The sequence below is a fragment of the Orbicella faveolata genome, unplaced genomic scaffold, assembly GCF_042242905.1.
Source record: "Orbicella faveolata isolate gen_17 unplaced genomic scaffold, um_ofav_v1 contig_2, whole genome shotgun sequence".
NCBI classification, from domain to species: domain Eukaryota; kingdom Metazoa; phylum Cnidaria; class Anthozoa; order Scleractinia; family Merulinidae; genus Orbicella; species Orbicella faveolata.
Window position 1 is genome coordinate 15,421,946 of NW_028301547.1, and position 121,896 is coordinate 15,543,841.

At 38.7% G+C, this 121,896-nt stretch overlaps 14 protein-coding genes, 2 long non-coding RNA genes and 1 pseudogene across 26 annotated transcripts in view; 10 read left to right on the plus strand and 7 right to left on the minus strand.

The window, feature by feature from the left end:
- The window catches only part of LOC149112105 (uncharacterized), an 11,211-nt gene extending 10,674 nt beyond the window's left edge, over positions 1–537 (plus strand). For both annotated transcript variants that reach the window (XR_016207276.1, XR_016207277.1), the window contains exon 3: positions 476–537. This is a non-coding gene — a long non-coding RNA (uncharacterized LOC149112105). The remainder of the gene's footprint in view (positions 1–475) is intronic.
- Positions 1–8,570, minus strand: part of LOC110044284 (sodium-independent sulfate anion transporter-like) — a 16,570-nt gene extending 8,000 nt beyond the window's left edge. For 2 of the 3 annotated variants that reach the window (XM_089289839.1, XM_020749836.2), the window contains exon 1: positions 1–479. This exon is cut by the window's left edge and continues 1,080 nt beyond it. Coding sequence is in view for 1 of the 3 variants with exons in the window: in XM_020749821.2 (XP_020605480.1) it covers positions 7,371–8,264 (894 nt within the window). In the remaining 2 variants the exon portion in view is untranslated. Of the gene's footprint in view, positions 480–7,370 lie in introns of those variants that run through there. The other variant, XM_020749821.2, reaches the window with a different exon arrangement.
- Positions 8,571–8,646: 76 nt separating this feature from the next.
- LOC110044271 (SEC14-like protein 1) lies at positions 8,647–32,739 on the plus strand. 2 transcript variants are annotated; one of them, XM_020749801.2, is made up of 18 exons: positions 8,647–8,934; positions 9,256–9,405; positions 9,709–9,840; positions 18,604–18,732; positions 19,149–19,362; positions 21,627–21,703; positions 22,220–22,255; positions 22,380–22,439; positions 23,185–23,314; positions 23,740–23,828; positions 24,480–24,550; positions 25,216–25,274; positions 25,834–26,012; positions 26,940–27,008; positions 27,119–27,247; positions 27,740–27,973; positions 28,798–28,940; positions 29,260–32,739. In XM_020749801.2, the coding sequence occupies exons 1-18, from the start codon at positions 8,872–8,874 to the stop codon at positions 29,369–29,371; spliced, it is 2,076 nt and encodes a 691-aa protein (XP_020605460.1). In that variant the 5' UTR covers positions 8,647–8,871; the 3' UTR covers positions 29,372–32,739. The 2 variants fall into 2 exon arrangements, with proteins under 2 accessions (XP_020605460.1, XP_020605467.1); XM_020749808.2 differs by lacking the exon at positions 9,256–9,405.
- LOC149112106 (uncharacterized) lies at positions 13,662–14,465 on the plus strand. Its single transcript, XM_089289844.1, has one exon. The coding sequence runs from the start codon at positions 13,677–13,679 to the stop codon at positions 14,460–14,462; it is 786 nt and encodes a 261-aa protein (XP_089145970.1). The 5' UTR covers positions 13,662–13,676; the 3' UTR covers positions 14,463–14,465.
- LOC149112107 (uncharacterized) lies at positions 15,589–18,639 on the minus strand. Its single transcript, XR_016207278.1, has 2 exons — positions 18,530–18,639; positions 15,589–18,134 (listed from the first exon to the last, which is right to left on the minus strand). It is a non-coding gene; the product is annotated as an uncharacterized LOC149112107 (long non-coding RNA).
- Positions 32,110–39,513, minus strand: LOC110044312 (diphthine methyltransferase-like). The gene is made up of 9 exons (XM_089289840.1): positions 39,182–39,513; positions 38,006–38,056; positions 37,646–37,730; positions 37,291–37,373; positions 36,580–36,734; positions 36,083–36,155; positions 35,410–35,475; positions 33,917–34,089; positions 32,110–33,797 (listed from the first exon to the last, which is right to left on the minus strand). The coding sequence occupies exons 1-9, from the start codon at positions 39,412–39,414 to the stop codon at positions 33,553–33,555; spliced, it is 1,164 nt and encodes a 387-aa protein (XP_089145966.1). The 5' UTR covers positions 39,415–39,513; the 3' UTR covers positions 32,110–33,552.
- Positions 39,514–39,515: 2 nt separating this feature from the next.
- On the plus strand, positions 39,516–48,749 carry LOC110044323 (Golgi to ER traffic protein 4 homolog). Its single transcript, XM_020749859.2, has 9 exons — positions 39,516–39,644; positions 41,864–41,942; positions 42,700–42,857; positions 43,669–43,748; positions 45,535–45,673; positions 46,249–46,392; positions 46,581–46,659; positions 47,055–47,133; positions 47,926–48,749. The coding sequence occupies exons 1-9, from the start codon at positions 39,529–39,531 to the stop codon at positions 48,009–48,011; spliced, it is 960 nt and encodes a 319-aa protein (XP_020605518.1). The 5' UTR covers positions 39,516–39,528; the 3' UTR covers positions 48,012–48,749.
- An 841-nt stretch (positions 48,750–49,590) lies between these two features.
- Positions 49,591–52,128, plus strand: LOC110044342 (small ribosomal subunit protein uS5). The gene is made up of 6 exons (XM_020749880.2): positions 49,591–49,686; positions 50,031–50,165; positions 50,474–50,563; positions 50,685–50,966; positions 51,115–51,274; positions 51,914–52,128. Exons 2-6 carry the CDS (start codon positions 50,034–50,036, stop codon positions 52,081–52,083), a joined length of 834 nt encoding a protein of 277 aa, XP_020605539.1. The 5' UTR covers positions 49,591–49,686; positions 50,031–50,033; the 3' UTR covers positions 52,084–52,128.
- A 2,665-nt stretch (positions 52,129–54,793) lies between these two features.
- LOC110044256 (inactive rhomboid protein 1-like) lies at positions 54,794–75,959 on the plus strand. Of its 2 annotated transcripts, XM_020749782.2 has the most exons (15): positions 54,794–55,119; positions 55,411–55,557; positions 59,128–59,446; positions 59,722–59,847; positions 60,198–60,361; positions 61,804–61,980; positions 64,533–64,644; positions 70,400–70,483; positions 70,898–71,059; positions 71,213–71,286; positions 71,824–71,890; positions 72,630–72,803; positions 73,710–73,810; positions 74,301–74,454; positions 74,933–75,959. In XM_020749782.2, exons 1-15 carry the CDS (start codon positions 54,935–54,937, stop codon positions 75,359–75,361), a joined length of 2,475 nt encoding a protein of 824 aa, XP_020605441.1. In that variant the 5' UTR covers positions 54,794–54,934; the 3' UTR covers positions 75,362–75,959. The 2 variants fall into 2 exon arrangements, with proteins under 2 accessions (XP_020605441.1, XP_020605448.1); XM_020749789.2 differs by lacking the exons at positions 54,794–55,119; positions 55,411–55,557 and adding an exon at positions 55,956–56,226.
- Positions 64,516–66,483, minus strand: LOC149112108 (uncharacterized). Its single transcript, XM_089289841.1, has one exon. The coding sequence runs from the start codon at positions 66,131–66,133 to the stop codon at positions 65,348–65,350; it is 786 nt and encodes a 261-aa protein (XP_089145967.1). The 5' UTR covers positions 66,134–66,483; the 3' UTR covers positions 64,516–65,347.
- Positions 75,960–78,246: 2,287 nt separating the features above from the next.
- LOC110044541 (uncharacterized) lies at positions 78,247–84,752 on the minus strand. 3 transcript variants are annotated; one of them, XM_020750109.2, is made up of 6 exons: positions 84,567–84,752; positions 83,538–83,843; positions 82,379–82,572; positions 80,652–80,919; positions 79,149–79,291; positions 78,247–78,755 (listed from the first exon to the last, which is right to left on the minus strand). In XM_020750109.2, the coding sequence occupies exons 1-6, from the start codon at positions 84,697–84,699 to the stop codon at positions 78,732–78,734; spliced, it is 1,068 nt and encodes a 355-aa protein (XP_020605768.2). In that variant the 5' UTR covers positions 84,700–84,752; the 3' UTR covers positions 78,247–78,731. The 3 variants fall into 3 exon arrangements, with proteins under 3 accessions (XP_020605768.2, XP_020605760.2, XP_020605777.2); XM_020750101.2 differs by lacking the exon at positions 78,247–78,755 and having other exon boundaries at positions 78,766–79,291; XM_020750118.2 differs by lacking the exon at positions 78,247–78,755 and having other exon boundaries at positions 78,766–79,291; positions 83,538–83,839; positions 84,567–84,689.
- Positions 84,753–84,769: 17 nt separating this feature from the next.
- LOC110044558 (ADP-ribosylation factor 3 pseudogene) lies at positions 84,770–86,249 on the plus strand (annotated as a pseudogene).
- A 2,438-nt stretch (positions 86,250–88,687) lies between these two features.
- LOC110044419 (uncharacterized) lies at positions 88,688–97,206 on the minus strand. The gene is made up of 5 exons (XM_020749966.2): positions 96,830–97,206; positions 94,397–94,700; positions 93,829–93,966; positions 89,862–90,217; positions 88,688–89,205 (listed from the first exon to the last, which is right to left on the minus strand). The coding sequence occupies exons 1-5, from the start codon at positions 97,147–97,149 to the stop codon at positions 88,755–88,757; spliced, it is 1,569 nt and encodes a 522-aa protein (XP_020605625.1). The 5' UTR covers positions 97,150–97,206; the 3' UTR covers positions 88,688–88,754.
- On the plus strand, positions 90,914–93,817 carry LOC110044444 (androgen-induced gene 1 protein-like). Its single transcript, XM_020749996.2, has one exon. The coding sequence runs from the start codon at positions 91,145–91,147 to the stop codon at positions 91,823–91,825; it is 681 nt and encodes a 226-aa protein (XP_020605655.1). The 5' UTR covers positions 90,914–91,144; the 3' UTR covers positions 91,826–93,817.
- Positions 97,207–97,308: 102 nt separating the features above from the next.
- Positions 97,309–102,350, plus strand: LOC110044426 (uncharacterized). 4 transcript variants are annotated; one of them, XM_020749979.2, is made up of 3 exons: positions 97,377–97,448; positions 97,589–97,673; positions 101,131–102,350. In XM_020749979.2, exon 3 carries the CDS (start codon positions 101,157–101,159, stop codon positions 101,883–101,885), a length of 729 nt encoding a protein of 242 aa, XP_020605638.1. In that variant the 5' UTR covers positions 97,377–97,448; positions 97,589–97,673; positions 101,131–101,156; the 3' UTR covers positions 101,886–102,350. The 4 variants fall into 4 exon arrangements, with proteins under 4 accessions (XP_020605645.1, XP_020605638.1, XP_089145968.1 ...); XM_089289842.1 differs by having other exon boundaries at positions 97,589–97,655; XM_020749986.2 differs by lacking the exon at positions 97,589–97,673 and having other exon boundaries at positions 97,309–97,448.
- A 2,552-nt stretch (positions 102,351–104,902) lies between these two features.
- LOC110044492 (putative E3 ubiquitin-protein ligase UNKL) lies at positions 104,903–121,016 on the minus strand. Its single transcript, XM_089289837.1, has 13 exons — positions 120,872–121,016; positions 120,583–120,792; positions 120,195–120,463; positions 119,321–119,456; positions 117,470–117,587; positions 116,453–116,537; positions 116,093–116,142; positions 115,365–115,580; positions 114,738–114,815; positions 108,470–108,853; positions 107,325–107,654; positions 106,617–106,778; positions 104,903–105,456 (listed from the first exon to the last, which is right to left on the minus strand). Exons 1-13 carry the CDS (start codon positions 120,976–120,978, stop codon positions 105,280–105,282), a joined length of 2,322 nt encoding a protein of 773 aa, XP_089145963.1. The 5' UTR covers positions 120,979–121,016; the 3' UTR covers positions 104,903–105,279.
- On the plus strand, positions 113,566–114,168 carry LOC149112109 (uncharacterized). The gene has a single exon (XM_089288793.1). The coding sequence runs from the start codon at positions 113,566–113,568 to the stop codon at positions 114,166–114,168; it is 603 nt and encodes a 200-aa protein (XP_089144919.1).
- Positions 121,017–121,896: the final 880 nt, after the last annotated feature.

Consider the following 121,896-nt stretch of genomic DNA (forward strand, 5'->3'; position numbering starts at 1 on the left):
ACCAAAACAGACCACAGTTTCACCTGTTACTCAGTTCACCGTTTCTTCGCTTCACCCGATAATTACAAAAATACACCCTCGTCTTACAGGCAGAACACAATCAAAAGAAGGTTAAAGTACACAATGTTTCTGTCACTACACAGGAGGTCAAAACTCACGGCGTCGAAAACCCTTCAGCCTGTGGCATGAATTTCAGGTTACTATATAGTCAGAGCATTTTATGCACATAAATTTCAATTTAACGCATACTTCTTCCCGGCATAAGCACACGAATGAAAATTGTTTCTTCATTTTATCACGTAGCTTTTCTCTAGATGTTCACTTAAAATTTTCAACCATTCGATGCTTTAACACTTCTTACTAATTCCTTACCACAGCTGTTAACAATCTCTATTTAACGGTTTCAAAAAACTATCGTCTACCTGTAACGAGCAGAATTTAAGTTATTTGTTTCAATGATGTTTCAACTCTATAGGTGACAATAAACAGTAAGGGACTGGAGAAGGCGACTGACATCAGACACGGGACTGGAAGAAAGCGTACAGAGGAAAAGAGGGAGACAAATCGAACTGTTGCCAACTTTTGAATATATTTGAAAAGTTCAAGATGTTCAAGTAGCAATGCAACACCTTTCTTTTTATCAATGAAACACTGGCCAGCATCTCGGGTACAAAACGAGGTTGACAAAATGGCAGGTTGCTTCTGATTGGCTAGTGAAGCATGTGGACTACGAAATGGCGTAAGCATAAAGTGACCGAAATAACCTAAGGCATTGGTTTGACGAGAAGCAACGCCAATAATAGCCAGGCAACAATGACGAAGGTTTTTTGAATACTTTCAACCTGAAATGCAACACATTAGTCCCCACTAGAAGTCATACAGGTGCCCACCAATGTTCACTCCCATCTGTATTGACTTGGGCCAAATATGAATGGACAGGACAGAAAACTTGTACGCGCCACGTTGTAAAATATGTACAAGATTTCCGTGTTAAAGTCATAAACTTAGCTGTGTATGAGCGTATGGGTGTATTTTCATTTTAGGCACAAAATAACTTAGTAATACAATAATCGTTAGTCAAGACATCTTTCAATTTTTGAGTTATTTTTTTGTAAAAAAAAATAACTCTTAGTCGGCGCGTCGGGTATGTTGTGAACGGGTCAATGGATGAGTGAGTGAGTGAGTGAGAGATGTATGTATGTCACACCAATCAGATTGGATCTACTACAGACAGCCAATCAAATTTCTTGTTGTAAAGGTAAATGGTATGTGAGAAGATTTGATCCCGATAGAGTTCAGAACGGCCATATTTATTCTTCTATAAAAGAGGAGGAAGTATTCATATATTGGGTTTACTTCGACATTTTCTGTGGGTTAGGCTGAGGATTTTAGTTAAATGAACGAGATGAGCCTTGAGGTTTGAAACAGGACGTGAGTTAGTAGTACGCAAATGCAACGAGATATTTTTACTTTTAGTTACAAAGGTAACTTGAAACTTTTGTTTTTCACAAGGAGTAAATTCAATTAGAGGTCACGAATCGTCGCTTCTAGTTCTTACGACATGTTTTAGAGGGGACGAGACTTTAGATTTGAAACAGTTCTAACGTTTACAATAGTAAGTGCGGGTAACGATTGTTTTTTTCTTGTTGCATGCAAATATAACGAGATATTTTTGTTTTTTAGTTACAAAGTGTAATTTGACACTCTTGTTTTTCACAAGGGAGTAAATTCAATTAGAGCGGACGAATCGTCACCACTCTTTCCCACGAGATGTTTGCTATCTTTAGTAACAAATGGTAACTTAACACTTGTTTTTTATATGGGAGTGAATTCAATTAGACCTGACAAGTTATCGGCTATTGTTTCCAGGATTTCAGAAAAATCGACTCGATAACCACGAGGTCTTCCAACACACTGATTTATTCTATCGATCACACATTACAATGATTGAAACTCTACACCTTATACGAGCACGCGGTCTCGAAATCGCGTGATGCAATTGTCACAAATTCTTACACAGGATATTAAACAAAAAAGAAGCTTTCATTTCTGGACGGTTTTTCCGTCTCTGCGGTAGCAGTTTAATAGTTTTATTTGATGACATTCATTTCAGTCCGATATTTTTAAAGGTAAAAAGTATGAAAACTGTTCAAATGTTGTTTGAAGACTGCGCGGCACCAAGTTAAAGTGCAATTTAATTAAATCAGACTTTCAACGTGTCAGAGGTTTTTTTCTCTTTCTCTCTATTTTCGGTGAAGTTGTGTTGTGTAAAAAGGTAAATTTACGACTCGTATAAAATGCGAAAAAGTCTCTAAATTAACTTGAGAATTTTTAAGCAAACATTCCTCTTGGGGGTTGGAAGGGTTATGTGATCGGTGAGCATGTGCGCGTGTCACACCGATCACAGTGCGGGTTGTATCAAAGAACGAATCAAATTGCCTGTTAGAAAATAAGATGGTATCTACATTAATCTGGAGACGTGTCAGATTACTGTAGTTTGTTCAGTCAAACATTTTATGGCTTACTATTTAGCTATCTTACCATGACCGATGTAACATCGCAACCAAAAAACTTGTCAAATTAACCAAATCATTACTGTACCATGAATGCTCCTATCTCGGACACTTCACACAAAAAAATAACTCTTGCACGCCTTGCGTGTCTATGTTTACTGTGGCGTTTGCGTTTTTTTTCCCATTCTTTTTACGTTGAAGTAGCAAACGTGACAATATTTCTCGTACACCGTCTTTGATTAGCTACTCGTTTTTGTTTTTGTTTTTTTCGCTTTTTCTCGCAAAGGTATAGAACATGGTAGAGATAGAGATGTTCTTTTTTTCAATGCTGAAGATAAATGGAAGAAAATTAGATATCTGATGGAAAATGGAAGAGAAAAAACATGTATTGTTCCTTTTAACTGCATAATGCCAATGCAACCGATGAAATGTGATGCAAATAATCAAAGAATAAAACGTCCTTATTACTACTTGGAGTGCGCTAAACATCGATTTTGAATGTCTCTTAGTTTTAATCACTAAGCACTGAGATCAAGAGACGACGATCTCAGAGAACACATCCTCGTGCGAAATGATCATGTTTTTAAATCTATTTTGAGCTTCGCGTCACGTTGTAAAAGTTATTTTTGTGATGTTCGTTCATCGATGGAGACTGCGACTTCACTGGTTGGTTGGATGTATAAGAAGGTGGCTGATTAATCCGATCTGGGTGCGCAGCTGTCTACCGCGGTAGAGAAGCTAACAGCTCTCGCGTCCTGTGCTGCCCGTTTGCTTCTGGCCGTGGTTTAGTCTGCGAGCAGTCTCTCTGTTGCTCAAAAATCCAGGGGGAAGAACGCAAAACAAGTTCTTCTCTGCGTTCTTCCCCATGGAATTTCGAGCAAAATAGAGACTGCCCGCAGTCTAGGTCGTGGCCGTGCGACGCTGTTCAGCTCTCTTGGCTTTTCTGTTGACCAAGCTGCCACATGATGATCGGTTTGAGGCAAGATCTTCCCCTGCTTCGACAGGAATTTTTAGGGTGCTCTTGAGATTGTCTTTGAAGCGAAGCTTCGGTCTTCCAACTTGACGCTTGCCTTCTGCCAGTTTGCCATATAAAAGTCCAGCCCATTTTGCCTTCTCAACAAGGTGGGCCAGCGTTTTTGGGATATCAGTATGGTACAAAGGGGGATTTTAAATTGAGTATACAGTATTTTGACGCCAAAATTAGGCCTTTTCTGGGTATAAAGTATACCTTGTTTTTCCAAATTTTGGTATTTCGCATGAATCTGAGGGGAAATTTTGGGCATAATGGTTTTTTTCAGGTATAACACTACCCCCCATGGCCGGCCCTGTCTCAAGGAGGGTGTGTGTGCTGGGCATGTTAGCATGGGAGAGGATCTGTGTCCGGATTCGTTCCTGCCATCTGGTTCTCATAAGCTTATGGAGACCAATCAGTTAAAACACTTTTGCACACATTTTAAAATCGCAGCTTGATTTGAAATAAAGGAAACACATTTTAAATGAATCCTGGTGTTGATGTATAAGGTTATTTATAATTTTCATGCAATTGTTAAAATATTCTCCTTGTACTGAGGATCTTTGTTTTTCTCAACTTTGGGTTGTTTTTAAAATCACTAAGTGAGAGAGGGATTATGTCTTTTCAAAAAGTGCTCTCTTGTAAGTTATTTTTCCGATCTCATAATAAGAATATCTAGATTATGACACACTTCGAGTAAAAATGAAGTTAAATGTAATAATTTAATGGTTTCAAGGTAAATTTGTTCATCAAAATAAAGCAATAACAACCACTTGCTTGTGCCCTCAGCCATGTGACACCCTTTGTTACCTTGTGACACCTTGTGGCACCTGGTCACACCTTGTGACACCTTGTGACACCTTGTGATACCTTGTGATACTTCATGATGCATTATGTTACCTTGTGAAATCAATGGCACCCTTTTACAGCTCCCAAATTTAATAAACCATTTTAGGCTTGTTTCCACTAGCGCAGAAGTATAACCATAAGCAACTCAAACAGACACAATAAGATGTCCATTATTAGTGGATTTTGCTAGCAATATCTCCTAACAAAAGGTGCTACTTAGCAGCACCTCACTGAGTTTGTGTATGTTGCTTTTACACTTATGCTTATGCTTATGCTTATGTGTCAGTGGAAACCAACCATTTGAGTGCGACAACAAGAACAAGAACTTGCACATGAGGAACACACACACCTTGTAGCATTTTACCCAAAGAAGTTTCCTGTTCATTGGAGTTTCTTGTGCCATTATGAAACAAATTTAAAGTGAAAACTACCAAACTATTGTTTGCCTTTTTGTTTAATTTTGTCTTTCAAAAGATGAAACCACAAACGTTCAATTTTTAATTTCAGTCTTCTTGACTTCTTAATGAAGTTTCACCAAGGGGACCTACGTTTCGGGGATGCAGTGTGAGGTGATGAAACATAATAAGTAACAAAACCAGTTTTCAGCAATTAGCAAGCATTTAAAGAACTACCACAGCATTGAAACCATCAGCGACCTACCAACAACTTTTCCATCTTAAAAAAATGCAATGGAAAAGTAGACTTTAATTTTTGAGATGCTCTTCTCAAAGGAGGAGGTTAGCCTTACCACATAACTCCATCTGAACAAAACTATTTGTCTACCCATACATACAATGCTAAATTCATTACTTATTGTAATACCAGTATCACCTCACACTGCATATATTTTAATTAGGTCAGTTTGAATTTTTCACTCATGAAATGATGTCATGGCAACATTGAAATGTTGGGTTGAACTTGAATAAATTATAAACTTAAACAAAGAAATTTCTAGTCCATTTTCTTGGAAAAAAAGGAAATTTAAAAGCACTGATTTGAGTTTTTTCTTTGTTGAAAATCGACCTAAAAAATTTCTCATCTCAATTTTCTGAAGTTATTTCCCAAAAAAATGAGTGACCTTAAGATCCACAATGAACATGATGATCTTCATCTTATGGCTTGCACAATCCTAGGGATTGAAATAGACTTTACCCTTCACTAATACCCCGCCACTGGCAATGTGAGCTGAGCAGCAACGTAGTGAAAAAGAGCAGGCAGGATTGTATGATCTTGTCCTCCAAATAGACAAGGAAAAGATCCCATGCAGTGTTGTCACCTGAGCACCAGAGGGGAAAAGATTTGGAACCATACAGGCTAAAGGGCCATGGACATTGCACACTGAAGTGGGAAGTAAGGCTTTTGGCTGGTGCGTCCATGGCCTGTGAACAGGCTTTGTCTAAGAGCAGGCTTTTAGCCAAAATGTGTTATAGGGTCTGGGCAAATTAACCTTTTCTTTGGCAACATGTGAAAATTATAACAATTTCCTCAAAAAGTGGATGTCCACAGGATGCCTGGACACCCATCTGGCTAAAAGCCTGGCTGAAAGGAAGGACTGAGAAGGATTTGGCCATTGCTAGAAAGGCCAAGATGGAACTGAACATGTCAGAATGAAGTCCTCACTGTTGTACATGATAAAGATTGATGGTGAGAGTTGATTTCCCACCCTGTTTGCAATGTGAGGAGAATGAAGTTATTCCACTGGTGCTATTGCTGTTGCTAGCAAAGCCACTGCTTGCACACTAGGATTGGTGATTTCAGACCATGCAACTCTGTGTTATCCTAATGTAGTATTACCTTATAACAACTTATAAGCCTGTTATAAACTAAACTTAAGAAATTTGTACAAACCAATAAGTTGTTTGCATTGTGTTGTTTTTAACTGTTTTTTTTAAAATAACAATAAACTTCATTTTATATATTTAAGAAGTTCTCCCAGCCACAAAAATTTCTGAAACTTTGCCCTTCCATATATTTTCAGGTGGTCTGCTCTCTGTTTTAACAGGGTGACAACCCCATTTTTGCTGTGGAACTTAAGCGGGAACTTAAGTTAAGGGCAGTCAACATTTAACACTTAATGACTGGTCCCAAGAGAAACAGTGAATTTTGTTTCCCAAGAATCTCAATGTTTCTGGAGATGAAGTCAAGGGAAACATTGAGATTTGAGGGAAACAAAATTCACTGTTCCCCAAGGGACCAGTCGTGAAGTGATTTGTTATACAGCAAAACAAATGGATCAAACTTGTGGAAAACAAATAATCACTTTATTGACAAATGACGTGCAATGTTGTCCACTCATGGCATTTGGCGAGAAACAGTTTCATTGTTAGATGTCATGTGACCATGAACTAGACAATGAATGGGCACGCTGCAGCGGAAAAAACGCTAGCTATATAACAAGATTACTTGTTCTAAAAGGTCTAGATAGCAGCAGACATGCAAAGATTTTAAGGAAAACGACCAATTTTTTGAGTTTGAAAGACATGTTTCGACAGAACTTCTGTCATCTTCAGTTGAATGAATGATTACAAAGCAAGTTGAATAATAAGTAGGCAAAAATGCTAATTAAGACAAATAGTAACAACAGAACGTGAAAAGGTGTAAATTAAAAGGATAATTTTAGATTTACATGGTGTATCTATGTATACCATGTAAATCTAAAATTATCCTTTTAATTTACACCTTTTCACATTCTGTTGTTACTATTTGTCTTAATTAGCATTTTTGCCTACTTATTATTCAACTTGCTTTGTAATCATTCATTCAACTGAAGATGACTGAAGTTCTGTCGAAACATGTCTTTCAAACTCAAAAAATTGGTCGTTTTCCTTAAAATTACTTGTTCTCCACTTAACATTAATTGGAAATTTAGGTTTGATCCCCCCTTCTCCCCTCGTTAAAATTCCAATTTTGTTGCAAAAGAGTCACAGCACTCCAGTTGCTTCAGTTCACATTACTGTCAACATTTGAATATACCAATATAATTTATATACACCAACCTTAAAATCTGGAATTCCTTTTTCTGCTTCAGGTGTCATGGAAAATACGTCCAGGCGTCCGGTTGCTGCTTGCACTGCTTTCACGACAGCTGCAGCTAAAACGACAACTAGAGCGTTACGTCCTGTAGACACAACCCACAAAAATTTCCTGCATACTCGCTGCAAAGTGGTGTCATCTTTGTCCTCATGCCACTGGATTCTATTCAGCTTCTTTAGGATAACTAAAAGTACAATACAAACCGAGCCCAGTAAAAGGTCCCAGAGATTGGTTTTTGCAATGTTTTCAAATGTTTCGTAAACACACAAGTAGAAAGCTCTTTTTATGTTCTTCAATCCCAACACGTTCTTCACTTGGCCAAAACCAATGGTAATGGCAGCGGCAGACACAAAACCGCTAATTACTGGCAAAGAGATAAATCGTACGACGAAGCCAAGCCGCAAAAGGCCTAAAGTGAGCTGGATGATACCGCAAAATAAAGTCACAGCTACAGCAAGTAGTGTAGAACCATTAGCATAGCGGGCCACCATCAGTGACATAATCGCTGTCGGACCAAGGGTGACATCTTTACTTCCACCGAACACACAATAAACAAAACAACCGAGGTAAGCAGAGTAGAGCCCGTACTGTACGGGGAGTCTCGCAATAGTGGCATAGGCCAATCCTTGCGGAACCACCATTAAACCTACAGTCAACCCTGCGATTACGTCCCTTAGCAGGCTGGTAAAAGTGTACTTTGGAAGCCAGGACGCCATTGGAACGTGTGTGAGAAGACATTTTTTGGCTGCCTCCCCGACTCTCGTGTACCTTTCCGCATTAGAATTATCGCTGCTTTCATAACTAAGTAAGGGCGATGCTTCCGTAGCCACGCTTTGGAGCTTGTTGGATTCCCTCATGATCTTCGATGTCCTTATCTGTGCTACGTAACCGACGCAAGGTGTTCGTCACCGGTTTGGTAACCTTTTTTCGAAGTTTTATGAGGCAATCGGGTGATTTGATCACATGCGCGAGAAAATACCTTCACAGCTGAATCAAAAAGTCATCAAAGGCAGAAAGATTGACAGAAATTAGTTACGAAAACTGTCACAAGGTAGCAGCAGTTAGTTACGAGAACTGACAAAAACTATCATAACGGTGTCACGAGACTCTGTCGATCCCTCGCGCGGAACAAGACGTCCCTCCAAAGGAATCCGAGGGAGAACAAACAAAGTTAGATTGTATATTTGACCCATACATGAAGCACGAATTGTTCTTGAAAGAGACCACTGTGCAACAAGGCCTGGTAGCTGTGTTTGATGACCTCACTTCCTGCTCCCACTCGCTCCCACCTTACCCTACAAAGTATATAATGTTACGCCTTCCTGCATACAGCTCACGCACGAACACACGTCGTTGTGTTATGATGACACCGGTGTGTCTTGTAAAATCGGTTTTAATTTGAACGAACTGTTCATATTTTGCTTTTAACTTAGATCTAGTGTGTAAGTGTTTACTAGAATTACGATGGTGCAAGAATACCAGTCGCCGGTTAGGGTTTACAAGTACCCTTTCGAGATTGTTATGGCGGTAAGTAATTTCTCGCTTTATTCATTTTATTTCAGTGGCTGGTTCTTTTCATGTAGACGTGATTCCTTCACACTAATTGGTAATCATCTCGAGTATGAACGAAGAGGTTTCAAAGGTGCCAAGTAATCGTAAATCATACGTTTCATGGTATAACGTGCTGAGTCTCTTGAAGTAGAATTGTGTAATCAGGAATTGTGTCATTGGAGGCGGCTTCGATGATTTGTGATAATACCGTATCTTTATGGCCCATCTGATAACGTTTTGCCATCGAGAAATCGTTTTGTGGGTTTGAATAATCAGTGCATCGTTTTTTCCTGGCAGGCATACGAAAAGCGCTTCCCTACTTGTCATATGATTCCCGTGTTTCTTGGCAGCGAAATTTTGTCTGAATACAAGAGCGAAGATGGCGCGATACACAACATCGAGAGGAGGTGTAAACTGGATGTAGACGCGCCGTATTTGTTAAAGAAAGTAAGTCACTTTTCTAGCATGTCGAGAGGACGGATGGAACGACTGATTCTCGGGGGAAAATATGCTTGTAGCTAATAATAACTCCATAGTGATAGAGATTAGTTGTAGAAGTTGATTATGACTAAAATTTACTCAGCAGATGATTAGTGATCAGCAAATTGGACACGTCGATCGAAAATTAATCGTTGAATTCAACAGTATTTCAAGCCCAACACGGTTAAGGTTAGATGATGGGCGATACCAAACGAGTTGACGAGTTTTGGCTTGTAATGAAGATCTCTAACGATTTTGTTCTTCACACAGATCATTGGCGTTGAATATGTCTATTTCAATCAAACCAACTGCCTGGACAGGCGAGAAAGAACTTTAACCATCACTGCTCACAACGAGAGCTTTTCATCTCGTGTTGGTGTCACAGAACACTGTTATTATTCGGTAAGTGAATTAATTATTTCCCTAAAAATAAGCCGAAAAGGAAATTGAGAAAACTCCATTGCGACAAAGTCGCATTTTCCTCGTGGTGCGTGCGTCTTCCGTTTTCAGTCTACAAACTTCACAAGTGTAGTGATTTTCAACACGCATCCTTGAAATTGCGTTCGCCTGATTTGCGTCAGTGATTATGTATTTTGAGATTCTGCTAATGACTGCAAAGGCAAACACCACAAGTGTGGGCTCAAAATAAACAAAGGCATCTATATTGATGTCACATGCATATTTAATGTGGTGACTGCCGCTTATTACGTTACCAATTGTATGATGTCCCAATGAGAATATTTACATAACAATAGAACTGACCACTAAATTCCTTTTCCTAGGTTCTTGGGCATATATATATTGTTGTCATACCTGTTTATTATGCAGTTAAATGCAATTTAACGGAGTTAACAACAAAGAGCGCCAGTGTTGTCTGGAGTCAGCGGCGTTTCATACATGGGCATGCGCCAGATCCCATGTGCTCTTTGACTGAAGTGTGTTTAGCGTTACAGGCGCTAGCGTGTTATTTGCGTGGCAGTTCATGGGACCTCATCTTCAAGGCTTCCTCCCGGAGTAGCGTGTGCATTATTTGTTCTTCGTTCGTCGTTTTTCGAATCTTGCCGTTGTTTCTTTCGTTTGGTATGGCACATCGTCGTGCAACAAACAACAGTGTGGCCGCCATGTTGGATTCAAGTCAGCCTTCTTCTTCAGCCGATTCTCCCTCTTCGGTCGTACGTCCTCCCATTTCTTCGACTCCGGTGTCCACTCCGCCCTCCTTCGTCCTCTCTCAACAGGACCTCAGTCAAGCGTTTTCACAAGCCTTGGGGGATACGTTACCTCGCATTTTGGCGGCTTTGCAAAGTCACTCATCGAGTTCTTCGACAGCGGGAAACGCGGCGTCGGGCACGACGTCATCCGGTTCTGTTGTCATTAACCAACCACTGCCTTCTTCTGCAGGCCAGTCCTCAGGTAATTTGGTCGTTCCTCCCTTTATTTCAACATACTGCACGTTAGGCAATTCTTCTTTTTCTTCGCCATCGTTGTTTGGTTCTCGTGGTGCTGCGAATGGATTGCCATCTTCCAACCAGTCTTTCACGCCATTGGTCTCCTTTGGTTCTAATTCCTCCATCGCCTCTACCTCAACATCCCTGAATAGGCCGTTTGTTGTTGGCCCCGGTTATTCCCCTATCCCGGAGAAGCTGGTGACAAAAATTAGGTCTGGCCAATTTGTGGATCTTGCTGACTTGCTAGCAGAGAACTTGAAAGCCCAGGAGACAGAGCCCCAAACGTACCTTGATGGCAAACTTCTCGTGAGTTCTTCCAAGAAAAGGGTGCAAGAGATCACCGATATCGTGACATGGGTTGAAGCTTTCACTGTGTACTCGTGGATCTTCTGCTGTGCTCATTCTTCCAGATGGCAGGACATGACACAATACAAGCTGCTAATTCTCAAGACGTCGCGCCAGTTCCCTGGGAAGGCTTGGCTCCATTACGATGTTGCATTCCGCAAGGACGCAGCTGCTGCAGGTTTGGTGGACTGGTCTCACATGAATCATGATTTGTACAACTTCCATACTCTTTCGTCACCTCTTCCCCAGTCAAGCCAGCAGCCAACCACTTCGTCTTCAGCTTCAATTTCGATAGCCGGTTCATCCACCTTTTGCCGATCTTGGAATGATGGCACCTGTCGCTGGACCTTTGGTCAATGCCGGTACCTCCATCGCTGTGAGAAATGTGAAGGTGATCATCCACGTGTCAACTGTCCATTTCGGGCCTCAACCTCTTCCTACCGGCGCTCCCAGTCAACTCCCCCATCCCAAAGCAAACGTCTGCGGCGTTGAAGTGGGATCCAAACCATATGTAAATAGCGTACATTCATCTTGTTCAGTTTCCTTTTCAAATTTTTTGATTCCTGTTCCTGTTAATGTTGTTGTTCCTGCACCACAAGATGCTTTTGGTAATGACATGCCCTCCGAAGTGGCACACCATGCTTTGCCCTCGTGTTCTTTGTCCATTTTGAGCGCCCCGCAGCAAGACCTGGTCCCCCCATCCAGAGTAACCCCCATAGACGCGGAGGAACTTCGGCATGAACTGTGTTCTTACCCCGACCAAACGCAAGTGGAGTACGTGATTTCAGGTCTCACAAATGGTTTTCAGCTGGGTTTTGACCCTCGGGTGGTATCTTTAAAATCGGAGAATAAAAACATGCCTTCAGCATCCCTTCAGCCTTCAGTCATCGACCAGTATCTCCGCACGGAACTCGACAAAGGCCGTGTAGCTGGCCCCTTTGCTATAGCCCCTATCCCAAACCTCCATGTGAGTCGCTTTGGAATTATCCCGAAGAAGTACCAGCCTGGAAAATGGCGGCTTATCTTGGATCTGTCTAGTCCTTTAGGCCATAGTGTCAATGATGGCATTCCAAAAGAACCCTTTTCAGTGCAGTACATGAAGGTTGATGATATCATCGATGGGATCATGCTTCACGGCAGAGGAACGCTGTTGGCAAAGTTCGATGTGGAAAGTGCTTACCGTAATGTCCCTGTCCATTCTGATGATCGTTACCTACTTGGTATGAAGTGGCGTGGGAAATATTTTATTGATATGGCGCTTCCATTTGGACTACGCTCTGCTCCTTTCATCTTCTCGTCCATTGCAGATATGCTCGAGTGGATCCTCAAACACAATTATAATGTGAATTTTCTTTTACACTACCTGGATGACTTCCATACATTGGGCCCTCCTAACTCACCTGTTTGCCAGAACAATATTGATACTTGTGTAAAGCTATTTAAAAAGTGGGGTATTCCTCTTCACCCGAACAAATTGGAGGGGCCATCCACTTGTTTAACTGTGCTCGGTATTGAGCTCGATTCTCTCTCACTTCAGGCCCGTCTGCCGCAGGATAAGTTTGATCGTATTGCTGCACTTCTGGAAGCCTGGTCCCTCAAACAACATTGCACACGGAAGGAGCTGGAATCTCTCATTGGCAATCTCCAACACGCATGTAAAGTAGTTCCTCAGGGGCGTACCTTCTTGAGACGCATGATCAATTTATTGTCAGCCTTTCGACGTGATAGCCACCCAATTAGGATCAATCAAGACTTTCGCTTAGACCTCCGTTGGTGGCGAGAATTTTTCCATTCTTGGGGTGGTCTCAGTTTCCTGCTTTCCCCACAGTGGGCGACCTTGCCTGAATTTTACGTTTCCTCAGATGCTGCTGGTGCTCGGGGTTATGGTGCAATTTGTGATCATGAATGGTTTGTGGGTGAATGGTCAGCTGTTCAGCATCCCTTGGCAATTGCCTACAAAGAGTTGTTTCCGGTGGTTATTGCAGCTTCCCTATGGGGCCACCGATGGGCTTCTAAACGAGTTGAGTTCTGCTCCGACAACATGGCAGTCGTTAGTGTTTTGCGTTCGGGCACCACGAAGGATCCGAACATGATGGTTCTTCTCCGTCACTTGTCACTTGTGGCAGCCCGACATTCCTTTGCCTTTACTGCCTCTCATACGCCGGGTAAAGACAACTCGATTGCTGATGCCTTATCTCGTTTTGATTTTCAGCGTTTCCATCATCTTGCTCCTCATGCAGCTCCTGGGGCGACTCCAATTCCGTTAACGCTGCTGGCTCAGCTGCCCGTAATTTGACAGATAAATGCCAGTTCTATTTGACCAATGGCCTCGCACCTTCTACTCGCCAAGTTTATGCTTCAGCTCAACGTCAGTTCTTAGATTTTTGTAGTCAGGATACTCCCTTCGAGCCAAGTCAGCCTCTTTTACCAGCCAGTGAACAAACTCTGATGCGCTTCTGTACCCATTTAGCAGATCGTCTTCACCATTCTTCCATTAAAGTATATTTGTCTGCAGTCCGTTCTTTACACATTGACTATGGCTTCCCAGACCCAATTGTCAACCGTCTTCAACTTCAGCGTCTCTTACGAGGGATCAAACGTCATCAGGGCCCAAATCTCCCTCAGCGCCAACCAGTGACAGCCGACCTTATGTCTGTTTTGCACAAGTCTTTAGATTTTATCAACCCTGACAGTGTCATGCTATGGGCAGCCTGCTGTCTTGGCTTCTTTGGGTTTCTTAGAGCTGGTGAATTTACAACAAATGGTACCTTTGATCCATCTGTTCATTTGACCGCGGCAGATCTTCAAGTAGATTCCTCCACCAATCCCCAAAGCTTTCGAGTGTTAATCAAGTGTGCAAAGACTGATCCTTTCAGGCAGGGTTGTTTCATCTATCTTGGCCGTGGTTCCCTTCCTCTCTGTCCTGTGACTGCATTAACAAACTACCTTCATCTTCGTGGGTCAGGCACCGGACCTCTCTTTATTCACCAAGATGGCTCTCCTCTTTCTAGATCTCGGCTTTCCTCGTTTCTTCAAACCACTCTACAGGCAGCAGGTATTCCTGGAAAGTTCTCGGGTCATAGTTTTAGAATTGGAGCCGCTACAACTGCTGCCCAGAGAGGTGTTCCTGATCATCTCATTAAGACAATGGGTCGCTGGTCGAGTGATGCTTACTTGTTATATGTGCGCACACCTGTGGAAACCATCCTTTCAGTAGCTGAACGACTTGCCTAACAGGTATGGTTTTTGTCACTAATTTGCCAGTTACTGGGTGCCTACGGATTTGGGCATTTTTCTCGGGGCTCTGGCCTCCCCATCCATGAGCCCCTCTCTTCTCCGAGCTGGCTAGCGCGCTGCTCGGAGGTCCTCCGGCTTGGCGTGGGGGCTCATGGCTGGCTTGCCAGGATTTGCCAGCCATGGGAGCAGTCTCCATCTAGGAGCTGGCTGCCAATAGTGGAAGCTCCTGGATATCACAGGCACCCAGCCTCCATTTTGCGATGCAGTTGTTAAATGCAGTTAAATGCAATTTAACGGAGTTAACAACAAAGAGCGCCAGTGTTGTCTGGAGTCAGCGGCGTTTCATACATGGGCATGCGCCAGATCCCATGTGCTCTTTGACTGAAGTGTGTTTAGCGTTACAGGCGCTAGCGTGTTATTTGCGTGGCAGTTCATGGGACCTCATCTTCAAGGCTTCCTCCCTCCCCCCCATTTCCCTCCCTCTTTTCCACTGTTCACACAGTGTGACGGGTGCCTGCTCTCCCTTCTGCGTGGGGGCTCATGGCTGGCTTGCCAGGATTTGCCAGCCATGGGAGCAGTCTCCATCTAGGAGCTGGCTGCCAATAGTGGAAGCTCCTGGATATCACAGGCACCCAGCCTCCATTTTGCGATGCAGTTGTTAATTGGAATGGAAAACAATGAATTATTTATTCAGTTATGATTATTATTTTTCTGCCTGAAATTAATTTCAGGTCGGTTCTTGTATCATATCCGACAGGAAAGTAAAACATGATATTGAACTACAAACTGAAAAATACTGGAACCTTTATCATGTTTTTAGTAACATCAAGGACCATGTTTCCAATATCTGCATGCTTCAGAAGTTCCAGTCAAATATAGAATTTTTTTTGTGCTTAAATTGATCAGTTGAGTTTGCTGAGAGGTTTCTTAGTTCCTGCAGCATGGGATTCTTTTAATTAAAGTTGTGTAGAAACAGACATAATATTTTTTGACTACATGTAGCATAATAAATCAGAGAAAACTAAAAAGCAGGACTTTGTAAAGAAATGATATGTAGATTTGTATGTTCTAGACAAGCTTTACTTTCTAATAGATACTGCTTAGAAACACCTCTGAATGTCTGTAATGTGGCAGCATCTTTTATTCAACTCAACATAGCTGATAAATAAGTACCGTACAGGTATAAGTAGACACTACAGATAACAAACGACACAGTTTGAATGCACAGTTTGATCATTGTGCATAGAAATGCGCAAGAGTGAGTGAGTGTGTGATTCAACTGAAAATTGCGACAAAATACTTGAGTACAATAATATAACACAAAAAAAAAACAAAAACTGATAGTGGAATAAAATGAACTTACAAACTGTGGGGAGTTCAACAGGATTAAACTCTTCAGAATAATAATTCAGACGCTCACAACAAGTTAAATGCTAGCAAAAACATGATAGAAACCGGAGAAAACTGAAGTTCCAGCCGCTAAACAAGCACTGGCGAAAAATGAAGTCCAAACTATGCATAATGATGATAAGTAAAGTACTAATGAGTAGATTACATGGTCCCCAGAGGTAATGCAAACACGTGAAATAAAAACAAGGAAAATTCTATTTGCTATAAGTACCCCTACTTTACACTGACAACCTGTGTTGGACTAGCATGTTATTCAGAGTACAGTTGCAGTACTGCAAGTCGCAGTGATGGCAAAAGCTTGCATTTTAGACAGTTGTAACATCAGAAATGAAAACTTTTACTGTGTTCACACTACAGGCTGGAGCATGGTTAGCCTGAACACAAATGAAACATGTTTCATTGCGATAACTGTTCATGGTGGGAGATGAATTGTGTGAATCGAAACATTATATCCTAAGGGAAACTGAAACTACCTGGTCGAAATGTAACACCAGTTCCAAGCCCCATTTTACAGTTATTAGGCCATGCCCCTGAAACATTTCATTTTTCCATTGCCCAACCAATTCATTGCCTGCTGCCATTTTTTGGGTGATCCCAAGCTTTAAAAATACACTTCAGTTATATCTTCAGTTGTCTTTATGACTAAATCAACCCTGTTAACAACATCTTCAAACACCTTTTGAAGTGATCATGGCTCCAGTGCAAAATGGCAGTCATGGGTAAGAGATTATCCAGGCTAATTTGTCAATGAAGATTGTTTTCTTCTGGCTGCTTTAATTTTAATTTGAACCAACAGGCAGACTTATTTTTATCAGGTTGAGGGTGATGGGAAAGGAAACATTTTATCGGGGCTGTCCCAAAGCAGTATGAATAATTATTAAACCAGTTATACATATTGAACATTAAGAAAGACCGTGTTTGACCATGTTTCCTAGCACCAAGAAGAGAATTGAAAATATGATGTGTAGTGGGGTATTTTTTATCGACTTCTAGATGTCTGGAAATGTGGTCAAACACTGTCTTGAGTGCTTGATATATCTTCCTAATCAAAACTCAAGCTAATTAAGATCAGATATCCAAATACAGTCATATGCATGGTCCTGTTTTCCTTTGTTTATACTTGATGTATTTTTAATAAGTTTAAGAACTACACAATTTTAAACGATGTAATGGCAAGCATGTTGAGGAGAAACATATGGCAAGCCAAACATGACAAAAGTGGGTTTAGTTCAAAATCACGTATCAAGTTTCAGTGATCGATATGTGCAATTGGGAAATCACTATGTGAGATTGGGAAATCACTATGTGAGATTGGGAAATCACTATGCATGATTGGGAAATCACTATGCAAGATTGGGAAATCACTGCATTAGAAATGAAATCACAGTATGAGAATTAAAAACTGTCATGGCAGTTAGGTTGTAAATTATCCCATGGAGAATGAAAACCATTAATCAAGAAAACTACTGATGTAGCAAGCTATCGAGAAATCAACATCAACTGTTGAGAATGCGAAATCATTGTGCGAGAATAACAAATCACTATTCAAGATTATTGATTAGGTTTTTCTGAGCCAGTGAGCCACAATCAGTCAGTGAGTGTGTTTTGGTGGGATATTCTGATGTGGATACCCAGCGGCTGGGATTTGTTTTCAAAAACCTAGCTTATCCGGTTGTATGAAATTCTTATAGAATTTCCATGAGATATTGATCTCGTTTATTTTCTTCTTAGAATAGTAGATCTTTGTTTAGACATGTCAAGCAATTTCAAGTATTATTTTGGCTTTGTATTTGAACCATTCTTTGAGCTTAGGAATACATTAAAATTTCAATGTTTTAGATACTTGGAAAATATTTGTGCTCTAACTGACAGGGTCAACTCTCAAAGAATAATATCCACAACTACTTTGTAGATATCCAGCAGTCAGAAATCCATATATAACAAATTTCCATGACGTATAAAATGACATAGATTTGATGATGAAGAAATGATAGTCTGCTGTTAATCATCGTTGAATTTGTGCATATTGAATCAAGCCAGTCAAAACATTGAGATAAGTTTGCAAAAGAACAGTATAAAAACCCTGTAAAAAAACTACAGTCATGAAACAGACTTGGAAGACTAAAGGCCAGATTTAAACAACAGTTACTGATCTGTTTCAGCCATAGCCATGCCAGAAGAGAGCATATTCAGCAACTGTTAAATGGCAGTTTTCATCATCATAAATCATCTCCAAACCAAATTAACTAGCAGCCAGATCTAATAAAAAAGGAGATAAGAATAAAAAGCAGCAAACAGTGAACCAATGTAATACTACTGTGTCCCACTGTGACCAAGTTGTATGCAATGTGTTTGAACTCTCACAACAATGTAGCAGTTAACAGAACATTCTCCAAAAACCCTCATTTATTTAATAAAGAAATCTTGCTGCTTTATTCAATCTGGCTTTCCCTGTTTATAAGCTGTCCTGAGCACTGACTTCAATGTGATTTTCTTCGATATATTCATTATTGTGTAAGTGAGACGTGTGCTGAAGCAATGATTGCCTGGATGATAACAGCAACAGAAGCATGCAAAGAACACTAGTTGAAGGTCTTCCTTTAAACTAGCTTCTCAATCCTGAATCCAGTGTGCTAAACATTTGGTCACTGTACCTTTCATGATCATATTCTCTAAATAACTCTGGAATGTCAGTTCCATTAATCCCAACACTACTCTGCTTCTCTAGGTTCACCCAGATAATCCTGACTGGACTTGTTTTGAGCAGGATGCAACTTTGGACATCAAGTCATTCTTTGGTTTTGAGGCAGCTATAGAGAAGCTAGCAATTAAGTTGTATCTTCAGAATATCAAAAAGGTGAGCTTAGGTTCTCCACAATCACCCTTCACCTGGGTCTTAAATCCATCATACTTCTAATCACACTACAGTCATAAGAAACAGGAGGATAACTTGATATTAAGTGATAACTGATGGAAGCATCAAGGACTTCTATAATTTGGTAGAATACTTGGAGCATATGGTATATATATGCTTGTATATTGTCACTAAGGCTTGCAAGCCACTTCTCCACAACTACAATTCTTAACACTGAAAGATTACAAGAAGTCAAAATCAATCAATCCAAACAAAAATGTTCTGACTTGGAAATTAGCATTAAAAGCAGTGAAGAGTTTTTATCAATATTTTTTTATGTAGAACTGTAGCAACGCTGTGCAAGGGTAAAGCAGAAAACACCCTGACCTTGATCATTTTGTATATCTCTAATTTGACAGGGTAAAGAAGTGATCCAATACTACATTGATGAGTTGATAAGTGAAGGGGTAACATACCTAGCTCCATTTGAGAATTCCCATGGACGGTCCAGGACAAAGAGTGCAGAAGCAGTGAGCAGTGCAGACCAAATTGAGGAGGATGGCACTGACGCTCTTCCTATTGCTAGTTCTGCAATAGAAGCTGCCGATACATTACCACTTGCCTCTAGACCAGGTGAGGAGTGAGCACATGTAAATGCAAATGATACGCAAGGCCGCGTTTTTAAGTGAAACACATATAATCTAGGGATAGACCCCTTTTAGCTTAAGTCAACACCATTTTAGTAGTAGCTTGATAATAAATTATTAATAATAATATTAATCACATATATAGCAAAATTCTTGATCATGATTGGTTCTCTGGGGGCCTATTTGTAATGTAATCCGCATGCGATCACATGGGTGTCCAATTATAGGTATCCAATTACAAAAAGTTGTAATTGAATACCTGTAATATCTGCGTGATTCACACACCAATTACACATGCTTTAATGGTTTCCTTCTTAATGTTCCCTACGGTTTTTAACACTTATGGAAAGCATTACTGACTTTTTCTCTCAACAGAAGTTCTCTGAAGACTTTTTTGTTATAGATTCAATTTAATTAGTAATTGGACGCTGTGTCATACAATTCAGGCCGTTATCATGCTTGTGTGATTACTCCCTGAATTAGATTCCATTCAGTCCAATAGTAATAGTAATAATTCTGATAATAATAAAAGCCATCAATACTTATTATGATAGTATTATCAAAGGGGTCCTGTAAAACTTAAAAAGTAAAAAATGTAAAAATCTTCAAAACTACGTCAGTAAAACATATGAGGTCGATTAGGCATGCCACTTTGTATTTTGTACTTTGTACTCGTTGCCAAAGCCCTTGTTATTAGAAGCAGATGATCCCTAGATGAGCTTAGGATGACATGTTGATGACATGTTGATTTTGAATCCATGTGCTAGGTTTGAAATTTTGTAGTACCTTATTAGCAAATTCTAGTATTTGCGTGAGATTGAGAAAAGTTAGGGAATTAATTACTTTCAGTTTGCAGCCAGTTTGGATGATGAGTTCTGTTTCTGATGTACAAGTTATTTTGGTTAAAAAAATCTGAAAGACAGAAGGAGTAATAACATTTCAAAGGTCATTCCAAGTATAAAATGCAGTTAATGAAACATGAGCAACAAGCCAAAAAAGAGTATAATTATGATATTTTTATTGACCAAACTTCTATTCTTAATATAGGAAGAAAGGGAATAAGAAAACCAAAATGTCAAAGGCACAATTCAGACATCTTTTGCTAAATTACCATAAGTAGCACCTGCAGTCATTGTTGTGGACATACTGCCATAATTGAATTAAAATTTTTGATAGAAATGACCTTAATTTGGCTGATGATAAATTCTTAAGTAAACAGTTTTGACTGGGCATGACCAGGACAGACCCCATGCAGGACATAAGGCTTCCCTTTACACTTGGTCACATCCTCCTTCTGAAACAACATTTTAGTACTTGTTACATGTAAACAAATGAAGTCAGAGAATCCTATATCTCAAGGTATCATTCAGGAATCATGCATCTGAAACATTAACACTAGTAACTATTACTAACGTCGACTAAACACTAATTTTTGCTGCATCATTAGCAAAGGCTGATAATTACCATTTTAGAGATGACATGACAATATGTTTTCAAAATGTTTCTTTTTATGTAAAATAGTAGCTTTTAAGTCTTAGTTTCAAGTACACAGAGAATATTACAAGGCAGCTTAGGGATACACATGTTATCTTTGACTGTTGATGGTATCTCTCATGGGTGAGGGCAGCAAATCAGTGAGAGATGCCATCAACACAAGAAGGTAAAGTTCACGTCACCAAGCTGCGATGTAATGTTCTGTTTATTGTATGAATATTGATGAAGCATCTGAATCTAAGAGATGTTAGTTCTTTTATTCATTATAAAAGCATCTAAACAGCGGTCACCTTAACTGAGGTTGGGACTGTAATTGAAAACGTTATATGAAACGCAGAGAAAAATTACACTTTGCCTCCCACGAAAAAAACTTCTGTGTTAAAAAAGTCACACTCGACTTCAATGATGTTAAAGGAAAACTTGTGTAGCAACCTGACAAAAATGTTGAAACAGGCAGTTAATGAAATGCAAAGGTAAAATATGTTTCCTTCTCCAAGAAGTTGTTTTCTTGAGTTTTAAAAAAGTAAATTCAAGTTCAGTGATGTTCATAAAGTGGGCTAAAATAATAAAAATAACAGTACAGACATTTCTAAGAGTTGCAAAATGGCATCATGAAGGAGATACTTGGCAGCTGTCACTTTCAATGTGGAGTTGCTGATACTTGTGCATGTCAGGCCTCAATCCGGACTAACATGCACAATCTGCCCTGAAATGGCATTGTGTGTTATTGTAAAATGCTTTTGATTACTTGTTCAGATTACAAGCTTGATGATGACTACATCCAGAGGTTCCTTGGGAAACTGAGCCCAAAAGAAGAGAATCAACTCATTAAGGTTAGTGGTGAATGTTAAACAAGCTTCATTCACAATTGAAATTCCAGAATAATCTATCAACTTGAGATATTCTTCTTGTTCAGCCAAAGCCATGCTTCAGTTTTTAATTTATCAAGTTTAAACAAAGAAATCAGGACCTTGACGGTATTTGGTATCTGATCTTAATTAGCATATATTTTTACGACTCTCCCTTTTGTCATAAGTTTCAGTTTTGATTGAGAAAATATATCAAACTTTCAAGACAGTGTTTGACCACATTTCCAAACACCTTGAAGTTCGTCAAAAATACTTTTTTATACATCATATTTTTAACTCCCTTCTCAGTGTTTGGAAATGCAGTCAAGTAGGGTCTTTTGTGTTTGATATATTACCTCAAGTCACTACACAAAATCTGTCTTCATCAATTTAACAATCATGACATTTTGGCAACACAGTTCCCAGCATGTGCTGTATTAAATGCATCTTTTTTCGATTGACAAGAGTAAACAGGTTGTGTTGTTCATTATTCACCTACAGCTGCGCAAGAAACTAAGTTCTACTCATCAAGGAAAGGTAAAAATTCTTGTTTTATATTCAGGATAGCCTTGTGCATATTTTAATTAACAATTATAGTAAGTTTACATATTAAGCAATTATTATATTAAATCTTTTACTAAATGATAGCTTTTTTTTATAGATGCCAAATGACGCTCATCTTTTAAGATTTCTCAGAGCACGAGACTTCAATTTAGACAAGGTATTGTGATGTTGTGTTATAACAGTAAATATTACAGGTTCTTCTATTAAAGTTTGGCTTGGAAGCCATGAAAATTTGGAAAAAATCATATCAACACGGTTGAGCTTGAGGATGGGCAAGACTGTGAAGGATTAGCAACAACAGACTTGATGAATTTAGACGTAATGTTATCATATAAGCAGTGCCATTATGCTAGTACAAAGAGCAAAGTGCACAATCCCATTTTCTTACTTGACATATTTTTGTAAAAGAACAACTTACAGTAAAATAACTGAGTGTTCATGTCATTTTATGAATTCATAATGAAACAAAAGGGTCAACTTACATGGTTTTAGTTGGGCTTGAATTTTTATTGTCTTTACACCTTCACATACATGTTCAATTCAATTCAATTTTCAATTCTTTATTTTTTCACACTGTATGGGGAATTTAGATACATAAAGATAATTAATGAAATAGTAAAAAAAAAATTAAGACATATGAAGCTGTAAGTAAATAAAACTTTTTTAGTGAACGGTGGCCAAAGTAGCAAGAGCTTTCTGGTTGGACACCTCCATGGTCAAGTAAACGGCAGCCTAAAAAATTAATGTGTAGAGAATACTTCTCTCACTGAGAGAAAAACTGAATGTATCAAGATATAATTTGTAAATTCATATTTTAAAAAGTGAAATTTTCATTATACACTGTAGCTGGTTAAATTCCATAAGGGCTCTATTTTTGAAATGTTGTTTCTATTGTGTTTCAGGTGTATGAAATGCTGTGTGAGTCTCTAGCATGGCGACGACATCACAATATAGATAATATAAGAGAAATTTGGCACCCTCCCGGACCTCTTTTAAACTACTACTGTGGTGGCTGGCATAACACAGATAAAGGTATGTTTGTTGGTCAATGTGAAATTTTTTGATTCAGCAGCTGGAACACCCTTTCATTTTCACAACTTTTGGCAATCTATTTTAAGGTAAACATTACTACGGCCATGATAACATCTTATTTTTAGCACACTGAATGGGATACTGAGGAACTGACATCACTTTGAAATAAATTATTGTTAGTTTCAAGAGCATGTGCCAATGGGAATCAGAATGATGTATCCCCACATAGCCATAGTTTCTCAATGTATTAAAATAGCATCGAAAAAAAAAAGTCTCCCGTCATATTTGTCTCAATGCCACATAAGCAAATTTAGATTAGAGCTAAAATTGCCTTCACAATGAGGTACAATATGTGCGAGATGCAGTCCTGTACATGACCAAAGAGTTTACCTTCCATGCTGATTGCTCTTACTGTTGTACCACAGAGGGCCGACCATTGTATATACTCAGGCTGGGATCCATGGATGTTAAAGGGCTGCTGAAGGCTGTGGGGGAGGATGGCTTTTTAAAGCATGTAAGTAGTCTTCAAGAGTGCAAACTTAGGGTGGCCATTCACTGCCTTAATAGATTTTGTCAATGGACAGTGCAGTTTCCTTACCTCAGGACTTGCAGTCTAAGCTATGAGCGAAGGGTTTTCTTGCAGTGGAAAACTCGTTATAAGGATGCTGCTAAATTTTTGTAATATTCTGATGCTCACATTACAGTGTAAAGGATTCTCAAAGTCAAACTTACTTTGCTGTAAGTGGTTTTCTGGATATGATGTACCATGTTTTGCCAAAGTATGGCAGCAGTGCTTTTTCAAGGGCAGTATGTTTTAAAATTTGAGGGTGGAGCTTAACAAGGGCAACACCTACATTTGAATTAAATATAGTAAGAGTGATTATTTTGTTTCAAGAGCATCCTTGATTCTCTGTTCACTCAAAATCGAGGAGTATAGTAAGTTTACAAATTACTGCCCTGAAAAAAACAAAACAAAACAAAAGTTGTTTAAAGTTGAAGCCAGTTTAATTGTAGAGGTTAACAAAGGAAGATATTAAGAACGAACCCTAAACATGTAGTAATGTTCATAATAAATTGTCAATAAAAATTTTGAAGAGAGCTTTGACGGTGAATTTTATTCAATAATATAAGTAGAGTTTAAATCTTGGTAAATCCCTCTCTAAAGGTTGTGTCAATCAATGAAGAAGGACTTAAAATGACAGAGGAACTGACCAAAAAGACAGGACATCCAATCAGGTAATATGTCACTCCAGTTGATAATGAATGACTTATTTATTAATTGTTACTCTGATACTGTAAGTCTGTTTCAACCACTTACTGTGCCACTCATATTACTTTTTTCGCTGGTGATTTAAGATAGTCTTTTTTGGGAAATAATATCATTGTCTGAAGACCTAACTTAATTCAATGGCACTATTCCTTGAAACTGAAATAGGGGATTTTTCACTTGTCACATTGTTTTCAACATCATGTTTTGGATAAATCAAAAAGGACTGCAACCTATTGTATGTCTGTAAATAAATATATATTGTACGTTACACTAACATTAATTTGTGTAAGTGAAGAATGATCATCGCAGTAAATTTTTCCAATTTAAGCAATTGGAAAGAAGAAGCCTGAAAAAATCAGGGCGTCAACGGGATTCGAACCCGTGACCTCCGCGAATACCGGTGCGATGCTCTACCAACTGAGCTATGAAGCTACACATTGGGAGCGAGGTCAATTAATTGAGTTCATATCTTCCCGTGAGGAGTGAAATAATGTGAAATTCATATTCATATTTGCATTGCGGTTGTAGATGAAAGTGAAGATGATCATTCTTCACTTTCATCTACAACCGCAGTGCAAATATGAATTAAATTATTTCATATATACTTCACATCATTAATTTGTGTTTTCAGCTCATGGACGTGTCTTTGTGATCTGGAAGGCTTGAGCATGAGACATCTGTGGAGACCTGGTGAGTAGTTCTGAACTACATATCAATTACGATAAAGGAGAAAAGGGCTTTAATAAAAGTAGGAGTTTTTCAGTGTACAGTATAATTATGAAAGGGCGTGGTTAACTGGTTATCAACTGTATAAATGGGTACCAGCAAATTGCTAGGGAAACATGACAAAATGTGAAAATGATGGCCAGTTAGTAGTATAAGAGGGGTTAAGAATGACATTTACGGCAACCTGCAAACAGCACCAAATCCTTCTGGTTTTGTGTTCTTTTCCAAAAATCCAACACAAAAAGAGGGGAAAAATATATAAACACAATGTAAATATTCTCACTTAAGTGTACAAAAGGCAGAAAACAGACTGTCTGTTGTAAATGTCAATGTAAACCTGTCTAGCATCACTAGTTACTTACTTTTATGTTAGGTTTCAGAATTAGGAAATAAAGTAAAAGATCGATATTCAGGGCCTTCTAAAAATCAGTAAATGCAAGTCATTTCTCTGAAACCAAAGACAGAGAGGGTGAATATTGCTACATGTACTTTGTAACTTTGTAAAATAACATTTATTTTGCAGGCATCAAAGCCTTGTTAAAGGTGATTGAAGTTGTTGAATGTAACTACCCTGAAACAATGGGTCGGCTACTGATTGTACGTGCACCCAGGATCTTTGGTGTTCTATGGACACTGGTTAGTCCTTTCATTGACGAAAACACAAGGAACAAGTTTCTCATTTATGGCGGGAATGATTATCAGGTACAAATTAAGTTTACCTTGGTTTTATATTTCCAAAACTAGCAATATTAATGTGAGTCCAGAGTGAGTCAGTCTGACCAAAAAATGTACAGTAAAAATGTGCAGTGATACTTCACAGCACAATGTGACAGTCTAATGAGATATATATTTATTGTCTGTCATTTTTAATTCTATTTGATTTGTAGTTTTTACTTTTTATTTGTAGCCTAATTGTATTATATAGCGTATTTAATTCTTAGGATTTTAATTTTTAGGATTTAGGATTTTAGGTTTTTAAAGAATTAGGATTTTAATTTTAAAGTATTGTAAAGCGCCATGGACAATTAGTGGAAAATGGCGCTATATAAATGTATATTTATTTATTTATTTATTATTTTTCATTCCTGAAATCCTGACTGTCAACTGTGTTTGTCATTGTTGTATGGCCAAAACAATTAAGAGAGAGACAGAGAACGTGCTACATGTAAATCAGTCTTTAGAGTACAAATAGTATGGAATATCTCCACCCATTTCACACATTATTATTTTGTAGTCTGCTATGTGGAGCAGACTACAATGTGGAGGGGCAGTGGCCTCGTGGTTAGTGTGCTTGACTCCGGATCAAGTGGTCCAGGTACTAGGCCTGGCCGGGGACATTGTGTTGTATTTGTGGGCAGGACACTTTACTCTCACAGTGCCCCTCTCCACCCAGGTGTATAAATGGGTACTGGAGAATTTAATGCTTGGGGTAACCCTGTGATGGACCAGCATCCCATCCAGGGGGAAGTAGACACATTCCTAGTCGCTTCATGCTACAGAAACTGGAATAAGCTCTGGCTTGGTGGGCTACTTGGTTTGTATGCAGACTTAGCCTATGTTCAGATAGATAGTAGATTTTTTTATTATTGTATAGTGTTCATGTTGGTTTTTTCCTTCTCTGTGTTAAAGGATCCTGGTGGTCTGACTGATTACATTGATGCAGAATACATTCCAGACTTCCTTGGTGGTCCATATGAGGTAAGGAGTTTAGTCATAAGAAACAAGTGGAAAGAATTAATAATCATTAATTTTTAAGAATTATTAAGAGCGATTAAGAATGGAAAAATTAAATTCATTCTGTTGTGCAGTGCCAAATCAAGGATGGAGGACTTGTGCCCAAATCTCTGTATCGATCACTGGAATTTAGTGAAGGGGAAGAATCCTGGAGCAGTGAAATCTACCAAACAGCCCATGTTAGTAAAGGATCACCCCTTGAGGTAAGATGCAGAGAGCAACATTATTCATGTATGATGGATTTAATAATACTTCTATTGCCTCAGGTCACTTACACTTCATTTGCTAGAATGTCTGATTGGGTACCCATAAATTATTTGGTTAACCTGACAAACATTCTCAGGTTTATAATAATAATAACTTTATTTATCCTGGTAAAGACCGGTCAGTCGATCAAGATATAGATTGACTGATATTAATCGGTGACCAGTATAAAAAGCATCAAAAAAAGTCAATAAAGAATTACAGGCATAGAATTTACAATTACAAAATCTAAAAAGTATAAATTATATACAAAAATTTAAATTTAAATTGTACAAGTGTGTTTAATCATGATGGATTCAGATGCAACCCAGGAGAAAGTCTACATTAATATTAATGAGGCACTTTATACCATGGAAGTGTCAGCTATAGGCATAAGGGGCTCTTGACGTGCACAGATTCAAGTTCTCATTCATTAAATTAACCTTTAACAGGTCTTGGTGACAATCAAGGAATCACAGTCTGTCATTACATGGGATTTTGATGTCATGAAAGGAGATGTTCAATACACAGTTTTCCGACACAAGCGTCCTCGTGAAGCAGTCAGCAGCACTAGTTTGTCAAGTTTTGGAAGTGATGTATCGCTAAATCAGTCTGGAGTCATTGCAGGTGTGGATGCTGTGGTGGTTGAAAAGCCAAGGCACTGCTTTGATGGCGAATCCATACAGGTATATAATACAAATGACAAGTGGGATATTCCATGGAATACCATGCCATAAAAAATACATTATTAAAATACACAATTACACAATTAATGTGACATACGTGTGGTGCACGATAAGAAGGTTGGATGGAATATTGTTGAATATACAATGGCTTTTTCTGTATTCTGATTGGCTGTAATTTCTATGGCATGATATGAAATAAATATAGTTTAAATGGAAAAAAAGAGAAGAGCAACTGGCCTAGAGTAAAGATTTTGGAGTGAACTTTAACATTCCTGGTTTGATACAGTACTGTAATTATGTACCTATAGTTAAATTATCATAATAACATGGGAACTTTAAAATTATGCAGGTATAATCATAATTATTGTAATTGTACCTGTGAAATCACAATTTCCTCTGGTCTTCGCACACATCTTGTAATAAATAGATAAATAAGTTAATTGTTCTCATGGAAAATAAGTACAAATTCAGAATTTGATTTCTTTGGTTTATATTTCACATGAAATCACCTAGGTGTGTTGAGTAAACCTCCAGATTTCTTTTCTCTATGGATCCTATCTTACATTAGTTTCACATGGACCTGTCTAGAACTGTGTTCTTCTTCATTCTCAAATCTCCAAAGATGGTAGAGGGGTATTTGTTGAAACCAATCAATGTCATTCAACAAGAAAACAAACTCTTACAGCAAAATTGAATAAAAATTAAAAACATTCAAATCCAGGTTTTGGCAACTTTTCTGAGCCTGCATACTAATTTTCAAGGTGTCTCTGATCTTAATTCAACTACGTTATTTTAACTTGACTGTGATTATTTCTGTCTGTTAGGGGACCCATGTTTGTTCCATTCCTGGTGTGTATGTTCTACAGTGGAAATACAAATCAGGAGCTCCAACAGGTCAAGCTCATGGCCGGCACACCAGAGCTAAGGTCATGTATTATCATGAAGTGCTTCCCTCAGGGGATTTTAGGTAATATGAAAGGCTTCTATAAACCCTATACATGAATGTTTGTATTTTAGAATCATTTTTCAAGGTTTGACAAATTACAGGAAACTTCCATAACTATTTTCACTAATTGTAATTCAACGAGACATATAGGATCATCCAGTTCAGTTTCAATAAACTGAAGATGGCATGAGTCATTCCCAAACATCATTCAAAAGTTGCTTCCAGTTTCTTTTAAAGTGTATAATTTTACTTCTATTAACAAGATATGTGAGAAACTTGTTAAGTATTTCAGTACAGTAGAATAATTTGATACTTAATTTTCCTATGAATACTTTTTCAGGGGATCATTATCAAGTCTGGAGTCATGCCACAGTGGTTTCTCTCAGCTTAGTGTATCAACCTCTGCAAGTCACTCTTCTGGAGCAAGCAGTTCTTCCCACCCATCCAGATAGCAACGACAGTTAAGAGGGGCTCAATCACCAAGTACACCCAAATCACATGTCAGGCAAGAAAGCACCAAGGGATTACAACAAGACCTACGATGAAAGGCCCTGTGGTTCCTCCTGGTGAACCTACCAAGAGTATCATTCTTAAAATTGCCATTTTCCAAGGATTTGTGCATAATCCTCCCATCTCCAAGTCAGTGTTGGTGTAAACAGTAGAAAGTAGCATTCATGCAACTCCACCTGAAATTGTCACACAATTAAAATCTACTGTCTCAAGTACTTTTGCAATTTACTGTACCCAAATTCACCATTAGCTTATCAGAAGCCGTGCATATTGTCATGATATCCTGCAATAACAGGTCACTGACCTAATATGGCTATGATATCATGGTTACTTTGCGAAATTTGGGTACGCAAATAACTGATCGTATCTTTTTTGTACACTTTGGTGCCATACATGTATCAGGCTCGTTTGGTTATTTTTGTTTGATTACATCTCACCAAAATACAAACCACGACTCAAACAAATCTGCCTGATGTGCTGCGGAAGTGTACCAGAAAGGAACGATTAGATATAAGGATAATATTATTACAGTTTATGGTTCACATGCAAGGATAATACCTAGAATGATGAACAAGAAATTTGAATATTGCACCAGGTGTGACCTGGTTGCAGTGTAAAGATTCAAGTTCTTCCAAAACTCAGCAAAGCAGCAACTCACATTGCTTCACTGTTTTCCTTTTCCATTTGGTTTGGCAGAAACCAACAGTTTGATTGCATTGAATGTAAATCATTTGTAAAAACAAACATCTTCAGTCTTTGTTTAGTTGCATATGAAGTAGGTACCTAAAGCTTCATGTGATCATTCACTTTTGTGAAGACTGTCTTATGTGCATGATTTGCCTTGTTTTGAGTTCTGACAGAGCATTGAATTCCTGACAAAATATTTATAATTATTTTAAAGCTCAAGAGAGTCGAGATGCTTCATTCCTGAAAATGACTGGAGTAACCTGGGATCAGGCGTTCTTTTGAAGAAAAGAATGCCTGATCGCAGGTTGGGACATGAGCTATTCTCACTTTTTTATCTGCTACAAAATTTATTTGGCTTGTTCAAATGATGGAAACACCATACCCTGTATTTTGTTTTGTCTGCCGGCAGGCAAAAATGATTTGTCAATCATCCTATTGTTTGTTGTTGAAATTATTTTGACATACTGTTGAATAGGGAGTCTGCTTCCTGGTGCTAATTTTGTCAGTGTTTTTTCATAGCAGGTAGAGAAATAATAGAGCAGCTAGAAATACTAGACTTAACTTTGAACATGTACATATAAGATTTTGAAATTTGCAGTCATTTGTTTCCTTGTACCTCCAGTTCTTCCAGTACTTTAAGAACTGTGATCTTAAAATTTCCCATGTCTTGTTTCTGTACTTTCTGCTATTCTCTTGAATGATATATTTTTTAATATTTTGGGACCTGAATGTTTTTATTAATAATAATTATTAGTAATTCGCACACACACTAAAGAAAGAGGTGAGCCCCTCAATTAACAATTCACCAAGTAGAAAATTTCTACATGGAATTACCCTTTTTGAGTTGCCATTTAATGACAATTCTTTAAGGAAAATAGTAAAAAAATCCTGTATGAGGATTGAGATTATCAACTGTATGAACAACAGGCAGCTTGGTTGGGCTTGTTCCCCTGAGATTGCTCAAGGTGCTTGACTTAACAATGTTATCCAGAATTCTGGATTCATGCTCTTGTACTGTTCTCACTAGTTGTATTTTAGCCTGTATGTACAGGTTTGATTTTGTAACCATGTTATTGTTAATACCCAACTGGTAAGCCTTTAGCCAGTTCACATTCTTATCACTATTTTTGTTTCACATTATACATGGCCACAGAAGCATATAGCTTGGAAGATGACTATGTTGTAATAAATGTTTCGAGTATGGATTTTCACAACAACAACAACAACATCTAAGTTAGTTTTCAAGCAGTGCTGTTCTTGGTAATCAGTTTTGCGGAGCAAAAGAAGCAACAAACCAAAATTAAAGAAGTATTTTGAGATGGTTTAGAAGCTGATGTCATAAATTTTGTAATAGCTCAACTACTTTTACTTGGAAGCTTTTGTCTTCACATATTTTTTACAAAGATCTGATTAGTTGGAACATACAAATGAAATTCTAATGAGAAATTTCACCCCCATCTATTGCTGCTTTGTTTCATTGACCACAAAAATTTCAGAGGAATTTCCGGTAAGAGTCGTCAACTCACTTTGCACTGTGTTTCATGTACATTAGAATCAAATGGGCCTGTGTTTTAGCTTGCAAATACTCTGAGCTGTGAAACTATAGGTAGCATGTAGTCTTAATTCTAATAGTTAAGAAACATGCGTGTGTGACTGTGCAAATGTTAAAATTCCAAAACAACTTGTTAAACAAAAGATTAATATTTATAAGAACAAAAACATGTAAAACAAAGCTTTACAAACTAAGGAGTGGTTGGGAACAATTTGATGACAACACTATGGAAACTAACCATGCAATAATTATATTTGGCTTCTTTAAACGTAAAAGGTTGTATAAATAAAGCAAATTTTCAAATATGGAGGAGTACCATAAACAATTTTTCCATATTTTCAGTGGCCTACATTTTGGAAGTTTCAATTTATGGATATGCTAGGTTTTTTATAATAAATTGTAAAAAATTAATTACATCACCAACTCAAATGCAGGACTCTATTGTAATGCGATACCACCATTTTATTTATGTAATAAATACTTTTTAAGAATTTTCTTGACACTAAAAATTGTTGAGGTTCAGAATATACATAAAATAGTAGCAATGATAAAATTTAAATAATTATTTAATTATGGGAATTTTTGGCGAGGAATAATATTAGTGTTTAGTTATAATGAGTCTTTTCCATCAATAAGTTTTATTTCTATAGGAATACCCAGGTAAATCACAGCATGTAATTTGAGAAATCAAAACTTTTTGACTGGAAGTGTTAGAAAAGGCTTTTCCTGTTAGTCAAAAATCAGGGTTTGTAAAATGCCTGCTTTGTTACAGTTTCTACGGTACAGTTGTAGGTATGTTAATGTAGTAGTTATTCAAGAAGGATTAACGTAACTAAAGTAATTTGAAGATAAGAGGGGCATTGAAATGTTTCAGTTAAAATGGCTGAAGTGTTCCACTTATTTTGAGGTTACTTGTTGTCTATAAGTTAGATTAAATTTTCAAGTGTTGTAGAATAACTTGGCCATTATGATGCTACAGGTTATTTATATTATTCAAAATTGATCAATTCTGTAAATCTTAATTCTGGCAAATAAATTTGAAATAAAATGTAGTAATGTTTTTCCATTTAACTTTGCAGTGATTTTTTTGTTATTTGTTCATAGTTGTTACCATTTAAGAAGTTGGAAACATTTTCTGTAATTATTTCTTATAGAAACATGATTGAGTGGAAGTTTGGGAGAACAAGGAAAGCTCTCTAAAAAAAACTGCTTGCAAAAGAAAGGAAAATCACTTCAATTTTCAAAAATGATTGCAAACTATTTGTTTACTTGTGCAATCATTAGTTGTGTCATCAGCTTGTTCTAGTTCAGTGTTTCTCCAAACTAAGATAAAGGCATTTGACTCATGGTTACCACAGGCATAACTGTCACAGGCATCACTTTTCAAACTTCCCTGACTTTTCCCTGATAAAAATAAACTTTTCCTGACCAACTATATACAAAATGTCAGAATATCATGCTTCAATCCATATGCCAATTGCCAAAATCTACATTGTGTTATTATCTTATTTGGTGTGTTGTTCTCTTCATTTAAAATCCAATGGATGAAAGCTGAAGTTGTTTACATGGAATTGAAGCAAAAAATAATTTCATCAAGTACGTTGTTCTGTACATTTTTACAATAGTAACTTAAAACCTTTTTGGATATGTTGTATTTCTTCTCCTGAATTCCAGCCTTCCCGGCAAACAGTTGGTTCCAATTATTAGACAAGTAGAGTGGGGAGAACAACAATAAGTAGAAGATCCTGGACTATATGGTCCTGACGTCAATGACCCAGCCTTTACATCCCTTCATCTTCCACACACTTTTCATTGTTCCACACTTCATCCCATAACTAGGTTTCAATCTCCACAGCTGTCTCAAGTCTGCCTTCTCTTTGTATATTACTGTTTCACTGCCCATAAATTTAAGGCATGATCATAGAATGAACAAGTTGCTATAAGACCTGTGTAAGTTTCATCGTTTTTATCTAAATCAAAATCTTTAAGTTCCTCATTTCCTTCTGACTGTGAAATTGTCTGTCTGTGTAACTCCTTTAAACATTGGATATCTTCCCTGCACCAGTCAGCACCATAAGCCAAAGATGCTTGCTCCTCGTAAGACACCACTTTCTCTAAGCACTGCTCTCCTGATAGTAAAAAGAGAGCAATATCATTAGCTGTTGTAAACCTTAAATTCACCCTTTATATAAAAACAGATTTTTAAACTTGTCCTCAGCCTTTGCACCAGAAACATCACAGAACATACCATTGCTGTTGCTGAATTTAAGAATGTGGAAGCTCTCGTACATACAAGCTGTCAACATTGTGTTGCCATGTAGTGGATGCCACTTGATTCGCCACACCCCTCCTCCAGGGTGGGATGAACATAATGGGTGTCTCATATTTCTGGTGTCCCAGACAAGAATGTTTTCATCATAGCTGTCCATTGGATAACAAATTAAATCAGAATGGAACTCTACATATTAAAGGTTTACTATTAAAAGTACTCACTCAGATTTCATGAGATTTAGTGTGAAGTGCTAATCATTTTCTGTTGGGCTGTAAATAAATGCCTAAGCTTTATGCAACAACAACAACAACAACAACAACAACACAATAAAACTTTACTTCACCTAAGAGTTAGAAAAGGAGAAGAGTTTGCAATGTTATCCCACAGCACAAATGATATGTCTTGGACTTAATGGACTGTAGGCAACCCATTAAAGACGCTCTTAAAGTGCCTATGAAGTAAAAAAAATCCTGCTTATTTGAAAGGCTTTTCAAAGAAAAGAAGAGTGGCATTTTCATTTTTGGAATATCTTTTTTCGTTTTAGAGATATTTACGTTTTTGTATTATGCAAATAAGGAAAGTGATGACGTCATAAGTGGTTCCTCTAGAACAGCACAACACTCAATCGAGAATAACTTTAGAAATATTAAAGCAGTGTTCTTCCAGAAATGTACATCACAAAAGAAACAGAATGACACCTACTATGCTGTTGCCATGGCAACACTCTTGGCTCCAGTCTCTTTCTGTGAAAAACCAAATATCCCCATTTGCAACCTTTTAAAGTGGGACAGAGGGTCTTGCTCAGAACACACATGGTTCCCATATTGTCTTAACTCTCCCCATTAGATTGGTGGGATTGGATGATCCTTGTTTAAGATAAAATCTGGAAATTTTAGTCTTAATTAAGACAGAACCAGCCGCATAACTGTTGTCATGGCAATGAAACGACAGGTGTCATTATGTTTCTTTTGTGATGTACATTTCTGGTGCCAAGTTTAAAGAACACTGCTTTAATATTTCTAGAGTTATTCTCGATTGAGTGTTGTGCTGTTTTAGTGGAACCACCTATGACGTCATCATTTTCCTTATTTGCATAATACAAAAACGTAAATATCTCTAAAACGAAAAAAGATATTCCAAAAAGGAAAACGCCATTCTTCTTTACTTTGAAAAGCCTTTCAAATAAGCAGGATTTTTTTTTACTTCATAGGCACTTTAAAAGCTTCTTTAATGGGGTGCCTTTAAAAAGGCAATTTAAAAGTAGTGAACAAAGTCTCTTGTCTTGGTCAATGCTGATAACATTTGCTCAATAGAGTGTAGTATCCTTGCCCTATTATAGGATCCAGGTCGCACAAACTGGTCTTCGTAGCATGCCTAAACAGGGAAGGGGTAGGAGAGGTCAAATACAGCCTCCTCCCTCCTTTCCCCCTCCCCTAATGCCTGCTACTTGTCCAAACTAACCTTCTCACCTGCCAGTTGCCATAATGTGCTCATAAGAGAGATTACACTGAATACTGCTCACACCCATGTCATGCCTGGAATGTAACATCAAAGAGAACCCTAATGTGATGGTCATAAGACTGATCTTCACTAGAGCATAAGCATCTAAGCATAAGCAACATATGTAGGTGCCTTAGGAAATTTTCTAACAAAAAGAACTAATGAACATTTTTGGCGATATGGTGGCCATTTTGAATTCCACTGTTTTAAATAGCTATTATGGGATGCTCAGAGGGTAAATTAGTGTGTATTTGTACCCTAAGCATCCCATAATAGCTATTTGAAACAATAGAATTTCAAAATGGCCGCCAATTGCGGAAAAGGTCCATTATCAACATCTCATTGTGTCCATGTATGTTGCTTTTAAAAAACACAATGCACGCTTACATGTAATCTTGTTCCCAGATCTCTGAGAATGAGATTAGCTTACATGCACTAGTTTACATTAGCTTATGAGGGTGACTGGACAAACTGATCATTAGTTTTAATTAATCCATTCATTAATTAACAAATAGTAATTTAGACTTACCGGTAAATAGTACATCTAGGATAGGATAAATTAACCTGCTAATCACTTACAATTATCAGCAATAAATTATTATTATTACATGTATCTAATACACAGAACATTTTGGAACAAACCTTTTACTTGTGAATGTGGGTTTCTGACAGTCTGTTCTGGTGTCCCATCCTCTAAATAGGCAATCATCTCCACCTAGTGTGGCCAGTAAACATAAAATAAGTTATGTTACCATGTTGAGATATGGGAAAGAAGCCAACCTGACAAATAAACCACTTGACTGCTAGTGCCGTTGGGTCCCTCAACATACTCCCATAGTGACACTCACAATAGTTTTGGAGTGCACCAAAATTTTCACCTCAGGGCACAATCAGAAGGTGAACCAGCATTTTTATCACTGACAGTGGTTTCCCTCTTTACGCATGTTCAGAAACCATGTAGAACTTAGATGCAAGTGCCCAGTTTTTGATTTGGGATTATTTGTTTTTGGAATGAAGTGTACTAATCATTCAGCCAAAATGTTTCAGACATGTTGGCCAAATTACATTATTCTAATTTCAATTCATTTTTTTAAAATTTCAATTAGTAGAATATTGATCCTTTGAAGTTAGCTTCTAACCTGAGTATACAGTGGAAGAATTCCAAGCATCAAATGCCACAATCCAAGCCTCATACTGATGCCCTGTCCACTGTGAAATTTGGCAAAGCCTGGAAGTACCTTCATTAAATTTACAAAGGCCTATCTGACCAGCTGAGTCACTCACTGCAATTAAGCTACAACAGGGAGAGAACAAATATCTCTAATTAAAAATTAGCCTTTCTTTCTCAAGTTCAAAATATGTCTTCTCCTTATAATGGACTGGCATGGTAATGCTATATGGAATCAGTAGTGTTTCACCTTTAATGTCCAAATGGATAAACTGAGCATGCAACAACTGTCAGAATGACACCCTGTTTGCTTGACAGTTGACTGATATCGCAAGGAGAAAGTACAAGTTAATCAGTATTGGCAATCACAGAGTTTACCTCCCTCAAAATCAACTTTAGTTACTGCAAAAGACAAAATGATGTGCAAGGCAAGCTAAAATCTCCAATCTAGATCTCTCATAACCAAGCTTTTAAGCATCAAACAGAGTCAGGTCTGCATTCTAGATTAAGCAAGCTGTTCAAAGGCTAAATAACACTATCTACCTGATAAAATAATTGCTCTTCCAGTAAACTTCTGTTGGCAATAGAAAACAAGCCATGCTATGCAATGGATGGTGATTTATCAAACGGATAGTGTTGTCCATCCTTAACACTACCAAGGCATGACTTAAACAAGTTGTACCTGTTTCCATCTTTTGATGACCAGTCCATTGAAAGACATAGTTTTTCTGGACTTGCAGAGTAGCTTGCACTTTCAGTTAATTGCTATAAATATCAAATAAAAAATTATATTATAATAATAAGTAAGCTTAATAACTTTACCACAACACTATTCCAGTCTTTTGGATGGTGGTAGGGAGGAATTATACATATTTTGTAATGAAAGGGAAGATGAAAAGGAAGAGGAAAACATAATGGGATTCACAGTCATCAGCACTGCCAGAAACATAGCCCTTCTGTAAATCATTATCATTGCCATAATCATGACTGACAACAGTTTCTTGAATCAATCTGAACTAAAATTTTATTTGACATGCCTTTTCTTCAAGGAAAAAGATCTTCAATTCTCCAGCTGAAGTAATAGCACCAAGTACAGCATGCCCATTCAAAGACTTTGACAACCTGTAAAGATTTGTTGCCATTATTTATGAACAGGAATATATATTACAAGGACCTGATCTTGGAATAAGAACAAATAAACTAAGGGCATGCCAGCCATTGCCCAGTTGTTGATGAAAATGCTACCATCCACATTTGTAATGAAATGTTGTCATTCGGTGACCAAATGAAAAACGTTTGCTTTCACCATAACTGAGAAACATATTGCTTTTTGCATGTGTTAAAACAGACATGTTTTGTCGATACAAAAGGATCACAGTTTAGTAAATAAAGCTTACCACTTTGTATCTAAAATGCCAGCTGTTTCAAGACTTTGCAGTTTTTCTAATCTGTATATAAAGAAGTAAGTTAACAGAGTTAATGTGCACAACCATTGACAGTGCCCTGAGCCCATGAGAAAGGAGTTGAAAATTCTAGTGCCAGGGAACAGGGTGAGTAAAATAGTGAGAGTATTTTCTACATGGTGGTCACTTCCTTAATTCCCATGACCTGTTCTCTTGATATGCACTAAAATTCGTTGGTGAATATCAAAAATAATCATTCATTCTCTCAGAGGCTAACAAGGGGAATCCATAACAGAGAGATTGACCGGGAAGTCAGAGCATAAGGCTTACTGTATTTTGCGAAACAAAACGAAACAAAACAAGTAAACCCATACTGTATTTTGCGAAACGAGCCCTTTAAAGACTCTAACGATGTGTAACTTATTTATTCCAATTCTTTAACACTTTTCGTAGATACAACTTGACGCAGTGATGATTTTTGAACAAAGAGTCTAAGCCAAAATATCAGAATTGCCCCGTTTTGCAAATTACACATTTGTAAATCTGTAATTTGCGAAATGAGCTCTTCAAAGACTCTAACGATGTGTTACTTATTTCTTCCGATTCTTTAATACTTTTTGTAGATACAACTCTTTGCAGTGATGATTTTTGAACAAAGAGTTCAAGCCAAAAGGTCAGAAGTGTCCCATTTTTCAAATTACAGATTTACAAATCTGTAATTTGTAAATCATCACTGCACTGAGTTGTATCTACAAAAAGTGTTAAAGAATCGGAAGAAATAAGTTACATATCGTTAGAGTCTTCGACGAGCTCGTTTTGCAAAATACAGTACGGGTTTACTCATTTTGTTTCGTTTTGTTTCGCAAAATACAGTAAGCTGGGCATAAAGCTGGTGTGCACAGAACGATGAGAAAATGGAATGTTTAGTTACTTTTTGTCCAGCCCTACCCATTGTTTACCACATGCTTTATATTTCTCTCTTTATTCTGGGGGGGGGGGGGGGGGCTCTTTGAAAGGCTAGCATCCATCAAGGGGGAGCACTCATTATCTAGATACTCCTAGTCGATTTATGCTCCAGAAACCGGGATGTTGCTCCGGCTGCAAGGTAGATGAAGGGCATACATCCTGTATGTGCATATGTGGTACATTTGTGGTAACTCATGCACAAACCTTCCAAGCGTTTTATCGAGACAATACAGTTGTACATTGCCTAGTCGTTCGTTACCAGTGCTTGAACATTCTTCAGGACATGGCGTAGATTCGTTATCCTCGTCGTTTTTCTCGAAAAGTTGATAAGTTCCGCAAACAAGGTAGTCTTGAAAACTTTCGACAGGGCACCACTCCACAGTATCTGCGTAATAACCAGTGTCTAAAGAGCACAAAGTCTTCGTACGCGTCGCCATCGACAAAAAGCTAATTTCTCCCAGGCGTTCCTTGTTACAATCGCTTGCTATGCAACATGGTAATTCCTCTTCTCACGCGCGCAAAGGACTGTGGAGAAGGGAATTAAATTCAAGATGGCGGCCAAAACGCGAAGCGGCGGAACTCAGCGTGTTCTGCAGAAACTAAATAAGTCGATAGAGGATGGAGAATACTATGAAGCCCATCAGCTTATAAGGACGCTGTACTTTAGGTAAGTTTTTTTTCAAGTTTTCCATATGCGATTGCAAGAGACGGGAGTGAAATACTTCTTGTACCTTGTCGATGTTTACCGGTTGAAATATTGAATAACTTCTTATGTCGCTTATAAATAAGCATTTAAATTAACAATTTCCCTTGTAAATTTTGGTTTTCTCCTTTCTATTAAGTAGTGTAATTGAGTGATGATTGTCATTTTTGCTGGAGGAATTTACTTATTCCACGCTAAACGTAGAAGGATAGTTACGTGAAAAGATTTCAACTCTACATGCTTACGTTTGCATATTCCACTTTTGTAAAAACGAAAAACACATATGTTCAAGTTACTTATATTATGAAAACGTTTAGCGTACGATATGTTGTGTACAGCATGGAATCCAGCTGTTGGTTTTGTATTGCACACTTGTACATGATTGATGAAGGGAATGTAGTAACTTGTACCTTAAAATTCTGAGTGGTATTTTTGTACAGTTCAATGACTTCACACATTGAGGCCAATGTATAATTTCAGATATTGATGTACCATGCATATAACTTAGTTTTGTGTTCTGTATTTGGCTCCACTCTTGACAGGTCTTTAACCCTTACTCTTGCCACTGTCAAACCCATAGGCAGGCTCATGTTTCCACTTAAGAGCAATGCTCGATTTGGCAACAAAAAGATTGTTTTTGTAATATTTGTGACTCTCACAAGGTTTCACAGTATCACAATATTTTTGGGTAGAGCAACAATGAGCCAAAAATAAAGCTTTGTCAGCATATGGGCATCACCAGAACATCACACATTATCACAAGGTATCACACCGTATTGCACTTGGTTTTATTGTGAAAAAAATGTAAGAGTTTGTGTGGTATTTAGAAACAAAAATGTTTGCTTTAAATGATAGTGAAATTAGTGAACAAGTACACCTGGTATTGTGTTCTATCTTAACGTTATGTTTCCAAGCAACTTCTGGTCAAAATATCCTTCCATGTTATATCACAGGTGGCCCAGATGTTGAATATATCAAAGTAAAGTTAAGAAGACAGACTTTGTTCAACGTGCAACTCACTTCAAACACTTCCTTCATTTTTGCACAAAAACGGCTGTTGTTGTCATTCTTCTTCTTTGTCCACACACTGTGATAATGAAACTTTTCCCTTTGAAATCCATTTTCCAAGATGCCAACCTTAAAAAAAATGAAATGTGGTAGATTGTGAATTTTAAATTCTCAACCCTAAAAAAAAATGTGAATTAAAAATACGTGAATTTTCCAAAAATTCACCCTGAAAATGCCAAAAATTGGCCAACATAAGTGTGAAAAATGTACTTTGAGAGCTTTCTAATGTATCTTAGAGATTTGGTGACCTGTAGGAGACCAGTAGATTTGCACTGTATCCGGGAAACTCCCAAATAATCCAGGAGAGTTGACTTAGATGATCTTGTATAAGGATGCAGCAGCTTTGTAAAAGATATTGTGTGTTACCTTGTGATACATTGTATGCTGTTATAATCCTCTTTGAATTCTTGTGACCCTTGTGATATTCTATCAACCTTTGTGATACCATGAAGACCCTTGTTCTATTTTGCAATACTTAAGATTATTCCACTGAGTAGGTGCTCACATTAAAAATGTGCAGTAGTGAAGTAGTTTGAAATGTTAACCTGTTCTGATCACTGTGATTTAATTTATTTCCTCTTTGCCTTGGCAGTAACTTCGTTTGAAGTTAAACCAGAAGTGATTAGATCTGGACTGTTAACTTTAACTGTGAATTTTCCCAGGGTGGAAATGCAAAATTTGCACTGATAAGAACAAAATCACTTCTTCCCACCAGAGCAGCTGGCTTCACCTGTCGGCTCAATTTGGTCGCTTTACCGCTTGTGAGTGTAAAATCAAATGGGAGCCTGTCTGCCATCTGTAACAGAGTCAAGCCTCAAGTTGGTTTAATCAATATAAAGCAGTTATTATAAAAAGCAGATTGTAGACGTACTCTAATCCTACCAAAGCACTAGCCAAAAACCAACTTAAACCCTTGACTTGATTACCAACCCTTTTACTCTAAAAGCTAACCTTAAAGCTAAAATGAATGAATTTCAGTCCGTATTCTGCATTATACTTCAGATATCACATAACTATAGGAATTTATTGGTTTAACATTTTAACAGCTAAGCTAGCTTCAAGGTTGGGTTTTCTTGAAAGGATTAGTATCACACTTTGAATTTACCATTTTCTAGGTATATTTCCCAGAAATGCTATGATGAAGCTATTGAGATAGTTCACAATGGGGCCTGCTTATTCCTGAAACACAAACAGGTAACTATCTGGACAGATCTCTCTCCTCCACTGAGCAGAATTTTACATAATTTCACTCAGTGAACTGAGATAAGCCATGCAGAGTTCTTCTGTCTGGGCATAAAATTATTATTTTGTTATCTGGGCTTTTACTTAGTTGAAATGCAATAGTGAAGAAAATTCAAGTTAACATGTAGATGAAGTATTTTTTTGTTTTCTCTCAAAGATGCTTGGACTGATTACACTTTAAAATGCATGAAAGAGATAGTACATCATCAAAGGGTTATTGCAGTAACACATAAATTATTTTAGTACATTTAGTATTCATAAGGTCAAGTTTGAATCAGGCAGGTGTCCCACAGGTGCCAGAGCTCATCCTGATTTCTGTAGTATGAAGTGACTATAAGTATTTTTACACCCCCCTGGATAGGAAGCTAGCCCATGACAATGCTACTTTCAGTAAATTTAATGGTTCCCATTGACACATGTGGGTGGAGGATGACAGTGTGTGAACAAGTATCTTGCACAAGAACACAAAACAATGAAACCCCAACCAGGGCTTGAATGGGGACAGCTCCATCTACTGTGCCTCCCATTTTAGTGAAGTAGTTTGAAATAATTTTCAAGAACAATGTTGTCTGTCAATGAAACAAACTTGAACAAATTACCCATTGCCATGTTACTGAACAATGATGTACACGACAATCTTCAACACAGGTGAAAATGGTAGCACTTATTTACATTTTGATAACTGTATGTAAACCTTGTGCCTTTTTAGGAAGGAAGTGGCAATGATCTTGCTTTGCTGATGCTTGAATGCTTCCGCACAGCAGAGGTACCTGTTGGACACGATGCCTTGGATAAAATTAGAAGTCTATTTGAACTTTATGAGCCCGGTTCATTGGACAGATATGGTTTTATAAGAGAAGCAATTAAGTAAGTGGAATTTTATAGGAATGGCATGAATTTGATTTCTCAATCTCAAATGAATAGTGTTTTTAGCTTTGTTAGTATTAATTACATTATTGACACTGTTGCACTGTGAATTGTCATACTCCTGGCAATGATGCAAATACTGTATCTTAAACATGACAGCACACCATTTACAAATGAAATATTTTACTCAGGCTTTTAGCTGGGATTTGAAAAGAGGGCATCCAAAATGTGCCAAAGGGCTTGCTCAATGAATAATTAATAAGCAACATATGAAAAATAAAACAATTTTCTTTATTGAGTGGCCATCCACAGGACATCTGGACCCCTATCTGGCTAAAAGCTTGATTTTGCTTTTGGTTTACCGATATATTAATAGTTCAGTTGGGGCTGCATTCTTTGACAGCTATAAGCTAGTTATTTAAACGTTAAGTTCACAGTTTAAAAATGTTAAATGTAAATCTGATAATGTTACTGATTTTCTTACTGTTTACCATTCTCTGATAGCCGATGATCATGTGCACTTACACTTGAAAGGGAATATCCAAAATATCCAAAATAACTTTTTTAGGTCCATGTGCAATGTTTTTCTGCTGTCATTTTCTTAAATTTGACCCATAGTTAGCTTAGCTGCAGCTCATCAAACATTTGCTTCTATAATATAGACCATAGTGACATGACTAATGTTAACAGTTTCTCTGTGCAAATAGAGAAACTGGACTAGGCAGTAAACCGGCTTCAAATGGCCTTACTGTGATCATTCATTTACTGTATTTGCCTATTTGTTTTTTAATAATTTGTCGTGTTTTTACAGATGGACGTCTGATACAGATTCATCCCTTAAATATGGTCATCCTGATCTTCACCTTGTATGTGCACATATATTTTGGAAAGGTGAGATGGTTTGAAATATGCAAACAAACACAGCAACATAAAGGGCACATTACTAATTTGTAATGGAATCATATAACAGTATTGATAGAAAGGTGTTTTATATAGCTACTGAGTGACATGAGCGACTGAAAAATGTTGTGTTCCTGACATTCAAAAGCAAGTTCACTCCATGAGCTGAGGAGTATTTATAAATTGTGACAAATGAAGCCATCGTGTGTGATTTATTTCAATTTCTATATCCATTTCCTTTTCAATTTCCTCTTTTAATTTGTCTCCTAGTTTTAAATAAGATAAAGGTAAAGTCTGCATACAAACTAAGTGGCCCGTCAGGCCAGAGTTTATCCCAGTTTCTGTTGCATGAAGCAACTAAGAGTGTTTTTACTCCCCCCTGGATGGGATGCTAGTGCATCACAGGGTTACCCCCAGCATTAAATTCTTCGGTACCCATTTACACCTGGGTGGAGAGAGGCAATTTGAGAGTGAAGTGTCTTGACCAAGAACACAACACAATGTCCCCAGCCAGGGCATGAACCTGGACCACTCAATCTGAAGTCAAGCAGACTAACCATGAGGCCACCACACCTCTCCTAGTTTTATAGACCCTCCCGACATTCCTACAAACACTGGTGCGAAGGTGAGGTTGGAGTGGACAAAAATACAAGAAATGTAGGAAAATGTACACCCCTACCTCGGTTTGGTTCAATCCAGGCTCTTCAGAAGAATTTGAAAAGTTGGCCTCCAAAATGTGCTATAGGGTCTGCTCAAATGAACAATTTATAAATTAACTTCCAGAAAATAAAGCAATTTATTTTCTTTTAAAAGTAGGTGTCGACAGGACACCTGGATGCACATCTGGATTAAAAAAAAAACACCTGGATGCACATCTGGATAAAATTTTTATCCAGATGTGCAACCAGGTGTCCTGTGGACACCTACTTTTTAAAGAAAATAAATTGTTTTATTTTCTGGAAGTTGTTGTTTTATTTTCCAGAAGCAGGTTTTTAAAAAACCTGGTTCAATCATTCATGTATGCATTGATCAAGTGGAATGTGGGAAAGGTCTAACATAAGACTTAATTTTAGAAGCCTCCCTCCTCCCTCCCCTTTAAAGTGCTACTGGAACAAAAATCAATTCTACTTTTTCTTTGTATTTCAAAACTATATCAGTGAACCACTAAGTGACCGAAGTTTTAAGCCTTCATTTCAAAGAGACCTGTCTATTTTGACTAAAATTTTCATAATTAATGGTGCACCATTACTAACTTTAAAATCTTGAGAGAGCTGGATCGAGGGTAAGATGACGTCAAAGACTCACTAGTTTAAAAATGTAATGCGTGTGTACATGCCTAAATTAATATGCAGCACAGGAGTTTCGAATTTTCAGACTTGTAAACTCGTGTTATGCATGTACAATAAGCTGCGTTTACATGCTGCAATTTTAAGCTAGTGAGTCTTTGATGTCATCTTATCCTCAATCCAACCCTCTGAGGTTCAGTTGGTCACTGAGTCTTGAATGTGAAATGGTGGACTGTGAAATCCTTAACTTGCACTCAAAGAAATACAGCCTTTGGATAAAATTTGAAGCTCAAGACTTTGGCAGTCAGGTGTCAAACAAATGTGCTTTTAAAATCTGAAGGAAAAAGGGAAGTGAATTTTTTGAAGCTTCAGGGAATTAAGCTCAAACTTAACAGAGCTTTGGCAATAGCTTCAAAACTGTGGAAAAAGAGAGTGTTTGAGTTGTTCTGTCAAGATTCTCACATTAAGTTGGATTTTTTATCATTTAACAGAGAAAAACTTCAGTGATTCACAATATCACTTTCTGTTTACTTCGGATGGGCAACAGTGTGCAACAATGCTGGTGGAAAATGCTACGACACTTGGCTTTCCAGGAGAGGCAGATTTATTTGTCACACAAGCAGTTCTACAGTATGTCTAATTTCACTGACCCTCTGCTTAGATTATGCAGAAAGTTAAGGATGTGACATTATGAAATGTCTTGGATTTTCGTTTTTTGGGAACAGTACTTAGTATTTTGGACTGACATAGCTATAGTGCAGATATTTTGTACAAAAAGAAAGATATACTTCAAAGTATTAAATACACTCTTTATTTTATTTAAAAACATACAGGATGTGCAGTGTTGCCAGATTGACAACAATAAATCATGAGTAGCTGAGAGATGAGTACTTGACTTGAAACTTTTTCTTCAATTGCAAAAGTTTGTTATATCAACAGGACTTTTTCATCTGGAAGAGTAAGCTCACAGTGATTCAGTTACTGAATGAACAAACGAATGAACGAATGAACGAACGAACGAACGAACGAACCAACAAACCAACGAACCAACCAACCAACCAACCAACCAACAAACCAACGAACCAACGAACCAACGAACGAATGAACGAACGAACGAACAAATGAATGAACAAGCAAGCAAGAGGGCAGCCTATTTTGTTTGTACTAAGCAAGTCAATTAATTGAGACATTACTCTGTTCCACAGGTTTCTTTGCCTACAGAACCTCATGACTGCCAACTTAGTGTTCTTCAAATATACAGCACAACATCCAGATTTCTCTGGAACTGGACCACCATACCAAAAACCCCTTCTTAATTTTGTGTGGTTCTTGCTTCTAGTTATAGAAAGGTGTGTACTTCAAAGTGAAAAGATGTTTGGAATAATCATGGGATAGACTCATGGCTTTCTAACATCTTTTAAGTATGAAGAACATTGGTCACATCCAGTTGCTTTATTAGGAACATTGTCTTTTCTCGCATTACTAGACTTATTCAGGTTTAAGGAGTAAAGCTCAAGAAATATTTTTGATTTTACAGGAAAGGATCTTTAAGTCAGTTTACAGTGCTGTGTGAAAAATATCAGCCCTCCATAGAAAGAGATCCAGTATATAAAGAGGTAAGTTCTCTTTAGTTTTACAAGTAGTGAGAAGATTCCAACTTAAAAGAAAGTGATTACTATTTGTTGCATTCTTCCATCTTTTTCTGGGATGAGGATATAGTAGAACCTCACTTTTTTCAAACTCAGTTATTTAAAACTCCCCACTATCTTGAACTCAAATCATTTTCCCTTGGATTTTCTTTTTGAATCAATAATTATTGGCCATCTTGAATCCCCAACATCTCAAACCATTTTCACTGGGTTGAACTGAAGTAATATCTTTAATATTGTACCAAAATCTCTGCTACTGTGCACATTCAAGGAACTTTTTGTTACTCATTTAAATGAGATGAGAATATAATTTTTTTTATATGTCTATCTTCATGGAACTAATAATTGCATTTTCCTCTTAGTATTTAGATAGGATTGGACAGCTCTTCTTTGGTCTCACTCCAAAGCCTTCAAACAAAGGAATGATGGAGGGAATTATTGGTGAGTATTGTATGGAGTATGGTTGTGGTTTCCCAACCTGATATCAGCATTGTCGTAGAAGGCGGAATAGTAAGAGCCTTGCTTGCTGGCTGGAGGAGCGGTGAGGGGTGCGCTCTTGCAGAGAACTTGTGTGGACTAAATGATTAACAACAGACTGTAGACAGCAAAGTCACTGGCTGCTGGCACATGTTTTGATGTCTGCTTTCTGGTTACAATCTTTGTTTAAATATTTTTTCTTTTTCTTTTGGTTCCAAACTTATTGCCCACTTCTTTGGACTCCTAACTTTTTTAGAAGCACATAGCCATGTAAAGGTAGTTAACATTTGAGCTGGAGATGTAACCATAACAATACCTGGTAAATAATCTAATGGGTAGGAAAACATGCAAATTGTTAACCCTCAAAAGACATGGTAAGCATTGCTGTCACTTCCATTTTGAGAGTCATCCCCTCTGAGAAATAAAATCTAGGGATGCTTCTTTAGGATATAGCTTGAAAGGGAGCTCATCACCAGCACAAATTTCACTAGAAAACTAACTTACCATTAACATAGTCCTCTTCAGTAGTTCATAGTTCAGTTCTTCCTGGGTTCAAACCTCTTCATCCCCTCTGGGACTAGAAAACAAAGACGAGTTAATATGGAAGGTGCACAGGTCAGAGACATTGTCTGGTCTTTTAACACACCATCATAGTTTTCTTCTTAGTTACATTTCTGAGAAGAATCTTGTCGTAGCAGTGAAAAGTGTGTTGTAAACTCTACCAGAAAGTTGAAAATGTTATCTTGCTTTCCTCAGGTGACATAATGCAGACACTGATGGGTGAAGGGAACAGTGGCACATCAGCATCTAACACAACCATTGAGTCAGAAGAAGTGGACTAATAGTAACTCATGTATATCAAAGAGTTTTTTATATCAACGACCATTAACAAACATAGGCTGAGATTGGTGGTAGAAGGTCCTGGTTTATCGCTCTGTACAGTGACAAAGACTGACTGATAACGCCATCTTCCAAGCTGCTCAGTTATGCCTCAAGGCCTCGTTTTCCAGTTGGACTTGTGTTAACCTGACACAAGTGGAAAAGGAAAAGGAAATAGAAGTACAAAGACTACCAAATTTTCTCCAGTTCACTAGAAAACTGAGTTTGTTTTTCTTTCTTTTAAACATAGGAACATAGAAATTGACTGTAGCAAATAGTCTTGAAAAGATGGGCCATTTGGGTTGATCTTTACTGAATGGCTCAAATAGTTTCTGGCCCTTATTATTGAAAAAAAAAAAGAGTAATACGAGTATCCCAAAAGCCATCACACCAGCACTGTGCCGTAGGTGTACTTCATGTCACCAAGCAGCTTAAGAGCTTTAGACCACAGGCTCAATCTTCTTGAACATTGGATTTGGACCATGAAAAGAGGCACTCATTCCCTTGACTGTAGAGGTCAGAGTGACAGTCTGTTAGAGATAAAAAGTTTTTACTAATACCTTTAACTTGATGAGTTATATTTGAAAAAAATATAAATAAAATAAAATATGCATTGGAAATTAGGAACAGTTGGATTGTTCATATATTTTTACCACAAAGCTGAAAAAGTGTAAAATAAATAGCATTGTTTTGTGGTGAAATGTTTTTATTTTTGAAGTATGATTCTCTGGAATCTGGGAGTGCACATTTCCTGTGCTTATGTTGCAAAACTTTGATGTCTTCTGAAGTGATAAAGTTTGTAAAGAAAACTCTGGGAACAAGTGTTTAATATTGTCATGTTGTTACCTGTGATGTGAACATTTTGCTCTACATTTTTTCTTAGCATACACTGCCTCAAGTTAGCATTCTATTTTCTGACTAATCTTTGTGGCAACGGTAGTTCGTGGTCACACACGTACGCATAACGGACCTATTTTTCTGATTAAATTTGTGCAACCACCGCAAGCAAGTTCTACGCCTTTTTGGAGTCTGAGTGGACAACATTCGTTCATCCTGAGAGCAGCAACGGATATAAGGTTGTTCTATACCAAAACCTACAAGAGGTGAGAGGATGATGGAGTCGACTGTAGACTATTAATATATCTTTCCTCCGCAAAGGGTTCCTAGAAAGGGCTGGGGTGAGGGTAGAAAGGAAGAAAGATCGCGGAGGGCACCAGGACTAGGAGGACAAACGCCGGGCGCTCTCATTCCACCCTCCCCAGGCTCCGTTTTACCTACCTACACGGCCAAGACCGGAAGAAACGGGAGAGGGCCAGTAAAAAGACACGATTGGGCACCGGTCTGTAGACTGACTATTTTCTACAAGATTCGTATTTTAAAATATTTTTGGCTGCGTAAAACAAAAGCAAAGGAGAAGTGCATTAGAAAACACTATTCAGTTCATGTTTTAATTTTCCAACGTTCAGATTGATGCGCTCCCGACTATTTTATCAACCGATTATAGAGCGAATCAAACCCCTCCTTCCCCGCCCTAAGGACATAAAAATAATTACGCAAGTGTACCATCCCATAATATATTTTACAATAAATACCTAGAGCGGCCTTTTCTCTTCCTTCTCAGTCGCTCAAAGACATCACGTAAGTAGGGTGAAACCTTTGGATTGAAAATCTAGTTCAATCTGCTATCAACACGTCTCTATGAAAGGATTTGCTGCCCTTAAATAATCGTTCTTTATTCCTAAGTAGTACTGAGTAATTTTTTTATCGTTTCTTCGACGATTTTAGAACGATATGGATTATAGAGTTTCATTGTATATGTAAAGCTTTCGTATATGTTGAAGAAGCTAGGTGACACGAGGGGAGCTTAACGGAAATGAAAATATATAACAGTTGAGCTACTTTGGCTAGCTTTATTAAAGATCTTCTTTAACGAAAGCATAAAACTAACGTAAAGTGAAAATCGTTGAATTTTCTTCCCCTAGCAAATGGCGGATTCGGAACCAGCCGGTGGTGCTCGCGGAGGTTTTCGTGGAGGATTCGGCGGCCGTGGCCGTGGAAGAGGCCGTGGTCGAGGCCGGGGACGGGGTCGTGGAAGGGGTAAAGCCGAGGACAAGGAGGTACAGAAATATCCGAAACTTTTGCTCTTAAAGATATAAATATGGTGGAAAATGTTAAAGGGACTGTCAACATATTCACTTGTCCCAGCTGAACGTAGGGGGATGGAATCGAATCCATTTGTGTACTCTTGATAATTGTGCTCAATTGTGCTTATTTATTTTTTTGTTCTGTTTTAAAAGATTCAAAATTCAATATTTAGCAGTATAGTTATTAATTTGTTTAATATCAAATAATGATCATAACAATTGATGTTAGAAGATTTAAGATCTTTAACTCTTAGATGTGAACTCTCCTTCTTCACTTTCAGTGGGTGCCTGTGACTAAACTTGGCCGCTTGGTTAAGGACATGAAGATCAAAACTTTGGAGCAGATATACCTCTTTTCTCTTCCCATCAAGGTATTCACATGCATCTGTTCACTGATAACATGTTGAGGAGCAAGTTACTTTTGTTAAAGATTGTGATTGCTGTTATGCTTGGATTCAAGTTTGACTTGTATACCTGCTTCTTGCGTTTTAGGAGCATGAGATCATTGACTTCTTCCTCGGGGCTGCCTTAAAAGATGAAGTTCTCAAAATCATGCCAGTGCAAAAACAGACCAGAGCAGGACAGCGTACACGCTTCAAGGCCTTTGTTGCCATTGGAGACAGTAATGGACATGTTGGTCTTGGTGTGAAGTGCTCCAAGGAGGTAGCAACAGCTATTCGTGGTGCCATCATCCTTGCTAAATTGTCTGTCATTCCTGTGCGCCGTGGTTACTGGGGTAACAAGATCGGTCAGCCCCACACTGTGCCATGCAAGGTTTGTCACTGCCATCATCCGCTTCTCTTGTACTGTTGCTTTGATGTGTCTGATCTTTTGAGGTGTTACAGTGAATATCAAGGTAATTTTCTCACTTCAAATTAAAACCCTGACTTTCTGACTGACTTTGTGCAATTACTTATTAAAGGTGACAGGCAAATGTGGTTCAGTACGTGTACGTTTGATTCCCGCACCAAGAGGAACTGGCATTGTGTCTGCCCCAGTCCCCAAGAAGCTGCTTCAGATGGCTGGTATTGAGGATTGTTACACATCAGCTCGCGGACAGACGGCCACTCTTGGCAATTTTGGTAATTTGAATTAATTTTGTACACAAAGTGCCATAACCCTTCCAAACTACAGTTGAACCTCTCTATAATGCCCACCCCAGGGACAGAGTTTACTGGCCATTGTGAAGAGCAAATCTCTTTACTGGGACAAAAAAATTGTGGCCATTGTGGGGAGAGGTGACCATTCCAGTCCAACTCTCATTGTGGAGAGAGGTGGCTGTTGTGGGGAAGTGGCCTTTAGTAGAGGTTCAACTGTACCACCTGGGAGGGCGGGATACCTAAGACTTGCTCCAAAATATTTTACGCTTGTAAAGCCAGTTAGAGTCCTTTCTTTGATCTTTGTGTCAGAGCTAATTTATACTTAAGGATTTTTTGGGTCTACTCAAAACTGATAATTGCACTGGATTCTAGATTGAACAGTTGTGGGTGTGAGCTCTGGCTAGGAGTTATAAGTCTGTATCAGTTTATCATTAGTAAATATTGGAGTAGCGTCCTATCTTAGCAGAAGTAGTAGCAATCCCCTGTATTTCTTCATGGACAGAGTATAAATCTAAGCCATCTAAAACCTCTTGTTCTTTGGACTAGAATGGTCTTTTTGTACTAATAATAATTTAATTTGGTGTTGATTTGTGACTAACGTTACTTTTTGTTTGTTTTCAGCCAAAGCTACCTTTGCAGCCATCTCTAAGACCTACAGCTATTTGACCCCTGACATGTGGAAGGAGACTGTGTTTACCAAGACTCCATACCAGGAGTTTACAGACTTCCTGGCAAAAAACCAAAGTGGACAGAGAGTGGTTGCCAAGGAACAAGCTATAAAACAACAGTAAAAGAAAGCAAAGAAAAGCTGAAATAAAAGTCACAAAAGATGTAAACTTATTGTGTGATTAATCTTGCTAATCTGCTGCTGACTTACTGATGTGATGGCAGCCGTATTGGTGTTCCACAACAATAACATTGTTTCCTTTGGGAAAGTTTTTTTCTTATGCAATCATTTCCTGTAATATCGTTTTGTAGCACCAACATAACTGCCATGAAACCTCTCTGTTTAGTAAACTTTGTATCTCAATAGGTCACTTTTGACATACTTAAATTCAGCTTGATGGTGAGGCCTAGAGGACACAAACAAAAGGAATGAATTAACAGTCCTGTCATTCAATGCCCTTTATTTGTGTCCTCTGGGCCTCACTGACAAGCTGCATTTTAGTATATTGAAAACAGTCTATAGGTTCTTGTTCCTGGGGGATGGGGGTCTCTTCCTTCTCCCCATTTTGGGTGCACCTGGGTGGTTAGAAAATACTTCCCCATGGAAGTGTTGGGTTAACAAATAGGCCATATTCATATTCTGGGTATTGGACTGAAACTAGCTTGCAATGGAGGCTCATGCGGGGGGAATATCATGAAGAAAAGATGAATGTCATTTGCACTCGAAAAGACTCCTCACATTAGCCTCAGTTGCAAGCTAGCTCCAGTTCGATACTGGGAATACGAATACAGTGGAACCTCCTATAAGCAACCAGCCAAAATGTCAAGCCTTGGTGGTGGCTTATGGGAGGTGTTTGCTTATGAGAGCTTAGACCATAATGGTCAAAATTTTTTCTAATTAGAATATGGTTACTGCCGAGACTTGACCCATGTGCCAATGCCGATGCAATGTTTTATTCATGTAAAAGTCAATTTCAAGAAAAAAATCCGGTTCTTCCCATTGAGAAATTCCCATTTTTTGTACTAGCCAGGAATACAATAATGTCACACCTTTTTATCCATTTTTTGCTCCATTATCTGTCAAGTGGTCCCTTACGGGAGGTAAAAAACAAAGGAAAATTTCAAACTTTTAGTTCTAAAAGTGGTCGCGGTTGCCTATGAGAGGTGGTCGCTTTCAAGAGGTTCCAAATATAGTGATCTGACTTTGAAACTTCTGGTATTTTGGAAAACTGGTTGCTGAGGAGAGGTAGTAGCTTACAAGAGGTGGTTGCAACCGGAGGTTCGACTGTATGGCCTATTTATCAAAGCAATCTATGCAAAAGAGAATGTCAAAAAATCATGTCCTTTTCCCTACAATTGGAAATAGGGCCTTGCATTCTAGCTTGCCAAGCTTCTTAGTTCTTAGCACATTAACCAACATCCAGTGAGCCTTGAAATCTGAACTCTCCTCTTTCCCTCCAAGTTCATCTCCAAGTTTCCCCCTGCCTTCCTCTCCAACATCTTCCCTCTGGGGTCCAAGTTAGTGCTACTTTTGGGTATTCATTTGCATTCCTCATCAGCACATGACCAATCAGCTGCCAATGCCTTTTTATCTGCTGTGTAATTTTTTCCATGTTTGTCCTTGATCTTCCTCTGTTTGACTGTCTCATTGTCCAGTAAATTCGCGGGTAAAATTTGACCAAGCTCAAAGTGAATGATAATCCGTTATAGTTGGTGGCCAAACAGAAGCATGTCATAGGCCATCAACTATCGTCCATTGTTTAACCAGGGCTAGTCTTGGACTTCCTGTACCTGTATCCATTCAAATTTGATGCTCTAATGAACCTTCATGAGGTCTTGAAGTTGCTAAACTGAAGTTCTGTTCTACATACTCAATTTCTCGGTGATAAAAGAATCACAGCACACTTGGTAAGAGATAAGTGGCTTTCAACACGTGACAAAAGAAAGACTGACTGGCTTCGAAATGGTGTTTCCTGTTACTGTTGACACACAAATTAGTCCGTTCTGTCGTTTATCTCAATCAAACTGCTTTTCATAATTTTTTTTACATACTGTTTTTGGTGCATTTTCGTTTTCTTGTATTTTAATTGTTTTTGTTTTTGTTGTTGTTGTTGTTTTCTTTTTGCTTACACCACTGAGTGTAAACTGCAATCTTCTTCCCGGCTTATCTGAAAGATGAATGAGACCATGCGCAAAGTATAGAATTAAACTGCTGGAGGCATCGTGGGCGGGTGGTTAGAGCGCCGGATTTGAAAACCGTTCTGACCACTAGCTGATGTTGTTCTCGGTCTGCCTCCCGCCAGTTGGGATTTTTAACCTAGTTATGTTTATTTGAATATTTATTTGTCATTGTTTGTTTACATTGGTCCTGAAAAGCCCCAATGGGGAGTGACCAATTAAGTTAACACATACACATACACAAATCAATAAAAGCTCTTGACGAGTATGTTATACTTCTAGAATAAATATGAAGGGAAAATATTGTTAAAAGAAAACAAGTAAATAAAACCTTTTCTAATCCCTCTCTTTCTTAGACCAAGACCCAAAATTGCCCTCCATCTTTTGATAAAGCAAGCACAATTTCGACTTTTTTGCTATACCACTGGTTCCAGTGTTTGTTAAATATTCTGTGTGAGCAGGTGTGAACTGTAATGCAAAGTCTCTCTTGAGAAGACATAAGATCAGTGGAAATACAAATATCTGTATTTTTTTTCTTTTGTTTCTTCACACGTTTCTCCTACTCTGCTGTTATTGCACTAACGTTTATTTTTACCACTTGTCCTTTCATTTTAGTCGATCGAGGTGTTCCCCTGAACGCCACTCCCTTTCCGGTTGTGGCAGGCGCAGGCAGGCGTTAGTCACCAGACTTCTGTGAGTTTCAGCAATAGTCAAACTTTGGAATTTTGCTTGTGGAGGGAAAAATAGAAAAGATTCAAGCATACTGTATTTAAGTTGCTTCTGGCTGTAAAGCCAGCCATGGCAAGTGCTTACCAACCTACAACAGTTCAGAAGGAAGAGAGGGAAGATGACGGTGCTACCGCTTTTTGTAACCCGTTTCACGGTCGAAGACATCGCGGCTTCGAGAATGAACGTAGACAAAACCGTCAGCACGAAGCTACAAGCAATAGGAACAGAGAAGAGAACGATGGAGTGAATCAGTGGTAATTACTATGATGATCTAACTCATCGTTTTCAAATTTATAATTTGATCTTCTTTTAGTGTTTAAATCATAAATATTTACCAAATCTAATATTGGGCATTATTATCGATCGTCACCTTTCTCAAAGCCCAAAATCGAACTCATTCAAGTTGTCGATTTCCAAGTCTTTCAACTGGGAATTTACTGGCACGATTTGCGTTCAAAGGTCGTCAAAGGTTAAGTTGAATCCCTTCTTGATGATTGTGGACGAAAAAAATACAGTTTCTTATCTTTGTCCTTTTAAATTTCCAGGCTTCTTACGCGCTGTGTTTCAAGACAAAGTGCTCAAACTGAAGACGGCAGTGCTGTGCACACTCCTACAGGTTCGGAACACCATCTTCCACCATTTACAGGAGCTGTTCTTCCAAGCAAGCTTAGCCGCGCTCAAACAATCAAAAAGTGCGTATACCATTCGCTGATGATATTTTTATTTGTAGATGTCCAATTGTTGTGGTCTTGGTATTGTTCTTGGAGTTGAAATATGGCGGTCAATAACATATACGGCAAGGTAGAAAACATGTATTGCGATGTTACTCACTTCCGGTACAACACTTTGCTGTCGAAAACTTTGTATATCTGGGTCAGAGGAAGGCTTCATTACCATCAAAACACAGTGGTGATGAATTTTGATCATTTTATAAACCGTAAAATAGCGATGATCTTCTAAGACGAATTTGCCAAATCGCGTGTGCGATGTCCATTTTCTGTGCCCTGTCATGTCTTCGGCCTTTGTACGCAAAGCAATATTCATGCATAGCTTATATTATAGATTCAGCAGCGAAACCATATCTATAAAATATTCAATATAACAAAAATTATTTGCCAATCCGTCGTAAAGATGGCTTCCTCGGGTCGGGGCTCGATCGCCTCGGGTGCATCCAGTGTTTTCTACACCCAGCAACACCTAAATTTCGATGATCTGTCTGAACAAGAATATTACCCTGAGTTCATTCAGTATTTTCAAGACAGGGGGCCTCCAAGACCCAGTATAGGGAATACTAGCATTCCACGAATGGCAGCTAGGCCTAGCATAGCAAGTATATCAAACACTCTTAAGCGTGGGAAGAGGTAAGAAATTCAAACTGAAGGAGATAGTAAAGTCTAAAATTTAATCAGAGAGACATGACTGACTGCTCACACAATTATTTAATGTCAGCAGGTTGTGATCTAGTTATAAATGACCTCAATAATTAACAGCGTTTGTGTTGACGCAGAAGGGCGTTGACTCTTGATTACACAGTAATTTGCTGAAGTGACCTTAAAAAATTGTCAAAACAATTATTTTCATGGCAGACATGACACAGTCAGGATCTTTTTGTTTACTCAAGAAGATTAGATGACCATTGGATTGTGACTTCAGGACTAATACTTAAAAGTCAATTTCAAGTCAGTTTTATTCAACTCGCGCAAACACGTTAAGGGAGTATTAAATTATCTATACAGAATCATAAATAGTATTATGGCAAAAATTCAAAATTAGTCATAATTTTGATATTAGAGATAGATAGAGAAAAAAGAGAAGAGCAAAGGAAACTAGTCTAGATACAATGTTAATTGTGTGGAGTTTAGGACCCTTAACATAGTCTGTGGAGCTAATGGAATAGATGAACCAAAGTAACTAACATTCTGCAAAGCAATACAGCATTGAATAACAATTAAGATAAAATGTATGACTTCCTGATCTAACTACTAAACGATTAACTATATTACAGCTAAGAATTTATACGATTGCTATAACTGCCAATCATAAAATCTCTAAAGTATGACAAAATCTATAAGAAAGAGTAATTTGCTTGATGAGCTCAAACTGTGGCAGTTAACTGGAGTCAATGTTTGAACTTTGCAGATTGTCGTATTTTTTTTAGTAATGACAAATTTTTTACTCAAAGGAAAATACAAAATACTGTAAAAAGATTACCTTCATCAAGGACTACTAAACTATAGCATGCATATGGATAGACAGCCACAAATGAAAAAAATGTTCTTTTTTTCCCAGATACATTACATGTAATTTTGTAAGTTCAATACTAATAGAGACGTCCATATGTGATTTTGAAAGCTTTATAATCCCGTTGACAGGTTAATGATTTTTGTTACTTGTTCACAACCTTTTTCAAAAAAAAAAGACTTGGTTTTACTTTAAAATACACCTGACTTACTTTTAGAGAAAAGTTTATTTTTCACTAAGATTGTCAAGAGTATTATCTCTTCCAGATTTGTTATTTTTCTTTGTTTGTTTATAAAACTGTCCATTCAACTTCTGTTTCATTTTGATACTCAAGTCCAGAGATAAAACACTAATAATAATTATTATTGCTGACATCAGACCAGAAAAAGTGCGCCCATGTTTTAATTTCAGTACACTTGCACATTTACGTCTTTTCTAATTTGTCCTAGCTGTGGAAACAAGCATTCGTGAAGATAAAAGCTGTTCACTCAATGTCAGTTTAATTTAATATATACTTCCTCAATGGAGCGAGATTACTATTTTCTTTCTGCAAGTACTTTGTTTCTCTTTATTTGTGGAAACAATTTTCATGTTTTGACGTGTAGTTACAAGGAAAAAAATTATAATAAACCTAACGTGTAATATGTCAGCAGTTTCCGGTGATAACTATCTCATTAAAGTAGATACTTTAGAAGTCGACAAGATTTTTCTTTTCTGGTTGACCCAGGCACAAAGGCAGTATTAGTATTTTGATATACATTGAGCAGACATTGTGATGCATCCTCATGCACTCAATTCTTCTCCTGCTTAAGAGATGTCTAGAATTTGACCCCAAAATACCATGCTGTTGATTACATTGTAAAACAGCAATCTGCTTGAGGTCTGATTGGTTGCTGCCTAGTTTTGAATACTAAAGAATCAGTTTGAGGGCCTGTATTCATATCTCTGGTAGAGCTTTGTTATCTGAATGAATCTATTTGTGTTGAATCTTTAAAATAACAAAGAGGGAAGAAGGGAGTGGTCAAAGAGAGATACATTGTTTTGAGATTTGCATCAGCATCTATCATTCACTTGCCATCAAATTTGGCGTACAAACTTTAGTTATGTATAAAAATTACTGAAAAAGAATTGAAGGCACTATTGTAATTTTCCACTTAAATCACCAATATTCCTCAAAGGTAAAATGAAAATTTAAATACTCTTTCAGTTCCCTATTCTGCTGCGCCCCTGACCCCTAGAGGAGATGTTGCTTCTCCCAGCATTTTTGCTGTTCTCCCAAACTATTAGCTGGTCACAGTTAGTGGGAGAGGCACAACAAGTGTAAACTAGGAGCCATTTCCATGAACACGACACAAGGACAGACCCAATGCTTGATCCAGAGGCTGTCATTTTAGTATAACAATAATGCCATCACACTTCCTTTGGGTTTAATGGTTCATGGGAATTGAAGAACCATCTGATGGTAATTATCTCAGCAATGTCCTTACCAGGATTTTCCTTGGGTGGTCTCAGGGCCCTCCTGTTTGGTAAATGGGGGTCCTGCAGGAACTTGAAAAGGGCGAGGGGTCAAAGTTTACCACAATCCTTGACTGCAGTTTTTGAAATGAAGTCAAAACCACGATGAACAAATAACATACAATAATGTAAGTGCATAATCCACATGGTCAGTTATTTTATCCAAGATGATGGCCAAAATCAAGCTTTGTTTAAGATATGTTTAACCAACAAAAATTAAACTGGTCAAAGGGCTTAACATGTTAATTTTCATGTGTCTTTTTTCATTTTATTATATTTCCAAGCTGAAAAAACTTAAATATTTGATTGTCAATAATTGAAACATTGCTCACTTAATCCTGACCTGACTCTGTGCACCATCAATGGCACATTTACCGGTACTTGGATTTTAGTGCATTACTTCAATTTGTTGGCGGAAATCCTGCAAGGCTGCAGCCTGGTCAAAACATAAGATTGTGTTTGCAACTTGAATTGAAAGCCATCTGTGTTATTTCCCTTCTCAACAGGAAGATAATCAAAGGTACTGAAAACTTCTTTGGCCTTGGAGACTGTGATGAACAACATGACCATCTACAAAGAAAGTGGACCCAGAGAAGAAAACGGCACTACCACAAACGTTATGGTCTTCTGTTTGACGCCCATGCTGAAGATGCCGTGGATAATTTCCCTCAATCAGGCAAACGTGGAACAATTGGGACAGGCAGTATTAGCAGCTATCAGAGCTCGCATCCACCTGACCCTGATCTTGTACGAACGATGAGTAGACGGGAATCAGTAGCCACCATGGCTTGGAAAAAGATGAAGAAGATAAAAAATGATCCTGGGGTACCTTTTTAATCTTTATTTGTTTTATGTGCTGTTAGCAATGTGTGGCATTATGGTTAGTGAGGAAGTTGTAAAAGCTTGAAGTTCAGCTCAATGATCTGCATAGATTTCATTGAACTATTTTCTGAAGATATGGCATCACAGTTAAACATTAATCATGAATCAACAGTTTGTTAGGAAGGCAGTGATAATGAAGATAATTTGGTTGAAGAAATGTAAAATAATAAAAGAGAATAATTAGTCCCAGCTGTTTCTTTTCCAAATTTTCCCTACAGACTTTTAAATCCCCTGGAAGGTCCCAGCCAGTTAGTACATTACTGGAGGCTGGGCGGAGCTTTTCACCAGCTGTTATGTCTCAATCAGAGGGTGATGAAGTGGACAGTGCCTTTCCTGGTGATGGTGTAAGTTAATTATTTTGTTTTGCATCATATTTGAAAAAAAAAACATTGTGTAAGGTTTTAAGTTACTGTAATCATGGTAAAACCACTTTTTGGGGGTGGGATGGAGGTTGGATCCTGTGAGAGAACCTGTGACTCCCTTAAGAACTAGAGATACCCCTCAAATTCTGTCAACAATTTATTTTACATTTTAAATTTTACAGAATTCAGAATTATATTGTTTATTGCAGCATTTTTTCTTTGGTGGGATACTAGTGGCAAAACCTGTGATTTCCTACAGGAGCGTAAGATACCAATGGGATCCTGTGAATGTATTTTACTTATTGTTTTAAAACAGATTTTACTTTTTTTAGGGAATCGACCATCGTGACATTGATGATGACGTCTTCTTTAATTTTATGAGTGAGAAACCTAGACGAAGGTTTGACAAACCAGGATTTCTTCCTGGAATCCAAGAAGAAGAGAAACCTGTCCCACCTGTTCCACAGGAAGCAAAAGATGAAGTTGAGGGACCCCCGTAAGTCTTGAATAATAATATAAAGTGTTGAACAAATGATAACGCTATGTCAAAAATAAATAAATATGGGCTATTGGCCAAGCATGTGGTCTAGATTGCTTAATACTGGCCAAGATATTTTTTTTATCTGTTTATGGACTGAGGTGCAATCAAAGTCAGTGATCATGTAAAAAAAGAAGTCGAGCCACCTTGACCAAACAAACAGTCAATTTGTTCTGACTTGTACCTCTGTGCTTGAGTTCACTGAACCCATTTTATGGCAACTTATGCATTGAAAATCATAATACAGCCCCAGACTCTTAAAGTGTAATGATACAAGCCTGAAGTTCAAAAGGGCATAGAAAATCAAGGATTCCGTGACCAAATGCGTTTAATTCATGCTTTTATTCTTGTACAGAAATTGTTTTAAATTTATTTACTCTGTTTATAGTACATGATAATTACAGATTACTTACATTACAAAGCTTATAATTTATAACACAGTACTAAAATCAACTTATAATTTGCTACCTTCCTAGTTTACAATTATCACTTACAAAATGTTATTTTACATTACCTACTTACAGTACGCCATATTACTTACTACATACGACATTACCTACTTACAAAACATTACATAAAATTACTGAGTTGCTTACAATATGCTATATTACTTACGTACATCACTTACAATACATTACATTACCTCAATTACACAGAAATGCTTCAAATAACAGGTAGTTTCATTTTAGCAAAGAAAAATTTGGGTAGTTAGGTGCACTTTAATGCAAAGAATTATTTTATCATGGTAACTTTCTCTAAGAGCAAGGATTTTCATGAATCATTTTATAACTGAAAGTTTTTTATGTGACCTAGCTGTCTGGAAATGGCAAAAATGGAAATTATCAAGCAATATGGTCAATTTGGGGGTATACTAATACCTTATACAGGTCTTCAGATTTAAAAGAAAACAAAAACTTTTACATGTTCATTTGCCCTGCTAAGAAACCAATAAATCAGCTTCACATTTTTGCAGACCACTCGGTAGAATACAGTGTGTGTAATAACAGGGAGATATAATAATGTAAGTTCTGCGTCAAAGATTGAGCCATTAGTTATCATGATATACCATAATTATTAACAAATAAAGAAGCCTAAGCCGTGTATTACACTGTGATAAAACATGATGGGCATTTGAGAACAGGAGTGAAATGTAGAAAACATGAGCCTCAGGCGATTGTTTTCTATATTTTTCAAGTGTTCTCAAATGTTCAGAGTGTTTTATCACAGTGTAATACACAGCTTAGGCTTCTTCATTTGCTTTATGATATAGCGGTAATGTGGCGAAAAACAATAAAACTCGCTTTTTCTATGTTTTATCCTCTGATAGAACATGGGTTTTTGACCAATTAGGGTGTGTGCAGGGTCCTATCTCTATTGTAATTATTAATAAATTATTGCAGGAGGCCACCCATTCGCAGCACTCGAGGACAGAGGATTAGAGATAGACCCCGAGTCACTAATGCCAATCGTCGTGAATATGGCAAAGGGCTGGTTGGCAGATGGTTAAACAGAACTATCAAGCGAAAACGTCTGACAAGCACAATCAAAAAACAGATGGAATCACTTACTGATCATAGGTAGGTGTAATGTTGTTAAGTTTCTATGGAACACTAGCACACAAGCATACCCACAGGAAGTTGTTTACATCTAACATTCATTCCCACTCTCTTTGGTGTTGTAAGTTAATGGTTTGACACTGACTATTTTTTGATGTATTGTTCAAGATGTTTCCGCTGGTGCTTGAGCCTTCATCAGTTGAAAATATTAATGTTAGTATGCATGATTCAAAAAGCAGCACGTGGAAAATTCAGAGGAAAATTCTGCATGAAGTTTGAAGAAAACGTAGCGTGAGACTTATGCATGTGCCAAAGACTTGTAAACCTTTATTGATCCTTTATTGGTGTGCTTGAGCTGACATTTTGTAAGGTGAATGGACCATGTATTTATGTGTGATTTGGGGGTTATTACATTTGCAAGTTGGAGAATGTAATTCATTTAGCTGAGTGGAAAATTGCAAAAACCAAGGTAATAAAAGAAGAATATATCGCAGCTAAATAATTCTTCCTTTGTCTTGTGTCCAAAAATGTCAGTCAAAACTGACCGAGTGTTCTTGATATTGAAGTTATCAATTAAAAATTACTTTAAGATTTATGTCAGACCTCCACTTCTCAACTGAAGAGTTTATTCTTCTAATTGAGAAGATAGATAGATTGGTTACAGGCATGTGAGAATTTGGCTGGTTGCACAACATTTTCATTGGTTATCATCAGTAGCACAATACAGTAACACTAGCATTTGCTGTACACCTCATTCTTTTCATCATTCATCTTTTACAACCAAGGAATTGCTGCTAACCAAGGTTTGCTTTTGTGCAAATTTGTGAAGCCTAATTGTATTCTTGTGTTGCTAATGGTTGAGAATTTGGAAAACTGAAGAGAAGACATTTGACTTCATTGCCTCATTGCCAGTAGAAATGCTTGACAAGCATTGTTTGTCAGTTCTTAACTTTTGTAATAAGTTTAGTTAACTTTTTTTGCGTTTATCCCTAATCAGTAGTTATCTTTGACTAGGGATAAATTTGAAAAAAACCGATAACTAACTCAAAATAAAAAAAAAAAAGTAAAAATTGATTGAGATCAAAAATTAACTACAAAACGTGTTTTCTCGCTATCATATTCATCAGACAATAGTATAAGAGTGGTTTGCAATTCAATTTTTGTAAAACCATAACAAAAACCAAAGTTATCACTCTGGTCAATCAGAAAGGATGCAGACAATCCAGTGAATGACAGTGAACCAATCATAACTGGAGGCAATACATCTAGCAGAATGAAGTTATTATCATTTAATAACTGTCATGAAGGATGGGATAATTTATCATTATTATTATTATTATTATTATTATTGTTATTATTATTAGTAATCATATGGTTTCGAGTTCAATTTGGAATTAATTTGTACGAGTGAGTTTTTCAAAAAGCTGAAATTGCACAAGCCGCTTCAGTGAGTGCAATTTGAGCTTTTTGAAAAACTTACAAGTGCAAATTAATTCCAAATTGAACGAGAAAAACCATATGATTACTTATTAATAATATAAGCATGAAAAAATTTGCCTGGAGAAAGTGCCGGAAGACCTTTCTTGAAGCCATTTTTTCTCATTAATCAAGAAAACTTTTTTCAAAGTTTCCGCACAAAATTTTCCTCATCATTTTACGTAATACCATTGGCTTTGAAAATTTCCCATTTTTTTTCAGCCAATCATAATCCAGAATTATGATGTGTAATTTGCACTGGTGTTACACTTGAACTGCACTGCTCTCAGCCAATCAGAATCAAGTAATTTTTTCATGTATATTATGATTATTATTATTATTTATCACAGTTATTATCATGAAGCATGGGAAACCTGTGCACACAAGTCACAATAACTATTGGTTTGGAGTCTTTTAAGTCAGTACTCTTAATGTCCTGGCCCAGATCCTTGTTTACAATATTTGCCTCATTAGCATAAGCAATTCAGTTTCTGTTGGAGGTACAAATAAATCAGTTCTGAATATTGAAAGGTCATAGTACGATTAACTCTGCCAATGAGTATGAGCCTGATGTATATTTGAATACTTTTTGTGCAACACAGGTTTAAAAACTCAAAATTTTACAAAGAATGTGTGAGCTCATTAGCGCTTTTGCCACCCAGAAATTTTGCAGTTTTTGAAAGACAATATCTCCTTGAATATTAGACCCAAAGAGCTAAAAATTTCACCATGTTTTAAGTTTCACCAGCTCTTTAGCTCCCTGGAGTCAATTCATATCTAACATGTTTCCTTCCATACACAAAGCTGTATGCAAATGAGCAAAAATGTAAACAATGACGTCAGCATGAATCCCCCTATAATGCTATTCACCTGATAAATCACTATACTGTGGATTGTGGATTTGTGGTTTGTTTTGTCAGCACTTATCCACTGTATAGTGATTAACCTAGTGGATAGGTTATCCAGCCTTCGAACAACTGGGGCCTGATGCAATAGCACAACTGATGTGAATTACCATTCATTTGATACTCATAGACAAGTGAAAACTGCTCTATGGCATGTAGTGAGATATTTAAAATATTTTTGTTTTCTTTCAGACCTTTCTTTACGTATTGGATTTCTTTTGTACAATTAATTGTACTTATCGTGGGCTTGGCCGTACATGGATTTGCGCCCATTGGTTTCACAGAGACAATAAAAGAAGAGTTGGTAATTATACATTAGTTGATTTCTGTAGTGTACTCTGATTAACAACTGCATCGCAAAATGGAGGCTGGGTGCCTGTGATATCCAGGAGCTTCCACTATTGGCAGCCAGCTCCTAGATGGAGACTGCTCCCATGGCTGGCAAATCCTGGCAAGCCAGCCATGAGCCCCCACGCAGAAGGGAGAGCAGGCACCCGTCACACTGTGTGAACAGTGGAAAAGAGGGAGGGAAATGGGGGGGAGGGAGGAAGCCTTGAAGATGAGGTCCCATGAACTGCCACGCAAATAACACGCTAGCGCCTGTAACGCTAAACACACTTCAGTCAAAGAGCACATGGGATCTGGCGCATGCCCATGTATGAAACGCCGCTGACTCCAGACAACACTGGCGCTCTTTGTTGTTAACTCCGTTAAATTGCATTTAACTGCATTTAACAACTGCATCGCAAAATGGAGGCTGGGTGCCTGTGATATCCAGGAGCTTCCACTATTGGCAGCCAGCTCCTAGATGGAGACTGCTCCCATGGCTGGCAAATCCTGGCAAGCCAGCCATGAGCCCCCACGCCAAGCCGGAGGACCTCCGAGCAGCGAGCTAGCCAGCTCGGAGAAGAGAGGGGCTCATGGATGGGGAGGCCAGAGCCCCGAGAAAAATGCCCAAATCCGTAGGCACCCAGTAACTGGCAAATTAGTGACAAAAACCATACCTGTTAGGCAAGTCGTTCAGCTACCGAAAGGATGGTTTCCACAGGTGTGCGCACATATAACAAGTAAGCATCACTTGACCAGCGACCCATTGTCTTAATGAGATGATCAGGAACACCTCTCTGGGCAGCAGTTGTAGCGGCTCCAATTCTAAAACTATGACCCGAGAACTTTCCAGGAATACCTGCTGCCTGTAGAGTGGTTTGAAGAAACAAGGAAAGCCGAGATCTAGAAAGAGGAGAGCCATCTTGGTGAATAAAGAGAGGTCCGGTGCCTGGCCCACGAAGATGAAGGTAGTTTGTTAATGCAGTCACAGGACAGAGAGGAAGGGAACCACGGCCAAGATAGATGAAACAACCCTGCCTGAAAGGATCAGTCTTTGCACACTTGATTAACACTCGAAAGCTTTGGGGATTGGTGGAGGAATCTACTTGAAGATCTGCCGCGGTCAAATGAACAGATGGATCAAAGGTACCATTTGTTGTAAATTCACCAGCTCTAAGAAACCCAAAGAAGCCAAGACAGCAGGCTGCCCATAGCATGACACTGTCAGGGTTGATAAAATCTAAAGACTTGTGCAAAACAGACATAAGGTCGGCTGTCACTGGTTGGCGCTGAGGGAGATTTGGGCCCTGATGACGTTTGATCCCACGTAAGAGACGCTGAAGTTGAAGACGGTTGACAATTGGGTCTGGGAAGCCATAGTCAATGTGTAAAGAACGGACTGCAGACAAATATACTTTAATGGAAGAATGGTGAAGACGATCTGCTAAATGGGTACAGAAGCGCATCAGAGTTTGTTCACTGGCTGGTAAAAGAGGCTGACTTGGCTTGAAGGGAGTATCCTGACTACAAAAATCTAAGAACTGACGTTGAGCCGAAGCATAAACTTGGCGAGTAGAAGGTGCGAGGCCATTGGTCAAATAGAACTGGCATTTATCTGTCAAATTACGGGCAGCTGAGCCAGCAGCGTTAACGGAATTGGAGTCGCCCCAGGAGCTGCATGAGGAGCAAGATGATGGAAACGCTGAAAATCAAAACGAGATAAGGCATCAGCAATCGAGTTGTCTTTACCCGGCGTATGAGAGGCAGTAAAGGCAAAGGAATGTCGGGCTGCCACAAGTGACAAGTGACGGAGAAGAACCATTATGTTCGGATCCTTCGTGGTGCCCGAACGCAAAACATTAACGACTGCCATGTTGTCGGAGCAGAACTCAACTCGTTTAGAAGCCCATCGGTGGCCCCATAGGGAAGCTGCAATAACCACCGGAAACAACTCTTTGTAGGCAATTGCCAAGGGATGCTGAACAGCTGACCATTCACCCACAAACCATTCATGATCACAAATTGCACCATAACCCCGAGCACCAGCAGCATCTGAGGAAACGTAAAATTCAGGCAAGGTCGCCCACTGTGGGGAAAGCAGGAAACTGAGACCACCCCAAGAATGGAAAAATTCTCGCCACCAACGGAGGTCTAAGCGAAAGTCTTGGTTGATCCTAATTGGGTGGCTATCACGTCGAAAGGCTGACAATAAATTGATCATGCGTCTCAAGAAGGTACGCCCCTGAGGAACTACTTTACATGCGTGTTGGAGATTGCCAATGAGAGATTCCAGCTCCTTCCGTGTGCAATGTTGTTTGAGGGACCAGGCTTCCAGAAGTGCAGCAATACGATCAAACTTATCCTGCGGCAGACGGGCCTGAAGTGAGAGAGAATCGAGCTCAATACCGAGCACAGTTAAACAAGTGGATGGCCCCTCCAATTTGTTCGGGTGAAGAGGAATACCCCACTTTTTAAATAGCTTAACACAAGTATCAATATTGTTCTGGCAAACAGGTGAGTTAGGAGGGCCCAATGTATGGAAGTCATCCAGGTAGTGTAAAAGAAAATTCACATTATAATTGTGTTTGAGGATCCACTCGAGCATATCTGCAATGGACGAGAAGATGAAAGGAGCAGAGCGTAGTCCAAATGGAAGCGCCATATCAATAAAATATTTCCCACGCCACTTCATACCAAGTAGGTAACGATCATCAGAATGGACAGGGACATTACGGTAAGCACTTTCCACATCGAACTTTGCCAACAGCGTTCCTCTGCCGTGAAGCATGATCCCATCGATGATATCATCAACCTTCATGTACTGCACTGAAAAGGGTTCTTTTGGAATGCCATCATTGACACTATGGCCTAAAGGACTAGACAGATCCAAGATAAGCCGCCATTTTCCAGGCTGGTACTTCTTCGGGATAATTCCAAAGCGACTCACATGGAGGTTTGGGATAGGGGCTATAGCAAAGGGGCCAGCTACACGGCCTTTGTCGAGTTCCGTGAGGAGATACTGGTCGATGACTGAAGGCCGAAGGGATGCTGAAGGCATATTTTTATTCTCCGATTTTAAAGATACCGCCCGAGGGTCAAAACCCAGCTGAAAACCATTTGTGAGACCTGAAATCACGTACTCCACTTGCGTTTGGTCGGGGTAAGAACACAGTTCATGCCGAAGTTCCTCCGCGTCTATGGGGGTTACTCTGGATGGGGGGACCAGGTCTTGCTGCGGGGCGCCCAAAATGGACAAAGAACAAGAGGGCAAAGCATGGTGTGCCACTTCGGAGGGCATGTCATTACCAAAAGCATCTTGTGGTGCAGGAACAACAACATTAACAGGAACAGGAATCAAAAAATTTGAAAAGGAAACTGAACAAGATGAATGTACGCTATTTACATATGGTTTGGATCCCACTTCAACGCCGCAGACGTTTGCTTTGGGATGGGGGAGTTGACTGGGAGCGCCGGTAGGAAGAGGTTGAGGCCCGAAATGGACAGTTGACACGTGGATGATCACCTTCACATTTCTCACAGCGATGGAGGTACCGGCATTGACCAAAGGTCCAGCGACAGGTGCCATCATTCCAAGATCGGCAAAAGGTGGATGAACCGACTATCGAAATTGAAGCTGAAGACGAAGTGGTTGGCTGCTGGCTTGACTGGGGAAGAGGTGACGAAAGAGTATGGAAGTTGTACAAATCATGGTTCATGTGAGACCAGTCCACCAAACCTGCAGCAGCTGCGTCCTTGCAGAATGCAACATCGTAATGGAGCCAAGCCTTCCCAGGGAACTGGCGCGACGTCTTGAGAATTAGCAGCTTGTATTGTGTCATGTCCCGCCATCTGGAAGAATGAGCACAGCAGAAGATCCACGAGTATACAGTGAATGCTTCAACCCATGTCACGATATCAGTGATCTCTTGCACCCTTTTCTTGGAAGAACTCACGAGAAGTTTGCCATCAAGGTACGTTTGGGGCTCTGTCTCCTGGGCTTTCAAGTTCTCTGCTAGCAAGTCAGCAAGATCCACAAATTGGCCAGACCTAATTTTTGTCACCAGCTTCTCCGGGATAGGGGAATAACCGGGGCCAACAACAAACGGCCTATTCAGGGATGTTGAGGTAGAGGCGATGGAGGAATTAGAACCAAAGGAGACCAATGGCGTGAAAGACTGGTTGGAAGATGGCAATCCATTCGCAGCACCACGAGAACCAAACAACGATGGCGAAGATAAAGAAGAATTGCCTAACGTGCAGTATGTTGAAATAAAGGGAGGAACGACCAAATTACCTGAGGACTGGCCTGCAGAAGAAGGCAGTGGTTGGTTAATGACAACAGAACCGGATGACGTCGTGCCCGACGCCGCGTTTCCCGCTGTCGAAGAACTCGATGAGTGACTTTACAAAGCCGCCAAAATGCGAGGTAACGTATCCCCCAAGACTTGTGAAAACGCTTGACTGAGGTCCTGTTGAGAGAGGACGAATGAGGGCGGAGTGGACACCGGAGTCGAAGAAATGGGAGGACGTACGACCGAAGAGGGAGAATCGGCTGAAGAAGAAGGCTGACTTGAATCCAACATGGCGGCCACACTGTTGTTTGTTGCACGACGATGTGCCATACCAAACGAAAGAAACAACGGCAAGATTCGAAAAAACGACGAACGAAGAACAAATAATGCACACGCTACTCAGGGAGGAAGCCTTGAAGATGAGGTCCCATGAACTGCCACGCAAATAACACGCTAGCGCCTGTAACGCTAAACACACTTCAGTCAAAGAGCACATGGGATCTGGCGCATGCCCATGTATGAAACGCCGCTGACTCCAGACAACACTGGCGCTCTTTGTTGTTAACTCCGTTAAATTGCATTTAACTGCATTTAAAATTGCTAGAAATTTGTTGAATAATGTAAAATAACTAGCCAAGGTTAGAAGAAGTTGTATTAAGCAGGGATGTACACTTGTCTAATGGACCTCGTGGTGGCCAGTGTTGCTGTGTTTTGTTCTTGAGCAATACAATTTACTTTCACGGTACCTCCAAGTACAACCTCTTCACACTGTGAAATGTGCAAATTATACCTGGGTTTCACTTCAGCAAAGACCAAAAGGCATAACAAATTAAAAATTTCCCCAGTAGATTATATTACTAGTTTTCAAGATTTGATGCACTGATGAAAGTTAATATCAATGTGGTAACTATTGATCCATTGGTTAAAAAATGTCTGCCAAACGTATTTTAATCTGCTACAGTTCTGAAATGCAAGGCTATTCTGTTTTGTAAAACATCCCTTAAGGGCTGGGGTTGCAAAAAAACCCTGATCTTTTATCTGTGGTGACTGAGAAGAAAGACAGACCTCTCCCTTTACAGGTGTAATAACATTATTGTTCCACTGGAAGAGATTCTTTCGAGATTTGTCCAAAACATCTTTTCCATGCTGATTATGTAGCACAACAGAGATCCATGGTGGGTCTCTCTAGTATTTACGTCACTTGGTTTTCTTGTGTATTAAATAGCAACCAATCCCAGACATTAAATCACTATTCATCACTTTGGAATTTTGTTGGTTAAACTTTAGATATCCTCAAGTAGAGGAAAGAATTGATAACACAAAGCTCATTTAGGTTGATGGTTCAACTTAAATATCACCAGTTTAACATAAATGGCATAGCAATAATTGTTATTGTGCTCTCGTTATCATTGAAAGCCTTCCCTTTGGCTTTGATTGTAGATTGATAAAAGTCAAAAAGGAACACTTATTCCTACGTTTGTGGCACGGGCAGTACCTGACAACTTCTGGATTGGTCCTGATCAAGTAAGAATGTTGAAATTTTGAACATAGTAGTGATCATTCCCATCTGTTAGTCAGTCATATGTTTTAATAGGCCAAATCAGAAGCAAAATATAATAGAAGGAAAGATATACTGATTTGCTCTGTTACATCATCTTTTGTGATAATGTACAAAATTCCCTTCAAAAATGACTGTGTAAAGACTGCTCAGAATGAAATTCTGTACTGAGGTGTAACTCACAGGTAACAATGCTAAAAGAAATACAGATGGTTTAGATTACAAAGAAAATAAAAACCTAAAAAATGCCACATTGCAGTGTGTGCGTAGCACCTTTAATTTTTCTATTTCTTTCATGTATGTGATTTCAAAACGACAACTTGATGAACTTGTGCTGAACATTATTAATATGTTTTGTTTTGTTTTGTTTTGTTTTTCAGGCGGGTTTGATCAAAATGGGGGCTAAGTTTGCTCCATGCATGCGCAGTGATAAGCGACTGAAAGAACTGCTGGCAGAAGACAAGAAATTTGAAAGTGACACAGGTTGTTGTGTTAAATCAGACGACTCAGGATGCATCCAGACGTCAGAGAAAGAGTGTTCAGTGAGTCATGGTCACCAAACATAAACCCCTTTGTGCACCGTCTGATTTCTTTCAAATCAGTAATCTCAACGCAAATGAGTACTTCAGTAAACCTGGCCTCATCTGATTAGTAGCTGGATTCTAATTCACGGATAATTTGGTTTTTATTTGCAGACAGCATTCGCTTACTTCTACAAGTATTCCAAAAAGGATAACAATACAAGAGTTGTTTGTGGACAAGACCCAGAGTGAGTATTCAAAAATATGTTTATACTCACTCCTCCTGGCCTGTCAAATGGGCACGCTTTTCTCCAGAGTATTTCCATCTCTCTCCCTAAAAGCTAGTCTATCGCAGGGTTACCCCCAGCATTTACCGTGGCGGAGCTCATTTTTACTTCCGGCTGCATCTCGAGAGACGCTGTGAGAGTTAAGTGTTTCAACACAGTAACCCAGCTAGGACTAAGCTTGAACTCAGACCACTTTAAACAGAGGCCAGCAAATAACACAAGCGAGACACAAATCATGTCTTGCCAAATCTGTTGTCATGAATTCCAGAGCCTTTGTAATTACTTGTCAACCAAATTAGTTACTTGGCTCCTGAATTCCATATTTTGTTTACGATTCACATGAACAAATTTGTGCGAAAAACAAGATCTGATTTTTTCATCAGACAATGAATTAACCATTTATTGATATAGTTCATATCTGTTGAATTTCTTAGACTTGTTCGTAAACTTAAGTCGGAAAAAATTCCTGATTACTGAAGCTGGTTTTTTGTTGAATAGCACGTGTTTAGAGCCTCCCTCAGTGGAACCCTATAAATGGGATTCTACAGACATCACCAAATGGCCTGTAAGTATTGCTCATCTAAAGTGTCTTTGTCATTTATGGGTATTGACCAAGTTTGCTGTGGGAAGGACATGCGAGATGATTTTCTTTAAATGATCATGAGATGATGAATTTGATGATCATACACACAATGAAACCTTTGCTATCATGGACTCAGTTTTCTTGAACTCACGTTTCAACTCAAATCTTTTTCCCTTGGATATGATTTTCAGTCATGCACTTTAGGTTATCTTGTTTTCCCGCCATCTTTAACTATTTGTTGCGTCCCTTTAGAGTTCAGAGAGTGGAGTTCAATTGCATTTTCAGTTAAAGCTCTTGGAATTTCATCAAGCCTCTCTCCTTCCCGCCAGTGCCTGTCACAGTATTATGTTAGTTTGTCGGGTTGTTTTCCACAGTTACCAAGTCTATCATAAGTCAGAACTTTTTGCAGTGAAGAATTGCAAAATCATCATCACGTGATTGCAGTTTTTGAGCCAACGGTGCGTGAAACGGCTTGTTAAAAAAACCCAGACCTCTGGGATCAGAAGTATTGAAAAATTCAGGCCTTAAGAGATTTTTGGGATTGATTTTTGGTTTTATTTTTAGACTGAATGGGTTTAAGTTACTGTGAACTTGTATGGCGAACTAGTAGCTTGCTGTTTCTTGGATATATACATATATATAAAAAAGAGCCAAATTGTCTTTGGCTGCTACTTTTGTCTCAAACATGGAATAGATAACAAGAGGAGATCTTTCATTGCAGGTTTGTAAAGAATCTAAACCTAACTTATCGCCGGCTGAATACCCACACATGACATGTGAAATCCACGGCCGCCCATGCTGTATGGGCAACGAGGCTATATGTAAGATTGTCAGCAAGGACGAGTGTGAATTTTATGGCGGAAGGTACCATGAAAATTACACGCTTTGTTCTCAGGTGAGTAGCTTGCTTCGCTCTAGGAAAGGTGGGGAGACTGAGCACTAGTCTCTTAGCCGAAGAGTCTACGGCACGTGCATGAAAGGATTGCTAACACACTTTTGAAGACACGTATGCAACATTTAGAGGAGGCCTTATGGTTTTCTTGGAGGATCGCTGTAGTACGTGTCATAAGTGTTAAGCTTGAGGCGTGCCATTCTCTTCCCCAGAGCCACCCCCCATCTTAACCGGCGGGGGCTTGGAGCGAGGAAAACGTACCTTTGATTGGCTAGATTCTTGGACCAGGATTTTCACCAACTTAACGCTGGTTTCCTTCCTGAAAATGTCCACTGGCTGACCTCTGACTAAGACAGTTCGATTACAGCACCTGTAGTACTTGACAAATTTTAACAAGGGAATTAAAAACAGAGATAAAATTTTAACGAAGCCAATTTCAATCTCCCTGAAAGTCTGTAGGTGAATTGATTGTCGAAAGGTTTTAGTTTAGAGATCAACTAGGAGATAGTTTTGACAAGGAGACCAGCTCTGATATACTGAAAATGTTAGTCCAAGAATCTAGCCTATCAAATGTGTCTCCAGAACCACCTTATCCTGGTGCAAGGTCCCCCGCTGGCTTAGAGCGAAAGACGGCTATGGGAAAGGGAATGGAGTTACGAGTTTCTCTTGCTACACGTGACACCGTCAAACATGGGGGTCTAGAAATGGTTCTGATTCTTGAATAATCACATGATCCAATAACTGAAAGGAATTTTTGAATGGTTGTGTTTTTACGCAGTGAATTAATTTAGTCAGTGTAGTGATATTCTGAAGTGTCAGCCGTCTTCCGGGGACCCCAGACTGGGGGTTAAGCCCGAGAAGACAGTTGACACTCCGAACTAATGCGGTGAACGTTTCTTCTTTTCCCAGGTGGATTGCTTGAGTCAAACGTGTGGAATGTTGTCTTTCCACCGCAAGGAACAGCCAGACCAAGTGTATCGTCTTTGGATGGCAATTTTCGCTCATGCTGGGTATACCAACATTATAGTACAATATATAAACGAGAATTATATAAACAATAGCCTTCGGTTGGCGCGTAAATATGAACCTCATCGGATATTGGCAAGCTATGGTAGCGTGAGGTAACTTATACCAATCGCACGAGAGAGAAAGTAATTGATGGACTGTAAAACTGTACATAGACGTCAGCGTATTGGTAAAAATATAACCACTGAAAGTCACGAAAAAAAGGGTGCATTCCATTGAGGCAACAGTTGGTGATCTTTTTTACTCTGTACACTTGCCCGCTTGAAAATGAATTGAAACTGTAAAAAAAATTAGGTTCAAAACCGAAAAGTGGCTCGAGGGCGTTTAATTTGGGAGAGAAGAGACTGACAATTTCAAGTTAACTAACCAAAAATCTGGGAGTGTCGCCTGTCGCTCATTTCATTTTGTTTTGTAGTTTTTTCATCTAAATATGAGAATCAAGTGTTCAATAATCAATGGAGTTTGTTATTTCAGGATCATTCATCTGGCCTGTACCTTCATCTTTCACTTCACTATCATGCGTGATCTTGAAAAGATGGCGGGCTGGCTACGACTGGCCATCATTTATATCTTTAGTGGTGTTGGTGGATACCTGTACAGTGCAATTCTCCTTCCTTACCAAGCAGAGGTAATTTACTCTTGCTTCCTTTTTTCTTTATAAAAATCGCTGGTCTTCTTTGTGTTTCTTACAAAAGACGTAGACGCTAAACAAGAGCCCTTTTCTTTCCTCCTTCCCTTTCATGGACTTACATTTATGTTTTCGTCTTTCGACTAGTATAAGCTTCCGATGCACAGATTGTTTCGTATTTTATCTCGTTGATACTGTATTTTGTAGGAAGGTTAAGGGCTTCCTTTTTGCCGGCTTGATCTCTTATACCGCCGGTAAAATTACGAAAAAAAGAAAAGCTTGGTTAAGAGTTTTTTTCGTTCGGTAAATTATTGAGGATTAGTCTGAGAGAGGGGAGAGGGGATAGTGGTTGGGTTGTTATGAAAGGAATTTTTTGTTTGTTGCAGTATTTGCTGCCTCAGTGACTGTTTCGGACTGCTGTGGCTTTAGATTTGTCTTCTTTGTTAATTATTTTTAATTTGTGACTTACATTCGTCAGGTTGGTCCATCAGGGTCCGTGTTTGGTGTGATCGCCTGCTTGTTTGTTGAGCTATTTCAGAGTTGGCAGATCATAGCCAGGCCGTTTACAGCTCTGTTCAAACTCTGCGGAATAATTCTGCTGCTCTTGTTAATAGGCCTGCTGCCTTACGTGGACAACTTTGCTCACATGATAGGCTTCCTGTTCGGGTTTTTGCTCGCCTTCATCTTCCTTCCTTACGTGTCATTTGGCGAGTTCGACCGGCGGAGGAAGCAGATTCAGATTATCGTGTGCTTTGTGCTGGTTATAACGCTGTATGTTGTAGGATTTTTGGTGTTTTACATCAGTCAAGATGCTGGGTGCAATGGCTGTGAGTACCTGAACTGTATCCCCTTCACTCCTGATTTCTGCAAGCTTGGCGGACAAAATCCACAGCCAAGGACGCAGTAGAAGAGTAAATTAAAAGAGTTAAGATGTCAGAGTGTATTCTGGATCTTGCTGTTTGCGTGCCATAGCAATTCCTTTACCCATTGGTAAAGAATATTTCTATAAATTTTTTTGCGCATTCAAAAACACGACGTTACTTGGAGACCGCACTTCTTCGATCTGTCTGTTGTTTCCATGGTAACAGCACATGCAGAGGAACTCCATGCCGGCGCATGCATGCATCCGAAAATGTATGCTTGATGTTGACAGTTTAAGCTTGACCGAATACGGCTTTGTAGTTACGAATAGCTTGCTGTTTGCCTCGCAAACCCTGTCACAAAAAATGATAATAAAACTAGGTTTTTAAGGTCACGAATGTATGTAGAATTTAGGTAGACACAACTGTGCTCGACTCTTGGAAGATGTACAGTGATTACGACGAGCTAGCATTCATTCACTTCCCATTGCAATCTTTAGTCTGTCCACAATTGCTTTTATTGTAGTAAACTGGAGTGAACTAAGCGAACACGCGAAACCGCGCTTGTTCATTTTGCTTTTTGTTTCGTGTTCGGGACGATCTTAGAGAAAATTCAAGATATGTATTAAAACAGACTTTGCAATCGTTTTCTTTTTGTATTTAGTTTTGTCAGAATCCGTCCGCCTCATTCCTTGAAAGGTCAACGAATAGGAAACCATTGTAAGGTTTTGCGCCAAATTTGATTGACAAGTTGAGCGGCCCACGTGATACACGAACGCCGGTTTGTGTTAGGCGTTTTGACGAAGAACGAAGCGTAAAGTACGGACCTGTTCAGCTGCCTGTTTATATTTCTAGTAAAGTGTAATTTCACCCTTAAGAAAAGAGACTCGTCCAACAACAAAGAATGAAACGTAAGCCATAATTGAAAGTGTTAACTGGATATAGAAATAGGATTTTCAGAGTTCTGCACAGTCCAGGGTATGGTGTGATTTCCACCCTAAACAAAACCGTACCAAGAGAGCAAGTAAGCTTATATGTTACGTTGTAAAAACGAATTCTTTGCGCAGCTGTTGTATGTACCATTGGTTTCGGCCCAATTGCTCCTTAGCTTCGTCCCCAGGACTCTCTCCCGATTTGAAAGGAATTCAAGGTGCGCTAAAAATAGTTCACTGTGCAGGTTGTTTGAACAGGATCCCGTTCATACATGCGAACATAGCGCTGAAGGAATAGAAAAATTTCATTGTGCTTGGGTTACAACTGATAGTTTGCGCTTGTCTTTACGTCATCTATAAACCGAGACAATAAAGAGCTTTAGCATACCACGACGGCGACGCCAACGAGAACGGAATCAAAAAAAAGGTTTAATGACCAGAGCAATTGTTCTGCACGTGCGTTTTGAATCTTGGTATATTTCTTACCCGTCATCTGCAAACAACAACGTGAAATGACCAAATTCTACGTAGTTTGGAAAACATGAACCGCAATGGCTAACTTTTCGTACCTTCCTTTGGAATTAAACGCTGTCATTTCATATTCAGCCTGAGCAAGTTTTTAGAGCGATAGGCGTACGTACTTAACAGATCTTCACGGTTGTGACATTCAAGGGTAAAATATAAATCCATTTTTGAGTTTTTTTTTGTCAAAAAAATACCTCTTAGTCGGCGCTTCGGGGTATGTTATGGATGGGTCAATGGATGAGTGAGTGAGTGAGTGAGAGATGTATTTATGTCACACCAATCAGATTGGATCTGCTATAAACAGCCAATCAAATTTCTTGTTGTTTTTCACAAGGGAGTAAATTCAATTAGAGCTGACGAATCGTCACCACTCTTTCCCACAAGATATTTTCTAAAGTTACAAATGGTAACTTAACACTTTTGTTTTTTATATGGAAGTAAATTCAATTAGAGCTGACAAGTTATCGGCTATTGTTTTCGGGATATTAAACAAAAAAGAAGCTTTCATTTCTGGACGGTTTTTACGCCTCTGCAGTAGCCGTTTAATAGTTTTATTTGATGACATTCATTCAGTCCGATATTTTTTCAGGTAAAAAGTATGAAAACTGCTCAAATGTTCTTTGAAGACTGCGTGGCACCAAGTTAAAGTGCAATTTAATTAAATCAGACTTTCAACGTGTCAGAGAGGTTTTTTTTGTCTTTCTATTTTCGGTGAAGTAGTGTTGTGTTGTGTAAAGAGGGTAAACTTACGACTCGTATAAAATGCGAAAAGGTCTCTTATTTAACTTGAGTATCTTTGAGCAAAAATTCCTCTTGGGGGTTGGAAGGGCTACGTGATCGGTGAGTGAGGGAGTTATGCATGTGCGCGCGTCGCACCAATCACGGTGTGGGTTGTAACAAAGAACGAACCAAATTGGGTGTTAGAAAAGAAGATGGTATCTACAGTAATCTGGAGACGTGTCAGATTGCTGTAGTTTGTTCAGTCAAACATTTTATGGCTTACTATTTAGCTATCTTACCATGACCGATGTAACATCGCATGTACATCATAAATTTCCAGTTTCTTTCTTGCTGTACATCGCAACCAAAAAAACTTGTCAAATTAACCAAATCATTACTGTAAACAGCTCCATGAATGCTCCTATCTCCGACACTTCTCAAAAAAAACAAATAAGTCTTGCATGCCTTGCGTGGCTATGTTTTTACAAGGCATCGTCCTCGGCGTCGCCACCATCATTGCTAAAGCTCCCTAATATCGATGCATGGACGCCTAGTGTGTCCTGAAATTTTGTTTGGTACATTAAAAATTGTAAAAAAAAGTCGACATTTGTAATGAGCAACAAAAGTGCCATACCGTTTGACAAATAAAAAATACGAATTTTACGCGTACTAGGTGTGATATGAAAAAACTAATAGCAATAAACTATGGTGTATGGCAAGCAGAATATACACGAAAAACAAAGAGCAAACACAAATCCATCATTCACGTTTAATTTGATTCTTATTTCTTAATATTGTTACATAACATTTCAATATGATCTTGATCATCCCTCCACAAAACTCATCTCGTTAGTTTCCAAACCATATCCGAGTCCATCGTTCCATTCACATCAAAATGTGAACATGTCTCAAGTTGTTTGGCACATTTCTGTCACCGTTTTCTGTCATTAAATGGTTTGTTCACCGAATCGTCAAGTTCAACAAGACAACACGGCATTTTTAGCAAACTCTGCGACATCAGCCACGACAAAAGGAATTCGCAGATCCGGCTCTTCGAAGGAGACAGTATTGCCCTTCAAAGAAGGGAAATGTTACTAGAAAGGTTTAAAATCACTCATTGTTGGATTTCTCTCATCACATGACTCAATCTCCATTGTTGATAGGCTACCACAATTCTCTCCTGACCCTGGTCCTGAAGGGAACGCTTTGCCAATTTTCCACCTCCTTTTGTGAATTCCGTTCAGGGTCTTCTGTCATTCCAAACCTTTGAAGTTGGAAAAATACTTAATATCAGTCGATTCAAACAGTCGACATCTTGTTGAAATAATCCCAAGTGTCATTTCCTGCATCCCGAGGGTTTTCCTTCTTCTTTCTTTTTCTACACTATTTCATGAAATGATCTTAGCGTCAGTTCTAGAAATTTGATGGTAATCAAGACAATATCCCAAAATTCAGGAAGTTGTTCAATCCCGCAGTGTGCTTGCTAACAATTTACCTACATTGTGAGAAAAAATATAAAGCCCTCTCTCATGTAAAAGAATCATTTTTACACAACACCAAAACGACCTCACAGCGCTTTCCCTTATCTCACACGACCTGTATTCTCCCTAAACCCAATGAATACAATCTTGCTGGGGTTTTTTTTTTCATCATTCACCTTTATTGCTGCCCTGTGAATGATTGAGTGACGTCTGCCAAGGACACTGACGTCGTCATCATACCCTCCACCAATCACAGTCGCACATGGAATCCCTCTGCTGAGAGCCATTTGTATCACGGCCAGATCACGATCAAATAACCCTGTCACAGAACATCATGTATCTGTCAATTGTACTGTAAGTTGTGACATTCAAAGAAAGACTTAAATTATTGTTCCCAAACACCATTTCGGCTGGAAGCGAGAATACGACCCGTAGTAACATGACAAGAATTTCTCTTTCCTCACCACAAAGGCAAAACAAAAAAATAACGATTTTCCGGCTTTCGACAGTGACTGTGTTGCTGGATTCATTTCAAATTTGCTGAATCTGATCAATCAATTCACAGGTGTCGTATGTTATCAGGAGCTATCTAACGCACGTCGCAGCTGTTATAAATGGTTTTGCTCTGAGCGAGGATACATGTGAAAATATCAAAAAGGGGGCGTTGCTAAAACCCATGACGGTCAAGAATCCGTGACATATGATATTATAGGTATGATATTAAAAAGTTTAGAAATCAAAGAGACACTTCGTTTTGCTCCACCACTGCACATAATGTTGCAGATAGAAAACACACCAAACGTGCATAAAAGTCTTGCCAAACGCAAAACATTTCTAGGCAAAACATTGTAACATTGTCAGGTTGCGCACATGTTGCACTCTTCTGGTCATCCTGTTGCAATATGTTGCAAGATGTTCGATGGTACAACCAGGAGGCCGAAATGTGCTGCACGAAACAATGTTGCAATATATTGCATTAAAATGTTAGTAGCCGGGTTGGTAGTCTGTCCATAGACCCTCTATTTTGTCTTGTCGAGATCGCACTCGAAATATTGACCGCAGGGGACATGAACGAGGCAAAAAGCAACGGGCAGAAAAATACCCACTGTGTACAGACTAAAATGTTGCATGCATTTGGCCAGGTCTTTGGAAGAAAGCGATACTAATTCTGCAACACTGATCGCAACGTGACCCAATTAGTTATAATTTGTTCCTAACTGACCAAAATTTCAATCCCGTCCACACTAACTCACACGACGCCAAAGGAATTTGAAATCGGAAGTTTCACTCTGAAAACGCATCCAATGTTTTCCGTCCACACTACGCCGGAGAAATTTGAAAACGCAACAATCACCGGTCATTTTGGATTTGTGTTTGAGGAAAACTCGGTGAGTGTTGTCACAGGATCGTGACGCAATCATTTTCGAAAAGCTCCGTTTTCAAATTCTTTCCATCCACACTAAACGGAAAACCGGCGTTTTTAAATTCGTCCGGTTTGACAAGCGTTTTCGAAGAGCTCCGTTTTCGTGACGGATTAGCGTGGACGGTAGGACTAGCCGTGGAAAAAAAGCTGCGTTTTCGAATTCCTCTGGTGTAGTGTGGATGGGACCTTAAGTAGGTAAAAACGATCTGCACGAGCTTCAAACCACTTACAATCGTTCAATACATTGATCCTTTACCTTGATCTGTTAAACAGAGTTTGCCAAGCGCATCATCTCGATGTGGATCCACTCCAGCGTCATACAAGATGAGATCACGTCTGAATGAATCAAGAAGCCAAGGCAGATAATCCTGTACTGTATTCAGATACTGCTCGTCATTCAAACCACAGTCCAAACCAACATCTAAATCGCTTTGTTGCTTCCGGAGCGGAAAGTTTTTCTCACAGTGCATGGAGAACGTGAAAACAGAATCATTATCTTTGAAGGTGAAGGCGGTCCCATCTCCCTGCAGAAGAAAGACTTGGATCAGGCCACTGAATGTTCCTCAGCTCGACGCCTATCTGGTTTTTGGATGTCTCTGATGCTTAAGTCAGGGGCACCCAATGGATCGTTTCGGTAAATTATCTGTTCAGAAGGCCTTTAATCCCATCTGATTTTCTTAAGAGAATTGTCATCTCAAACTTTCGTGATATGAGAAATTTAATGTCTGTTGTTTTCGGATTGTTGAAAATGTCGTTTTGGGTACCGAAAAAAGGTCAGCTATCATTTTTGGAAAGGCGACAAGACCTAAGGTTTTCGGGAAATGGACAAAAAAGCCCTAATAAATTTGAGAATACTCAAGTTCCCCTAGAATAACCGAGCAGACAATTTTTTTTAGCGCAAACTAAAATTAACCTACAGAACTTTAAAAGTACTCCAGATAGCCTAAAACAGTGTTTAAAAGCACTCAAGAGAAAACGGTCGTTGGGTGCCCCTGTTAAGTAATCAATCGTGTTCTGATTAGCTAAAATACATGTTCCTAAATTAAACAGTGAAATCCCGGCGATTTAAAGAACCCTTGATTTTACGAACCTCACGATAACTCGAGCCAAAAGTCGTTTCTCTTCTCCCAGTCTAACACAGTCTAACACTGTAGTTTTACCCCTGATTTTTCAAACCAATTTTCTTCCTCCCTGGAGGTTAGAAAAATCGGAATTCCACAGCATTCACGTCTTACCCTAGGATAAAGAGAGACTGCTCGCAGTCTATACCACCACCGAAGCATTTCCTAATTTTATTAAGTAGAGCTTGGCTTTGTCTTTGTTTCATTTAATACTTCATTTCATATTTCGTCATTTCTTTCTAATTATAAAAAGAAAAGAAGAGAGAAATTATCCTGAGTATGCAGTCTGAAAATGCAATTGATATTATGCATTGTGTAAAACCTTCTGCCAACTTTTCATCTCCACCCCAGCTGCACATTTGTGAAAAAGCATGAGAAATGTGATGGTGGCAGTGCCACCCTCCCCCCCCCCCCCCCCCCATATTGGCCTATAAAGGGAGGCTCCGCCCAAAAGGGGTACCTTTTTGAGGCTTTAGGTATTTAAAAGGGTCAGGATTTCACAAGTTGAGGTATATGAAAGGGCAGGAAAATCTCTCATTTAGTTATTTAAAAGGGCCTTTAATTCATAACTTTCGAACAGAAGCACCTTGTGCCAGTGGCTGCATCATTTAATTAAGCGCTTCATGAAAATGACAACAAGATTTCCTTTCTTGGTGATTTATTCATAATACGAGCTGGTTATGAAAGTATGTGAAAGGGCTACCTTTTTCAATCAAAGGTATATCAAAGGGGTTACTGTACCTTTTATGTCAAAACGGTATACAAAAGGGTAAGGGGATAGACCTTGAGTGGAGCCTTCCCACATAATACTTTGTACCCCTGCCCCCACCAGGCAACAAACAAACTTTGACTACAGCTATACCTGATGAACATCCAGGTCCACAATAAGTACTTTGCTAACTAAGTTGCTATCGATCATGTCCCTGGCAGTGACAGCCAGATCATTCAACATGCAGAATCCTGAGCCATGACTTGGGAAGGCATGATGTGTCCCACCTCCAGTGCTGCAGGCCAGTCCATACTCCATTGCTAGCTTGGCTGCAAGCATAGTGCCACCTTAAATATTTTGATAAAAAAGACCACTATTACCAGGTGTTATGCTGTAAAGTTAGGCCACCAACAAAAAGAATGGCAAATTCTTGATTCACAAGCTAGAGTGTTTAAATACTTATCTCTCTCTATAATATAAAAACAGCCAACAAGACCATTAACTACTGGATATTGACCAAGCTTGAGATCAAGATGGCTAGATGTTGGCCAAGTTCCTTCTTCACATGTTTATGGACTGAAGTGTTGTCAAAGTCCATAATCACATGAAAGAGGAGGGTGGCCAGTATCTGGCTATCTTGCTCAAATAAGCTTGGAAGAGGGTTAATTATTTGGCATGGTGGACATCACTTCTTTAGTGAGAAACAGGATGTAATCCTGCACAAGCCAAGTAGCTCAAATTTCCTACTTAGCCAATCTCAACATAGGATTGGATTGATTTTGCCCACTTGTGGAGCTACCCATGTAACAATTGAAAGTAAGCCTGAAAACCATCAGCTAGGGATATTGTGTTATGGACAACTAACTTAAAAAGAAAATATCATTGGCAATCAGTACGACATTAATTATCTCGTTCCCAGAGTTTTTGGATCGCACCAAGAAATAAAGACCTCTGGAGAAATCGGAAAGTGACAGCAGTTACTCTTTCAGACTCTACACATGTTCAGAAACCTTTATTGAACTTGAATTGAACTGAATTGAATTGAATTGAATACATGAGTGCAATCAAACACGAATAAGGATTTTCTGGTTCCGGTTTTTGATTTTGCCTAGACTGTCATTGGTATGGTCACTGCTGACCAAAAATGCATGGTCTCAGGGATGAGATTCTGAGCAAGGGGGGATAATCTTTTCATTCTCTAGTGATTAGGTCTGTAAAAAGAAGAGCTGAGACTTCTCAAAATTGAACTAACCCCATTTAATCTTTATTTCTCAAAACTAATCTTAAAACAAGTACCCACACAAAATCATACCTACTTCAAGGAAACATCTCTTTACAAGTCCTTCAGACCAATGAAATCCAGTTTTTCTCATTGCATGCAAAGGAGCATTTCCATGAATAAAACCATCTATGTAGTTACAATCATGAATTTGTGTCACTGCTTCATAGGGTGCCTCAGTAGGCTGAAAGATTCGTATGGATTCCAACAGGTTGTCTCTAACAATCCAGTCCATGACTTTAATAAACTTTGCCATTTTGAATCTGTGCTTTTCAGGCCACTGACAAGTGAAGCCTTCATGATGTACAACTGGTAACTTGCCAAGACATGGCCAGCTGGCTTAAAAAAAAAAAAAACGTTCACTCAGTATTCTTACAAAAATCTGGAATTATTACTAAGACAAAACTGGTAAGTTGTCAGATAACATTTAAGTTATGCGTCAGAGTAGTATATTGGGAGAAATGGGGTGTGACAATTTGCCAATACTGTCTAGATCAGCCAATCAGCGTTAAGTCCGACCATATGCTCTAGTTGTGTTGTTTATTTTACAACATGGCCATGTAGCAGTGCTTTGTTCTCAGAATAAAGCTCTGTTGAGTTTACTGTTTATCGAGTTTAACGAGATTGATTTACACAGGATGTCCCGGAGCAGGGGGACGGGGGGGTTGTTGATGTCCTGGAAGAAAAGAGCTGCGGGGATCAGGCAAAGAAATTAATGGCAAAAGGAGAATGGTGGTGGGGAGAGGAGGGTTAAATGAATCAGGAGGAAAGAGTTTGGCAAGCGAACAGTTCACTGACATCTCATCGTGGATTCCTATGTGCAGTGCAAGGGGGCATCACTCTGATTGTAAATATTTTAGCATTTTTTAAACAATAACATCACGACAACAAAAATTCATTGCGTTACGTTGCTTATTTGAAATTTCCCGCTATGAAGACATTGGCATTCTCAATATTGCTGATGACAGGCTTAATAAAGTTTAGCTAAAAGCACAAGCTTATGTAACCCTTCGCGCGATTCCCCCCTGCCATTCAGCTGATCGTGACAAAGATACACCATACCTGACGGAAAACTTCTACGTTCAAAACGGTTGCATGCATTAGAGGTGCCAAATAATGGGCTGATAATTCTTTTAGATTCAAATAAACGCGTAAAAAGACAGGTTGATTTTGCACTCATCCTGCTAGAAGTCATGTTTATGAGCACGCAGTGGTACAGCGGAATTCTTTTAAAATGTAGTGATGTGGAAGTGATGTGGAAGTGATGTGTCAGTTCTTGTGTTACTTCTTTTGTTGTTGGGTCCTCACTTTTGCATCAAACTATACTGCAAGTTTCCGACTTTGCAAAGCATGGGAAACTTATTTTCTTATGTTCTCAATCGTCTTCTCGGCAAGGAAGATGTCAGAATTCTAATGGTCGGTCTGGATAATGCAGGAAAGACGACTATTTTGTATCGATTGAAACTTGAAGAAGTAGTGTCGACAGTTCCCACTCTTGGATTTAACGTGGAAACCGTTACCTACAAGAACATATCCTTCACAGTCTGGGACATCGGTGGACAAGACAAGATAAGAAGTCTTTGGAGAGTTTACTTTCAGGGTACGCAAGGCCTAATATTTGTTGTAGATAGCGCCGACACGGAACGAATCGAAGAAACGAAAACAGAATTGCACAAGCTAATGGGCGAAGAACAGCTAGCCAATGTAGTGCTTCTTGTGTTTGCCAACAAACAGGACATGCCAGATGCCATGAGCACTTCAGAGATTCGCGAAAAGCTTGGTTTAGTAAACATGCGAGAAAGGCCGTGGTTTGTGCAGTCCTCTTGCGCTGTAAAAGGTGAAGGTTTATACGAAGGTTTGGACTGGATGGCATCTCAGATTAGAGCCAGGAAATCCTGGGTTTGAACTGAGCATAACAAGATTCTGCAGACAAAGTAACAGATGGAAATATATATATATGTGGTTCTTATTTATGTGGACAGGAAAGGTACCAAACAACAAGCTGTTGAGGATGGAAGTAATTAAGCTTATTACTATAAATGAAAATAGTTGAACGAAGAAATTAACACTGATCAGGTAATAATAAACTAATATGTACTTGTCTCTGAAACAATGGAACACATTTTTTAACGACTCAGGAAAAACGGCACTTCATCTAAGGTAACAGCCTCTTTGTAAAGTTGTCTTCAAATTTAAGCATTGTCTTCTTTGGTCAGAAAATATTTTGGTTCATAATATCCTTTAAAAATGTGGCTTTTGGGAGCCCTATCCCTCCCCTGGGTGGGTATGGATATTTTCTGACCCCACACATTTGTAAAGACTCAGGTTAGATTCAACATTTTAAAAATTTGATCATATGATGATCATGCAGAGACTGGTTGTGCAGTTATTATTGTTTTACTTGAAGTTGAGTTAGGACATATCATTACATTTTTTGGCTTTATTTCATGAAAGAGAAAGAAGATAGGTGCTTCCTGTTTACACAGCCTAATGAAAATGCCATGCACAAGCGGCACGAAACTATAAAAACCAGCAATTATGCAACAAGCTAGATAAACTGGGTGTATATATCTGTAGTAAAAGAAACTATAGTTTAACTCTAATTCTATAATCATATCGATCTATTTGGACTTGTAGACTTGACTGGTGTTTCTAACAATTTATTTATTTATTTTTATCATTTTTTTTTTCACTGCATTGGCAATAAAAAAAAGGATGTGCCAGGAGCAGCCTGGTATTGCCAGAGTTCGCACTAGTTTTGATAGTTAAGGGTCCTTGGGACCCCCATTTCCAAAGTGTTGGGTTCTTTTTGGCTTAGGGCCGTCTCATTCCACGTCTTTTCTCAGCTTTTCTCCAGTAAATTTGCTTTGGTATGAAGTATTTTGTTTATATGATATAAAGGTTTTCCAGTTGTGTTAACACCACCCTATCTATTGGCTGTATGTCCACGCCATTCTTGCTATAAGTTTCTTAGTGCATAGTCGTATTCATAGTCATTTATAGTCAACTCCATAGTTTTACTATAGTGCGTACGATAACAGCTGCTGCCCGGTAATTCGGATATCATTTTTACAGGTGATGCCCAGTACTAGTCAAGTGAATCGGGTGTCAAGTGACAAACCATTCCACGGTTTTTCTATCCAGCAGACCTGTAAAAGCAATTTTCCTTCATGTCCTGGTTTCCCAAAGTGTCTCAGCTGTCCTAGTTGTCCCCATTGTCCCAAGTTTCCTAACAGTTCTGACTGATCCAACTATTCATACTGCATAAATTATCAATATTGCATTTAAGTCAACAAACCACATGAACAATTTGATATTGTTGATTGCAGTGGCTCTGAGAACATGCTTAAGCTTTCAGTGCTTTAAAATATGAGTTGAGTGAAACAGTCTTCAACAGATAAACTGATATGTTTCCCTGCTTTTCTTAATCAGGTGAGACCACAAACAAGTGTATTTACTACTGTTTGCAAATTTTTCTTCCAGTTTCAGTTGCTTTGTTTTCCAGAGTTCCCTTGCTTGATGTAATGCCTCAAATGAACAATGAAAACACGTATTTTGGGGCTGAATCTCTGGGCCGGTGGACTCTGTGGATGTCTAATGTGTCCCATTATGGCCATAGTGTTTTTTGATATTTTTCCTAATGTTTTTGTTTAATTTTTTCTTATTTTATTGCCTTTATTTTTTTTTTCTTATCTTTTATTACCGATATTTTTTATTTTGTTTTATTTTTTTTATCTTATTTTTTTTCTTTTTTATAAAATAACTTTTTTTGTTTTAATTTATTTTTCTGTTGTTACTTTCTTTCTTTTTATTTTGTTTTATTGTATTTATTTTTTTATTATGAAAAAATAAAAAAATGCAGGAGGCCCATGGTGGCCATAGGCCCAAAGAGGCCACAACCCACTAGGCATTTCCACATTAGATATCCCACAATGCAGTGACAGTAAATTGCACGGTATAAAGCAGATCAGTGTAAGAATTTCAAAAAGAAAGCCATCTTGGGAAAACTTCAAAGAGAATGTTGCAAAAAAATAAGTAGAAATGAGAAAGGGGCAGCAGTAGCAGGAATGGATCGTTATTACTGTCCAAAGGTTGTCCTCCAATCTTGTGGGTAAATAGCAGAAATATTCGCAAATAGGGCCATTGACTAAGGTGCCCCTTGACAAAGAGCAGATCATGGTCTCTTGTGAAAGGCCAACCCTACAGTCGCACATTAACACAATAGGGATGAGTCATAAAATGAAGGATGACCAGGATAAAACTAAGAGACGTTTACTCAGTGAAATCTACATTGCAACTGACTACGAATATTTAAGTAGGTTGAACTCGCAGGAGCAGGTCTCAAGAGAACTCACATGCTGCTAAGTTATACAGCGTCACGCATCACATTATAACAGATCCTAACGAGGGCTTCAAGAACCTGGACCACTTGATCTGGAGTTTAACAAAATTATTATGTTGGTGCACCTAAGCTATACAAGGCTATACAAGGCTATACAAGGGTGTATAACTAACACATCCAAATTGAAAAAGTCTGGCAGACTTTTTCAATTCTATGGTTGTGTCTTGGAAAAATATTACTAGAAATGTATTTCAATTTGCTCTCCATTCAAGAATTCATATCTTTATCTTGGTGTTCTAGGAGCATTTTGTTATGAGCAAAGGTACACCATAATGCTACAAAGTCGTCACAATAAATTTATTGTGTCTAAGTGGCACCACATTGCATGAAAGTCAGGGGCATAGCCAGGATTTTTCAAAGGGAGCTCACACTGTGTCAAAGTGAGGGTACTTACCAGATTGTCATGGTGTTTTTGCTACCTGCTGTAGGTTGTTTGCTTAAAAAAGGCTTACAAAAGGAGGGCTAACGGGCACCCAAGGACCCCCCTAGCTATGCTTTTGAAAGTGATACTTGTCATCAAATTTGTGATGTTTGGTTGGCATGCATTCAACTAGGATCTGTCAGCATACCTTGGATTTCTGGTCCGTAACACTAAGTTCTTGACTTTGCTGACTAAGGGTTTACTTGAAATTTTGCTAATCAGTCACTGAATGTTGTTGACATTTGGTGACAAATAAAGCATGTTTTTACCCACTGCTCTAAATGATAGAATAGTTTTGGATCTATTGTCTGGAGGTTTGGACCCAGCAGGTTTCCATAGTAACAAAGTGAGACCATCATGTATGTATATGATTTTTTTTTATTTCACAAAGAAAAGTACTCTAAATGTAATGTGTTGTAAAGAGCCCTCAACTATGCGAATCACTGATATCAATATCATACTCTTTGTATTCAACTCTAGGCCACATCTTGAACTCATCCCATGGCAAATCTTTTTGCTGACTAAACATTTTTACTGGAAAATCGTCCTTTGTCATTTGTATCACAAGATCTTCAGCTTGAGGATCTAACAAAGCATTTCCCTTCAGTTCCTCAACTACAACTTCAAAGTTTGATATGTCAACAAAATTCGCTGAAACTGCCAAAGAATCTTCTAAGTTTTCTACTCTGTGTGGACAACCATAAGGAACAAAGAGAAGTTCTCCAGGTTCTAAAATGCACCGCCGAGGAGTTGCCCTACTTAAAAGAGGATGTTTATCAAAGTCTGGAGAACTCAGGTCAACATCAAATACGAGGTCTAGTGAATCCTCATAGTGTGGATAAAGTAAGGGTACCTCTTCTTTACTAAAGAAGGTCCACCTGTGACGGAAATGTAACAGTTAATGTTAGAGTCTCTAATAATTCTATTAACCATACATTTATTTTATAAGTTATTAAATACTGAAGAGAGAGAATGTGCTGTTGATGTGCATATTTAATTAAGATGAGCTGCTTATTTTTTCATGCTAAAAAACTTGAAAGTAAGAATTCAGAAACAGACTTCTTGCCTAAGGACTGTGAAGCTTAAAAGCAAGAGCTCTGCACTTTTAGAAGTTTCTTAAATTCCAAAGCTCCTGACGCAAGAAGTTTAATGGACAAGTCAGCTTTGGAACTTAAGAAAACCAGTTTCTCTGTGGTAATGTGTGAATAATGATAAACCCTTTATGCAGATAATTTTACCGAGGACAATGACTAAAATAGGGAAACTAGCTCAAAAGAAAATATCTAATCCTTGATCATTAATCAAACATTTTTCTTTAATTGTCTAAGAGCTTGATATTGCTCAAAAGACATAAATTATGTGAGAGGTGTCTGTCTGAAGAAATTTGCTGAATAGCCCCTTGCAGATGCTCAATTGAGGAAAGACTATTTGATGAGCCAAGGAAGTGTCTGTTTTGGCAGCTATGTTTAAAGCTGTCTGTCATTATGACCTGTCAGTTACACTCGATGATATATATATACCATGCATTACTGACCTTTTCCTGCCTTGAAAGAGTGCCATCCAGAAGTTTGAACCAAATGCATCCACATGAAGATCACTGTGTAAACCTGAAGGTGCAATAAACAGGCTTGGCCAACTATCCTGGTAGAGAGACCCTGGAAAAGTCCTTTGTAAGAAGTCTCCAGCAAAATACTTGGGAATTACCAGTTCCTTGGCCAGGTCTGGAACATGTGTTGGTATACTCCAGTCAAACAGGTAAAGAGGTTCCTGTAATGATTGCAGGGAGTCAATAAAGTCACATATTTTCATGCTACAAGCCGATTCAAGCTTTGCCCATTCTGTGGATTCTTTCACCATCCTTTTGAGGGGTGCAGTCTTGTTACCAACTACCTGTGAAGATAAAAAGAAAACTTGTGATATAAATATTCTGAAAATTTTTTCTCGCAAAAAGAAGAATAGTAAATGACTTGACAACTGTCTCAGCACAACTACATGGTCATTGTCCAGTTCCAGAAAATATCCATGCCCCCTCCCCCTAGTCTCCCATGCAGATGCTCTTTAAGCTCATTGTGCAATCTTTCACGTCTCATAAAGGTCCCTTCCCACACAGAAAAAAGCTGCATGACGACTCCAAGGAACATCTGTAATGGCTACACCCCACCCCACCCTCCACCTCTTGGTAGGCCATTGGAAATTCTGAAGGGGTGAGGGGTCTCAAATGCCAAAATTTTTAAAGAAAAGTATGAAGCTAAACTGGAATTTCCAAAGGGGTATGGAAGGGGGGGGGGGGGGGGGGGCTTAACCAAAAGTTTCCATTTGGAGATTTGGAGATTTTCTGGAAAAACCCTTTGTGTTCTATAATTCATCATGGCAAGTTATTTCTTAAACTGTTTTATAATAACCCTTTCCATCCAAAACTTGACTGATACTCAATTTTTATCCAAACAAAATAAAGTCAGGCATGAAGACTGCAAGAAATAACTATTTCAAGAAATGCCTAGAGACAAGTGAGCAAATTAATTTTGTCTTCACACTGTTTTATTTTTTTGTGCTCGATCGCCAAGAATGGGCTAACACAGTGTGTTGTATTATTGAGCTAAGAAATTGGATTAATTTTCAAACAACAGTTCTCCTAACTTTTTCCACATGTTTTAATTTAAATTATGGGATAGACAAAAATCAGGAGAAAATCTGCGACCCGGAACCACGTGTTCCGTGTATCGCGTCTCGCCCCGCTAATCCGCCTGTTCTGCAGGCTACACCCGGAAACGAATTACATAACGACGAGCGCGTGTCGAACTCTTGACAGCAGAAGACATGGCAGGTGTGTGGCATGCATTCATTTTTCACTATCTATGCTTCCTTGTACATCTGATTGGAGTAACTTATCATCTCTCGGAGATTAACCTGGAAGCTCACAAGACATATGGAGGAAGATTCAAGTTCCTGACATTCATAAACATGGTGTTACAACTTGTGTATTTCAACATGGCCACCGTCACCGAGCTTCACGAAGTCGTCAGGAAGCGAAAGAGCGAGATCTTCGCGTCTTTGTGCGACTACACGTTCGCCTGTTTTGTCTTTCCGATTGGTACGACTGTCAGTTTGTTATTCTGGGGTCTCTATGCAGCCGATCCGTACTCTTGCCAAACGCCCGAGGAAGCCCAACAAATTCCCTCATGGCTCAATCACTATATGCACACGTTCCCTTTGGTCACGATTTTAGAATTGTGTTTTATTCGACACAAATACCCGTCAAGAAAGAAAGGAGTATTGTCCGTGTTAGGATTCGCAGTTGCTTACACAGCTTGGGTTTTGTGGGTGGCGTTTGCTGCCGATATTTGGGTGTATCCATTCCTGAAGAAGTTGGACTCACTCTTCATTGCTGCCTTCTTCGCTTCAGCTTTTGCAGTTTCATTATTCATTTACTTCGTTGGAGAGTGGGTAGCTGTACGCAAATGGGGACAAGATTCTTCCATGGAAAAGAAAACAGCTTAGCAAGTAACTGACTTTCATGTGACTTGCGCTTTCGTGACAGCATTTAAACGTTCGTGACAGGTAGTTTCTTAATAGGAGTTCCGTGACAAGATAGGGACATGCGTGACAGAGTACAAAAAAATTGTCTGACAGTTGTCTACGTTAAAAAAGTGTTTCAGAATTTTTTGGGAAGATATGTTATTGTTTGCTGTATTAGTGTAGCCAACTACATAATACATGTACCCTATTTTCCCGATTAAATGCCACCCCCCAAATAAATGCTGGGTCTCCCAAGTAGATTTGAAAATAAGACCCTCTAGGAATTTATATTCAAGTTAAATCAAACTTAAGGTATAAATATAAGATATACCTCTCACAAATGATGAATATAAACTCTAATTAACTAATCCAGACTCAAGTAAATTGCAAAAGTAATTTGAAAAGAAAATGTCAGGAGCATTACATCAAGAAAACAGGATACCATTATTTTATTGCCAACCGAAACGCTGACGCTTAAATAAAGTCAATATTATTAGTAATAGCAATTGGACTGAGTGGAGCACAATTCTAGAAATTTCAAAATCGGACTAGCCTCTTCTAAGTTCAAATCCAAGATGGCACTTGCTTGGTCAAAATGTGCGCAATTGCTCGCCAAAATACGCCTGCATTGCAGGCTAAAATCGGACAAGTGCACAGTGCAAGGCTGATTTTAAATTACAAGCAAACTTTCTCCCTGAATTGTACAACATGAGGTCCAATTACTAATTAACCGTATCAATAACAAATTTCAAGATTGAAAAAGTCTTTTAAAGAAGCTCAGTCACAGTTTGCGCATATTGAAAAGTTTAGCCTCAATTTTTCAAATTTGTCATTTGTAATCAGTGTTAATCTTCTCCATCCTTAGCCATCCTTGTTTCTTTATGGGTTATCATTATGTCTTTGGTGTTTTTCTATCTTATTAAACTGTTATTTTCAGGTTTCCTACCATTTAAAGGTAATTTTGTATGTGGCCAAAATACAGTGAAACCTCTGTAAAGGGGACACCCTTGAGACCTTCCCAATTGTCCGCTTGAAAGAGGATGTCCGCTTAATAAAGGTTTATAACAATTGCACAGTTTGTTAACAATTAACATTCAACGGTTCCCATGTACTGTAGTAAAGTTCCAGGTTGTTAACGAAGCTATCCAGAGTTCAACTTCATCAGCTTTCATCACCAACTTTAATTTGTTTGTAATAATGCCCTTTCTATACAGCAACGATAATACGGGTACAGTTAATCAACTATTTCAAGGACGTCATCCAATGCCACATTGTCAATTCAGTCCGGTGTACGCTTAATAGAGGTTTTTAACAATAGAAATTAGCCAAATACGATTTATTAGATAGAGTCCGCGTCCTCTTAATAGAGGTGTGCGCTGAACAGAGGTTCATTATAAAGGGAAATATAACACGTTAATTTCGGGACTAGGCTAAGTGTCCATTTAATAGAGGGTGTCTGCTTAATTGGGGGTCCGCTTAATACAGGTTTCACTGTGACTCAAAATACCGTGACTGAGCTCCTTTAAGAACTTCTTTTGAGTGAAAAAGTCAGTGGTGTTTCCCATAAGCTGTAAAAACTGTAGGGAACAAGGAAGGAAGCCAATGAAGGTCACGTAATTGAAGTGCAAAATGGCTACTGTATCCAATTATTACAAAAAGTCGAAACCAGTGTAACTGGACACCCACACGATTGTGAACTCATTACATGACAAATAGGCATGTGGAGAACCAATCATGATCCAGAATTTTGTCATAGATATGATTATTATTGAAATAGTTGTCATTTCCTCATTGTTGAAGTTAGTTGCAATCTGTTTTAACAAGGCCTGTTGGATTTTTATTTCAGCTAACACATAGTGGTTTACTTCTAAAGGGGAGTCTAAGTTGCTTAATTTCAAATCACGAAAGTGCACTCCACTTTATTGTGTTGTAGAAACAAATTCTTCCAATACAAACAAATACATGGACAGTGAATGGTTTTTCACCTCTTTGATGTGTTGAAAGTTCCACGGAACAGAAGTCAAGGTCTTGACAATCCCTGTGATGATAACAGGGGTACCAGTCATGCAATAATCAAACAGAAACTCTCTTGCACAAAGGGTACTACAGTGGCGCCGCTCTACCTGAAAGGTAAGTCACTAACATAAACATCGGCAGTCATGGAAGGTTGGCTGGCTTAAAGGGTAATGCCTCTGACACCCTTGCTGTCGAACAGTACTACTACAGCCTTCACTTGATCTGTAAAAAGCTGCTCACTTATTTTAATATTCCTCCATTTCCAATCATTCCACCCTTGTTCAATGGTTATATCCTGAGGGGTCCTGCGTATATTGGTCTATACAAGTAGACTCCACCCGAAAGAGGTACCTTTATCAAGCTTCAGGTAAATAAAAAAGGTAGGAATTTCATTTCTCAACTGGGAACACTTACAGCTATACATGTGGTGAAGTAGTGCAATACTGTTGTTTATTTTGGTGGGCCAGCCAATGGACAAAAAATACTTGTTGAGAAATGCATATTTATTATTATGAAAGTCATGGCAAAAAACCTTACCTCAACTGGTTGTGCCATCTTGTGCTCAAAAGATGGAGACTGCACAAGATGGTCAAGAAGGGAATTTCTTTTTTCCTCAAGCTCTTTGCGTCGCTGTACTTTTAAATGTAGCCAGGCTATATTCTTATCTTGCGGATCCAGCTTGGCAGCAATGTTTAGATTGTTTAAAGCAGATGAGGTATCTTGTAACAGGTCCTGATAAGAAGCTAATGCAGCACGGAGGACAGCATTTCCACGATGTGAAGCCACCTTTTCTTTTAAGGCATAAATCTGCTGCTTCAAGTATGCTTTTCCTTCTGGAAGGCTGTTGAAAAAATAATTTTTGAAGTGGATTGAAGAAATATCTTAAAATTAATCAACATCAACAATCTCTGTAGCATTACAGTTTTGTGGCCAATATCAATCCTGAAAATATGTTTGGTGTTATTTTGTTGATCTAACATTTTCTTTACAGATCTGGAAAAGTAGGGCCAAATGATTTGGTCTGCTTGGCCCAATGGTGCAAAGTAATAATAATAATAATAATAACAATAACAATAACAATGACAATGACAATGACAATGACAATGACAATGACAATGACAATGACAATGACAATAATAATAATTATAATTATTATAATTAATATTTTTTTAAATAAATTTTCATAGAGCGGTTTTCAGTTGAGTGTCAAAAGTAATTAGACAATTACTTTGGTTTTGGTTTTGGTTTTACTACAGTTTGAGATTAGCTGAGAAGTCTAATTGGTAAGTAATTGGTTTTGGTTTTGATTTTACGACACTCAATTGAAAACCGCTCTAACAGCAAGAACTTTATTAAAATCACCTTGGAAAACCTATAATAACAATAATAATAGATTTATATAACACTAAAATTTTTATAAAACATTCTTAAGTGCTTTGATAAAATATAAGAAAAAAGTGTCTAAAAATAATACAATTTAAAAATCATATTATAAAACTATGGCATGCTATACGCTAATTTAAAAAAGTAAGTTTTTAACTTTGAGGTTCATGAAAATACCAGTAATACATTATTCCAGTATTTTAATGACAGGATACAACAATGCATAACAGATTATAGCTAGTCTAAATAGCACTGGAAGTGTGGTGTTCTAATGGTTAGGGGGGCTTCAGGCATGGATCCATACGGTGGGGGGCGGGGGGGGGGGGTAATCCCATATAAAAAGGAGGCGGGAGTTCATCGTACCTTTCAGGGATTAAAAAGTGTTTTTGGTACCTCTTAGGGTGTTCAGCCTCAAAAGGTCCACAGTGGGAGTTTTTGCGGCACCTTTTAGCGTAATGAGCCGAAAAAAATATGACAGGAGATATGACCTGAGTTTTGATTTTGTCTCAGAATTTGGTACCTCTTAGGGGTGGAAAAAATTTCAAGCCACGCCCATAAAGCAGGATCTTGGTACCTCTTAGGAGTTCTTTTCAAAATTTCTGATGAGTACCCCTGTCCTTTTTATATGAGTTTCCCCCCCCCCCCGGATCCACACTGGTTTTCACTGTATAACTGATCTCACTCTCACAATTGTATGTTAAGTGCTTGACAAAATGGTGATGTGTGTGCAATACAGTCAAACCTGTATTAAGCGGACCCCAAATTAAGCAGACACCCTCTAAGCGAACAGCAGCAGAAGTCCCATTCCCCCCCCTCACATTTATTATAACAAATACCAGTATTCAACGAAAACTTAAACTTGACTTTTATTGTTATTTCTATTGTTAGAAACCTGTATTAAAAGGACACTGCTAAAAGGATGCATGTTTTTCCCACATTTCCCTAGATAGAGCTGTCGCAGAAATGCGACATTTTAGCATTTCATTTTGCTTTTACAGAGCTTAAATTCTTGTTTCATGATTGTGTGATCCTTCACAGATGGTCTCAATGAAGCTTAATGGGGTGGTGGCTTTTACGGCTAACAGTTCATAATTTGGCCTCTTTACAGCTAACGGTTAAGAGAAATTTTAGAAATTAATCACCATTGTTTTGAAAAGTTAAAAATCAATTTCCATAGTTTAAAAAAGTTAAAAGTTTATTTTGATTACTGTAAAACATATTACGGCATAAGGTCTTAGCCATTCTGGGAAGGAAAAAGGTATTATTATAAGAATTTTAAACTAACATAATTACTACTTTCAAGGCCTTTTAATACTAGGGAATATTATATGAGCCCTTTAAGAAGAGTTCTGGGGAACCTGTTTTCAGCGGAAAACCTGTATTAAGCAGACACTAGCAAGGGTCCTGAGAATGTCCGCCTAACACAGGTTTGACTGTACAAGGTCCAAAATCGATCACTCAAATTTATGATTTAGCACCAGGCTCCCCTACCAATATCCCCCCCCCCCCCCACCCCGCGCCGCTTCCCCCAACTCACCTCCACTCCCACTCTGAGGTAAAATGCAAAATGACAGTGGTAATACCTACCTAGCAACATATTTGAGCAATGTATTTGGATTATCTGATTTTGGCATATTTACGGAATCTAGATGATTTCTGTCTTTTTGTCTCTTTCTCCACCATCTTGCCAGGGCAGGCCGAGCCCACAACACGCCTTCACTCTCTAACCCACCACATAGAGTTCTTTCCTCTACACGATCCACTTTCTGTCTTTTTCTCCGAGTCAGTTTTTCAGATTCTCCTCTTCCCTCTACCGGAGGCCATTCACTGAGATATTCTATGTCATTCACATACTGCATGTTTGTGGCCTTATCGTCTGCAGTCAAAAAGTCACCGGTATCCGCCATCTTGAATGTTTAGATTATTTGTACTAGATTCCAGTCCACCACGTTAGATCCTCCGCGCTGTGTAGATGGATAATGTTTTTGTACGTTTACGCGCCGCAAGGAGCGTGGATTTTTAAAACTGAAATAGAGCAAATATATAGAGGGCGTCTTTATACGTCAGCGAAAATTATTGCACGTGTTTGTATTTCATATGCGTATCCGACTCCCTCGACTGGCGCCGCTGACCTATCAAAGCTGACTCTGACTGGAGGCCAGACTGGAGACATTTCACATGAGCAACTAGAAGAATAGTTGAAAATGTAAGTTTACTGTAATTCCAAAGGTTTGGTGTTTGTTTTAAACAGTTTGCGCCAGTGTTGTGACTTGATGTGATACATAGCTAACTTGCTTCACTTTTTTACCCCCCTCCCCACTTCTCCCCATTTTTTGCTCACCCCAGGCGCGCTCCCTCGATCGCTAGTTCGATCTCTCCTCCTGGAAAAGCAAAGGAAACGGCTGCTACGCAGGCTAGTATCCATACGAAGGTAGGCTTAAGTTAATCTGTACAGTTTGATTTAACAAACACTAGACTAAATAGTAAGACAGGGCGTAATGTTGCATCAGCGTGATCAGTGATCCAAGATCACTCGGATCATGGTGCATCAAAGGAACCGGCTCCTTATGACCTATGATTCTAGTGGTCTTGGATCACTGATCCTGATTCAGATCACCCCCTAAGAAAAAGATCAACCCCCTGCCAACCCCCTAAGAAAAAGATCAAAGGTTTTCAAGACCCCTCAGAAAAAAGGTAATTAACCTTGTCAGAAAATCTCAAAAGCGTCCTCGTGACCTTCAGAAATTTTCGACTTATTCGTTATACCCCTCGGTAAATTACGCCTACGGACCATGACCTTAAGAAATTTCGACCTTCCCTTTTACCCTATCAGAAAATTTCGTCAACAGCGGAGGAGGGGGTGGATAAAAAATGGAATGGCCCATACAGATGTAAACAGTGCAAGTGATAGTGCGAGCTGACGTGTTGGAATATGCAAATTGTTGCATGAGCAGCATAATTTTGAGGGTTTCTTGTGTACCAATCAGAGCGTTCATCAGAGTTTATTCTGTGATATTAGAGGTGCATTAAGTGACAAACTTGCAGCGCAACTTTTAAGCTCATTTAGCCTGCAGTGTAGGTGTTTTCCGTGGTTTCATGAGTTGTCGGTATTAGCTGGTGATTGAGTAAATTCGCCACCATGTTGGCTTAGGAAAAGCGTGCGGGGAGGCGGTGGGGGCAGAAGGTGGGGAAAAAACATCTGCCCACACGGGCTATGGAAACATGAAACACCCCCTAATCAGTTATGGTTCACTGATCTTCCGGAAATGATCAACCAGTTTGTGAAAATGAACTAAAAGCTAAGATTCACTTCCCATTAAAATCAAAAACACATGCAGAGTCCAAATGATGCCAAACATCAGTGAGAATATGACATGTGAAGTTTTGAAAAGTTGGCAAACAAAGCCATTCTTCGTCTGAGAATCTTTCAAGTCACTGAAACGGCAGGATTGATTTTGGAGTTGTACTAGCCAAAATATGCAGTTAAGCTGGTTACGCCATTTGTGCATGATTCTCTGCGATTTTCTAATCGTGTCTCCAACCCACTCTGACAGGAAATTTTGCATCTTACCAACACATCTTTCACAAGCACACTGATTTAAGCAGCAAACATACCTTTGAAACAAACAATTTTTTTTTTGGAAGAGGGGAGAATTTGCTGCCTAATCTGGTTTTACTGTACATTCTGTGCTAGTGAAGAGTGATCCAGATGTGAATCCCTTGCACTAACAACAGTAACAATTATTTGCGTAAGAAACGCAAAAATGTCTGCAGTGCATTACAGAGTTTCAATAATGTTTCATAGTGGTGTTAATCCATGATGACTTGATTGTCTGTGTGACTCCAATATATCGATTTACAGTTTATTGGTAGGCATCAATCTATTAGCTCCATGCTGCACCAATCACAGACTCTGTTCCTTTACAAATGGCATCTCTCAAACAAACAATGAATGCTGGCAGGCATATTTTTCCTTCCCCTCCTCCTCTCCTGCTCCCTTACTCCTCTTTCAGCCTCACTCCTACTCCCAAGGACACTTTTTCGTCTCTCCCTAGACCTCTTCCAAGTTTAAATCCAAGATGGTGCTCAGTTTGTCAAATGTACTCACTCGCCAAAATACGCCTGTATTGCAGGCTACGCTCATTTGGATACCCCCACATTAAAGTTTATTTCAAGATAAGTGTGTTCACAATATAGTCACTTGTTTTCCATTGCGACCTGCTACATTTTTAGTTCCCATATAGTATGACATACAGAAATTAAAAGGAGCTGAAAGACTCTTTCTTATTGTCTGAAGTCTGGGATGTGTTATTCTAGAAAATCTTTGTACTCTCCTCATGAAAGGTTGTTTGGTTTGAACCCCTCAACTCCCAAGAAATTCTAATTCAGCATCATAATTCCTGGGGCGTGGGGGAACTCCCATGTAAAAAGGATTAGGGTGCTTGTCTGAGATTTCGAAAAAGAACCCCAGGGAGGTACCAAGATCCTGTTTTGTGGGCATGGCTTGAAATTTTTTTTTTTTACCCCTAAGAGGAACCAATTCTGGGCCAAAATTAAAATTCAGTTGATTATCAAATATCTCTTTTCATTTTTTTTTTTTCCAGCTCATTATACCCTAAAATTTACCATAAAAGCTCCTGTTGTGGACCTTTTGGGGCTGAATACCCTAAGAGGTACCAAAGCTGCCTTTTTAACCCCTAAAAAGTATGACAAGCACCCTCATCCTTTTTATACTCGACTTAAATTTTTTTGGATCATGTTTACTGTAGGCCAGCACTGTCAACCAATATATTGACTGACACTGGGTCGATACGTGGATCAAGTATTGCTTGACACTTGGCTGATACACGGCCAATATATCAGCCAACAGTTGGTCAAGTTATGGTTGAGTATCAGTTGAATGCTGATCAAATTTGGGTCCTTACTTGACCAACACTTGACTGGCAAACATATTGGCTGATGTATGGACTGATACTCGATGGATACCCAACCCTACACTCAACTATGTCTTATACTCAACCGACACTTGACTGACTGTTGGCTGATACATTGGTTGTGTATTGGCTCGGGGTTGACGGCTACTGTATCGACCGACTGTTGGTTGTTTTATTGGTGGATAGTGTCAGCTAACACTACCTACAGTTAACACAATCTAATTTTTTGGCCCATGAGAACCCCACCCCATGTACACTTGGGAGGTAAGGGTATGGGAAGCAGGAGAGCAGGGTATGGGAAGTGAGAGGTTCTGACCCCCACCCCGCCCCTTAAGCATAAGCCAGCATTAGCTGCAGCAGGCACTTGCTCTACGCATGTTCAGAAACCATTATTAAAACTGAACCCATGCACACAATGAAAATGGAGCCAGGATTTTCTGGTTCTGGTCTTTTACTTTATCCAGAGCACTGGGCTTTCAGTCACTGCTGACCAAATACATGCAGGCTCTGGGGATGAGATTGGTCTGTCAAGTGATGGATTCACATCATAGTTAAGAGAGGGAGAGGATGTGAAAAGTGTAAGAGTTGTTCAAGCTGTACCTGGGAGTAACAATTCTGATCTGAAAGGGGTTCCATATTGATAGCAAGAGACTGCTCTGAGTTTCCTTTTCAATTTAATCATTGAAGCACTTCAGGCAACTGATCCTGAAACAATAGTAAATCCCTATGGTACGCCATGGTCCAAATGATCTGAGATCATAAAGCCTGATCCAGATCATCCCTTAGGAATGCAACCTAACATGCAACCTCTTCATCATTGTCAACTCCAGTTTCTCAACTGGGAAATTATAGGGTTTGAGATGTTGAATTTAATCATATTCAAATTCAAGACAAGAAATTGGAAATCATTTGCAAAAAGTTCATGTATGTAATTCACTTTGTTGAAATTTTCAGAGTTTCTACTGAATCCCAAGCTTCACATGGCATTTGAGCAGTTATTAAAGGCACTGAACACCCTTTTTGAGTGCTATAATGGATTAAAACTGTCACTGGCAAGCCTTTCTACTAAAGTCTTCAACACTAGGGAGGGTGCTAGAGATCAAGCAGCAAAAATTAATATTTTTGGCACTGAAACAAGATGGAATCTTTCCTTCTACCTAAAAACTCTGAAGCGTATGAGCACTGCCATGGAACAAGCAGACTTCAAGAAGGGCAACACGCAAGCCAGTAGCGCTCATGACACACTGACAGCTCTGAATGATGAAGTCCAAGCAGATGGCATGCTTAAAGCACTGGAAGCTGTAGTAGCTGAACGTCAAAAGCAAGAAGAGAACAAGAGGGAAAGCAGCAATGCTGTGGATAGCACCATCGAGAGAGCACTCCAAGGAGCAAGCACACTTGTAAAGGATATCACTTGGGGTTTACTTGGTTACATCAAAGAAGAGATGCATAAAGCTTTAAATGACGGGGAACTTTTCATTAATGCAGATGTGTTGAAGCAAGAAGTCGAAAAAGTCAAAGAAACAATAGCCCAGGTAAAGAGTGCAGGCAATGAGAATATTTTGGCACTTGGTAATATTATTTCCATGATGGAAGAGCTGAGTAAGGATGGAAAATGTGACGAGGCTTTATTGAAGTCTCTGAAGTCAAATGCTGAAGCCCTCAGCAAATCTTGCGATGAGAAATTACCAAGCGTGAGTCCAGAGTAGACTCCAGAGTGAGTAATTTTAGCACGACAGGTGCTCTTTACCTTTGACTACTTGGTTCTGATGACGATGATGATTGGTTGTGTTCTGATTTCAACTGCTGCCGTCAGTATGTGTAGCTAGTCCACCAATATTTTGTACTTACTTTGTAACATTATTTTTAAATTTAAAGTTTTCATTAGAAATTAACCGCTAGTAACGTTTTATTTTTATTTTTTTATATTTTATTCTTAATTTATTATTCAACTATGCTGTACATAGCCCACAAATATTTTTCACGTTATTTATTAAATTTAAAAAAAATTCTCACTAGAAATTAATAACTAGTAATTTTATATTGTTGTTGTTGTTTTTGTATTGAGTGTTATTTTTGATGTTTATTATTTCTTTTTTATTGTCAACACCTAATTAGTGTAAATTACACTAGAACATTATTGTACATTAATAAAGTCAATCTTGCAGTCAAAACTTGCACATTTCTCTTCATGTTAGCTTTGGAAATTTTTCACAGTTTCAGGAACCATTTTCAGGAAACATTTGACAGTGGTTTTCTAAACAGCCATGCAGAAATGTTAGGTATGGGTGCATAACTGTCAAAACTGCTGCACAGCTGTGACAAGGTGTGTCATAGGGTTAAGCTGAAACAGGACGAGTGATGGAAACCTTTTAAGGCTCATAAAAAAAGTCACTACATTCAGGAAGAAAGACGTAAAAAATATTGGAGGTAAAGTGTAGGGAATTTCTTTTTCTCGACAGCACAAATTTTCTCTATGTCGGTGTGTGATACAGCACACTATCTTCTGGCTTTGAGAGCTTTTACCAAAATCTGTACTCCCTTGAAACTTGTGGTCACCATGGACAGTTTTTAAAACAACTGCCTTCAGCACTGTGCTTAGATAACTTCCTTTCCATCCTTGCAGCAGGAGAACGAAATGGCCATGCAACTGGTTGATGGTTAAAGAAAAACCACATGAAGTTGGCGTCTTTAAGACCAATATTCAACCTATTAGCCCCCAAATGAGTTTTTTAATGTTGTTGTGATTTTAGCATTTCAGAAGTAAATACAATTTAGGGTGTGGTGATTAGTTTTGTTCTGAAATTGCGTTAAATTAAGCTTACAATCAGTTAAGGTGGCCGAAGACAGATTTTGAATGCATTTTTGCTGATGCAATTCAGTGCATGCACACGGATTGCAAAAAACAAACATGCTGTCAATAGAGAGATCATTTTATTTACTCAACACCCACATTATTTGTGCTATTTTTCTCTATAATTGAATGCAGTGTTGATGGTTTTAGTCTTTTATTACAAAGATATGTTAGAAAAGGTAACGATGCAAAGAACCTTGCAATTCTCAGCTTTTTCTTTGTTACTGAAAGAATCCAGTTAAATGCAGCGCATGCATAGTAACAAAATTGCAATTGAATGAAAAATTGGACTCTTGGAAATACGCTTATTTCTCGAGAACCACTCATTAGAATTTCACGAAATTTGGCTTGAAAATACTTTAAGAAATAAGTAACTGGAGTGTTGAAAATAATTGAACGTTAACAAAGGAAATTCTAGATATTCCAGTGAACCTTCAACAAGGGATAATTAAAGATTTCTGTTTAATTATTAGCAAAATGGTGTTAACTTGTGAGAATCGTTACAAGCTTGTTGCATGCAAATTACAAAGAAAACCTAATGACTAGATTTTCTACAAAATAAACAAAACCGATTTTAAAGGCCTGTTTATATTTATTCATGTTGCCAAGCCATTGGCATATATGTCCGCTTCACCATCAACAGTGTTGTTAACTTGCTTGCTGCCATTTTTGACGACCGAGGGATCAAAGATTTTAGAGAAAAAGGTGACTGAAACACAGGTATCAAAAACTGTGTTCAGCCACCTTAAGCCATGCTTATAGCTTGCAGAGACTTTCGTGATTTTATTTCTCAGCTTTCTCCTTAGTGTTACTTTCGATTAAGAAGATATACGGTCATACATCAAACACTCAAGACAGTGTTTGACCACATTTCCAAAACACCCCAAATTTCGTCAAAAATACTCCACTTCAAATGGTATTTTCAACTCTCTTCTCAGTGTTTGGAAATACAGTCATACATGGTCTTTCATGTTTCATTTCTCATTTCTGAAAACCAGGGATATTTCTGTGGTAACTATTCTTATCATGTCATAGTAATACTGGACAGGAATCTTCTCTAGTGGGATTACTGGTATGAGACAGGAGTATTGAAGAGGGCAAGGGATTAGTGACATGAAATAGACCAGATACCAAGTACCCTATGGCAACACTATATATTTTGAGCAACTTAATTGATTTCCTTCCTTGTTTGTATAGAGTTTTAGGAATGTGTTAATATTTAAAAATCTGAACTTGAAACATAATGTAGTTGGAAACAGCCATGCAGTTTTTCCCATTCTCCCAAACATACACTGCATGGTATAACCATTTCTCTATGCATAATAAACAGTATACTAAAAGTAAAAGGTAGAGTAACTTGTATTAGGTGAAAGAGGTTACTCACCTTGAGTAGGGTGCAAAAGAAACCCTAGAATAATTTTAAAACATCTACAAGTACCAATATGATAAATAAATTTCTCAAATATTATGACCTGTTCAAATTGAGAGATCATTACATAACATTGTTAATCTCTTCACAGAGATGTCCTCCTCTTTCTAACACAACTCACACCCCAAAAATTACCAATTTTGTATTCCCCTACTATATGAATATGTCTAGTCACCAGTTAAATGAAGCAGAGACAACATTCTAAAATAAAGAGGAAGTATAAAAATCAGCGATAGTAAAATGGAATGATGTTTCAATAACTCCATGTCATCATTATTAGGTTGGAGTCATCAAAACGTTCAATTTCACTATCGCTGATTTGCATTCTCCAATGTTTTGCAAAACTGAAGTAAGTAAGAACAACAACAAAAAAATAAATGAGAAGAACAAGGACAGGGATAAGGTAAGAAGTGTGTCAAAGGATTTGAATCCCACAACTGTGATTCGTTGTGACCTGACAGCTGTTTAATTTCTTTGTTTCAGTCTGCCATTGCAATGGACAACTTATATTTGACATTTATTCTGGAATCCTTAGAATAAGAAGTGCTGATAAATACACTGAATAATGTACATCCAGCACAAAATGCTTCGACCTCCAAGTTCACAATAAATTCATTACTTGAAAGGAAATAATAATATTAATAATAATAATTTGACGATGAAACAAGCATTCGTAATCCCTAAGAAATATTCTTTGAATAATATATGCATTATAATTATACCTTAAAAGCTAAATTCATAGATTTTTAAACATCATATCAAGTCCTAACAGGGAATTGAAAACAGGCTAAACGCTGCCTAACTGCAATATATTACGTCCTCAAATAGGTATATTTATCAAGGTTTTTTGTGCAATTTGAACATGACATGTTGGGCATTCCAATCTCTGTGAAGCACAGGCCTCACACATCGTACAATGTAAACATGGCGCTGTCATAACACATCTCTGTTGTTCTTCACAAAGACTGCAAATTAAAGCTACTCTACTGTACATCACCTGAAAAAGAAAATAAAAGGAATCTGTACATTTAAATATTAAAATTATTCACAAATAGTCTACATACTATATGTTTGTACATGATATGACTGTCCCGGGTTGCAATTCTCAGAGATACCATCAACATTGTAGTTCTTTTTGTTTACATACTTGGTGGTCCTAGTCAACATAGCGATATAAGAGAAAGTCTAAAGAGAGATGTGGTTCTGGTGGATAGCATCTAATGCTGACTTCATGTTTCAAGTGAGTGTACACAAGGAATCAAACATGGCAACCTTTCTATAAAACTCTGCCCCTGCAATAATTGGGTTAATGTGCTGTGATGTTGCAAAACTTGTAGTTTGAAATTGACACTTGAAGCTAAACAGACTCAATGGCTAATAGGCCATGTTTGATATATCAATATTCTAACACAGCTCCGAGGCTTTTGGGAAAGACGCCTATATTTGGTGTTGTTTTCTTTCTATCCAAGTGTCCTTTGGGAATTGAGGGACAAGAGAAACTTAGAAAGTTTGAAATTTTGACCTGAAAGCCTCAGAGCCATGTTAGAATATTGATGTATAGAACATGGCCTATTCCTTCTAAGAGATGTGCCTACAGGGAATCAGCTGTATTCATTCAGGGAATCGTAGTTGTATTCATCAAGACAAATATCCAGTCCAAGATGATGAGTACAACTACCATGATTTCCTGCAGGCATATCTCATACAGGGAATGGCCCATTAATGTGATTTGACCCACTCTTTTTGCAGAAAAAGCAAAACAATAATTGTTAGGAAATTGTCTCTCATTGATACCTTTAATTTCTCAGAGCTCAATACATCACCAGAGTTGTGACTAAACCAGAATTTTAGTCATCAAGGAAAAAGTTTTGGTCTTATTAACAGTCACAACTATTTCAGGCCCTGGGCCCATGATATTGGTACCAGAATTAAAAATCCAGTTAACTCTGAAACCTTTGTAGGTTTATAAAAGTTGTACATATATTTATTTTTCAAGTAGAACACTTCAATTACTTAGACGCAGACTGCGGAAGAGTAAAAACTTCAACACAGTGTATTTTTGACGTGTTACGATTCCTAATGACTGTGCAAACCTAGACAGATCATTGAAAGTCAAGTTATCTGCTTAAGGTTTTACCTGTTGTCATGACCACCTACCTGATTTAATTTGTCTAAATCTGAACTAAGCTGTCGATGAATCTGTTTCATTTTTAACAGTGGTAGATCCCTTATGTCTTCCACTGTGTTTAGTATGTGAAGGTGAGGGTCACCTTTAATTTCTTCAATTTCTTGTTTTAAGCTTGCCATTTGAGATTCAACCTATAACAGAAGCATCATATCAACAGAGTTTCTACATGTTTCCTTTCTTTCTTTATAGAACTCCACTTTCTTGAGAACTGTTTTTATTTTTCAACACAAATGTTTAAATTAAGTTTGAATTGGTTTTAAATTAACAAGGTTCCTGACCTTTACAAAACTACATTTGTACAAAAAATTACAAAACAAAAAATGTCTGCATTTTCTCCAAAAACATCCTTAACTTCATCCTGAATTCTTCCTAATAAACCGGTATGTATTTTGTAATATGTAACTTTGGAGAGACAGGTGTTTACATCAGCACAGGAAAGTTGACACATGAGGAGTTGAAACCTTTGTGTTTAGCACTCCCTTGAGAGTATGGAGTTGTCAATAAAGCATCAGTGTAAGTAATCTTTTTATAACCCAGTTGATTTCTCGGACAGATTTATTCATCTTGGATGAAAAATCAAGATGACGTATCATAAAAATCCTGCACAAATTGAGCTCCATTATTTCCCTAAAAAGATAAATCACATGTAAATCTTAAAATTTTATTCATCTGTTTACCTCATCCTTTTTCATAATAGCTTCTAATTTATCTTGTTCTGCTTCTTTTGCCTTTTTAGCTGATTCTTCAGCTTCCTTTTTCCAAGCATCACAAGCCTGCTTGGCTTGAGCCCACGACTCTTCCCATGATGCCAACTTGGTCTTGGCAGCCATGAGATCTTCACTTAGTCGCTGAATTTCACTTGAACTGTTGCTGAGACCCAAGGGAGAGGACAATTGGGGAGAGCCAAGTGATTTGGGTGAATGGAGTTGAGCTGTAAGTGGATCCAGTACAGATGAATGTAGGTTGCTGCCTCTTACTAATGGACTGGCACGGTATGGATTGGAGCCCTATGGAACACACAAAATGCCATGCTGTGACACCAAATAAAGAGTACAAATCAAAACAGTTCCTGACGAAGTGTCGGTACCAAAACCAGCCACACTTGACACTCTGAGCATTCAGAGAAGTCTTAAAAACAATCTAAATCATGGAAACAACAATAACAGCAGCAAAAAATACAACCAAACTAAAAACAAAAAACCCTTGGTTTTGTAAGCCCAAAACAGATTCTAGGTAACTACAGTTTACACTTTTGATTTGCATTTCGAAAGGACACAAATAGAAATTACATGTTTACATACAGTTCAATCTGTTCCAATTTTACGTACTTCTTAACGAGTAGCTTCTATTTTCCTGGCTCTGGTTTTTCTAAAGCTGGATAACACTAGCCGTTTTGGACAAAAGCAAAACAAATATATCCTACAAATGTAAGACAGATTGTGATTTGTCCAGTGGAAAGAATTGCCCAGCCTATGAGAAGCTGGCCCTCATCATCATATTACTTTATTATTAATAAATCAATTTGAAGTTTCTCTCCATCTGACAACAAAAGTGACTTGCAGATTAAGTATTGTGCTATAGTCCCATTAATTTGTAGCAGAAAGTCTCTCAGCTAATGTGCATTTATTATATATAATGTAATGCACAGTTCTTTTAAAACCAGTGATCTTACACAAATTTCCTCCTGGTTTATTGTATTGTGGGGCATTTTTCAGTACCAAATAATAAAAAAAAAATACTATTGATTATTAATGGTGCAACACAGGTCACATCTAAAAAGTCCTAAATAGTAAATAATATAAAAATGTTCTTAAAGCATTACCTTTTGTCCAGACATTAACTGTGACGTAGAGCTATAAGAAGAAGAAAACTGTCCTAATGGTGAGGTGGGTGACTGTGTGAATGGTTGGGGTAAGCCTGCTTCAGCAGATCCCGGAATTGTAACAGGTGCTGAGCACATTGGAGTAATGTTCAGTGCTGACAAGGAATCTCCTAGCGTTGATGACACTGGAGAGGCATTATTAAGCTCCTTCTCTAATTCAGTGACATCAAAGTCATCAAGGTTAAGGTCGTCTAGTGCACTCTCTACCACAGACTCTACTGTGTCAGCTGCAGGATAGAATGGCGGAGCATTGGCAGATACCGAGGAGAGATTTGATGAGGCAGAACTGGAAATGGAAAATGGCTGTCTTGTTCCAACTATGTTCTGGAATGAATGGGAAAAAATCACCAAGCTTAAGCTTTCACAGCAGGACAACAAGGAGGGTACTGTCTTGATTTATCTGGTGGATAGCGTTGTCCACCTTTTGACCAACTGGCCAGGTGTGTTGATTTTACCCCTCTAGCCAAGATGACTAAGACAGATTCCGCTTTACCCATTGACGCCTGAATGAAATTGCCCGTGACCCACCCCTAACTCCCTGGTGTTTTGTGAAATATTTCAGAGCGAGCAAAAGCAAGAAAATAAACCATATGCGCAGTAACCACAGACACAAGATCAGGTTTCAAGACATTGTTTATTTAAAGTTGAATAAATGAAGAGTCAAAATATTAAAAAATATTAGCAAAAAGAACTCAACCTAATGTGTAAAACTGATGAGAAAACAAGAAATTATATTATTTCTTTACTGTGTGACAAAATGTCCCACAGAAGCTGAGAAAATTGACTTTGCGAAAATAAGTTAATTATTGACTTTGGAGGACAAAAACAAAACCAAATAAAACAAAATTGAATTCTTGTACTATAATGGCTAACATTTGAGAAAACAACAAAAAATAAAAGCGAAGAACTCATGTAAAAATCAATCTGAAAACAAGAAATCGAATAATTTCTTCGCCATGCGACAAAATATTACAGTGCTGTGAAAGAAGGATGAAAGTCGTAAATCAAAAAGACGACAAAAACAAGCCAATTATTTTGAGATCAGTCATATTTCAACTGTGTTAAATCAGTGGCCATTTAGTTCCTTTCTCAGTTGTTCTGTAGTAGCTGAATAAGACTCCAAAAAATATTTGAACAAAGCGAATAAACTAAATAAACAAAGCGCCTGGAGGTCGCCATAAATTAAATATTCAGAAATCCAGTGTGCAAGTTACTGTTCACTTTTAAAACCTAAAATTCCCAAATACAGGGAACCAAATGAAAGAAATGCGAAAGGAAGCTCAATAACAATAAATTTTCATTCAAGCTGAGGCGAAGAAACCTATTTAAAAGCACAAAATTGTTCAAAATTTCACAGACGTGCTTCGCTGCATGACTGCATGTTCAAATTATTCTTCACGCTAACATGAAAGCTTGAGTTTTTGCCGACTGCTTTTGCAGTCATTTTAACGCCCATGGCTTTACCAATCGTTCCAAAAGTTGAATTCAACTTTGAAGTAATAATGTACATTACCACGTTTGTTCTGAAGTCCGAAAAGCTGCTTTAAACCTGCGATCTGTCATCAAAACTTACTTGAAGGTGCTCCGATCTTCATGTTTTCTCAGCGGTTGTAGGAAGAAACACTTCTTCACCAGAAAGTTTTGAGGACTCTGTACTCCTTGATCCTCCATTCTGAGGCCACTTGAACATTGATTTGTATTTTTCCTTTCTATTTTAAAGCCCAAAGCAGTAATTTATCCGTGTTAGGAATGAAAACAAGACCTTGGAAGTTTTCAGATTTGGCCTGCAACGCACCATGATTACCTGCACTTTTCGAGCGCGCGATTTTAAGAAGAAAAACTGTCTTTCTAGGACCCCTAAAGTCCTCTAAAAATATGCTCAGAAAGTCCATTCTGACTGATTTATTTGTCCTCAAGAACAATACAACAATAGGAGAACCAAAAAATCTTCAGCAAGGGTAGGAAAGGCAATTGTCCCCACGTGCTTTTTTTTCGGGCAGTTATGGGTGGCACAGGGAAATGGAGGAGTTTTTCGCACAGGCAGTTACAGACCGCACAGGCATCAATGGGCTAAAGTTGAGCAATAAGGGTAAAAATTATTTACCAAAAGTCTATTCATAGGACAGTAACATTTTGAATACTATTTGAAACATCTTACTGTAATTGAACTCTCTAAGTGACCCCACAATTAAATTCTCAAGCATTCTTTAGAAAGTTAATGCCCAAACTAAATGTAAACTTTATGTGCAAAGTATAGTTAACCACAAGAACTTATTATTACTGTCTATCGATATGTCTCAGCCACAGAGATGCTATTCTGTTATTGTATAAGTGCATTACGAACATGCCAAGGAACTTGATACCATAAACAATGGACACTACTAGCTATGTTGTCTTGGTATCCTTATCAACAATTAAGGCTCATGTCAATGGTATTAATCCTATCCATTACTATTGTGTGCTCATCTTACGTTATCAGTTTTACTATCTGTTGCATATCCGGTCTCAACAAACAGTACTCAGGAACATGTTATGCTACACCAGTCTTTGCACAAGCAGCACGCTAGGCACGTCAGCTATTTTTTCCTTGGCTAGTGTACAGTGTTTCCTCAAGATCCCTCAGCCTTGGCCACAGTCCCCTCACATCACTGCAAACGACTGGTGGACGGACTTCATTCCTGGTTGGAGGCCTGGAATATCTACCTTCAAACAGTCCTTCACCACTTCCCTCTCCTCGCCCCTGACCTCCTTGCACACCAGGACCAGATATGTAAGTTCAGCAGGAAATTTAGAGCATCCACATGGATTATGCATGATACTGCCTTCCGCTACATGGCTGCTTCCAACCCATCGTTGTCTTGGGAAAAAATAAACAACCAACGCTACAATGACATCTTAAAAGAGGAAACGCTCCCTTCGGCATCACTTGTCACTCCTACAGCCATCGCACCATCAATTGCCCCCCTCGTTCCCAGGCCAACCAGTCCTTTCATCGCTCCCCAGCCCACGCTCCACCATTTACCACTAGTTCAACCTCCTCCCAACCCAGCACACCTAAGCCATCCATCACCATCCCGCAGGCCACCCTCTCAGTCCCTTCACCAAACCTCACCTGATGTGATTTCAACCCTTGTTTCTGCCATCGCGTCAACTGCCAATTTCTGCACATGTGCAGAGCCAAGGTTGCGGTGGAACCCATCCCAGTACCCAGTGCCGTAAAGGAGTCTAACAACGTGCCATCCAGTCTTCCCCACCTTTCTCCATCAACCCCTGTTTGCATCCCCAACCTGGCTCAAGAGCTTATGGATCACCCTGACCGTCAATTTGCTTCAGATCTAGTCTATGATCTCCAGTTTGGCTGTTGCCTTGGCTGTAAGGGTCCACACTAACACAGAATCACCCCGAATTTAAAATCTACTTTCCTTCACCCCAATGCAGTCACTGAGGTGCTGATGAAAGAGGTTAGTAGAGGCCACACAGCAGGCCCCTTCTCATCTCCTCCCCTTCCAACCCTTCAGTGCTCACCTTTAGGCCTTGTTCCCAAAAAGGATGGCTCCTGGCGTATTATCATGGATCTCTCTTCCCCTCGTGGTTCGTCCATCAACGATTTTATCTCTAAAGAGGATTACACCTCACACTATACTACCTTTGATCACGCCCTAGCCTTAGTATCCTCATTTGGCACTGGTGCTCTCATGGCTAAGCTTGACCTTGAGCATGCTTTTCATCTCTGTCCTGTGTCCCCCAGTGACTGGGACTTCCTTAGCATGCACTGGCAAGGCAAATTCTATGTGGATCTCCGCCTGCCTTTTGGGCTCCGTTCCTCGCCGTTCCTATTTAACCGTTTAACTGATGCCTTTGAGTGGATACTTAAGCACAATTACGCTATCTCTGCCCTCATGTACTACCTCGATGATTACTTAACCGTAGGTCCTCCATCGTCACCACTATGCGCATCTCAAGTCGACTTCATGGTTAAAACTGCTGACCACCTGGGCATTCCCTTGGCCCCCAACAAGCTGGAGGGTCCAACCTCTCGTCTGGTGTTCCTTGGCATATTGATTGATTCCAATCTCATGGAATGCTCCTTACCTCCTGATAAACTCTCAGAGCTCATGACTGAACTTCATACCTGGTCTTCTCAGAAAAAGTGTGTTAAAAGAGAACTTCTCTCCCTTATTGGTAAACTTAACTTAGCCTGTCAAATCATCCCAGCTTGTCACATATTCCTACAGTGCTTGATTGACCCTTTTGGTCAAGATCTCCTGATCTTGAGCTCTTCACCAATGTATCTGGAGGTTTTGGTTTTGGCATCTACTTTCAAGGTCAATGGCTGAACAGTTCCTGGCCCTCCAACCTGTCTGATCGCTCCATCCAGTGGAAGGAGCTCTACCCCATAGCTCTTGCCTGCCTCCTGTGGGGTCCACTTTGGAGGGGAAAGAAACTGCTATTCCACTGTGATAACCAATCAGTCATGGACATTTGGGCAAAGGGTTCTTCTCATGACACCCTCCTTATGCACCTTGTTCATTCAATCTTCTTTTGCGCTGCATCCCACCAATTCTCCGTTTTTGTCTCTCACATTCAAGGTACAGACAATTCAATTGCTGATGCTTTGTCCCATTTTCAGATGCTCCAGTTCCGTCAACTCACCCAGCAGGCAGATTTGGAACCCACGACTCTGCCTCCCTCAGCGCCGAACCTCTGGTAGGTCGCCTAGCCTTTCTGCAGTTCCAAACCATTGCACCTTCCACACGTCGCACCTACTATGCTGGAATTCGCAGGTATACTACCTTTCGTTGTTCAAGGCAATGGAACCCCTTCCCTGCATCAGAGTTACAACTATGTTATTTTGCCTCTTGAGTCTCTGATCAAGTCAGCTTCCCAACCATTAAGCTGTATCTGGCTGGTATCCGGTTTGCCCACATCAAAAACAGCCTTGCAGACCCGTTTGCAGATGCCCCCTTCGTTGTTTACTTCTACGAGGCATCAAACAGACAATTGGACTCTCCTCTTGCCACCGTCTACCTTTCACCATGTCAGTCATGCGCCAACTAGAAGGAGCTTTGGCAGATGACCCTCAAATCGCATCGCAGGACAAACTCATGCTCTGGTCAGCCTTTACTCTGGCCTTCTTTGCCTTCTTACGTTCGAGCAAGTTCACCTCACCATCTTCAGTTCACTTCAACCCGCTGGTACACCTGTCCTGCTCAGATATCAGTTTTACCTCTGCAGGCTCCTTATCATTGCAACTAAAATCATCCAAAACTGATCCCTTCCGCATGGGCTGTTCCATTATGATCGTTCCTTCTGGCCGTTCAGTCTGTGCAGTACAGGCAATGCGCCGTTACCTGGCTCACCAGCTTTCAGGCAATTCCACCCCGCTTTATTTCTTCTCAACAGGGCAATTTCTCACCAGGGACAAAGTAACCTCAATTCTGCGCCTCCAGTTTCAATGCTTGGGTTTTGCCACAGAGTCCTATGCATCCCACAGTTTCCAAATTGGGGCTGCAACTACTGCTGCAGAGGCCAGCTTGCCCCCTTGGCTTATCCAAACCCTTGGCCGTTGGTCCACCAATTGCTACAGCCAATACATCAGGACACCTGCTTCAATACTCCAAGCTAGCCGCCACCCATAGTACTCCACTACAAACTTTGGATCAAACCACAGGACAATGTAGACCTTGTTAAAGTTGCACTAATATTTGTCACTAGGTACCTGGCAGTATTTGGGGCATAATTTGGGTGCACACCTTCCACTTAGCTATCGCCTGTGTCAAGCTGAGTGGGTCCCTTACCCCACCTTATTCTTAGCTACCTAAGCAGCTAGGTTGGGGAGCTTCGTTCTCTGGGTGAGTGCACTATCACCCCAATTCATTCACTGGGTGTGTCCATCAACTGCCCAAGTTTCTGCTTTGGGGTTTGTGTCTGCTAACCGCCCCACGTTGTGTTGATGCTTTGGGGTTTGAGTCTGCTAACCGCTCCACTTTGTTTGTAGGGTGTGTCCGCTAACCACCCAATTACCTGTCCAGGGTGTGTCGCTACCACCCACTCTCGCTGCTATCCCAGGGAGCACCCAGTGTCCATGGTCCCATTTACTGCCAGATTTGTCTTGTTTTTTTTGTTCATACAATATTATTAGAGAACGAGTTGTTGTTAATTAATCATTGTAACATGACTTGGAAGGAACTCAGTATAGATAGAATACCTGCTTTCTTCTGGCTTTCTCCATATCATCTAAAGTTGGATCATTTTCAATGGACAAAAGCTGTTTTCTTAGGTAGGCCTGGAATCAAAAATAGTTTTATGGAAACCGTGAAATAAACATTTGCGATCATAAAATAATTTGATATATGCTCTTAAATATCTAATGGTGTCTAGAGCCTTCAGACAAGCAAAATTATTAAGAATGCTGACAATGCAGACATTCAAGTAAAACAACAACTTTGATTTAACAATTGCTAGAAATCTGTCACAGTTATTGGGGTAATTTGGTTCTTTCTCCCCCCCCATGGTGACAGAAACAATCCAAGTATTATTGTTTACACAACCAAACTGCTTTTAACAGTGGTCTTGTTTGGAGTAGTAATAATAGACAATTGGACTGAACCCTTGAACTACTGTTATTCTTTTAATTGCAAGCTTTCGCTGATCTGCGGCATCATCAGGGAATGTAAAGAAAATAATCCACTGTGTGCAATATAAAAAGAATGGAAATAGAAATTATCACTCCTGGAAAGTAGACAGTTGTGGAGTAACTTTAACATAAAAAGTGTGAATTATGCATTTTCCCAATAAAGCAATACCTGAATAAAATAATAGTTTCTCTACTGACCTGCTGTTCATCTTCTCTACTCCCACTTCGTTCAGAACGCTCCGAGCCAGGTGCTTTTGGATACATACTACAAGGAGTGGATGGTTCACTTGAGTATGACCCTCCTGATGATGTTGACATGGATCGTGTGGGCTTGCTGATTGACTGTGCTAAACTTGATACCAAACCAACTCCATTATCAACAGGACTAAGAGGTGATGAAGGCATTGAATAAAACTGAACAAACAGGACAAAACAAACTGTAGTTAGTTGAAAACGTTTCTAGTCACTCTACAAACAATAGGTAAGTTTCTGTCATGCAAACTACGACTCCGAGTAACAGAGCGACAGGCTATGTCATTCCCTGTCTTATGAAGGAGGATAGTAATTCCAGTGGTTAGTGATGCCAATCACAGTAGCAGAGAGTAAACAATAATTCTATATTTATGCCTTCCAACACACATCTTGAAATATTCCAGGCTCCTCTCCTTGACCAATACTGGGGGGTGGAGAGACTTTTGATCAAGATAATGAAATCAAAACAGTTTTGTGTTTATCTTTTAATGAGTGCTTATCCCAAACTGATCATGAGAACCATCCCATCTCTACCATGAGTGCTTCTGGTACCATTGGATGCATAAGGCCTTACTGCCAAGTCTATAACACCTTATCTATTCAGAAAAGACCTTTCCAAGGCTTGTGCAAGCAGTGGATATTCCCCACTATGACTGTGTGTTAAAGTTACATACCTGGCTAAAACTTTGTTCACCATTAGCTTCTCTGGAGGCAACTGTGTCCTCTGCAGAAAATGAAAATTTTCTCAAAACTGTCTTCAATATGCATACTGTGTCCTCTGCATTAAGTGAAATTATCAAAAATACCTTCAATATATTCATTGGGCATTTGATTCAGCTGACTTGACATTATTGAAGAAATTTCCTTCCTACACCAATTCAAGAACCCCAAACTGCCAGAGGATAGTTTCAGTGCAGTGGTCACTAAAGCTAATTTTGTTGACCAATAAGGCCACGAGTGTACAGAAAAAGATTTACTCATATTATAAAGTAGGGCAAAATGCACATGGAGTTGAATCATCAACAAATACTTACGATCTACGTGAGCAAAAGCACAGAAGGGTCCTCTGGGGCAGTATCCAGTCTGTTGCATATCATTACACTTTGTTGACTTGTATATCTGGCAAACGAACACAACAATAGACACACACTGAAATAACTCAGCATAATGAAGACTAAAGAAACAAACCAGTGGGGCCAGAAATTACCAGTATACATAAAGAACAGGACACCTATATGTAAGTCAACTACAGGTATAATATGTCTAAAAGTGTTTGAACAAGGAAATTGAATTTCTCAGCATCTTTTATTTCCTGCACAGTGGTTATTGTGTTTTGAATTAAGTCAGAGTTAGATTCTCTCAAGTAAACACATTCTGCTTAAAAAGGACAACCATGTCAAATTGTCATTTTGTCATCTCATATGATGACATTAAATGTCAGGTGCAAAAATCTTGTGGAAGTATTGCTCTGACTTTAAACAAACACTCACAGTTCTTTTTTGGGGATAGAGAATGACTTTTTTATTTTAGCTTACTAACCAAATGGCTAGTGACTGCTTTAGTCAACAAAAATTTTTTATCCGCCAAAACTGTCATATATTTTCGTTTTACCAACAAGGAACTGGAAAATAGTCAAGTCATTTTAACTACTGAATTTGCAGAATCTGAGAAATATTTTAAATCTTGCTGTATTCAGAAATTATCAAGAATGTTCCTCACTCACTCATTGTATATTAACATGAATTCCTAAGGAGCATTATCATGGGGTATCTAATGGTAGAATGTATGAAAACAGATAACTTTACAAACAACAGAAGAAAAATCAACATATTTGATTTGTTTATGAGTTATTTTAAATAAATTTGATCATTTTAATGTTGCACAATAACTTTGGTAGTTACAGTCTACTGCTTTTATTCTCTGATGTTAGTTATGAATATTTATCAAAGGTGTACATTACCAGAACCTTGCTAGTCAGATACTGTTAGTTGCAAGTCCTGCAGTTTACTCAACATAACATTTCAAGACCTAAGCTTGACAATGCTGCATACCTCAGGATGAAATTGCTGCTCTGTTCTTGTATGACAATATGGGCAATTATCTCCACTCTCACAATTTGTTGGCTCACCCCATTCATCACCATGCTTAACATGAGGACAAGGAGTTGATCTGCAAATGACATAAAGCAAATTGAAGAAAAACACTGAACTTAAAAAGCAATCAGCTTTTAATGGAATTCTCTAAACACTTGACCAATAAGCCTGAGTTTCTATGAGCAAATAGACTGGATACTGCTGAGACTATTACTCCTAGAAAATAAAAACAAGTCTCTTACTAATCAGACAATTATTACCTTAGTACACACTATGTGAGATAACAGTCAGAAACCTAAAAGCAATCATGTTTCATCACTGAATATACAACAACCAAGAAGCCAAAATTATTCACAGATTTTTCAGCAGGACATGTTGAGTGTCTACAAACAGATATAAACTATTTCATGTCTTGACAGTGTACAAAACAAACCCATATTTTTTGTTCAAATTTAAGAACTGGTCATGGCACTTAACCTGTTATGGGACTCAAACTGGGTAGTTTGTTTCAAGGTATTCAAAATGGTGTCCCCTTTACTTCGCACCCAAATGTGACTTTCTCTTATCACGATCACAAAATTTAAGCACACACTTTTACATAATGCCTGAATTTGCGCCACTTTTTGAAGCCAAGCAATCTCATTGTTCAAGCACAGAACGAAACAGTTCTTAAGAATTTTGCAAGATTTTTTGTCAATTTAGTGGTTATCATATGGAAACAAGAAAGCATTTATGAAGTGTTTGAACAGAGACAACAGATATCAAGATATTAGTACAATACAATTTATAAACACTTCGAATATTGATCAACAGCTAGTGTATAATGAAGAAAGGAGTGAATATTTATACAGAGGACATTCTTAAACATCTAAAATAGATGATGAATATAGAGCATATCTCCCCATTTTTTTATTTAGGCCCCACTGTTAAAATTCAATGCAGATAATATGTAAAATTACACCTTGTTTTTCATTTTAGTGTGTGGTTGGTGTTGCTGTAAATTGTTAAAAAGTCTTACAGTATTCAAAATGGAAATGATGAGTAAACATGTGAAGCTGCACTACACAATAAAAGGTGCTCAACACATCAAATATATTCTACCACAAGAAAAAGAATGCAACATTTGCATGTGTACCAGCATTTAATATTCCTTCCTCTAGTAGTCAACAGTAACAAAAACTTATCTTCTACCTAAGGATTACCTGCAAAATGCTTTCTCTGAACACAGCATATGAGCATACCACGACAAGGAGAATATGAGATTTTCTCAAACAAATACAACATTCAAGAAGAATTAATGTAGATACTCTACATTTTCTGCAGTGAACACAAGTTCCTCCCCCATCCACACCCCCTTTGCAATCCTAATTAGTCAATTAACTGATATTATTAATTAATCAACTATCAATATTTACATTATAGCAGGTTAGCAGACAATAGCCCCCTAATTCATTTATGCACTCTGCACTAAAATGAAAGTATTGCTCGCATTTGTTAACAAATGCTACATCATAATGCATGCACTAAAGCACAAGAAATATTACAGAACCAGAGAAGATGAAGCTATGTTTTGTTGCAGTATACCTTATTTTGGTCGCTGGAATTTGCATCTGTGATGTTCATATACATAAAAGAAGCACAATGCCAGCACAACTGATTGTGAAATTTTCCATTTCTCATGCCTGCTTTTTCACTTGAATTTATACTTAAATTATCATATTGAATTTTACTTGAATTTATCATAACACACTTGAATTTATTGTAGCATGACCTGTAAGAAATCAGGCTCATAAACTGATGCCGACTTACCTATATCGGAATTTTCTTGGACTGCGTCGGCGATCCCTGGTATTGTGATAATGTGGGCAGGCATATCCTTGTCTGCAAAGTCTTGGTGGTTTTCTGCATGGTTCAGTTTTGTAACTTGACAGGACGTAGTTGGTATCTAAAAACCATTAAACAAGGAAATGTCACTAGAATGTTGCATTTCTTACAAGTTCAAGAGGTTATCAGTTGAATTTATTGTTTACTGCTACTTGTCACAAACACCAATAAAATATTCTGCACACAGGTAAATTTTGATCAAGTCAGACAACCAACACCACAGTACATGCAGTAAAATGGAATTTACTATTTACCAACCAGGACTTAATTCTGCTACAGTGAATGAGAACAACCATAAATATTTGACGGAAATCGAGAACAATATAGGAAATCCTCTCCCTCAGGCAAACTGGGGAAGATTAAAGATTAACAGCGATCAGATTTTAACCGTGAAGACAATAGCAGAATCCATAAATAATGAATAACTCTGTTAGGCCACAACTTTGTTAAACGGAAGAGAAATCTTTCACGACATTAGCGTTTATTATCTTAAAGGAAGCGAATTAGACGCCATGTTTTGAACGAAAATGAAGTTCTAACGGAGAGACGAAAGAAAATCTTATTTACAACGGGATTGTCAAGTAAAATTCTAGAGAACTACGACGCAATTAAACTCTTATCTCTGTTTGGAGGTCGTATCATAGTCTTAAAAGGTTAAACTCATTTGGCAGGCTTTAAAATGCATAACAGCGCGAAATGACAAAAACTGTATCTTTTACGGTTGTGAACAAATCACCAAGAAAGTGTAAATGAGGATACCACTTGTGTACATTGGAGCAACGTACAGTACTGCACAAACCTTGCCAGCGGGGATCTTCTAGAACAGCTTTGTTATTCTCTATTCCTGCCTGACCTACTTCAGTTTCCTCCTTTTCTATGGCTTGTAATTCTCGTATATCATAAACTGGTTGTCTCAGATCGTGAGGTCCATGGGCAAACGCACAGTGTGGACCATTTTTTACACAATATCCTCGAGTATCGGTCTCGTGAACACAGGTTGCAGTTTTGTAGTAACGAAGATGGTAGCGACGTTCCACATCGCCAGCTACACGGTGTAAGTAGGGACAACTGAAAGAGAAAAGCACCTTTATTCAGCAATTGATCGATCATACCACAAATAAACAACCATTACGTCTCAAGTCCGCAAATAAACGAGGCAGATGCAAGAAAAAATCCCTGGTACGTACTCATCACCGGACGGGCAAAGCCCTGACGTTTCATCGTACTGAGTGCAGTAAACATCAGGACTATAATTAAAAGTGCCATCCCTTTTCTTCTTCGGTCTCCTCCTTCTTTGATTCATGAAGTGCCAGTGAAAACAGGTGAAAGGTCTGTGAGCTGTACACTTGTGCTGTAGAAATAGTGGACATTGCTCGACCCGAAACTCCTTCAGGTACCTGGACGATTCGAAACGAAAAAAATTATGACAACACGTATAAGCGGAAGCAAAACACAGAAAATCACAAATACACCTACGTGTAGTGGAAAGGCTTCTCCGGCTGAGTTTGAGAAAAGGCAGCTAATTTATTTTCGGAAGAAATGATGGTACTAGGAGAAGTCATTAGAGAATCGGAAGACGACATGTTGTTTTGGGGACGTGAAAAACCAAACGCGCGCGCACCACAACATAGACAAACCAAGGCATCATGGGAGCTGTACTGAGCTAGTGATTTGATTGGTTTAAGCGTGACACGTGACTCAGTTTTCGGCTCAAGAAAAAACCGGCAAATAGGGCGAAGTATGTAAACAATGCGAAAGACCCGAGACCCAGCAAAAAATATTTTGGATGTTGATTCTATGATTGCCTGTTAAGAAGAGTGCTGAGGTAAATTTTCTTGGCTACAAACTCTTGTATCGATTTTTTTAGAGTAAGTTTTGGTAATAGCAGTCTTCTCAGACTGCTGTTATTTATCGCGTTGAAAGACAACATCAGCTGTTTCAGACAAAACACGGTATTGACCCCCTGGGACAACTGACCCCTAGCGGAACCCCAGATTGACCCGGCCCCCTCTCAGATATCAGAACAGCAGAAGAAAAGAGTTTTACAGACCGTCATAATCATTGACAACGGAATCCAGTTACTTTTCGAAAATCAAATTTCACGTGAAATCAAAATCCATATTTTACAGCGTACCAGTTTGGCTATCCTGTTCACTAGTTTGCACGAAAAACGATGACAATAAATTGTTAGCTGAAATAATCGAGTATTTAAGAGAACTGTCGTGATGGCTCTACAGTAAGTCAGTGATATTCGCTACTTGAAACAACGAGGAGAAGAAGAAACAGCGGATAACAAAGATGAATAAAAATTCAAGCAAAATTACCGGAAATCAAACCTGCATAATTTCGGCCAATTATTTATAAAATACACTTCGCAAAATCAACATACCTGTTCTGATCAACAACAGCCAAATCTGAATCATCTACTGTGAAAATATAATATAACAGCAATCTAATAAGCTGAAAGCGACACAACTACGAGGAGCACACGAGAAAATTTC

Excerpts from the sequence above, each read along its gene's own strand:
- LOC149112109 (XM_089288793.1), top strand. The coding sequence starts at position 113,566 with ATGTCAGTCATGCGCCAACTAGAAGGAGCTTTGGCAGATGACCCTCAA.
- LOC110044541 (XM_020750101.2), bottom strand. The coding sequence starts at position 84,699 with ATGACTTCTAGCAGGATGAGTGCAAAATCAACCTGTCTTTTTACGCGT. Across the intron at positions 80,920-82,378 it reads TGGACCTGGATGTTCATCAG|GGAGATGGGACCGCCTTCAC; the intron begins GTATAGCTGTAG and ends TTTCTTCTGCAG. Across the intron at positions 79,292-80,651 it reads ACTCTGTTTAACAGATCAAG|GGTTATTTGATCGTGATCTG; the intron begins GTAAAGGATCAA and ends GTTCTGTGACAG.
- LOC110044419 (XM_020749966.2), bottom strand. The coding sequence starts at position 97,149 with ATGGCGGATACCGGTGACTTTTTGACTGCAGACGATAAGGCCACAAAC. Across the intron at positions 90,218-93,828 it reads ACTTTCAACACATCAAAGAG|GTAGTTGGTAACAAGACTGC; the intron begins GTGAAAAACCAT and ends TTATCTTCACAG. Across the intron at positions 89,206-89,861 it reads CTCTTTCAAGGCAGGAAAAG|GTGGACCTTCTTTAGTAAAG; the intron begins GTCAGTAATGCA and ends TTTCCGTCACAG.
- LOC110044492 (XM_089289837.1), bottom strand. The coding sequence starts at position 120,978 with ATGTCGTCTTCCGATTCTCTAATGACTTCTCCTAGTACCATCATTTCT. Across the intron at positions 114,816-115,364 it reads GTAGAGAAGATGAACAGCAG|GCCTACCTAAGAAAACAGCT; the intron begins GTCAGTAGAGAA and ends TTTTGATTCCAG. Across the intron at positions 105,457-106,616 it reads ATTTAGACAAATTAAATCAG|GTGATGTACAGTAGAGTAGC; the intron begins GTAGGTGGTCAT and ends TTTCTTTTTCAG.
- LOC110044444 (XM_020749996.2), top strand. The coding sequence starts at position 91,145 with ATGGCAGGTGTGTGGCATGCATTCATTTTTCACTATCTATGCTTCCTT.
- LOC110044342 (XM_020749880.2), top strand. The coding sequence starts at position 50,034 with ATGGCGGATTCGGAACCAGCCGGTGGTGCTCGCGGAGGTTTTCGTGGA. Across the intron at positions 50,564-50,684 it reads TCTTTTCTCTTCCCATCAAG|GAGCATGAGATCATTGACTT; the intron begins GTATTCACATGC and ends CTTGCGTTTTAG. Across the intron at positions 51,275-51,913 it reads GGCCACTCTTGGCAATTTTG|CCAAAGCTACCTTTGCAGCC; the intron begins GTAATTTGAATT and ends GTTTGTTTTCAG.
- LOC110044256 (XM_020749782.2), top strand. The coding sequence starts at position 54,935 with ATGGCAAGTGCTTACCAACCTACAACAGTTCAGAAGGAAGAGAGGGAA. Across the intron at positions 64,645-70,399 it reads AGACAATAAAAGAAGAGTTG|ATTGATAAAAGTCAAAAAGG; the intron begins GTAATTATACAT and ends CTTTGATTGTAG. Across the intron at positions 71,060-71,212 it reads CGTCAGAGAAAGAGTGTTCA|ACAGCATTCGCTTACTTCTA; the intron begins GTGAGTCATGGT and ends TTTTATTTGCAG.
- LOC149112108 (XM_089289841.1), bottom strand. The coding sequence starts at position 66,133 with ATGCGCTTCTGTACCCATTTAGCAGATCGTCTTCACCATTCTTCCATT.
- LOC149112106 (XM_089289844.1), top strand. The coding sequence starts at position 13,677 with ATGCGCTTCTGTACCCATTTAGCAGATCGTCTTCACCATTCTTCCATT.
- LOC110044426 (XM_020749986.2), top strand. The coding sequence starts at position 101,157 with ATGGCATTTGAGCAGTTATTAAAGGCACTGAACACCCTTTTTGAGTGC.
- LOC110044312 (XM_089289840.1), bottom strand. The coding sequence starts at position 39,414 with ATGGCGACGCGTACGAAGACTTTGTGCTCTTTAGACACTGGTTATTAC. Across the intron at positions 35,476-36,082 it reads CCCACATTCACAAGTAAAAG|GCATGACATGGGTGTGAGCA; the intron begins GTTTGTTCCAAA and ends GTTACATTCCAG. Across the intron at positions 34,090-35,409 it reads CACATTATGGCAACTGGCAG|CTATGATGAAAACATTCTTG; the intron begins GTGAGAAGGTTA and ends TCCAATGGACAG.
- LOC110044271 (XM_020749801.2), top strand. The coding sequence starts at position 8,872 with ATGGTGCAAGAATACCAGTCGCCGGTTAGGGTTTACAAGTACCCTTTC. Across the intron at positions 22,440-23,184 it reads GAGACTTCAATTTAGACAAG|GTGTATGAAATGCTGTGTGA; the intron begins GTATTGTGATGT and ends ATTGTGTTTCAG. Across the intron at positions 28,941-29,259 it reads CTTCCCTCAGGGGATTTTAG|GGGATCATTATCAAGTCTGG; the intron begins GTAATATGAAAG and ends ATACTTTTTCAG.
- LOC110044323 (XM_020749859.2), top strand. The coding sequence starts at position 39,529 with ATGGCGGCCAAAACGCGAAGCGGCGGAACTCAGCGTGTTCTGCAGAAA. Across the intron at positions 39,645-41,863 it reads ATAAGGACGCTGTACTTTAG|GTATATTTCCCAGAAATGCT; the intron begins GTAAGTTTTTTT and ends ACCATTTTCTAG. Across the intron at positions 45,674-46,248 it reads GTCACACAAGCAGTTCTACA|GTTTCTTTGCCTACAGAACC; the intron begins GTATGTCTAATT and ends TCTGTTCCACAG.